General features: G+C 35.7%; 7 protein-coding genes across 43 annotated transcripts in view; 3 read left to right on the top strand and 4 right to left on the bottom strand.

The window, feature by feature from the left end:
* The window catches only part of LOC100334619 (uncharacterized), a 29,706-nt gene extending 28,759 nt beyond the window's left edge, over positions 1–947 (top strand). For all 20 annotated transcript variants that reach the window (XR_015521524.1, XR_015521529.1, XR_015521533.1 and 17 more), the window contains one exon: positions 1–947. This exon is cut by the window's left edge and continues 520 nt beyond it. The gene's annotated coding sequence lies outside the window, so the exon portion shown is untranslated.
* A 10,874-nt stretch (positions 948–11,821) lies between these two features.
* LOC100334996 (SLAM family member 5-like) lies at positions 11,822–13,627 on the bottom strand. The gene is made up of 4 exons (XM_087303818.1): positions 13,375–13,627; positions 12,759–13,082; positions 12,253–12,531; positions 11,822–12,168 (listed from the first exon to the last, which is right to left on the bottom strand). The coding sequence occupies exons 1-4, from the start codon at positions 13,430–13,432 to the stop codon at positions 12,011–12,013; spliced, it is 819 nt and encodes a 272-aa protein (XP_087159944.1). The 5' UTR covers positions 13,433–13,627; the 3' UTR covers positions 11,822–12,010.
* Positions 13,628–17,626: 3,999 nt separating this feature from the next.
* Positions 17,627–28,025, bottom strand: LOC141380166 (uncharacterized). 5 transcript variants are annotated; one of them, XM_087303872.1, is made up of 6 exons: positions 27,950–28,025; positions 24,764–25,081; positions 24,146–24,214; positions 19,749–19,871; positions 19,543–19,610; positions 17,627–19,375 (listed from the first exon to the last, which is right to left on the bottom strand). In XM_087303872.1, the coding sequence occupies exons 2-6, from the start codon at positions 25,077–25,079 to the stop codon at positions 19,322–19,324; spliced, it is 630 nt and encodes a 209-aa protein (XP_087159998.1). In that variant the 5' UTR covers positions 25,080–25,081; positions 27,950–28,025; the 3' UTR covers positions 17,627–19,321. The 5 variants fall into 5 exon arrangements, with proteins under 5 accessions (XP_087159998.1, XP_087159997.1, XP_087160000.1 ...); XM_087303871.1 differs by lacking the exon at positions 27,950–28,025 and adding an exon at positions 25,505–25,743; XM_087303870.1 differs by lacking the exon at positions 27,950–28,025 and adding an exon at positions 25,505–25,677 and having other exon boundaries at positions 18,098–19,375; positions 19,543–19,613.
* LOC110438269 (uncharacterized) lies at positions 27,289–45,708 on the top strand. 5 transcript variants are annotated; one of them, XR_015521472.1, is made up of 11 exons: positions 27,289–27,335; positions 27,430–27,551; positions 29,700–30,023; positions 30,812–31,156; positions 31,305–31,424; positions 33,155–33,457; positions 36,177–36,479; positions 37,554–37,776; positions 37,885–38,184; positions 39,708–40,010; positions 41,966–45,708. XR_015521472.1 is itself a non-coding variant. In XM_087303422.1 (10 exons), exons 2-10 carry the CDS (start codon positions 27,506–27,508, stop codon positions 42,016–42,018), a joined length of 2,097 nt encoding a protein of 698 aa, XP_087159548.1. In that variant the 5' UTR covers positions 27,289–27,335; positions 27,430–27,505; the 3' UTR covers positions 42,019–45,708. The 5 variants fall into 5 exon arrangements, 2 of the variants coding, with proteins under 2 accessions (XP_087159548.1, XP_087159549.1); XR_015521471.1 differs by having other exon boundaries at positions 27,422–27,551; XR_015521470.1 differs by having other exon boundaries at positions 27,289–27,551.
* Positions 45,709–49,154: 3,446 nt separating this feature from the next.
* On the bottom strand, positions 49,155–59,358 carry LOC147838389 (uncharacterized). Its single transcript, XM_087303896.1, has 3 exons — positions 59,019–59,358; positions 53,665–53,958; positions 49,155–52,799 (listed from the first exon to the last, which is right to left on the bottom strand). Exons 1-3 carry the CDS (start codon positions 59,305–59,307, stop codon positions 52,663–52,665), a joined length of 720 nt encoding a protein of 239 aa, XP_087160022.1. The 5' UTR covers positions 59,308–59,358; the 3' UTR covers positions 49,155–52,662.
* A 20,970-nt stretch (positions 59,359–80,328) lies between these two features.
* On the bottom strand, positions 80,329–111,517 carry LOC110438268 (CD48 antigen-like). 4 transcript variants are annotated; one of them, XM_087303682.1, is made up of 6 exons: positions 111,429–111,517; positions 100,717–101,043; positions 87,516–87,806; positions 87,236–87,358; positions 87,088–87,155; positions 80,329–84,775 (listed from the first exon to the last, which is right to left on the bottom strand). In XM_087303682.1, exons 2-6 carry the CDS (start codon positions 100,832–100,834, stop codon positions 84,722–84,724), a joined length of 654 nt encoding a protein of 217 aa, XP_087159808.1. In that variant the 5' UTR covers positions 100,835–101,043; positions 111,429–111,517; the 3' UTR covers positions 80,329–84,721. The 4 variants fall into 4 exon arrangements, with proteins under 4 accessions (XP_087159808.1, XP_087159807.1, XP_087159806.1 ...); XM_087303681.1 differs by lacking the exon at positions 111,429–111,517 and adding an exon at positions 108,341–108,492; XM_087303680.1 differs by lacking the exon at positions 111,429–111,517 and adding an exon at positions 102,408–102,607.
* On the top strand, positions 110,704–143,916 carry wu:fi37e09. Of its 7 annotated transcripts, XM_087303590.1 has the most exons (15): positions 110,704–111,050; positions 120,458–120,760; positions 122,420–122,764; positions 123,266–123,391; positions 125,997–126,026; positions 127,105–127,134; positions 127,905–127,916; positions 128,663–128,686; positions 131,515–131,529; positions 131,983–132,012; positions 132,294–132,317; positions 132,720–132,749; positions 133,587–133,610; positions 136,389–136,436; positions 142,867–143,916. In XM_087303590.1, exons 1-15 carry the CDS (start codon positions 111,005–111,007, stop codon positions 142,962–142,964), a joined length of 1,185 nt encoding a protein of 394 aa, XP_087159716.1. In that variant the 5' UTR covers positions 110,704–111,004; the 3' UTR covers positions 142,965–143,916. The 7 variants fall into 7 exon arrangements, 1 of the variants encoding a protein (XP_087159716.1); XR_015521511.1 differs by lacking the exons at positions 127,905–127,916; positions 128,663–128,686; positions 131,515–131,529 and having other exon boundaries at positions 127,105–127,173; XR_015521512.1 differs by lacking the exons at positions 127,905–127,916; positions 128,663–128,686; positions 131,515–131,529; positions 132,294–132,317 and having other exon boundaries at positions 127,105–127,173; positions 131,983–132,045.
* Positions 143,917–144,179: the final 263 nt, after the last annotated feature.

Raw genomic sequence — 144,179 nt, 5'->3', positions numbered from 1 at the left:
TCCCCAAATGTCCCCCCATTTTTGGCCAGAGAATGACTAGATATGAGAGTCAAAGACCAGAAACACTATTCAGATTATGACTAAAGAGAATACAGTCGAATACTAATTTTATTATCTATCCAGCTTCTCTGCAGCTTAGATTTTTTTTTTTTGTCAACAAATATTGATAAGACATGTATACAATACATATGATTACATATTGTGTATGTGCTTAACTCTTGAGCAATGGCCAGGCTGACATACAGAAGCTAAAAAAGCAAAGTGGACGTTTCAAAATATTATTTAATTTAAGTAACATTTGTATACATGACAGAAATCATAGTTTTTGTTATTATAGACAGCTCACTAAGTGTTCAATAACTAAACAATATGGTTTGTTTGTGTTATCAAACTTAGCAAGCTGTCTATTAGTTATGAAACATTTTTTTCTGTCATGTTTGCAAACCTTACTTTCATTAAATCTTTTATTTTGAAAGTTTTACTGACAGTATTCCACTGAATGGCCGCCATCTTGTGGTGAGACGCAGAAATACATTTTGGCGCGCAAACTCTGTGTATTTTTGACATTTTCTAGCTGTTAAGTGTGTGTTGTGGGATTGATTGACTCCACCTTGTAACGTCTACTACAGCCTGTGAGTATAATTGTTCATTCTATAACATTTAAATGCAGGTTTCAAGAGCAGAATCCTTTATATGTGTGCTGTTGCTGTATATCACTATCTGTAAATGCATAAATAGCTGGGCCTTTTTATGGTTTTATAGATTATCTGTTTTGTTTTGTTTTTTAATAATTTTTACCCGTGTTCCCACATTAAAGCACTACTCTAGTAATCTGCAATAAAGCACTACTCTAGTACACTACAAAAAAGCACCCCACCGTCTCCAAAGATTATTTTGTTGTTATTGCTGAATGTTTAAAATGTTTTTTAAATAAATGTTAAAGAAGATGGATGGTGTGTATTTTATTTATTGAAATATGCATAATTATTACAAAAAAATCTATTGTCTGTATTGACAACTCAAGAAAAAAAGACAGCATACTCAATGCATTTGTGGCCAGTTCCCCTATTTTCATTTATTAAATAGCCCATAATTAAACCAATTCGAAATAGTTCAATAATTTCAACAACTTTTTTTTACTAGAATGTCTAGACAGATGTGTTGCCTGTTGAAATAGTATTTAAGATAATATTTCAAACATCACTTATTCATCAAGTTAAATAAACTTTAAAAGAAAAGTTCACCCTAAAAGGAAACATGTCATCATTTACTTTGATTGCATTAAGCTCTAAGTATTTAATTTCTTTAATATTTTAAAATGAAACTATATTATTTGAAATATAACACTAGTTTTTGAGTCATCAATGTGGCAATAATTGTGGTTTAATTACTCATGTAAAATTTCAGTCATCACAACCACTTGTTCCCACAGCCAAGTTGGCCTACAGAAGTAACACCAATGACAAAACTTTTTCAAAAAAACTAAATGACAAATATTTTTTAAAAATCATTAATTTGTGTATTCATAAAGTCAAAATTGATTAATGTGGTCCAAGTTTAAATGTTATTTTGAGGCATTTTGATTTACCAAAAGAGGTTTTGTACAAAAATCCTTGATGTTTACATTTTCATTTTTGTTTGCTAATGCTTTTAATTTATCGAACTACACATTATTGACATCATAATGCAATGAAATTTAAATTTATATGATTTACATCAAAATAAGTCTGTTTGCTATGACCTGACGGATTAGACTTAACTCTGCCGTAGTGCATCATCACTTGGAATGCACAATAATATATATATATATATATATATATATATATATATATATATATATATATATATATATATATATATATATATATATATATATATATATATATATATATAGTCGGCTTTTCAAAACAATTTGGCTATTGTCAAAAATGCTCTGATCTTTGTCTGACTCTTAACTTATAAATTTGACATCTTGATCACAAAAACGGAGTGTTTACTTACCTCACAGTCTACTGAGACCTTTAATGTGTGGAATTGTGACGAGGTTATTAGATAATTTTTTTGGCTTCCTTTGCTGATAATGCTCAAAGTCTGTAAGAGCGCTCCAATAAAAGAGCATTTAAACTGTGTTTCTATATTAAGCCGCAAGAGGGAGCCAAATCACTTTCATCTACATCAGAAGAGCCATATATTTCCACATTTTGCTCTACATTAAATTCAAAGCATGCAAAACAAAAAGTATCAGAGATTGGTAAAATATAGCATATTTGAATCATTTCAATTGTATGTTTATATGCGTTTAACTACACATTTAAATATGAATGGCCTACAAAGAAGGATGATATCTTATGTTCCAGTGTATTTATAACATCTACAAGCAGAGCCTGGAAGAGTTTCGATACACTGTGATGAACCACTAGAAAAAATACACGCATTAAGAACATTCAGAACGTTTAAATAAGTATGATGAATGTATTGTTAGTGTAAAATGTTACAGGGAGGAGACCATTCATGACTCCATCTCAGGAAACACTGAGGATTTCAGTCTCCTTCACTAACGATAAAAACTAAAGACATTTAATCAGAGTTCAACGAGGAAAGTTAGCTTAATCTATTCTGTTGATCAAATATGCTACAGATCACTGACAAATATACTGAAGTTCACACAAGAGGTTTTACTGTCAATAAAGGTTAGCTATTATTCAAAATTAAAAAAAAAAAAACAGTATTATACTGTGATATGCAGTGGTGTAAAGTAACTGATTACAAATACTCCAATTACTGTAATTGAGTAGTTTTCTCTGAAATGTTAATTTTCTAAGTAGTTTTATAAATGTGTATTTTTACTTTCCCTTGAGTACATTTTTAGTGCTGTATCGGTACTTTTACTCTCACTACTTTCCTTCAAGCTGCAGTCACTACTTTATTTATTATCAATAGGGATTGGCTGAGTTGTCTTTTGATTCCTGTCCAATCAAATCACACAAAGAAGGTAAATCGCATCATGATGAACTGCCTCAAGACATGGGTGATTTATAATTGAAGCAAACTGTTTGGAAGCATTAAAAGGTGTGTCCAAGATGATGTACAAAATCTTTATACGCATTGATCTAGAGACTGTTTAGATGTTAACGATGAGAAGATGATGGATGTTTAATGCATGATGACCGAAACAGCCTTAAACCCAAGCAGGCACAAGATTTTAACATGATGTTAGATTGACGTTGTACTCTAACGTCACGGGGAGGCTGCGTTTGTTTGGAAATAAAAATCGGGTTTACGTCAATGTCCAAAGTCCAACCTAAAACCAACTAAATATAAATGTCTAATGATGTAACAGCTTGACGTTGTGTGGATGTTACCACTATGACGTCTGTCAGACGTTGGATTTTGGTTGCCATACCTGACAAATAAATGTCAGTGTTTGAAGTCAATATGAGGTTGGTTTAAGATGTTGGCTTAACGTTTGATTTTGGTCACTTTTTAACAACCTAAAAATGACCAAATATCACTGTCGTTTGACATCATTATTATCAAAATAATGTTGTCTTTAGACACTGGCTGGCTAGAGATTGAATTTTGGTCACCTGACATCACAACCTAAATCTAACCTAATATTAACGTCTTCTGACTTTGTGTGCCTGCTGGGCAATAACTAGATGCACTACAGAATGTTACGTTTACACACATCCACAAATTACATGTAAATGCATCAGCTTTTAACAGCATAATACCCACTACTCACTGCTCTTGAGTACTTTTAAAAGCTCTACATTTTACTCCTACTTCTACTTGCTTTTTAAGCAAGTTATAGTACTTTTACTTAAGTATGGTTTTTCAGTACTTTTTCCACCACTGGTGATATGACGATATTAACTTTTTAGGCCTACACTGTAAAATAACTATGTTCTATCTTCCGCCACTAGTTGGCGCTTTAGCAGTGAGTTTTGTATAGATACAGTATGCTGAGTTAAAATGACATAATCTGAATAAACATGATTATGGCATATGTACATATATATAGGCAGGGCAAGTTTATTTATATAGCACATTTCATACACAGTGGTAATTCAAAGTGCCTTACATAAACAAGAATAAAAAAGACAAATAATAAAAATTATTAAAAACAGATTAAGATGTGTTAAAACAGGTTATAAAAGAATTAAAATAGAAAAGAAAAACACAATAGTGCGATCTGTCGGACGTAGCATAGTTCTCATTAGTTCTCATTCAGTAAAGGCACAGCTAAACAGATGTGTTTTTAGTCTTGATTTGAATGATAATGTTGGAGCACATCTGGTCATTTCTGGAAGCTGATTCCAGCAACGGGGGGTGCAGTAACTAAAGGCCGATTCACCCTGCTTTGACTGAACTCTTGGAATATCTAGTTTATATGAACCTAAAGATCTGAGTGGTCTGTTGGGTTTGTATTCAGTCAGCATATCTGTAATATATTGAGGTCCTAGGCTATTTAGTGATTTATAGACAAGTAATAATACTTTAAACTTTATTCTGAATGTAACTGGGAGCCAGTGTAAAGACCTGAGGACAGGTGTGATGTGCTCTGATTTCCTGGTTCTGGTCAGAATCCTGGCCGCAGCGTTCTGGATGAGCTGTAACTGTCTGACTGTCTTTTTGGGAAGGCCAGTGAGGAGGCCGTTAGTAATCCACCCTGCTGCTGATGAAAGCATGAACAAGTTTCTCTAAATCTTCACTGGAAACAAAGCATCTGATTCTTGCAAAGTTTTTGAGATGATAGTATGCTGATTTACTGACTGCTTTGACATGACTACTGAAACTCAGATCTGACTCCAGAGTCACACCAAGATTCTTGACCTTATTTTTTGTTGTTGTATATGTATATGTATAAAATAAAATAAAAAATAATAAAACCTGATTTAAAAAATATGTTGTATATCTCCAAAGTCTTGTTTTTTGAGGTCATTAGAAATGCATTGTTTGTAGATTATTAAATTAAGGTAAAATTACTGAATCTACAGGTTATAAATGTGCCTCTACCATCATAATGGTATATTTGTATAAAATCACCCATGATGATCAGCTCTTTTAGTTAATCACTCAATAACAATAATGATCACAATAATCACGCCAGAAACCAACATAGAAATCAACAACAATCATGCAGAGACATATTGATTCATCAGATACACTTCTTTTCATTCTACACAGATCTTCATAATTTTTTAAGAGCAGTGCTGTTTCAGATGAAAATTAATAGGCCTGTATGATCTTCTATAATAAAAATAATAATAATAATAATAATTAAATAAAAAAAAAACTAAAAATATATTTATAATATGGACATTTTTCAATAAGGTATTTCTAAATGTCGCTGTCCAGTGCTAAAAACAAATTTTTCACAGCACTGGTCAGTTTCTACTCTTGTTTTCACACTTTATATTTCTTACCTATTTGCATGCAGAATACCAGAAATAGCTGCAGCTCTTTTAACTATTTTAGCTTCTCAGTCAGTTTCAGTTTAATCCTAAACTGATGTCCATTTCTTTTAAGCACATCAAACCACAATATAATTATAGTTAAAATGTCTCCACACTAATAGTTCTTGTATTGCATCTTCAGTTTATTGATCACACTGCAAAAATGGTTTTCTTACTGAGAGTTTTTGTCTCGTTTCTAGTCCAAATATCTACAAATTCTTAAATCAAGAAGCATTTTCCAGACAAGCAAAACATATTGTCTTGTTTTAAGAAATAATATGCCAAAATGAAGTGAGTTTTTCCTCAAATCAAGCTAAATAATCTGCCAATGGGGCAAGCAAAATAATCTTGCTTTTCGATTTGTGATAAGATTATTTCTACTCATACTTTTCAAGTTCATACTTTTTGGTTGGCCGAAACTTCTAAAAATCCTTTCTTTGTATTGGTCTTAAACAAAATTCCAGTTTTTCGAGATACTGAATTTGGGGTTTCTATTAGTTGTCATGGCTGCACAGTGGTGCAGTGAGTAGTAAGTTCAGCTCTCCCTGTGTTGGCGTGGGTTTCCTCCGGGTACTCTGGTTTCCCCCACAAGTCCAAAGACATGTAGTACAGGTGAATTGGGTAGGCTAAATTGTCTGTAGTGTATTTGTGTGAATGAGTGTGTATGGATGTTTCCCAGTAATGGGTTGCAGCTGGAAAGGCATCCACTGCATAAAACATATGCTGGATAAGTTGGCGGTTCATTCTACTACGGCGACCCCAGATTAGTAAAGGGACTAAGCCAAAAAGAAAATGAACTAATATTTATTAGTTGTCATCAAAATAAAAAGAAATAAACACTTGAAATATATGAGTCTGAGTGGAATGAATGTACACATTATACAAGTTTCACTTTTTAAATGGGATTAGTGAAATAAATCAACTTTTTGAAGATGTTGTAAATATATTATCATTAATTATTATATAGTACAACTGAATATTAAGAAGATATGAGTTTTATCGAGTATTATTAAAAATAAACTTTCCACTGCACAGGTCCATTTCTGCTTTGGTTTTCACACTTTATTTCTTACACACCTGTTTACATCCATAAAAAAGAAGTATCTTTAGCTCTTTTGACACTTAGCTCTGCTAAAACTGTGCTGAGATCTGGACTCTAGAAATAGTTTACTGTTATATTTAAAGCTGAAACATTTATAGCAGATGCTGCAAGTCCCGTTGGTTATGAGTTGAAGCATCCATTGTTTTGTTGACCTTTTAATAATGTTCTTTAAGTCATTCGTGAACAATGTTTACAACGAGAAAGGGTAAATCAGTGGTTCCCAACCTTTTTTTGGCCTGAGACCTTTTCCTCTGGAAAATATTGTGAGGCCCCCCTCCACATTTAATGATATTGTCGCTCATATAAGTTTGCAGTAATTATGACAAAACATGTTGTTTTCAAACAAACTGTATGTTTATTACAATATCTAGATATGTTTATGCACAAATAATAGCCTAATGTTAAATTTAAAGCAAAACATCAGTTGGCCATTTGTAACTGAATAACGTAAGCCTTTGACCTGACCTTTGACTTGGCCCTATTTGAAATTCAATAACAATAACTGTTTGTAGGTTGATAGGCGACCATCAACCAATTTCTCAGAGGATGACAAGCTGACAAAACATTGCTGTTGCTCTGATACAAGTTTTACTTATGGAGAAAAGTACAAAGCACTGCAGTGTTTGGGTGTTCTGTGTTTGTGTGAGAAAATTTGTCTTACCGAAATGTGAATATTCCATACAAGCTGAAGCTGTCATTCTTGTTATGTGATTTACGGTGCGCTCCTCTCGAAGGATTTATTGGCACGGCACGGCATGATGTTGTGCGTGTAAGCCGTGCACCTCCATTGGAAACCACAAACTTGTGCAAACTCTAGAAATACATGATATGCAAATTACACCTAAAAGGCTGCCGTCATTTTTGATCTCCAGCAGTTGATCTTCTTGCACAGACATGGTGCATTCACCTGATTTTTTTTGATGCATTTCTTGGCAGTTTGTGGGTCATTTACTGGGCACCCTTAGCAAAGACACTTTCCAAAGATGTCTGTTTCTTACTCATTTTGCTGCTAGTGGGTTAAAGTTGGGTGCTCAAGTGACCTAGATGTAACTGTGAGATTACATCATTATTCAAAATAAAAGACTTTTCAAAATAAAAGATCATTCAGACTCAGATAATAAATAAAACAAACATAATTAAAGATTGTTTTTGCAGCTTGGTACCAACCGCTCCAAGGACCAGTGGTTAAGGACCACTGAGCTAGGGGATCAAAAAAGGACTAACATTTACACGGGGCGTCAGCGTCAACGCTTCCCATTCACCGACGCTTCCCATTCAGTGACGTCAAGTATTGCCAAACTGCATTGTGGATCCGTCGGCAATACTTCAGAGGCGTTGCTCACTGCAGAAGTTGGGACTTGCTCAATTTTTCAAGCGCCGACAGAAGCGTCAGCCAATCAGAAAGCTGTATGCAAATACACCAGCTAGACAGTGGCCTATTGCTAACTGAATTTCATTGGCTGATGCTTCTATGACAATCGCTTCAGCCCCAACTTCAGACATGCCTTCAGTCAAGCATAGACGCTGAAGCCCCATGTGAATGGGGCGTAAGGCAACATGATCATTCTGCTAAGAAATGTTTTAAATATGACGCCACCCCCCACAGAGATCGTTGAGGCCTCCTTGTGAGCCCTCTGTTGGGAACCGCTAGAGATTATCCTAAAAGAGTAAACTTCTATCAGGAAATATCACTGTCATAAAGGGCTCATATCCAATTTGCATCCAGATGAATTGAGGGGTTCCCATTGTTTCTCAAGTCATGTTTAAGAGATGAATGCACATGAACACCACCACAGAGACATTATCATGAGTAGGGAAACTGAATTGTTTTATTCAGTTTTCGAGGTGAAAGTGTGCAGAGAATTTAAAACTAAATTAAAGACACATCTCTTGCATCAGCATACACATACAACACAAATGCTTTTAAAATCCAAATCCTCGAAAGGATTGTTAGGGTCCATTAGGGGCGCCTGGAACACTTCCCAAAAGACATAATTTGAACGGCACCTAAGCTTATGCTAGTTTGTTTTTTCATTATTTCAAGATCTCCAAAATCTGAGACTAGGCCGTTTCCCGAGCAGATGCTGTGGCAGTCATGGAGGAATGGAAAGCATTAAACTAATTCCTGAAAAAAAACCCAGTGACAGACAAATCTCCGCGTTGATTCCATGGGCCAGTCTGAATCCTGGTGACCCACTCACACCTGCAGCTTCTTCACGATAGACACCCGGCATTCTTTAACCTTTGGTGCCTAGACTGCAGCTCTGCACAAGAAGTTTGGTCAGAGAAGAAATGGTCTTGCCCAACTGAGCCTGGTTTCTTATAAGGGTTTTTCCTTCACTTTCGCCAATTGATGAAGTTGTCGCCACTGGCTTGCTTGGATTGGGACTTGTGAAGCTGCTCATCGATGGAATTGCTCTTTAGTGTTTGGACTTTCTGTCATGTCCTTGGTTTGATCATCTGGGCTACTTGATGTTGTGGTGTTTGTATTGTCTATGTGTCTTTCCTTAGCACATTTTGTTTTGTTTTGATCACTCGACACATGCCTTCAGGTAACTTTCTACCTCCACGCCATCCTCCCATTTACGTTTTATTATTCTATTAAGCTAATGTCACTCACCTTTCTCATTGATTCCTCTCTCTATTTAATCCTTCCCCGATCGTTTTCCTGTGTCAGACCATTGTTTTGCTTTCCTGTGTGCTCAACGATCTCCTGGTCTTGTCCAGTCTGCTTTTTTCCCATGAGTCCTGTCAAATCTGACTTCCAATCAGTTTTTGTGTTCTTGATTGTACTCTTCTCTGCTACCAGGCCTGCTCCCGTTTTGTACTGCTGCTTGCCTGCTTCTCCTCCTCGCTTCAGCAAGCCATCTTCCTGTTCTCACCTGCATGAAGCGCTCACTCTTCTTTACAGGTGTCTTGGCCTAGGATATGGCATTCTTCGGTCTCACCCCCTGTCAGGTGTTATTGTAATTAGACCTTTATGAGAAGACTTCCTCTATGGAGAAGTTTTTGTTCCTTGGCTTTTGTGTTTTTTAACACTTTTTTGTTCTAATTTTTGCCGTTTCTCCTCTTTTTATTTGAACTTTAGTCTTCTTGGATTGTTTCCTCTACGGAGAGTTTGTTTTGCTGAAGTTTTTGTCTGGAGTTTTTTTTTTTTTTCTCAATCTACTAAGTGCTACTGAGCGTCTATTAGTTTTTTTTTTTTTCTCTTTGGAGCAGTTTTTGTTCTAGGGTCAGGGTTTGGGGTTTTGTTCTAGGAACCTTTTTGAAAATATTTTATTTTTTTCCCTCTGAGACTGCTCTTTTGCTATAGTGCAAATAAATTGTGAGAGACCTGAAATTGTGTCTGTTCTGTTTTCCTTGACCATCCCTGACAAAATGATCTGACCAAGATGGGCACAGCAGGTCAGATCTGTGGTGGTTCAACAGCGAGTCCTGCTTGCTCAGCATGAGATCAGACTTTTCATCACCACCAGACAAGTAGAGTTTCTGGCTAATCTGGCTAAGAGCCTGTGACTGGGAAACTTCTGTCTGGGAGTCCAGAGCTCCATGTTGTGTCTCCTTTGATGTGCTTCGGTAGGAGATGATAAGGTTTTTTGACAGGTCTGCCATGGTACAGGAGGCTGCAGACCAGCTAGCATGACTTTGTCAAAGATAGCACTCAGTCACTGAATATGCGATCCAGTTCAAGACTCAGCCTCGTGCGACTGGAATGAGGCAGCTTGCTAGGCGATCTTACGTTCTGGTTTGGAAGAGGACATCCAGAATGACCTTGCAACCCATGACTTGCCCCATGACTTTTCATGACCTCATCAACATGGCACCTTGCATCAACGTTTGTCTTTGCCTCCAATATCTCCATAGGCTGACTCATTCCTCAGTCAGGATGGATGACCCTGGTTCACTCTCTGCCTCTGCCTCTCTGTCCACCTTACGTTTTAGGAGAAGCAACAACAACTGGCTTGGGGTCTATGCCTTTATTGTGGCAAGCCTGGACATTTTGCGGCAGCCAAATGGAGAAGTTTGTGTTCCTTAGCTTTTTTTTTTTTTTAAACACCTTTTTCGTTGCCTTTCATCTTTATATAAGAAACTTTATTCTTCTAGGACTGTTCCCTCTAGGAAGAGTTTGTGTTGCTGAAGTTTTTTCTCTGGAGTTTTTTATTTTTTATTTTCCCCTTGACCAGACCTTGACACTTTCAGCAGTGAAAGTTAAACCACACAGAACTAAACTAAACTGAACTTAACTCTGAATACTGGACTGACAGTATAAATTTTTCTAGAACTTTTATGTTAAGCAGATTTAAAACAGTCTACATTGTAAAAGCACTATAGAAATAAAGATGGATTTAAAGATGGATTGAATTGCTGATAAGAAACTTGGCAACTACAATGGTATATTAGGTAGCAACATTGCCAGCTTTTTACACCATGGATGCGCATAAATTTCTAGTAATTTAATGGGATTGAGTCAAGTATTCCGGTATACAGTTCTTACAGCTAATGACACCATACAGATGTTTGTTTATATGTGATTTTTGACTGTACATAATCCGCTGACGAGGTCAGACCAACCACTTCTTGGATTTTGCACATGTTGAAATCATGGTAAAGAGTTTTATGAGAATTTACAGAAAAAAAATAAATAAATAAATAAATATATATATATATATATATATATATATATATATATATATATATATATATATATATATATATATATACATATATATATATATATATATATATATATATATATATATATATATATATATATATATATATATATATATATATATATATCCCTATTAACCACTTTGATGAGTGCCTTTAAATCAATAAACCAGGCAAATATAACAGAATCCTGACATGCTCTTATTAGGTTCTCAGTACATTTAAGGCAGATTTGAGGTTGCTTTATAGAAACCCAGAAATGACACATAAGTCTAATGAATACCTAATGTAATGTAATGTAATTTGGCTTTTATTTGATTATTACATAAGTTAGATGCACATCTCAGATCTTCAATATTGATTAAACATGAAAGACTGCAGTGAAATCCTTACATTTAAATTCATAATATTGTGAGATTCAGGTAGGGAACATGCAGAGCTGCAAAAAATAAAAAATAAAATAATAATAATAATAATAATAATAATAATAATAATAATGCCATAGGAAAATACACAGTCAAGGGCAGATGGTGACAATACAAGGCCACAGAGGGAGAATATATTACAACCATGGCACAAGACAACACAAAGGGGACACCAATATGTAAATTTTTATTAAAAAAAAAAAATGTACAATTTTGAAGGTAAAATGAGAGAACACGTGAAGCCAGTTAAAATTGTCTTCACATAAGTTTACATGAAAACCTTGTTCTCAATTTTTTTACTATACAATTGCTTTTGGCCATTGATAAACTTCTTCACCTTTATGAGCATGTGATTAATCAGTGTTTGATGCTAACGTTTGGACTCTCCTCCTCAGATGAAAATGTCTGGATCTGATGTCATAAATCAGCACAGCAACAGCAGCCACGCCCACCAGAGCAGAGAGGACCAAGCGAATAACAGCTTCAATAACACCAAAGCGGTGAGTATGTTCTGATGACAGAAACAAAGATAACAGAAAAATGAATGATTCTATATGCGAATAAAATACTGCTATTATTCTCATTACTGAAGTACCTGGACATGGTTGACAGAGTGTGCTGATGTTCAGATCTGTGGTCTGGTTGCTGATGGGGTTATAGACCACACAACTGTAGGTGTTTTTATCCTGATATTCCACCTCTAGAGGTAGAGAAAGACTGATGCTGAGATTAGACACACTGATGCTGGAGAGTAAACTGTTTCCTTTGTACCAGGAGAGACTCACAGTGCTCACATTCACCACTGAACACAACACTGAACAGTACTGCACTGATGAAGAACAGTCTCTGTTGATGACAGGAGCAGCCAGATGAGCTGCACAAAATTAGTTAATTAATAAGTGAATAACTCAGCAGTACATTAGAACTGTGATGGATGTTGATATTTAAAATGAAATTAAAGTGTTGATGAATTACTGTATTAGATATATTATTAATAGTGTAGACATCTTCTATAATTGTATTATATTCTCAGTAATAATGGCAGTGGTTAATGTCAAAATCTTTAAATATTAATCAGGAAAGTATTTTATATATACTCACCATATACTGTAAGGCTGAATGTGTTGTTGACTGAGGTCCAGTAGTCTCTAGTTACTTTATAATGTCCAGTGTGTTTAGTTGTGGTGTTCATGATGGTCAGAGATCCAGACTGAGTGTCCAGCTTCAGTCTGTCTCTAAATCTCCCATCAGCAGCATTATTATAGTATGTGATGTTGTTGTCTTTTCTGTTGATGTCAGCTATAAGAATGTCTTCAAACTTCCACTCGATCTCTTCATTTTCTTGTATTTGTGTAAGTTTGACTGGTAGAGTGACCGAATCTCCCTCAGTCACTGACACAGACTTCACTTTAACACCAAACACACCTGATAAACACACAAACACTTAGTCATGTAGTTATTTTGAAACTATTAACAGTTTTTTTTTTTTTTTTACTTTGCTCTAATTAAAAAAAAAAATAGCTGAATTTTAAGAATTAACAATAAACCTTTCATGTGACTGCTAGGGTAAAGATGATAAACTTCAAAATAACACTGCAAAAAAAGCATACTAATGTGATGGTATTAGTCTGATACTGATTAGTGATGGAATTAATTTAATACAATACAAGGTATATGGGCTAATATACACAGAACAGAAATCTTTAAACAAACTTACCAGCCAGACTCCAAAAACACAAGAAGAAAATAAACACGTCAAACACTTTCTTCTGCATTTCAGTAAACAACTTTTAAACAAAAATGAATTTCCGCAAAAAGGCTACATGAAAAGCATAGAATGTTTCTTGATAAACAACAGAAGATCTGGAGATGGCAGTGTTGCTGGTCTAGAAGCAGCTGGTGTGACTCAAAAATGTACTTCCCCTAAAGACTGAGAGCTCTATTGTAATCTAAGTGTGATGTCTAAAGTGAATGGCTCAAAAGCACAGAGGGTGTTTCAGAATCCACTGTTACTAATTTAAAGGCTCCCATTTTACAAGATTTTTAGTGTCTCTAGAATGTGTCTGTAAAGTTTCAGCTCAAAATACCCCTCAGATTATTTTACAGGTAGCAAAGAATTGTGGCCCAGATTTCGCATAAAGCTGGCACAACAGGCAGTCACCCGGCACATACAGCTAGTGGGCCAAACATGGCACAGGTTGGGCTGAGGTGGCACCGTCTTTAAGGCGGCACACAATACTTGGGCCAAATGTAAAATGTAGTATTTGACCCAGATGTTAATAATTGCTATATGGGCTAAGTTTAAATACATTTAAAATACATTTTTATTATTTTTTAATAAAAAAAATAAAAAAACTTCTATTAATCAGATCGCTTTGAGAAAAAAGCGCAATGCTTCATAGGTTTATCAATTTCATTGAAGTTGTGATGCACCAACATATCTGGCCCAGTTTTGGGTTATTAACTTGGCTGAGATTTGGCCCAGATATGGTCCATGTTTGGCCATTGTCTGGCATCCAGACCTGGTCCCAACCCAGGCTCATTCTGAAAACGTAGTCCTGCGGACGTTTCTGGAGATCGCGGAATACGTCCCGGCAGGTACGTACAGCTGCAGTTTTTGTTTTTGCGAATCCGCGAGAGGCCGCTGTGTGTGCTTTTTCGCATCTCAAATGCCTCTCGCGAGTGCCGTTTGCCCCCTCGATGTTCTCGCGTGAACCCACCAGAGGCCGATGTCCGACTGACCGGATGATTGACTGCGCGACCGGCCAATCGGCTGACCTGCTCTCCTCTTTCCCTAAACCCAACTAATTTTACCGATTGACCCGCCTGCTCACTTTCCTAAACCCGAGCAACAATTAATAAAAGCCGTCAAAAAAAATGAAAAGCCCTGATTTTTTTTTTTTTACCGCGTTTTTGGATTTCACCACATTCTCACCCTGTTATGAAACTCATTCACTTAATTTTTGGGATTCTGTTTTTGTCTTACCTGATTTCTGGAACCGCTCTTCCCCGGACTCGAAACCGATCATCGTGGTCAACTCCTCTCTGCATCTCAAGTCTGCCAACGTACACGATGAGCTGAGTGGACAAACGGATTGCAGCGGGAAAGCCCTCCACAAGGAGGTAAGCAGTCGGCCGGCAAGCACGAAAGAGAACAGCGTCACACCGCCCCGTAGTGTTCGCTTGAAAAAAATAAATGCAGCCGTACATAACTCCCGGGACGTATTCCACTGTCTCCAGAAACGTCCGTGGGACTACGTTTTCAGAATGAGCCTGGGTTGCCTGGTCCAGTCATGTACCGTAATTCACTGCGGCATGTGGTCCAAGCAAAAGCTGATAGTGTGGGCCAGAGCTGGGCCAGAGAAATTTAGCTATGTGTTTTAAAATACCCTTCTAAAATCACATTGTAGCTGTTTTGTTACCTGTGTCTTTAAATGCAAGTAAGCTGGTTTTCTCTCGCCCACCGTCCCACATCCGTGTCGGTTTATTATGGGATAAAATTCCCGCCTATAGTATTGTGGTCACAGATAGAAAGATAAAGAGCATAAATCAAAAAAAATTGACATTGTGTGTAAAAGTATGACGTGGAAAAAAGTATAAGAAACGCAGGATAAGAAACAATGAAGTCATGTACCAAAGACAATGATTAAAGATAATCAAAAATGAAAACGCATTTAGACAAAATCAGTTTTCTGCTCATATTTTAATGTTTTGTGTGCTTATGTTCTTTTCCATCTTGTTCTTCCTCTTGTTTCCACGTTCTGCTCTTGCGTTTTTCAAAAGATGAAATTCGAGTTTTATTTAACTCACAGGTGGGCTTCAGCATCATCACTGGTCCAGTAGTAGAGATTTTTTTGCTCCTTTTGCCAATCAGACAAAAGGGGAGTTGACATCACTTTAATGCAACTCGTGGCTGCTTAGTGTGGCAGGCGGGGATGCATTTGTTTCTAAGAATTTCAGATAATATACACAGCTGTCAGTGATCACATTCGAATGAATGCATTTGTTATGGAGTATTCAAACCATTTGGCATAACAGTGAGTCACAAAAATACTATTGCAAAGTTTTTGCACACTGCTATATACACTGCTGTATCCATTATGCTACTGTACAAAATAAACCAGATTTAAAAGCACCTCGTAAAAAGGCTTTTTTCTGACATTACTGTAACACGTTTTATTCAAGAACATTTGAGCTGGTTTTAGTCCTTCATAGCAGTCCTATATAGTTACATGTATTTAACTTGTTTGTTGATTAAATCCCATTTTGTTATTTAACTTATTATTTTAATGCAACAGTCAAGCTTTATGTTAACTTGCTATGAAGAAAAGGAAATAATGTATTTTTTGCTTGCTGATTTATGTGAAATGGTGAATATTGTTCTATATAATCACCTTGCAATTTTGAAATGATAGCTTTTTTGCTTTGAGTATAGACTATTCAGTTCATAAGAGCAGTTCAATCTTTTATGAGGTTTGCTGTATACAAATAAAACATTTTGAAATATTTATAATTATCGGCCTATACATATCGCCTTGGAGGCCAGTCTGAAGAGTTATTGGGTATCGATATCGGCCAAAAAATCCATATCGGTGCATCCCTAACTTCTTTCCCCCATGCTTTCAGGCACCATGCCTAGGACTGCCACAGTTGGATCAAAGGGAATATCAATACAGTGCATACTGACAGAGACTTTCCTCCATGTTTAAACAACTTGTATCCATATTGTCCTTCAACCATGCTTCTATTGGTTTAGCTGTGCAGCCCAATAATAAAGTTTAAGATTGGGAAGACCTATTCCTCCATTCTCTTTTATCAGCTGTAGTGTTTTATATTTTCAACGTCAGCATAAAGTTAAATTGTATGCTCTTCTTTACCTATTTTAATACCTTTTATCACCTTACTTTCTTGTATGAGCTGTGCTAGTGGTTCCTTTATATGTTTGAAGCATTTGCTGACGCTATGGTAGTAAGTCTTTTCTTTTTTACTTTTTTTTTCAAGTCTTTTCCTTATGAAGATTTACTGATTTAAAAACATTTTAACACTAAAACTACGGAGGCAGTCATTTTGACCATTTGTAATATTTGCAATATAATAAATGTTTGAAATAAAACCCACATATCTATAGGACCCTGGCTTTTGCTAACTATTTGTGTATTTCCTTCTCACATTGTTATTTTATTAAAATAACAAAACACAAATTATTTCTACCTAGAACCACCATAGTGGTAAAAATGACTACTTCAGTGTCTGCTACTTCCTGTGACTCTAAATATGTGTGCCTCTGTTGCCAAGCAACTTCCTGCAAACAAAAACACAACCTTGTGTAGGAAAGAACATAACTTCACTTTCAAACTAGCAGTGCCACGAAAAAACCTACTCCTCTGCTTGAGGAAGTGAAAATGAACATTCACGGTGGTCTAACATAACTATACATTTATAGGCTGTATTACCAAAAAGATTGTATTTTAAGGGTGATGTCTTAATTAAATATGATGACAGTAGTTCTGTTAGTTCCCGTTGTAAACTTTGCAAAAGTCATTATTGAGGTGCAGCTGATCACAGGGAGTTGGAAGCGCTGGAGTGTACAGCGTCTTCAAAATTTAAGTCCTACCTTACCTTTAACTATTGGACTGTGGGGAAAACCGGAGCACCTGGAGGAAACCCACACAAATTTTGGGAGAATGTGCAAACTCCACACAGAAATGCCAACTGGTAAAGCCGGAACTCGAACCAGTGACATTCATGCTGTGAGATGACAGTGTTATTGACTAAGCCACCATGCCGCACCAATGTTATTATAATAATAAAAATACATATTATTAAAAATAATAGTAGCCTTCATATGAAAAGCATGTAAATGTAAATCTTGTCCCGCAACATTTGCCCACCTGAGATCTGTCAGCCCACCTTTCAATATCTTTCAGAACCGGGCCTGTATGTTGTGGTTGTAATAAATCACAATTTATCAGTGGTTTCAAGGAAATTTACATTTATTTTAGGATTCAGGCATTCAAATTTTAGCAAATATTAATATCTAAGGCAGGGATGGGCAAACTGTCCAGCAGAGTTTAGCTTGAGCTCTAACCAAACACACCATCGGCCCTCCAGGACTGAAGTTGCCCATCCCTGATATAAGTTAAGCAAAATAGACTCTGATGTCTATGAAGATGGCAGTGGACGATAAGACACACACTGTTTATGTTACTAGAACATTTACACTTCATCTCTCAAGACTTAACATGACCTTTATCACCATTCGTTCATTTACTTTCCTTCGACTTAGTTCCTTACTCATCAGGGGTCACCACAGCGTAACGAACCTCCAACCACTCTGGCATATGTTTTACCCAGCGGATGCCCTTACAACCAGCACTGTGCTGGGTAATACCCATACACTCTCTCATTAACAAACACACTCACACACAAACACACACACTACAGCCAATTAAGTTTATTAAATTCACCTGAACCGCATTTCTTTGGACTGTTGGAGAATCCGGAGCACCCAGAGGTAATCCACGCAAAACACAGTGAGAACATGCAAACTCCACACAAAAATTCAGAACTAGACCCAGAACTAGAACCAGCAACCTTCTTGCGTCAGTAAAAAAAACTGAGCCACAATGCCGCCCGAGGTCATCAGCCATCATATATCAAAAATTATAATCACTATAAAGCTTTTAAAAGACACAATACATGTTCTTAGGCATATTTGAAAATCAGAATATCAGATATTTTACAACATATCCACACATTTAAAAAAAACAATATATGAATAACTCATTGGGGCTACAGTTTCAAGCAATAAAGTTGATGTGTTGTCATGGGAACTTTAAAGCGGGGTATTCTTAATAACAATCAAAAAAAAAAAAAACAAACTCACATGGGTCAGCAGAAGTATTTAAATCTTACTCTTAAAGACCCCCCCCCCCCCTTTTTTTTTTTTTTAGCTGTGATTCAATACTATTGCACCAGTGCACACTGTAGACTTGTTTATGACCTTTGTTAAAACTAGAAATTAGTAAAAGACACAGGCGTTAAACTCAGTTCCTTAGTTCTCGTTTGACATAAGAGACTTGCATAAGAGAATATATGTAATCATGTAGCTGAGAAAATGATTGTAATCCTAGATATGTGTATTATAATTTTAAGAAATGCCAATTAACATATAATAAACATATAACATGACCTGGCCTACATTTGGCACAGTATACTGGACCAGATGCAAAACAGATATAACCAGATTTGGCCCACACTTGGCCAAATCAACATAAGTGAATGCACATCTGGCCCAGTGCTGGTCCAGATAAGTAAAATGGTTATGCCCTATCTGGAGAAGATGATTTTTGCTATCTGGCCAGTTACGGCTAGGAGTCTACTGCTGTCTAGGATGGTAATGCTGTTTTAAAATTATTTTGGCCTCTAAAAATCGATAGCCCTCCTCCATGAACTGCAACCTTATCATGGAGAGGGGTTTGAGTGCCTGAGTGATCCTAAGAGCTATGTTGTGGGGGGCTAATGCTTCTGGTAGGGTCTACCAAGGCAAAAAAAGGTGAAATGCAGATGAAAATGAATGAATGAATGAATGAATGAATGAATGAATGAATGAATGAAAAATTAATCGCCCTTGAACTGAATTATCTATTTGATCAAAAGTTTGATCAGCGCCTCACAGTGACTCCTGCGTACACCACATCAGGCTCCACTTGAACACTCTAAAAGAAAACAAACACATGTATATCATAGAGATTATTAAAAGCATCCTGACAATATAATGTGTAATAGTACACACAAACAGAAATACACAATCTGTATCCAAGCACACACCTAAATCTGAATGACTGCAGAGACAATACCGAAAGACAGTCAAAAATGGTCTCACCGATTTCTGTGCTTTTGTTCTGTAGAATGTTGGCTCAGCATATGTGATCTCTTCTGCATGAGTCTCAACTGCTTAAAAAAAAAAACATTAAAAAAGCATCAATAGAAACGTGATTGACTATTGTGGTTTCATTTTCACTGGAACACATTCTCCACATTATTGCATTGTTCTTCTACAGTTTTGTTAGGAGTGGGTAACACACTTACCTTCTTGATGAGATGTTCTGATTTTTTTGCAGAAGACCCAGATTGCAGCAGCAATCAACAGACAGCCAACAACAACAGCAGCAGCAGCAGATAGTAGCAATATATCATTTGATTGTTGGTGACCTGTAATGGAAAAAGTAAGCCATTAACCAACACTTGTAAAAGTGCTTCACAATCATGAAGAGGGTCTCTCCACACCACCACCAGTGTGCAGCATCCACTTGGATGATGTGATGGTAGCCTGCAAGTGCGCTCAACACACACCAGCAATTGGGGGAGTGGAGAGACAGTGATAGAGCCAATTCCGTGGATGGGGAAGATTGGGAGGCCATGATGTATTAGGGCAGATGGAAAAAATTTGGCCAGGACACCTGTACATTTACCTGGAAATGCCATGAGATTTTTAATGACCACAGTTGTGACATCACTGTGAGGGGTAGCATTATGGGTGGGGTTAGGTGAGCCCATTAAAACAGCATTGGATGCAGCTCAGATTGCACTGCATCCAGACCCCTCTCCTTCCAACAGCAACTTAGTTTTCACATGTGGTCTACCATCCAGGGAATGACCAGGCTCAGCCCTACTTAACTTCAATGAGTAACCGGTCTTGGGCTGCAGGGTGATATGGCTGTGGCTTTTTAACGGCGCTTTACAATAAGGTTCCATTAGTTAAAGTTAGTTAATGCATTTAGTAACTAAGGGTGTAATGTTACGCATATTCTTATTGAACCGTTTAATACGAGACTTTCGGTTCAGTGTGCATTACAAACTGAACGATTCAGACTAATATCTAAAAAGATGAAAGAGAACAAGTGTACAAAATATGTTTTCAGTGCAACAACGCATCAAGGCATCCCATGACGTGACAGGGAACATGCTGCCTTCCTCGCACACCTCCAAACACTATTCCAGTCAGGCACACGCTGCACTATCTCATTGCAAAATGTGTTGTAATGTTAATGTAATCCTCATATAACCAACAACTGGTCTGGCATTTAAGAGCACTTTGGTTTCCCTGTAAGTTATGAGGTTGATGGCAAGAGAGTGGTGGATAAAAAAAACAAAAAAAACAATGATATGTCACATCTGCTGTGACAGTAAGCTATTTTAGCGGTATATTTGAACATATCAACTCATGTACACTGACATCACGGAATCACTAATTGGAATTAGATGAAAACACGTGCACTATACATGCAACCATCCTGGCAGCATTCAGACAGGCAATTCCTACAGATTCGAACATGGCAAAACAAATCACTGAGGCAATCAGTACATTTATAACAATATGGATATGAGACCTTAATTGGTTGTGGAAAATTCGGGTTTTAGAAAATGTTAAATGTAATAGAGCCCCGTTACATTATTCCTTCATAAGCTCATTTCAGTCAGATAATTCCTGCTTTCAGAGCCACTAGGTGACAGTCAAATCAAGCAGATCTGTGCTGTCTGAAGAAAAGGTGGACGCTCATCTTTCTGAAAAAAAAAAATACTTCCAGGTTCTTTGTTCTTGTCTTTTTAAATATTTAACTGCTACAATATTACATTTATTTTTATAAGCAGCTTTTTATTTTTGAGTATAAAGAAGGATTTGTTTTATTTGGTGCTAAGCAGAAACGCCAGAAGTATGGCTCACTTTTCAAAGTAAAAGTAAAAAACACAAGATCAAAATTAAAATCAGAGAAATCCTCTATTTTTTTTTTTTTTTGCTGTGTCGAAAACATATAAAAGCCTCAACACCACTGTCATATCGAATCAAATCGTGAACCGTCACACCCCTTTTACTAACTGGTACGACCCTGTTTTTCCTTTTCTTACTTTTTGTTGGCCACACAGTGTGATGTCACAGTTAATTACTTAATTAACGGGAGAATGTATATATTAAATTTATTTTTATTTATTTATATATTTTTTGTGAAGAACAGCACTGCCTCTATTGGACCATTATTCCCCAGGGAGGTCATTTTGTTTCAACTCTTTTGTTTAGCTGTCTTAGATTTTTGTGTTATAGAACATTGTATTTTGTAGAGGATTTCAGTTGATTTCTTATTTATTTTAAATCCCTAGACAGTTATTATATTTTTTATTCCCTTCAATAAATGTTTATTTCATTATATACTTTTGTGTGTATCTGATTCTTTTTATGGTATGGTTGAGAGCGAACTGGCCGTAACACTAATGTAGACAAATAACACACAATACATTTATTACACTATTCTGTCAGTTTTACTTATATTAGTAATGAAAATAGTCATGCATTATTATTTGTCATTGTTAACTCAAAGTGCATTAACTAATATTATCAAGCATGACTTAAGACATTAATAATGCATCATTAAATGTTGAACTGACTAATAAATGCTGTACAAGTATTTTTCATTTTTAGTTCATGTTAGGAAAAATTGTGTATTAACAGACATTAACTAATGAAAACTTATTGTACAGTATGACCTTAACCCTTGTGTGCTGTTGCAGATGTTTTCATCCACACTGGGATGATTGTGAGGATTAATTTTGTTAGGAAAAAGGAATTATAAAAGAATTTCTTAAACATATTTTTTTCTATTTTTCTTTTCATTAAACAGTTGTATTTATGTTACTTTGAGGTGGTGTATTAACTGAACTTTTTCTCGAGTCTGATATGTTTTGCATACTAATGAAGTATTTTTGCAGAAGTAGATAAATGCTTGTCTAAAATTAACTTGAGCTTTGCAGTGAAACTTTCTATGAGCATAGAATTTGCAAGTCTTGTGCTTTTTAATGCTGTGTAGAGAATTCGTACAAAAAAGGATGAATGTATGTGTGCGGCCAATAGAGGACGGGAGAATGATTGACAAGTGACAAATTTCACTAAACTCCACCTGTAAATATCATCTGCCTATAAAAGTTAGTTAGTCCAGTCAGGAAATGAAAATGATTGCGCACCTCCTGAATGTAACTTTTGCATTGAATTGACGCTAACAGAATTTTGCGGATCGGATTTGTTAATTTGTATTTAATAAATTGCTAATATGTTAAACCTTGAAGAAAAACCTCTTCTTACCCTTTTATTGAACACACATGGAATTGATTAATTATTCCAACACTTTCCCTGTGTTTTAGCAAATGGAATGATTTTTGGTGACAACCTTTATTCTGATACATATTTTGATGCTTTAAAATGTTTTAACAACTCAACAATAGACAATTTGTTATGTTTGTAACAGCGTCCGTGACTGTGCCCCTAGGACTATGTATTTTTTGATTGAAAACCATGACACCAAATAATCCCGCATTCTTAAATGTTGCTAGTTTTCCCTGTTGGGAAGATGCAAAATGTGTATCCCAGGCTAATGCTGAAAACATACCCCTTTATACATTTCTGGAGAGTGCCAAATACCTCCCAGGAAGAACTTTTTTTGCAGTTTTTGGTTTCACAAATCTGCCAGAGGCCGCTGTGTATGTTTTTTGAGATCTGATGCTGTGTTCACACCAGACGCGGAACGCATGAATAAATCGCGCATAAATAGCCGCGTAAACATTTGAGTTTACTCGCTTCATTCGCGCGTCAAACCCCGTTTCATTTGCCCGTCAAATTCGCTTAATTCGCGGATCAAATTCACTTCAGAACAGACGCGGATTCACGTGATGGGCAGGGCTTCTGTCTGCCCGGTGACTCTAGCCCGGTGACTCTACAGGATCCTTTCAGGGGTGCATCCAGCTCTGTGAGCTCATAAACTCTTCCAGAAACTTAACCTGGATGATGGAGGCTTTCAGCGGTGCTTCTGACTGAGCCCAGCCCAGTTTGATGTACTGTTGTCGGCTGGAAGATTTCCCCTGAGACACCAACAAGAGGCAAACGTCGCAATCACGCCCCCACACGAGCAAGCTCCTGTTTGGTTAATGTGGCGCGAATGTCCGCCATAAGTTTAGATTTTTAAACTCGGGCGATTCGCGCGAGACGCCTTTTAAGCGCATCAAATGTGCAAAACGCTAAATTCACGCCATTTGTGCGTATTGCACCACAGGATGTCTATTTGCGCATTTGCATTGACTTCAAATTTAAATCACTCGGGCTTGACGCACCTTCCGCTTTTGGTGTGAACACAGCATTGCATTTCTCTCGCGAGTGCCATTCGCGCCTGCTGTTCTTAGGTAAATCCACCAGAAGCCGCTGTTGACTGACTGAAAGAGTGATCGAACCCACCCTCCTGCTTCCCTAAACCCAACCAATAGTGTTTTCATAGTCACTGATTGACCCACTCACTTACTTCCCTAAACCCAACAGACAGTTTTAAAAAGCAATACAGAAAAAGAAAAGCCCTCGCTTGATTTTTACCACATTTTCAGATTTTACCACATTCTCACACTGTTATTTACTTGTGTATTTTATTTTTTGTCTTCTGCTTTGGTCTTACCTGCTTTCTGAAACTGTTCTTCATTGGACTCTATCGTCGTCCTGGTCAACTCTCCACTGCGTATTACGCCTATGTTGAAAAAGATTTACTGTTGGTCATCAGTTACAGTTAAAAAGCTTAGTGTGTGTGTGTGTGTGTGTGTGTGTGTGTGTGTGTGTGTGTGTGTGTGTGTGTGTATAAGAGTATTTATGCATGCAAACTATCATTTGCTGTTTTACTCCATTGAACTCCATATAAAAGCCAGACTTTTTGCACAGGCCTATCTAAAGCAGTTATCTTCTAGAATAACAATGAAGTCTGTTAACAGTCACATTATTTAAGCAAACTAATGGCTAGTGTTAGTGGTGTCACTGCTAAAATCAGAGAAGGAATTTCATCCCAGTGCAGTAAAACAAGAGATTTTGATCAAATATTATTAAGAGAATTATGTGGATAAACATGTATGGAGAAATTGTTCACCTCAAGAACAGCAACATCCACCAACATAGCAAATTTTGTCAGTTTTGATTTTTATGACAACTTCAGGTAAAGGTTATATGTGTTTTAAAAAAACCTACATAGTTAGCGGTTGCTAACTTCGATTGATACATCAAACAGGGTAAATAATTGATTACTCACCACTAACTGTAAGGCTGAATTTGTTGTTGACTGAGGTCCAGTGGTCTCTAGTTACTTTATAATGTCCAGTGTGTTTAGTTGTGGTGTTCATGATGGTCAGAGATCCAGACTGAGTGTCCAGCTTCAGTCTGTCTCTAAATCTCCCATCAGCAGCATTAATATAGTATGTGATGTTGTTGTCTTTTCTGTTGATGTCAGCTATAAGAATGTCTTCAAACTTCCACTCGATCTCTTCATTTTCTTGTATTTGTGTAAGTCTGACTTGTAGAGTGACCGAATCCCCCTCAGTCACTGACTTCACTTCCACGCCAAACATACCTAATAAACACACAAACACTTTCTCAGGCAAAGTCTTGGAATGTTTATTAGTTAATTTGAAACTATAAGCAGTTTTCACTCTACACTGACTAGAAAAATGAGCTGAATTTTAGAAATTAAACTTTCAAGTGACTGTTAATGATGATAATGGTCAGTAAAGCAACATTAATACAAACTAAGATTGTATAAAAATTATAAAACAACTTTAAAATATTGGTAACACTTTACAACAACAGTACATGAATAATGATGTACTAATATGTAAACTAAAAATTACTTTATTATGAAATAATGATGAGTTAAAGTAAGCGCTAATCATCAATATTTGCAAAATATAACTTGCAAAATAAATTATGAAATATATTTGGACTAAATTGATAATATAAAGAGAACTGGAATATTTTTGTAAAATAATAAACTTACCAGCCAGACTCCACAAACATAAGAAAAATATAATTATGTCAAACATTTTCATCTTGATTTAAACTGCAGTTTCAAATAACAACAGTCCTGAAATACAAATTATGTAAAACTAATCCAAAAGAAATAGACTAATTTATAATTAAAATGATAGAAGGCTTGCTAAGCAGTATACTGATGGTCGCAGTTAGTTTACTGGGGTCAAGCCAGCCACACCTTGGAAAAACAGTCAAGCCAACAGCAAATTATATTAACATGCGCGTGTAATAATATGATTACGGTGATTTCAAGAATCACTCAGAGAGTGTTTTTCGCTCAGAATAGAGAGATTATAGATAAACGAGATGTCATTTTCCCTTTTTTTGTAACGTATGCTTGAATAAACATTTTATCAGCTCTTTCTTAGGGTGTTTAAGCAACAGATTTCAGTACTTTCATTATGTATTTTCTTTTAAATGGTTTTTTTCTTTGACTTGTTTTTATTTGGTCTAGCCTTGTACGATGTCAAAACTGTCTAATGCAATTTTATATATGCTAACGTGATTTAAACTCAGAAAGTGAATGGCAGTCATAAAGCAGTCCAAACAGAAATTTCTAATAAGTAGAAAAAAACAATGGTCAGATCTGATACAGAACATCCCATATACGAGTTTAAGTTTGGTCTGACCCCGCTAATTAACCCTTTAAAAAGGCTTATTTATTTTATCTTAGTTAAATGTTGTCTTGCTTAACAAGATCGCACAAGGAAGTGTGTATTAAACCCTGACTCTAGAGGACGTTGTGTTAGGATGGCTATTTGTGCAATGTTTCAGCTAAACAAAGTTAAGTGACATGCATGTTAGCCTTTCACCCACTAGAGGGCGTCAGGTGAACATCAGGACAGTGGTCCCATGAAATCTGTTCTAGATTTTGAATGTATTGTATTGTACGAATCTGCATCTTTTTACTTATTCTAGATTTATTTACTGCTGGTCATCAATTACAGTATAAAAAGCTTAGTTTCTGGTTTTATATGAAGTGTGTGTGTGTGTGTGTGTGTGTGTGTAATATTAATTAATAATAATTAGTATATAATTTAATAATAATTAATTAACTTATTTTGGCTAAGGACAATGTTTAGTCAAATTTTATTTTTTACCATTCAGAAGTGCAATATATTCACATTAAATATGTGTTACATATATTGAATATTGAAATATTTTAATATTTAAATATATTTTCCAAATGCATAACATTTCTAAAAAAACTTTTATCTTCATTGTGCATATATATATATATATATATATATATATATATATATATATATATATATATAAATATAGTATATGTTTGTGTTTGTGTGTTTTTTATTTATAATAATAATAATAATAATAATAATTAGTATTATTCATTTTTAATGTATTTATAAAATATATTTCATTCATTCGTTTTCTTTTCAGCTTAGTGCCTTTATTATTCTGGGGTCACCACAGTGGAATGAACCGCCAACGTATCCAGCACGTTTTACGCAGCGGATGCTCTTCCAGCTGCAACCCATCTCTGGGAAACATCCATACACACTCATTCACACTCATACACTACGGACAATTTAGCCTACCCAATTCACCTGTACCGCATGTCTTTGGACTGTGGGGGAAACCGGAGTACCCGCATACTATACATATTTATATATATACATAGTAAATACGTGTAGTATTTATGACTACCCCTCAAGATTTCCAACCATGTTGCGCTCCATCCTCCAATTCAGTAGATGGCGGAAAATGCACAAAGTTGGTTTGCCAACCGCCAGATCAATCTCCAGAAGAAGAAGAAGAAAGAGGCAACGGTTTTCGTCAGTAACTATATATAAATATATGTATGTTTTGTTTGTTTAATTACAATTGACTGTACAATTTACAATACGACTGTCACTGACAGTCTTGCAGGTTCGGAAATAACACCGTAAAACTAATTATTAAAAAGGTTATACAGTGAAACTGGATTTCTGGAATATACATCAATATGAGGAACACTTTCAAAGCCGTTATGTTTGTGTTTGTAATGAGCGGTAAGTGTGTGGTTTCTTATTCTAACACTTTCGGTTTCACTTTAGGATTTACTGCGCTTAAACCACGGGTTATCGTAGTTTTAAAAATGATTTTAATTCAGGGTAAAGTACGTTTAACACATGTAGGCTCATTTAAAAGCGGGGTTTGGATAAGTTGTCATAATCAGCTGCTTTGTGCAGTTAGAGCACGGATGGAGTCAGCCATTTTAAATCACTTCAGTCACTTCACTGCCATATAAATCTCTAGTGAAATTATTTACTACCTAGTCTAATTATAGTTTGTCTTGCTTGTTGTTTTTATCATTGGGATAACGTTATCAGTTATAGGGAGAGCAGGGCACAACGTAACACTTTTTGGTTTTGGTCAAATAATGAACAAAGTAAGGGGTTAGACAAACCATTTTTTTTCAACACACAAGCCTCTCCTACAAATGAGCACTGGCTGTATGATCGCCGGACTTATGGTTTTTGTGCAGTATTACCAAAAGTGCCAGGAGTATAAATGTTACTATTTACCCCACCTGTGGGGCAGGTTGTAACAGACAGAGGATTATTAACACATGCTTGAAAAAGGCCGATTGTACACAATTAATTTTAATCCAGTTTACTTTAAATAGAAGCTATATTTCCTCAGTACTTAGCTTAATTTATTTGTTATTCTACATAGCACAGTATGTTTATTTATTTATTTATTTATTTATTAATTATTTATGTGTTGGGTAAACACATTTGGATTTATTTGGATTATTATCCATTATTATACAATGCATTTATTTGTAGTATTATTAGCAATGAAATATTTTTTGTCTATTAAAAATATTTTCTTCTAAAAAACATTTTATATAAAAAGTTCAAAACGTTACACTCAAAATAAAAAATAAAAAATATAGTGTGTGGCTTAATTCTAACATCCTGTTATAACTAACCCCACTGTGTAGGTTTTCCTTGAAACTGGCTAGCTATGACTGTGTGTTTTACATCTTTTAAAATGGTTCCATGTTTTAGCCTAGAAAACAGTGATTACAACAGTAACAGATTTTAGGTTCATACTTTCACAGATTTTTTAATAATAAATAAATATTGACTATAATAAAAATACTTTTATGCTGCAAAAATGTTTATTCCTCATTCAAATTTTGCCAGATTTTTTCAGTAACTGGCAGAAAGACGTCTGCTGACACTGTGGTAAAACCCTGAGCAAATACCTTAAAACCTCATGTTACATTTTACCGCATTACTTTGTGCTCCGCGCTCCCCTGTTTATTATGTTAGCGAATATATCATTAGCTGCCTTGTTTGTTTGTTTATTTGTTTGTTTGTAGCTTAGTCCCTTTATTCATCAGGGTTCGCCACAGCAGAATGAACCGGCAACTTATCCAGCATATGTTTTACACAGCAGATGTCCTTTCAGCTGCAGCCCAGTACTGGGAAACACCCAAACACACTCATTCACACATACACTACTGCCATTTTAATTTATTCAGTTTACCTATAGCACATGTCTTTGGACTGTGGGGGGAACTGGAGCACCCAGAGGAAACCCATGCCAACATGGCAAGAACATGCAAACTCCACACATATATGCCAACTGACCCAGCCGGGACTCGAACCAGCGACCTTCTTGCTGCGAGGCAACAGTGCTAACCACTGAGCCACTGTCACCCTGCATATATATTTAAACAGAATAAATTGCTTAGAAAAAGTGCTTAAATTGCTCTACCACAAATATTACTGCATTTCTCATCTCTCAGGCTCACCTTAGGTAGACACCTGTCACATTGAGGCTGTGTTTACACCGCTTTTATTTTAAAATGTATAAATTTTTCCGTAGTTATTTGGGGGTCCTCGTTACTATGAAGCTTTTGACCAGGGGTCACCAATCTTGGTCCTGGAGGGCCAGGGGAATGCAGTAGAACCCCTTATTTTTAAAATGCAGACTGGATCATCCTGTATTCATCACTTTAGGGGGCTGGTGGTGGAGGGTTCTTTAGTTCGCATACTGCATGTTTTATTTTGGATCAGAGTAAATATTGTTACATCCCATTTTTATTATCACACTTGTTTGACGTGCTGATCACAGTGAAAGCTGGTCTCTATCATTATCAACTGTCTTTAATCGCTAAGAAACTGTGTCTGTCTGTTTTGCAGGTGTATTTGGTGCTGATGAAGGGAAGTCAGCGTCAGTGTCAGTGATGGAAGGAGATTCTGTCACTCTAAACCTTAATCTTACTCGTATACAAGGATTTAATAAAATTGAGTGGAAGTTTGCGAATACAACTCTAGCCCGTGCTAAAATTGCAAATGTGCTTCCATATCCTGATCAAACTGTCATATCCAAAGATCGACTGCATCTGAATAAGACTGGATCTCTGACCATCAGAAATATGAGAACCAATTTCTCTGGACAATATGAAGCAGTGGTCTTCCATAACAGTGGTACCAATAAAACTCAAATCGTGGTTACTGTTTATGGTAAGGATATGTTTATTAAGTTGAATAATTCTGTTATTTTACTTTTTAGGCAAATTACAGTGCTTGCTATTTGGGATTCAAAGCTCATCCAGCAAATATTCACTGTAATTCAGTTTTCACAATATCACAGCCAGGCTGTTGTTCTAAATATCACACCTGTAATTTGGCCACAGATGACCACATGGCTGGTATTAAAAAATTACCTCATGATCAAGAAGTTGAAACTGTTTTGTACATAACAGTACTAGAGAGAAATGTATGTTAGCTTCCAGATAATAGAAGCATATATTTAGTTATACTTCATTCCACCAATTGCTATACATTCAACCCAAACTATGCAGGATTCATTGTTTTGTGCATTGTAATGTTACCTAATAAACACAAAAACTAGATATTAATGTACACATTGATTAAATGTTTGGGCTAGGTTTCACAGGCAATGTTTAGTCTAATCCTGGATTAGGCCATTGTTCAGTTAGGATTTAACTTTTTTTATATATATATATAAATGTACCATAAAACAATCCTGAGACAAAATAAAGGCACCCATATGTTTTAAGATCAGTCAGTGCAAGTTTCTATCAGTTGAGGCAGCTCTAACATGTACTTTACTCTGGGACTATAGGCTTAGGTTTTGTCTTTGAAACTGTGGCTTTATCTTTGTTAATTATCATTTGTCTAATGCCATAACCAAAAGTAGAACCAATAAACAAAGCTTATGTTCTAGTACAGTTTATATCCTTCATTCATTATGTTTAATATGTTTGTAAATATATTTTTATTTGTAGGGTCTCCACTTGTTATCAATGCTCATAAAGCTGAAACAAAGAGCTTGTCAGTGACAGAGGGAAACCCTGTTACTCTTCACACTGATTTTACTGAACTACATGGAGATGAGCTGATAGTGTGGAGGTTTGGAGATGAGGGAAAACTCCTGGCTAAAGAAGACAAAGAGACCAAGAGTTCACCATATTATGATACTGATGAGAGGTTCAGAGACAGACTGAAGCTACATGACCAGACTGGATCTCTGACCATCAACAACATGAAAGACACAGACGCTGGACTTTATACACTGAAGATCAACTGCAACAATGATACATTATACAAAAAATTCACTGTTACTGTCAGTGGTGAGTAACTCAAGGGTTTAAAGTCATAGTCTGTAAATAACTGTTGATATGATGTAAATAAAAAAAAAGTTTATCATGAGGAATCAACTCTCCTTTTAACATAACTAAATTCAGTGTCATCGATCAGACTGTGTCTTTATCATTACAGGTTCAGGTGTGTCTTCAGCTGCTGTAGCAGGAATTATTATTGTTCTGCTGCTGCTGTTTGCTGTTGTAGCTGGATTGGGTTTTCTTTACCATCGCCGCAAGATCTCCAAACAACACGTGGGTAAGTATTACAGGTTATGGAACAAGAGAAAAAATACGAGTTTTATTTGTTACACAGTAGAGTTTAAAAGTATATGATTATTTTAGCATCACTATTTTGGTAGTAAAATCATTGATTTATCCATAAAGATATTTTGTATCAGAGACAGAATGGCATGACATTTAACAGACTGTTATGTCTTGCAGGTACAATACAATTAATGTAGTTCACTAATTCAACTGGATACATTTAATTTTAGTATTATGTAAATAAGGTATTTAAAAAAATATTTTCTCTGTTGCTTCAAACCTGATTTTTTTGTCAAATATGTGGAATTAACAGCTTTTTAGACTAATGTGCAAAATACAGCATTCACAAAAATGTTTGAATTTTTATTATTGTTATTATTATTAATTATTATTATTATTATTATTATTATTATTATTATTATTATTATTATTATTATAAAGGGACTAAGCCGAAAAGAAAATTAATTAATGAATTATTATTATTATTATTATTATTTTAATTAATGTTATCATTATTATTATTATTATTATTATTATTATTATTATTAGTAGTAGTAGTAGTAGTAGTAGTAGTATTAAAAAGGACTAAGCCAAAAAGAAAATGAATGATTATTATTATTATTATGATGAAGGGACTAAGCTGAAAAGAAAATTAATAAATGAATTGATATTGTTATTATTATTAATAATATTATTATTATAAAGAGACTAAGCTGAAAAGAAGATTAAAGAATTATTATTATTATTATTATTACTATTATTATTATTATTATTATTATAAAGGGACTAAGCCGAAAATAAAATTAATGAATTCATTATTATTATTATTATTATTATTATTATTATTATTATTGTCATAAAGGGACTAAGCTGAAAAGAAAATTAATGAATTAATTGATAATGTTGTTATTATTATAATTTATTATTATTATTATTATTATAAAGGGACTAAGCCGAAAAGGAAATTAATGAATTCATTATTATTATTATTATTATTATTATTATTATTATTATTATTATTATTATTATTATTTTTATTTTAAAGGGACTAAGCCAAAAAGAAAATTTGTGAATGAATTGTTATTATTATTATTATTATTATTATTTAGGGACTAAGCTGAAAAGAAAATTAATTAATTAATTATTATTATTATTATTATTATTAGTAGTAGTAGTAGTATAAAGGGACTAAGCTAATTAATTAATTAATATTATTGTTATTATTATTGCTTATTTTAATTGAAGGAAAATAATGTTTTCATACAGTACAACAATAAACATTAAAGTTTCCTTCTTTTTTAAAAATTGCAGGACAAACTACATTAAAGATGAAAAGCACCATAAAGTGGATATAAAAACATATAGAGATATTATTTAACCGCTGGGTAATTATTTCAGATTTTTAAAAAGATAATAAAATAGGTTCCCAGTATGTATAGAACCTTTCCACCGAACCACTTAGTGTGTATTTAATCTTCTCTACTTTTATAAAAGACATCACATTGTTTTATTATTAATTTACAAGATGGCATTTGCTGATGTTATTGCATATATTATTGTAAATTGCTTCAGATGGTTTATAAAGTCATTCAAACAATGAAAAGATTATCAACATGTAAAGTTGACATCAAAAGTTCTTTCACAATTTTTTTCTCTTCATATCCAATAAAGCTTTACTGACTCATTACAATCTCTTTTCATGTGCTTCTGTGTCCCATAAAGAGAAACCATATCATACAGCAGAGGGAGAAAACGTCACTTTAAAGACCAAAATTAATCTGCTTAAAGGCGATGAGATCCAGTGGTGGTTTAGAAATGAAAACTCTCCAATAGCTGAAATAATTGAAGGGATTGGAGAGACATATGGTGGTCCTGATGAGATATTCAGAGACAGACTAGAGCTGGACGAGACTGGATCTCTGACCATCAAGAAGGTCAGACATGAACACACTGGTGAATATAGGTCAAAGATAATCAACTGCAGTGGAGAAACCATAAACTGGAGATTCAGTGTTCATATTAAAGGTGAGTATATTTCTCTATGATCAACACAGTTCTACCACGTATATTTAAATTTTTTACTTTTTTCTGTGGTTTAATCATCTAAAACTCATCTGACTACAGTATTTAGTGTATAAATAAGCATGATCTAGCCATTTCTGCACATTATGAAAATGTCAGTTCCTCCAGCAGTATTTATCACAGATGTTTTTATTTATAGCAGATAGTGTACTCTAAATGTTTATCTCAGTCAAACTAGGCATTAGATGATAAATGTTTTCAAGGTATACCGCGGTTGGAAAAGTCAAGGTTTTAAAACCGCCAATTTTTTTTTTTTTTAATACCATTCCTAAGGTGTGTATGATTTATTTATTTTTTTCTAGTTTTTAGGATAACAGTATCTCCAGCAGAAAAGATATCCAAAGATGCTGTTGTAAACTGTAAAGAGATCTGTGTTTTGGAAACGAATGAAGACAGCAAAAGTCAATGATTCACTTGAATTATTTAGCCTGACATGTTTACTGCTCAAAAATATTTTAAATGTTTCTTAAAATAACATGTATTGTGTTCAAATGGAAAAAAAGTTTTATGGTGCTTTCACATCTGTGGCTCGGTTCATTGTGTCCAGACCAAGGGCAACATTGGATACATTGTAGCATTTTTCTGCCGTTTTTGGGTCCTTTTCACACCACACTGATTACTTTGGTCCGAACCAATTGAAAAGAACCAAAATGCAGTCATGTGACAAAATCCACATCACTCAGATGTGATTGAACGTATTTCCTAAACTGCTTTTAGTTTTAGTAGGCTGATTGGCTGACTTAAAGTGCAGAAAAATGCCAATGGAACTCTTGCAAGTAAACAAACTGACAGTCACAAAATGTCACTTTTTATTATAAAGGGATGTCTGTGGTGGCTGATTGTATCCCTCGTCATAGTATACTGTATATTTTGTATACATCATTTTAGACAAACTATACATTTCGAGAAGGCTCATCACAAGTCACTTCAGGAGGAGGTGTGAATTAATTCAGCTAAACCTCTTCTAAGAGGCCTTCATTGGCTGCCTGTCCAATTCAGAATTGATTTTAAAGTGCTTTTACTGGTCTATAAATCACTCCATGTAGCCCCAACCTATCTCTCAGAGCTGCTTCATTTTTACACCCCCTTGAGATATCTTAGGTCGAGTGAGCAAAATCTTCTTTCAGTTCCACAGTCTAGGCTGAAACATAGAGAGGACAGAGCTTTCTCTGTGGCAGGTCCTTGGGTGTGGAACACCTTGCCCCTTGAGATTAGAATGGCTCCATCATTATCTATTTCTAAATAACTTCTTAAAATGTACCTTTTTAGCTTGGCTTTTTACGATTATTTTAATAGTCCTTTCTACTGCTACATTTTTACAGACATTTCTCTCGTCTTATCTCTATGTTTTTACATTCCGTCTTTTTATTTTTACCTTGTCTTATGTACAGCACTTCGGTCAGTCTTGTAACTGCTTTTAAATGGGCTCTATAAATAAATGAACTTGAACTAAACTGCGACCTGGTCATCTTACGGAAATATTGCCAACGATGCATCAGCTAATGTTTTTCTCTCTCTTTCTCTCTCCCTGTTTAAAATTGTTGGTAAAGCGCTTTCAGCAAATATTTTTCCTCCACATCCCATATGATGGGACAGTGCATCGGACTAACGTTACAGCAGCTGGATTAGTCCAAAAAGGCGCAGTACTTTTTGCAGTTGGGTCTGTTTTAGTTCGGATCATGTTCTCACCACAGACAAACCGCTCCAGGGTTTGTTTAAAAGCGTACCGAGACCACCTCTTCAAGCATTTTTTAATTCGTTTTTGGTGCATACTCGAGTGTGATTGCTACATTTACACCTGCCCAAAAGAACCACATCAAGAGGGAAAACGAACTTTGTGCGATTCAACTGAACTAAGTGAAGTTTCTAATACTAATTTCGAGAGGAGCACGTGATAGAATTGACTAAAGCTGATCCCTATCACTAATCAATAACTAGCCAATCGGATCACTCTAAATTCAATATATATATCCATCCTAAACTTCATTCCTCATCTTCGTTTTGGAAACCCCCCCAACATCCCTTCTCCCTCCTCCTCAGTTCGGGTGACACGGTGGCTCAGTGACTAGCACTGTTGCCCCACAGCAAGGAGGTCATTGGTTCAACACTGGCTGAGCTAACCGATACTCTCTGTGCAGAGTTTGCATGTTCTCCCCGTGTTTGCGTGGGTTTTCCCCAGGTACTCCATTTTCCTCCCACACTCAAAAACTATGCAACAAAAGTTAATGTCACAAGGTCTTACTACAAACTAGCGCAGTTAGCGGTCTATTTTGGGAAGCTATCGAGAACTACCTGATCTCATATCCCTCCTAATGCATATTGACCAGCCGGGAGCCTTGGGCTCATCTATCACTCTCACGGTTCTCTCCTGGGACAGCATGCCAAACTTGCTTAAATAGTCAAGCATTATCTAAGTGTGAATTCTTGAAATAAGGCAGGTGTAAAAACACCCTTAGTTTTTTTTTTTTACCCAGACATTTAAAAAGAACATGTGTTAGAGCAGTAATCGCAATATTGTTAAACCATGTTATTTTTATCCAATGTTATCATAACGTCAGAATCTTTTACCGGCCCATGTCTAGTCAAAAAACAGAAAACTGTCTGCTTGAGCTAATGCCAACCTTTTCTTTCTCTGTTTTCTGTGCTGCTGTAACACATAAAGAGGAGGAGAAAATGCTAGTGAGTCATGGACATTCTGTCATTCTTAAGGCTGATGCTGAAGTACAGAGAGATGATGATGTACAGTGGCTGTTTGGAGATACAAATGACCTGATTGCTAAAATGACTGGAAACACCAGAGAGATAACATATCCTGATGAGAGATTCAGAGACACACTGAAGATGGACGAGAAGACTGGATCTCTGACAATCAGTAACATCGGACCTGAACATGGTGGATTTTATAAACTGAAGATCATCAGCAGAGGAGAAGCCACATACAAGACATTCAACATTTGCTTTGAAGGTGAGTATCTCCAGTCTTTCAGTGCAGTGACTATCTCAGTTCTTCCTCCTGAAACTTTTTCTTTTTCTGTGATTTAATCGTCTCAAACTCTTTGATGTGCTCTGTCACTGCAGTATTTAGCATTTGTATATAATCATAATCTAATGGTTTTTAAACATGAAACATGTTAAAATACTAAAGATTCAGTTTCAGTTTTGGATTTTGTTTCCTCCAGCAGAATTTATATTCTGTTATATTGATCAGCGGCCTGTACCGTGAAGTCAGGTTAGCTGGCTAGCAAGTTAAATAAAATTTTAGCTTGCACCAATTCTGGGATTTAGGTACTGTATCATGAAGGCAGCTCAGCTTTAATCAATCTTTGTTGTCATGTTATCTTGCACTATATGGCTAATCTTCTACATGGCAGGATATGTTCTGCTTTAAAGATCACAAATCCAGATTTAACCAATCAACTGTGAGCAGTCAACTGTGACACATGTCTGATACAATAAAGCCACTCCTACTAATCTTCTTGCTCCAAATTGAAGGTCACTTTTAGAGATGAAATTGACTGATTTTAATGAGGATTATTCATTCATTCATTTTCTTTTTGGCTTAGTCCCTTTATTAATCTGGGGTCGCCACAGCGGAATGAACCGCCAACTTATCCAGCATATGTTTTATGCAGCGGATGCCCTACCAGCTGCAACCCATCATTGGGAAATAATGAGGATTACTATTTATTTTAATTATTTTAGATAATTCATAACTATTATATCTGTAATCCGGTAGACATTTGCAGTTTTGGTTTAATAACCAACAGATTCAATTTGATTTAAATTTTACAGTTTAAATGTGTGTAGCTGAGTCTTTGTATACCTATACAGTACTGATTATTAGCTATACTAACATCACATCTTCACTTACACTTATAAATCAAACTGTTTCCTTTTGGATCTTATCTTTTCATTACCAGCTCTTTTCATCTTGCTGTATAAATGTTTTTAATTTTGCATTTTTAACCATATTGTCTTTGCCTGTGAATGGGGCTTGCTCTCTTGCTAGATGTTAATCACATTATCTTTATGTTTTAAGGCACATGATTGGCTGTTTGCTACTAATGTCCTGCCTGCATGTGCATGCACATAAACTCAGGATCAAAACCTGAATTTACAGAGAAAGACGATGACCGCCGTCATGGTACCAGCAAAGCCTGATTGCTCTGGTTTGAGTTTGTCAACATGAAGCTAATCCTCTAATCCTGAGTTTGTTCAGCCACCATATGCACCTACACTCTGAGGAAAAAACATGTTGATCTGTAAGTGTTTAATTCCTCTCAGTCAAAACGCGGCAAACTGTTTGCTTGATCTAATGCCAACCTTTTCTTTCTCTGTTTTTTTTTTATTTGCTGCTGTCACACATGAAGAGATGTTTATTGTCGGGAAGATAGAAGGATCTGTCACACTAAAGCCTGATACTGAAATACAAAGAAATAATGAAATACAGTGGATGATTGGAGATCAAGACCGTCTGATTGCTAAAATGACCAGAGGAGCTAGAAAGATAACATACCACGAGGAGAGGATCAGAAACAGACTAGTGCTGGACGAGAGGACTGGATCTCTGACCATCAACAACATCACTATTGAAGACATAAAAAGATATAAGCTGAAGATCATCAGCAGCAGTGGAACCACTGTAAAGAAATTCAGTGTTCTTATTAAAGGTGAGTCATTTGTGTAACAGTTAATATAGTGTGGTAATGTAATTGTCATTCATTTTTTGTTTTCTTTGCTCCAGTCATGATTATAGTAAATTAACAGTACTTGACAGATTAAAAAGATAGTTCACCCAAAAGAGTTTCTTTCTTCTGTTTAACACAAGTGGAGATATTTTAAAGGAAGCCGGAAACCACTGACTTCCATAGTAATTGTTTTTCTTACTATGAATGTCAAGACTGACAGATTTTTAGCATACCTGTCAACCCTCCCATATTCTCCTGTATTTTACAGTTCTATCCCGCTATCATCCTGTAAAGGTATTTTCCCGTATTTCACCCGTATTTTCAGTCTTTCTCTGAAGGGTGGCAATAAACAATAAAGAGCTGATCCTCCCTACACGCAACCCATGTTGCCGAACCACCAGGGGCCGCCCTTTGCTCTTAAATGTGAGTCTGTTCTGTGCTTTCCTTTTATTTAGGCATTAAAACACTTTGAAATAAATATAAAAACGTCGGTATTCCCTTCCCTTTTCATTACAGGTGTTGTCACCCCTCCTATGCAATCCTCAAAACAGTCATATAGTGGTGCGTGACTGTCAGCTGGCTCACTCCATAGTGACTGCTTACCAAACAAATTCTGTACACTCAATTTGAAGCAAAGCAAAAGTCTGGGTTTTTGACTGCTTGTTTAAATGTACATAAACACATAATTATTAACAATAATATCTAAACATGTCGATCTTGGTGGGTTTTTTTTAAACACAACAAATTTAGTCCTAAATGAGCATAAAAAGTTAGGACAGCAATCGAACGCTTTCATTATAACGTTAGATGTGTGCATTTTTTAAGTGACAGCTCTATTCTTTAATGTAATCAAACGAAAAATGCTAATATATGAGATTCATTCGTTGCTGTTTAATCAGAATTTGTAAGTTTTACATAGAAGAAAAGATAAATGAGATTTGATAACTTAATTTTTATTTAATAAGCTAAACTGTTTGCTAATTTATTTGCTGCTAATGTATACTGTTTATTTTTTTCTTTTGTAAATAATAATAATAATAAAACATATTAATGACCATTTAACTGTTTATTTACTATAAAACAGCTCCAGATGATCCTTTATTATGGTGGCATATCCCTTATTTTCACATCCCAATGTTGACAGGTATGGTTTTTATCTTTAAAATATCTTCAAATGTGTATAACAGAAATAAGAAACTCCGAATGGTTTGGAACCACTTAAGGCAGGGTAAATAGTGAGTAAATTTTCACTTGTGGGTAAGTAAGAATAAAGTACATCCAGGCGGTTGTTATATCAGAATAAATCTTGGCAGCGCCAACGCAAGTGGAGCACATAGATGTATATTGCTTTAATGTTAACATGTCTTAATATATTAGAGATTTGCCTCTACAGTTTGTTCTTATTTTCACATATGCATAATATTTCTGCCTCTTTGTGTCCATTGACACTTTTTACTAAATCTCTTGTTATAATTTGTTTTTTACTGTTCTTCTGTGACGTGAAGGGGAGGTACAAACATACATGGAGGGAGATACAGCTGTTCTACAGTGTGCTGCAGAGATACAGACTGATGAGATCGAATGGAAGTTTGAAAGTGAGGAGTCTCCCATAGCTGAAGTGAAAGGTGGACAGATCTTTCCATATAATGGTCCTAATAGGAGATTCAGAGACGGACTGGAGGTTGATGAAAGAACTGGATCACTGATCATCAAGAACATCAGACATGAGCATGAGGGCCTTTATCAACTAATGAAAAAGAGTTTTAGCACAGGAGACAGTGTCAAAGCATTCAATGTTATGGTCAGAGGTGAGTATTATAAGTCTTTAAGTGTTATGAAGTCTTCCTCATACATTGCTTTTCTCCAGTGAGACTGAATTGGTTTAAAAAAAAACACATCATTAATGTTTTCATATTCCAGTCATAATGAAACACTGCAGACACATGTGAAGTTTATTTATAAACTAATTTCGAGAGGATCACGTGATTATGATTGCTTGCAGCCGGCCCGCATTATTCAATTTATTATTCACCAATCAGATGATTCCTAAGCCACTATAAATACCCTAAGTTCCATATAACAGCCATCTTCGTTTTGAAGAATCCCCCATTCCACCCCTACACTGCAAAAAATGCTTTTCTTGCTTGGATTTTTTGTCTTGTTTCTAGTCTAAATATCTAACATTTCTTATATCAAGAAGCATTTTCTAGACAAGCAAAACAAATTGTCTTGTTTTGAGAAATAAAATGCCAATATTAAGTGAGTTTTTCCTTAAAACAAGTAAAATAATCTACCAATGGGGTAAGCAAATTAATCTTGTTTTTTCTTTTGACGTAGGATTATTTTGCTTACCCCATTGGCAGATTATTTTGGTTGTTTTACAGAAAAACTCACTTAATATTGGCATATTATTTCTCAAAACAAGACAGTATGTTTTGCTTGTCTAGAAAATTCTTTTTGATTTAGGAATTGTTAGATATTTAAACTAGAAACAAGACAAAAAATCTAAGTAAGAAAAGCATTTTTTGCAGTGAACTCCTCCTCCTTTCCTAGATGGGTGGCACAGTGGTCCAGTGGTTAGTACTGTTGCCTCACAGCAAGAAAGTCACTGGTTCTAGTACTTACCAAGCCAGCCAACTTTTCTGTGCAGTTTACACATTCTCCCCGTGCTCACGTGGGTTTCCCATGGGTTCCTCGGAAGTCTCCCACCATTCAAAATCATGCAACATAAGTTAATTGACTAATCCAAATCAGCACCACAGACATGCTCCTAGTAAGGCGTTATCTCTTAAGAACGATCACTATCTGTTCCATTAACTACTACAGCAGGGGAGTTCTTGAGATCTGCCTGAGCTCAAACTCCCCTTTTGCCTTGCAAACGGGAGGGAGTCACGGGCTCGAGATTCATATGAGCTTATGAGGCGTGGGCCCTTGATAATGTCTCTGGGCCCTCCTAATTGTATGGGCCCTTAGAATCTTAGAATCGTCTTGTATTTCTGAGAGTGTAGTGAACGCATAAGAATTGTCATCATCATTTACTCAAGTGCACGCCTCAAAATTTGTTTTTAGTTTTTTTATAGTCGTGTATATTCTCATCATTAAAATAAAATTTAGACCTTGGCACTAGCCGCTAGTCAGAAGTTAATATACAGTAAATGATGGAAACTGTTTAGAAATAGGTTGGAACAAAACTTTGCAGGACACCGGCCCTCCAGGACCGAGTGTGGACACCTCTGTCATATTACATTTTCTAATCAAATTTTAACAAATCAAATACTCTCTAGCATCCGACATATCCCACCCCCTTTAAGATGCTTTTATTCGATGTGCCTGAGCTCAACTGCTCTTTCTGTCAAGTGGTCGTGCCACACGGGGCCATGCATTTTAGAATTCTGAACATAGATTTCTATCAGGATACGCACACCGGCGGCACAAGTCGTCAGCTGTCCGTGGCACCAAGCTACAACTCAGGACACTGTTCATATTTCTGCCGTGCCATCTATAGTTTTATTTTAAACAACATTTGAATGTGTGCACCATCCCGGTGCATCCGGTGTGCGACCTCCTTCAGAGCTGAGATAAAACAAAACACTATTGGCTGTTTTTTTTTTTTTACTGGGAGGAGCTACTCTGTTTAACCCTCTTTACATTTTTCAGTTGAGATTACGTCAAACATCGAAAAAAAAATGTATATTTTCGAAGCACTTCACATGACCTTTAAAGACTTTCAGATCTTTTCTTTTAAAATCCATCTTTGTTTCAGGTTGTTATGGAAATCGATTGAAGGATCCAGTGACACGACATGAAGTTGTATGAGAGAGAATGGGAAGGAGAAAGAGAGGATGAGTTCACTTTAATGAGAGAAGACATGCCCACCCACTAGTGTCAATCACTGTATCATCAATATTTAAAGGTGACATATAGTGAATTGATTCAATAAGTTAAATTATTCTCTGATATCTACATAGTAGTTTTGTGGCTTTGGTGAGTTCAAAAGTGGAAAAAATGTTTTATATACACATTTATTGACTCAAAACATATTCCTCCAATCAGAAGCTCCATATTTAATCGTTGTGATTATTAACGAGCTCTGCTCTGATGTTCTGCAGCTTAGAACCTGGACCGTTTTCAAAATAAAAGTTCCACACACATTATAAGCTTAATATAAGCTTACATAAACTTTAAAATTACGATAAAAGTCTGTGTTTTGGCTGCCAAAGTTCTTATGACTTGGCTGCTCAAGCAGGTCCAGCTAAAGAAGAACGTGACCTAAATTACATGCAAATGTTGCGGGTGTGCTAGCTAACTAATGGTCCCATGTGCAGCATAACAGTCTGTGTTTTGTTCTGATACAGGGTGTCCGTGGGGTCTTAAAAAGTATAAAAAGTTGATAAATCAATTATGAGAAAATAAGGCCCTTAAAAGGTATTAAAAAGACTTAATCAGGTTTTTACGAGGTCTTAAATTTTGTTCAAGCATTGTTCAAAGTGTTTGACCCCAAAAAAGCATAAATATATTTATTTTTCTCCTAATATTAACAATGGTGTGCTCGATCCACACAATTGGTCTAGCCATGCGCATCTATCAGGATGATGTCACGTAATTCGCGATAAACGTGGGAAGGTGATGTGACGCTCTCCACATGTAGCGATTTCTTCCAAGCTTATCTGAGTTCTTTTGCATGGTTGTGGTACATTGATTTTACTAGTGTTTATTAACAGCTGTTTATTAGCAACTGTTTATTAAGGTAAAGGTTTGATACTGATTAGAACTTGTGGCGATGAGGTCTTAAAATATTCTGAATAAGTCTTTAAAAAGGCTTAAAAAGGTATTGAAATTACCTTTTCCTGCATATATCCTGTAATAGACCCGTTTTCACTGGGTTTTACACTCAGGAGATTTTCATGAAAACAAGGAAACTATTATGTTTGACGTTGTGGCAGTTTCCATGTACGAGCAATTATTATGTACGAGCAATTATAGCTATGGCTTAGGTGTATTCAGATTTTCTTTATATGGCACTTTTAAAGCTCCAGGTATGAACAGATAATAATTTTTCTGAATCTAGAATCCGTCCAGTGAAGTAAAAAATTTATCAGCCCTTAAACTCATGTGTAATAAGATTTTAGATGAAGATGGAAACGTGTTAATTAAAACACTTTCTGAATGTTACACATCATTCTGTATCTGTTACTCTGTTTTAGTTTGGTTCTCATAGCTTTGATTTTGTGTGAAAGTTAATCAGCTCACTTTTGTTTACGGTATTCTACTTTTCATTTGAGCTTCAAACGTGTTGCTGTTATACTTCATTTATCACCATTGAGCCTATTATTTTATCATGCTTTATCATTTGTTGGCCAATGACATGTTTTGAAGTGAATTTGTTTCTTTTATCTAAATCTGATTTATATTTACACAATTTAAGTGCTTCAGCATGAATGCAAATGTCTATGCATTCATGCTGATGCTCTTAAACTAATCATTTACAAAAAGTCAGAAGCTTTTATTCAATGCTTGCGCCTTTCTTTTGATTCTTTTGATTCAAGTCAGAATTATTAGCCCCCCTGAATTATTAGCCCCCATGCTTATTTTTTCCCCAATTTCCGTTTAACAGAGAGATTTTTTTAGCACATTTCTAAACATAATAGTTTTAATAACTCTTTTCTAATAACTATTTTATTTTATCTTTGCCATGATGACAGTAAATAATATGTGGCTAGATATTTTTCAAGACTCTTCTATACAGCTTAAAGGGACATTTAAAGGCTTAATTAGGTTAATTAGGGTAACTAGTAAAGTTATTGTATAATGATGGTTTATTCTGTAGACTATCGAAAACAAATTAGCTTAAAGGGGCTAATAATTTTGACCCTAAAATGTTTTAAAAAAAAAAAAATAAAATACTTTTATTCAAGCCGAAATAAAACAAGTAAAACTTTCTCTAGAGGAAAAAATATTATCAGACATTCTGTGAAAATTTCCTTGCTCTATTGAACATAATTTGGGAAATATTTAAAAAAAAATAAGAAAAATCAAATGGGGGTTAATAATTCAGACTTCAACTGTATATAATGTTTTGACGTGTGTTCCTAATGAATACATGTAAAACACTTAGTATGCATTTCAAATGCATATTTCAACTGGATAAAAGTATTTTGTATTTCTATTTGATGGGGTTTGAATATGACTTGAATCAAACTACTTTAGGGTTTTGTATTTTTGTAGATTTCTGATAATGGACTATTCTTTGTAAAAAGTTTATGATGACATCTTTAAAATAGGGCCTCTGAATGGTGCTTTCTCTGTAGTTTGACTTGGCTTAAGATCAGAACAGATCATTTATTTATATTGGAGAAGGTGGTCAATGTTTGAATTGATTGTTTGGAAAGTAAAAAAGAGATGGCAGTGCTAGATTTGGAAGCAAGTCCACAATCATTGAAAAGAGGGTACTGTGCAATACCAGTAATAGACTATGACAGTATAGTGTACAATATGGCATCAGCATGTTTGCTAAAGAAATTAGATGGAATAAAATTTCAGTCCTTAGTAACATAATGTGGAGCCTTTAGAGTAGGGCTTCTCAAAACCCAGACCCACCCCTGTTTCATATTTCAAGAGGCCAAATTTTGTGTAAGGGCTTAAAAGTGTGGATTTACTAGTCTGAAAACAGGTGGTAAACTTGTGCACCTTGTGAGTGTCTTTCAGATGATGGTTTGAAATAAATTAAAATTTGTTTTAGTCATTTTCAGAAATCACTTCTCTCAGTATTAGATTTACTTTAGATTTATGCACACACCTCTGAATGTTTTTAAAAATTGGATATCGTTTATCATAGTGTCTTAATATAATTGGTTCGTGTGCAGTGATGTGTGTGTGTGTGTGTGCACTTGTTTTAACAATTGATTATGGTTTATATTACTTTTTATTTGTAAATCTGTCCTATGCTGCCTATCTTGGCCAGGACCCCCGTTAGAAGAGATATTGTCTTTCAATGGGACACTCCTGGTTAAATAATTAAATAAATAAAAGAAAATGTTTTTACATTGAGCATTATAGAACACAATTGCCAAAAAAGGAAACCTTCTTATATGGGTGGTTACCTGTTTTTGAAATCGGCATAGGACCGCAAGGCCGGAATCGAACTTATGTCGCCATCAGCACTGAAGTGCATGTGTCAACGCACTACACCTACACCACTAAATCAGTGTAATGGTGAAAGGATTGATCAAATAGGCTTATTAGCGGAAGATTTACAAAGAAATGTAATACTCGTGCATGCATAGTGTGGCTGCTGTGTTATGTAGTTTATTTTAAGGTTGATGTGTTTAAAGTTAATGTGTTTGTCATCTTATTTAAAAACATTTCAGTTTTGCTCAGGTTTGTCCTCATGTTTAGTGGACAAATACGGTGTCTGGTTTACATTCTAACAACTGTTTTCATAAAAACACTTGAAGATGTGTCAGTTGTTATGAAACCCAAAAAATAATAAAGACAAATAGTGTGAAATTTGTGTTGGATCATGCTTTTTTCAGTTTTGTACTAAACATCTTTAGATTGAATCTGAGTAGTAAAATAGAGTCAGAAAAATTTGCATACAGATTTAAATATTCTCTAGTTCTGTTGAAAATAATCCAAACTAATCCTTAAATGATATCGGGCTATACAATAAAATAAGTTCACTAAATATAATTATAAAACTGTTTTTATTTATAATATTTTTTAAGTCAGTCAATATTTTGACAATATTTTTTTTGGTTATTATGAATCTGTTTACACACAAAAAAAAGGAATGCAAGAATTTTGTCATTATTTAAATACAATTTCATTAACTGAATTAACATTCACTGAAAATAAGAAAGCAAACAGAACTGTCATTTAGTAATGACTTTATTTACTGTAATTGATTCTTAAACGTCTTACCTTCAAGTTTATAATCATGTTTTTTTTTTTTTTTTCATTGACAATCCATGTAACTGACATTTTGTGCATTGTATACAAGTATTTTTTAAATAACAACTGTACTCTTTTTGCATAAAAATAAAAACATATATAAATAAAAGCAGATATAAACGGTAAGGTTCATATTAATTGTAATAAATAACTGCATTTCACACTCAAAAACAACTGCTATCATAATGCTAAATATAGCCTAAACAAGAAACTGAGCTGAACAACAACAACAACAACGACAACAACAACAACAACAACAAAAAGATATTCAGTTTTGCTCATAAATTTAATTCCCACTTTGGGTGCAAACAATGTCAGTGCTCAAAAGTAATACAAGCCTTGATAAATGCTTGAAACTTTATCATTTTTTTTGCCTCTGCACAGAGCATTGGATCAATATTATTTTACTAAATACCTAAAGAAATGTTGACAAATATACACATTTCAAATTACAGTGAGACAGTAAACAAAGAATGTGGTTCCATATTCAGTCACAAGGAGAGATAATGATCATGGTTTTATTTCTTGCCCTTTTCTCCTGCATCCAGCACAGTAAATACAATCCAATCTATTAAGACAGTAATGTGTAACCATGTTACAAGAGTATCAGTGATGAATCAGGTCGTAATGTTTTCATTCAGCCACAAGAGAGAGCTAATGCGCCATCATCTGCATTACCTTCGGTAAAAATCGGTAAATGGTGAAATATCATAAAAATAGATTATTTGCAATTGTATATATGTCTCCAAGCCTCTGACTTCATATTCCGTAAAGATCACACAAAGAAAGATGTTTTGCTTTCCAGTATGTGTAGTTTAAGCATCCACCAGCAGGAGAAAAAACAGAAAAGAGGAAACAACACAACACACTATGATGTGTACATGAAATACATGAGTTCTGAACATTCGCAACAGTTTTATAAGTGTTAAGATTGTATTAAATAATAATATAGTAAAATATAATTGGTATTGGAGACCATTTTATGACTTCAGGAAACAATTACAGTTTAGTTTAGAGTAGACGTTTAGTAGCCTAGATTTTATATACAGTATACAAGTCTGTACAAACCTCGCTGACTGAAATATATTGACTTTGTGATACTGATATATACTGTTATAGTGACGACAGCTATTAATAAAATGTTTTTAAAAGGGTTAAAAAACACGTCTTTCCATTTAGCCGCTAGTTGGCTATTAAAAAAAGCTTTTAAAAAAAGTTTTATTTTTCCGTTTGAGGTCTTTTGACCTTAATTCTTAATTATAGCCATTTAAAACAGTAAAAAAAAAAACCCGCCAACATCAATTAAATGTACAAAAAGTGTGTTTAAATTATAAAAGCAACAAGAAATAATAAATAATAAAATGACAACAATAAACTACATTATTTTAAAGCCTTAAACTTATTTTATTTAAATAATTTGTTTCGATTTGCACCTATATTTGAAATTAGATTTGTATGTCTTACTTTTTGTTTAAAAACATATTACTGTACATTTTTCTATTGTTGCTCATGTATGCTCATTGTTATACAAACTGCAAAAACAAACAAGCCAAAAACCATTTCTGTGCAAAGAATCATGGGGGCCTGGCCCTGAAGTGTCCATCAGATTATACCTTTCAAAATCCTTCATTTTAAAGAGCTCTTTCAAGTGGCTTCAGTTTGGAACGGCACTTCACTATGACCCTTTTCTTAAGGCCCCTTTAATTTTTGTTTTTGCTTCGACATGACCTTCAGAGTGTGATATATCTTGTTTGAAATACACCGACTTTTTCACACACATGTGCGTGCAGAAAAACAGAAGTAACTGCAGCTCCTTTGACACATTAGTTCTTTTTACGTCTGCAGTTCTGTAAAAGATGGTACCTCGGTGGCTTTTTTACTTTACCAAAGACAGTGTTAAAATGCAGTGTGAACATGCAGTGTGTCTCTACACTTAACTTACATTTTTCTTCTTTCTTGAGTGTCAATGAGTACTTTTACATGGACACCAATAATCCATCAATAATTTTAATACAATCAAGACTCTACCATGTAAACAGACATTTTTGATTAATTTAATCTGATTAAGGTCATAATCGAACTAAACAGAAATGGAATTAAGATGTGGAGTATGCTTATTTTAGCAGCATTGTTGAAGTGCATTACAGACACGTAAACACCGCATTCAAACTATTACAGTCATGTAGGATTCCTGCTGCTTTTTTTTGCACACACGGCTGTTTGACACTATTCTCTACACCAGAGGCCACCAAACTTATTTCTGGAGGTCCGGTGTCCTGCACATTTTAGCTCCAACCCTAATCAAGCACACCTGAACAAGCTAATCAAGGTCTTGCTAGGTATACTTGAAAGATCCAGGCAGGTGTGTTGAGGCAAGTTGGAGATAAACCCTGCAGGGACACCGGCCCTCCATGACCAAGATTGGTGACCCCTGCTCTACTCCTACCGAGTCAGTGAAGAATCACAGACACACACATCGGGAAATGTGAAGGTTTTTTCCCATACGGTGTGTGGTATCAAATTACATTAAAGCAACATTCTTCCTTTCATATTCACATCTTGTTTCTCACGGGGGCATACAGGAAATGTTCCTGAATGAAAATCAAAGTGCCAAACTGCACTTAAAGTTGACAAATTCCAAATGAAACAGCCGAAATGACATGAAACTCCAGAGGAAATGTGGATAGCGAGGTGACGCAGTGGCGTTAATTGAATTATGTGCTATAACATGTAAAATGGGTTCAAAAAAGGAACTTTCAAAAAGCAACTCATGTAAATACCTTAATCATATTGTCTTATTCAGATTAAGGCAAATCATTATATTACTCATGTCCATGTAAATATTCAAAGGAGCACTCCACCTTTTTTTTTTTTAGGAAAAGGCTCATTTTATTACTCTCCCAGAATTAAACTTAAACCATTTTTGAATCCATTCAGCAGGTTTCTTGTTCTAGTGGGGTTACCAGTCAAATCAGCCTAGAAAAAAAACTTTATTTTTTATTGGTGTTATGACGCAAAACTTTTTTTAATCCATTATGTTACTTCCCTTCCCCTTTTTGTCTAGGGTTGGGGAAGGAAAATAACAAAGAAAATTAATATTTAGAATTTAAGGAAAAGATGACCAAATTAATAAATTGTGTATAGATTAAATAAACCAAAAAAATTGAGGGAACATTTCTATCTCTCCTCAGAAATGTGAAACAACCACAAGAGTGAACTTGAAATTTTTAATCTTTTATTATTTGGTTCTTATTCAATAAACAATAAATGATGCATAAGTCTTAAGGAGAAGGATTAACCAGAACAACAAACAAAACAGATCTAGCTTAGGAGGATTACTAAATAACCTAATTCAGATTGAAGAAAAGAAATGAAACAAAGGCTTTCCTCAACTCCCTTACCATGAATAAACACAGACAAACAAGTACAAAATGACACCCTCTCTCTACAGCTTCATTTCGTAAATTAAAAAGTCAAACAAAAAAAAACAATATGATTACCTTTTAAATACCACGCAAAAAAAGTTTATTTAAATCATACAACTAAGAAAACAGACACACTGCTTGTAAAATTCCACAATGCATACAAAGAAAACAAAGAATATAAACAAATACAAAGAAACACCAAGTTTCGCCAAAGACAGAAATTAAATTGAAACCAATAGCCTAATAAACTTCTCTCAATATACAACAGGATCAATATCCACAACGTATGCAACAACCACAATTCTGGAGCAGGGGAGAAGTGAACCTCTCCTTGGTTTGAGGCAGACTGCTCTTTTGTAGCAGCGTGCAGCACGCTCTAATGATGAGCACCACCTGGGCCCAATCAGCTCTAGTGAGCGGGCAGTGAAACACATTGGAAGAGTAAAAGAAAAACACAACAGAATCATTCCCAATGGGCAGTAAACACACAAATAAACAATAATAATATATAATAATGATAAATACATTCAAGTGTTGTAACAGTGGGGTTACCAGTCAAATCAACCTAGAAAAAAACTTTTCATTTTTTATTGGTGTTATGATGACACAATGTAACCACAGAAGACTTGGGCTTTGTAGGAAATTTATCAAAACTCTTTTTTAATTCATTATGCTAAGGTAAAAATTTACTCTGACAGAACAAGAAATCGGTGGAATAGATTAACACAGCTGTTTAAATCAAGGAGACTTGATCCTTTTTTTAAAAAATGGTGGAGTGTGTTGGTGCCTATAGCCTAGTGGTAAAGTGCACCAACATATACCATGGTGTTCATGGAGACCTGAGTTTGATTCCTGGCTCAAGGTCCTTTGCTGACCCTTCCCCTCTCTCTGCTCCCCACACATTTCTGTCTGTAATCCCCACTGTTCTGTCCAAATTAAAGGTGAAAAACCCCTAAAAGCAATTATTTAAAAAATGATGGAGTGTTCCTTTAATGGCTTTTTCATCGACACACCAATAAACTGAAACCTTATAACAGTCACAAGTAAAGCAAATCTCACAAGGCCACACATGAAGGTCTGGGCTGATTATATGAGAATAAACAATCAGTTTTCATAATCAATGGCTGTATTCGAGAGGGCATAGGGAAATGAAGTTATATCTTGTTAGAGCAACCGACTCCTATGCCAAAAGTCGCCAGTTCGATCCCAACTCAGAGCGGGTTGGGTGGTGTAGGACTGGTGGGGTTACAATACCAACAAAGAGGGATTAAAGCTGAGCGACCTTTCTGTTAAACTAAAACCTGAGGGTGGTGCAAACTAAAGTGAAACTCACTTACTTAACCAGCTAATTCAACTTCATTGTACAGGGCCCAAATAGGGACTAAACACAAACAGGGGCTCTGTGGGTTTTTAGATGTCGTTTGAATGATAGTGAATCAGCAGTCTGTGTGAGAATGGGAAGATCACTCCACCAGTGAGTTTTTGGAAAGTAACATATAGCCTTAATTGCCTTAATAATTCAAATCCACATGTCCAAGTTTTAATAAAGATTTTAAAAGCTTTTTTAACTGCTGAAAAACACTGTACAATTCAAATGTGGTAGACAGAATGTGTCTGTGTACTTTGCTTATAAATGACTAGCTATATATTCACCAGCTCTGATGCTAACAACTTGTGGTGTGAGTCTAGCGCAAGTTTGATCAGGGTTAGAATGCAAAGTTAAACTCGAACCAGAGATCTGTGATCTTGAACCAGATCTCAAACCAGACTGTGGTTCCTACATCTAGGTATATCTGACTGAGCAAGTAAATTACAAACCCAGATGTTTACCACACATTTTTCTTAAGCTGAAAGCATGGATTAAATCAATAAGGACCTATGGAGATCTTTCTTTTTCAAATTTCCCCCTAAGGAAAAAAAAACTTCCACTGGCTTAAATCTTGATTTAGTAGACTAAAATGCAATTGCTTTATTTAGGTCAAGATACGTCAATTAGGAATATAACAAAATTTTTAGAATGAATATGTGAAGGATTCTTTTTAGACTGTGAACATTATGGTGATATTGTTATGATCACCAGCTGGAGTGCCCACAAGCTGTTACCTCTGTAAGTCTTCCAGACTCCATTTCCCAAAACCCATTGCACTGATTACCCCTCCACCTGTGCCTTATCATCTGTATTATTTATTAACACATACTCTCATTGTAATATCTTGTTTTTGATAATCACCATTAACTCATTTTAATATGATAAAGGTGAGTAAATCAACAGCAAATGTTCTAGAAGTGATATTAAGATTACACAGCTGTCTGGAATATTTCATTTTTGATTGGTCATTCACAACATTTCAAGGCATGTTCTTCCTAAATAACAGCACCTAAAACTAATAACACAAGCTCATCTAGGTACAGCTTTTCATAATCAGACCATTTTTAAGTCATCAAGTGGGGTATAATTTGTCTTTTATTGAACAAACCACCCAATGGTCACAGTATTATAAGAGATTATAAAGGTTCTAATTTATTATGCACAGCAGAGTTTGAAAACATGTTTTAATTAGTACAATTAGCAGAATTAAGACATTTCTATCAAAAACATCCTTACAGGGCAAGTTACATGTTATCATAGGGGCCCTTCATTGATATCATCTTCACGATTCTTGAAAACTTGTGGTGGGAAACTTGTGAGTTTTCCTTTAATTAGGCTCACCTGGCAAACTAATAATCACAGCTGTCTGATGACTATCATGACATTCATTAAAAACACACACAAAAAGAAAGGTTTATGACACTTAAATCCAATTTGCATAATAATTTGTAACACTGTGGGTCATGCCACAGACACACTAGAGTTTTTGCTTGCGAAATTCCGTCCTATGGCACTGTGAAAACAGGTGAGATCAAACAAGATGATAAGACATTGAAAAAGGGCGAGTGATTGGTGCATGTTTAAAATTTCTGTCCAGGGAGGTCATGCTTTGACCTTTGGTCAGAGTTCACCAAGCTTGAACTTTGCAATGCAGCGAACTGTTTAACTTGTCTCACGAATTGCGTCATCACATGCGTATGAATGGAAGTCTCGTTATTATTTCTTCTCGCTTCTCTCCTGTTCTGCGTTTCTGGATCTTATGTCATAGAGCACAAAAGCAGCAGCAGCGAGGCCCACCAGAGCAGAGATGACCAACTTTATTACACCTTCTGTAGAACCACAACACTGGCAATCTAAAGTACAAAATGAGAAGTGTTAGTTTGTAAAGGGTTAGTTGATCATTTTTGGTTAGTTCACCCAAAACAATTTTATTTGGTCGTTCCAAAACTTAAAGACACAAATTAAAACATCTTAAATGAAATTTGAGAGAACTTTGCTTCCTCATACTAAATAAACAGCAATGGTCCTGACTTCCAAAAAATCAAGAACAGCATCAACGAAACAACCTCAAAACAGACTATATGCCTTTAGTGGTTCAATCAGAATATAATTATGCTACGGGAATTCATTTGTGTAACATAAAACAAAAATAGCAACTTAATTTAACATTGTCTACTCAGTGTCAGTATAGGATGCACATTCACGAGCACTGTCCACTGATGTATCCCCTCCTGCTTCAGATGCCCAGGCATGATTTCTTCTGTTTGAAATGAAGCACAACACACATAAAGAGCACTGTTCCCGTAAACATGCACCTTATACGGACACAAAAATAGGAAGCTGTTAATTAAATATAAAGTAAATAAAGTTGTTAAGTAAAGCAAAATTAATAGTTATTTTTGTTTAATGTGCATACAAAAGGATACTTATAGATTGATAATATTTTGATTGAACCACTGAAGGCATATGGTCTGTTTTGCAAATAGTTTTTGGTATTTTTCTGGCTTTAAACATCTTAGGACTGTTGCGGTCTATATAGGAGGATGGAGCTCTCACGTTTAAACTACATTATCTTAATTTGTGTCTTCTCAGGAATTTAAAATGACATCAGGATAATTCATTAATAACAGAATTGAATTATGCCAGAAATGAATTGTTAACGTGTTTATATTGGAATTGATCAGTTTCCAAATAATGCTAATATTACACCTTACATACCCGAACTTCTTTGGCAAAGCTGAGAGGTGTCCAGTTGAATGATTTGGTGGCTAATAGGATCGTTGAGCACACAGCTGTAGGTGTTGTTATCCTGATATTCCACCTCCAGAGGTAGAGAGAGACTGATGCTGAGATCAGACGTGCTGATGCTGGACAATACACTGTTTCCTTTGTACCAGGAGAGACTCACAGCACTCACATTCACCACTGAACACATCAGTAAACAATACTGCACTGATGAAGATGAGGATAAAACACATTGAGATTTTCTGATCACGGGAACCGGCAAACCAGCTGAAGTATAAACAGACATAAGCATCAATTAAATTTCCCTGTTGGTGAAGATGGTGTAATATACATAGATACATTTTAAGTATAATATATAAGTAAATAAATAAATATTGCTTAAGTAAATATATGTAACTTAATGAAAGACATTTGTGACTTTTTATGGAAAGTAATGTTTATGTTGTAATTACCACCTGCATATGTGGCAAAAGCACTTAACCAGTTGTGTTATTGAGACTAGCAGGGGTGCACAACCTGCGGTCTGTGTGGGAACTCCAGAGCTGACAGGGACTCTATACTGCTCAGTGAGCGCCATCTTTCGGATGAGACGTTAAACTGAGGTCCTGACTCTCTGTGGTCATTAAAAATCCCAGGATGTCCCTCAAAAAAGAGTAAGGGTTTAAACCCAGCATCCTGGGCAAATTTGTACATGGCCTCTTTCCATCATGGTCTCTATTATTATTATTAACCAGTCAGTCAACCGGACATTAGTCCCCATTATTTTTTGCACTTATTTAGACACTGATTGCATACCAAAGCTGTAATCTGAAGCTGTCTGGACTCTCATACACACATTTACATTTACATTTACATTTAGTCATTTAGCAGACGCTTTTATCCAAAGCGACTTACAAATGAGGACAAGGAAGCAATTTACACAACTAAGAGCAACAATGAATAAGTACTAAAGGCAAGTTTCAGGTCTGTAAAGTCTAAGAAGGGAAGTGTTAGTAGTTTTTTTTTTTTTTTTTTTTTTTGTACAATTAGTGTGATATTCAAAGAGGCAATTGCAGATTAGGAAGTGAAGTGGAGACTAAATAGTTGAGTTTTTAGTCGTTTCTTGAAAATAGCGAGTGACTCTGCTGTTCTGATGCAGTTAGGGAGTTCATTCCACCAACTGGGCAGATTGAGCGTGAGCGTTCGCGAAAGTGATTTTTTCCCTCTTTGGGATGGAACCACGAGGCGACGTTCATTCACAGAACGCAAGTTTCTGGAGGGCACATAGATCTGCAGAAGTGAGTGCAGATAAGAAGGTGCTAGGCCAGAAGTCACTTTGTAGGCAAACATCAGAGTTTTGAATTTGATGCGAGCAGCAACTGGCAGCCAGTGCAAACGGACTAGCAGCGGAGTGACATGTGCTCGTTTAGGTTCATTGAAGACAACTCGTGCTGCTGCGTTCTGGAGCAGTTGAAGAGGCTTGATAGAGTTAGCTGGAAGCCCAGCTAGTAGAGAGTTGCAGTAATCCAGTTTGGAGAGAACAAGAGCTTGAACAAGGAGTTGAGCTGCATGTTCAGATAAGAAGGGTCGGATCTTTCTGATGTTATAGAGTGCAAATCTGCACGATCGAGCAGTTCTAGAAATGTGGTCAGAGAAGTTTAGTTGGTCATCAATCGTTACTCCAAGGCTTTTCACCATTTTGGATGCAGTAATGGTTGCCCCATCCAACTGCAGGTCATCATTACTAATTCAAAATTGCTTGAATTTCTATTCTCAAACTCATATGGGTTGAGTTTTATATCTGTTGTAATGAGTGCAGGCAACAGAGTAAGCTACAAACTCAGTTTGATTAAACAAGGGATGGTCGCGCAGGCAAGGGTCAACAGGCGCAATGACAACAAAAGGGATAATCCAAAGCATTGGACTTTGATGTGTCTTTTTTTTTCTTAACCCTTGCCTGGACTTTTTACACCTGTATGTCAACCTATTAACATTGCATAGTAAGTGCTGTGGGAAACTCAGAAGCAAAACCAAGTGACTTTGGGCTTCTTCAATCAGGATTCTTTATTGAGATCTTGCTGGTTGTACTGCAGTCATCTGAATATGGCAGTGACAGGTTGTATTTTATACATTTTCATATGTGACCCTTAGAAATGAAGTTGTTGACACAGTTGTCAGAGGTGGCATGTTTAACTACAGAATGATGTAGGATGTCACCCCCACTGTGAACTCAAGAATAATGGTCCATTCATTGTCAAGATAGTCCATTCAGATAACCATACTAAATATTTTTAAACAGCAACTTGCTTTACTGCAAGCTTGACACACTTTGGGAGAGCTCTATCCTGCGTATTGGTCAGTTTGAATGGCTCAGGTTTGGGTTTTGGACACATGGTCAAGGAAGAGATATAAAAACATTCTAACTGTTGCTCTGGCTCTTGCTTTGGCTCTTTTGGGCCCTGTTTTCTCTCCCTCCCACTCTTTCTCTCAGGTTACTAAATGAAGTATCGCATTATTTACAAACCAGTTGTATTTAATGGTTTTTAAGATGATTCAGAACGAGTTAGTAAATGATGAATAAACTAGTGAAATCCACATTTTTTTATCTTATTATTCAGACATATAGTAATGCATCATAATAAATGCTTTATTAACTTAACTTCATGCAGTTTTGTGACCTAATCTAAAGTGAGGACTATTTATGCTTTATAAATCCCGTACAAATGACAATCAAAGGACAATAAAGCAAGTATCAATTGAGCAATAATCTTTGCCATCTTATCTAAAAAATAAAATCCCTGTAAAGTTTAAAGATTGCTGAATAACAAGTGTCAAAATATGACATAAAATTGAATAAAAAAGCAACAGTATAATAATTTAACAATATAATATGATGCAACATTTCATGTTTTTTCATGTTATTTAGCTAAGTGTAAATTATACAGTAATTTTATTTTAAATTGGGTTGCAAATTTTTTATTTGAAGTGCAGTTTCTTTCTTGTGTATCTTCAAATGAATAGAAATTAATAAAGTAATTTATTTTCATTTCACCTTGTGGTTAGGGGGCCCCGCGTCGTGGCGATTTTCATTAATTGAAAATTCGGCAACCGCAATAATCAAACCCCTGGGAACAACTGTGGTCGGAACCAAAGTTCACATGTCTGTGTTCTCTCTCTGAACTCCTCTCAAGCGGTGAACTAATTCATTCTAATTGGTTGCTGCCGAACCACGTCATAGCTCATTACCATAAAGTTGACTTGATTTCAATTCTCCTCAACGCCCACACCAGAGAAGAGGCGGCGCGCTGCTCCTTGCCGCCGTTTCTCATTGAAAATGAATGACTTCCTTCTACTTTGATGCTCTCGCCGCTTTCATAGTCAGTTTGTGATCGCTCCTCAGTTTGTGAAGGCTTCCCCGCGTTGTCACTCCACCCCGCCCCCCTTTCCCGCTCCTCAATTTGTGATCGCTTCCTCGCGTCGTCGCTCCACCGACTTCCCCCGCCTGTCCTCTCAGGTTGTGATCCCCCCATATATATATATATATATATATATATATATATATATATATATATATATATATATATATATATATATATATATATGTTATATATATATATATATATATATATATATATATATATATATATATATATATATATATATGTATATTTGTTAATTTAATTTTATTAATCATTTATTTAGGCAATCTGAATGATCTTAAAAAACAACTGACTATGCTTAAATAAATAGTTTGTAAATAATGCAATACTTAATTTAGTAATAAAAAATAAATCATTAACAAAGTATGAAAACACAATCATTAAGCACGTTAAAAATGTGCTTGTAAGTCACGAATACATCATTTGTAGCCTCAGTTATAAACTGCTTACTAACGTTTATTAATGTAGAGTTGATGCTTAACAAATAACGAACAAACAATTTGCTAATGCTTAATAAATGGTCCATACTGTGCAGTTATTATAAAGTGTTACCAAATATTTTTATTAAACCATTTCACTTTTAAGTATTCTGTGCATTACTTTTGATTTAACACTAACCGCTGCATATCTAATAAAATGCAGTCAAATGATAGCAATGCTCTCCCACATGTGTGTAATATGTGCTTCCTTATTAGTATTACAGTTTTGCAGTTTCTTTAGTCATTCTGCAATACCACAGCTTAAACCACTACAGTAATCACTACCTTACAGCCCCATTGGATAGTCCGTAAGTCGGCTACTAGTAGGCCGCAGTTGAGAGCCACTGTTTTAGAACAAATGAAACTGTGTTGACTGTGTTAGTGTTTTTAGGTGAATATTTTTATCTTGGCAAAATTTGACTTCACTTCATTCTCAAGTATAATGTCTTTTGCAGTAAAAGTTCTTAGCAGTGGACAATTAGGAGAATGATCATGTTGTCTTAGTTCATTTTATCCCCTAGCTCAGTGGTCCTCAACCACCGGTCAGTGGATCAATTGGTATCGGGCCACACAAGTAATCATTAATCATTTCTGTTTTATTCTGAAGGATCTTTTATTTTGAAAAGTCTTTTATTTTAAAAAATGACTGGATTCTCACGATTACATTTCGGTCACTTGAGCGCCCAAAATTGAACCCTTTAGCAGCAAAATGAGTAAGAAACAGACATCTTTAGAAAGTTTCTTTGCTAAGGGGAAAGGGATTGGTGAAGGACCCACAAACTGCCAAGGTATGGATTTGCAACCCATTTGTCAACAAATCAGGTGAATCCACCATGACTGTGGAAGAAGATCAACTGATGGAGATCGCAAATGATGGTAGCCTTTTATGAGTATTTCTTGGGTTTGCAGAAGTCAGCTTCAGCTTGTATGGAACATTTATATTTCTGTAAGATTAGTTTTCTCAGACAAACACAGAGCACATAAACACTGCAGTGCTTTGTAATTTTCTCCTTAAATAAAAGTTGTATCAGAGCGACAGCAATTTTTTGTCAGCTTGTCATCCTCTGAGAAATCAAATCCTCTACAAAACACTAAACCCCCCCACCCCCTTAGTTAAAAATATCCTACTGATGTTTTGCTTTTATATTTAACATTAGGCTATTATTTGTGATTAAACATATCTAGATATAGTAATGAACATACCGTTTGTTTGAAAACAACATTTTTTTTGTCATCATTACTGCAAACTTTTATGCACGACAATATCATTAAATGTGCAGGGGGGCCTTACAATATTTTCCAGGGGAAAAGGGGGTCTCAGGCAAAAAAAGATTGGGAAGCACTGATCCAAAGCATAAATAAAAAAAATAATAATAATAAAACATGATTGTGCGTCAAATAAAAGGATTTGAATTGGAAAGTTACTCACGATACACAATAAGATTGAATTTCTTGTCTGGGATGTTCTGCCCTTTGTTGATGGTTAGTTGATAAAGTCCAGCGTGTGTTTTTGTGATGTTGTTGATGGTTAGAGATGCAGTCTGATGGTCCAGCTGTAATCTGCGTCTGAATCTCCCATCAGAACCATTGTATAATGTGATCTGATTGTTATCTACAAGAGCTATGAGAGCACCGTCTGCTCCAAACGTCCAGCGTATATCGTCTGTTCTCTGTACTTCAGTAACACTAGAGAAAAGAGTGACTGATTCTCCCTCCATTACTGACACTTCCTTCACTGCGTCAACACCAGACACACCTGAGGACAGAAACATATTACAGACAAGAGCATAAGAGCATTTTTGTTTTAGTTAAATGTATAGAATTATTTAAAAAGCTAACCACTGTCTGTGAGTGGGGGCACTTGGTAAAATGTTTTACAAAGCACACTTATAAAGATTATAGCACATTTGCTGAGGGTATACAGGATCATGTTTGCACACAGACAAACACACACACAAACACTCGGTTTTTATGTAATATGGGGATATTCTATAATGTAATGATATTGTACTTTATCTTTTAAAAATCCAAAATGTAAAAACAATGCACCATGCAGGGGTGTAAACTTTTAAACAGAATGAAGATGTATGCATTTTAAAAACTTTGCATAAATGAATACAGTATATATTTTCCAGAATGTTTGGATGTTTTCCAGAAGACAAAGTAGGTTTTAATTAAATTATTCGCTTCCCCTACCACCCCCACCCCCCTGTAGGGCTATAGTGAGCATTTAAACCTTCTGTAATAGTTGCACAGGAGCCTCATTGGACAAACACATATTAAGTTCATTTTGTCAATAAAATTAAAATGACAATATTTAACAATATTTTGACATTGTGTTACAACATCCCAGTATTTAATTTATTATTTTTTATTTATTTATAGCTATTTAACTAAGCCACATTGGGTTTTGGCCCATCATAATTATTAGAAACAGTTATATAAAGTAGATTAACTAAAGTGATAATAATAGATGAAAATTACCTATAGACTAAATGTTCACAGAATGACTTAAATAACTCGAAATTCCACACAAATCTCCATTTACCCCTGCAACCCCTATCTTGAAAACACTTTTTTTTTGCACTCCCAGTCATATTTATCTTCAGGGTTTTCCAAACTTGGCTTTGTGAATTCAATATGTTTGTAAATTGAACAGAAGCTAATAACTAATTAAATGATCAAAATAAAACTGAAATGGCATTATGCTTTAGAATTCAGTATTTCCGTGTTGTGTGTCTTGTTCTCATTAAATTAAATTTGATTCCCAACACACTCCATTTCTGAAAGTGCTCTTGGGAGGTACATGTAAAGTGCATTTGGGAACATAACATGCAGCTGCTTCACCTTATTTTCATATTTCTAATCTTTAATTTATATGGGCTGGTGTTTTCAGCATTTGTAGATTTGTAATGAAGCTTTATAAACTTATTGAATACTGCATTTTTTTAAATAAACAATTGATTATATTTATAATTTACTTTACTCATGCAGCAATGCATGTTGAGATCCAGCATCGTATTAAACTTCCAGCATGCTTTGCAGCATATATAATTTATGCAGCTTAAATTAATTTTACTTTGACTTTTATTCATAGTTTTGTGTGTGTGTGTGTGTGTGTGTGTGTGTGTGTGTGTGTGTGTGTGTGTGTGTGTGTGTGTGTGTGTGTGTGTGTGTGTGTGTGTGTGTGTGTGTGTGTGTGTGAAAGATGACAAGCAACATGAAGGCAAATTAATCTGAGTATATTAATCTAATAAAGAAACTAGAAAATATTTTAAACTAAATTAATGATGGATCTGAACTAAAATGTTGTTATAAAATTTATTATATATTTTTTTAATTGGTAAAAAAAAAAAAAAACTTACCGACCAGACTTCTCAAACACAAGAAGAAAATAAACAAGTCAAACATTTTCTTCTGGATTCCACTAAACATCAGGACAGTACATTTCCAAAAAACCTCCATAAAAACCTCAAAATGTTTCTTGATAAGTGTCAGAAGAGCCGAAGACGACAGTGCCGCCGGTCTAGAAGCAGTTTAGCTGATGTGACTAAACACTCTACTATCTTACTAGCATAGCATTTACAAATAAAGGACACATGAGGGCTCTGAAGTACTGAGTTTACAAAAGGTGAAAATTAGAAAATTAAGAATTAAACTTGAATAGTCACTTTCGTCTAGCTTATTCCCTCATTTATCAGGGGTCACACCACAGAGGAATGAACCACCAATAATTTTGGAAATTGTTTTAAGCAGCTGGAAGGGCATCTGCAGCATAAAACAATTTAGGCAGCCCAGCACTGAGAGAAAACCAGCTCGTAAGCATGAACAGTCAGTAGATGGAAATTTCACTTCGTCCTATTGAATATTTTTAATTCTGTCAATTAATTATTTTTAAAGTATCGTTTTTACTTTGGGTGGCGCGGCGGCACAGTGGATATCGCTGTCGCCTCACAGCAAGAAGGTCGCTGGTTCGAGCCTCGGCTGGGTCAGTTGAGTAACACTGTGTGTGCGTGTGTGTGTGTGAAGGACTGATTTGTTCAGGATGTTTACTATGTTTATTTGCTTTATAGTATAGGCCATACCCTTTACATTTTTGTGAAAAGTTTCACTTTTTGAGAAAACAAAAACCCCTCCTTTCAGCAGGCTGGCTATGGGCCTAAGTAAAATGACTCCTGTCAGGAAACAATAAGATTTTTTTTGTCTCCTTTATGAACGATAAAACAAAACATTCAAGACGTTTTTATCAGAGTTAGTGACAAAGTAGAGCTTTTATATAACAGTCTGTACAAATCTCACTGACGGAAAAATACACTGACAGCTTTTAGTGACGATAAATAAAAGGATTAAGGCCTGTAAAATAACATGCTTTTCCATCTTCAGCCACTAGTTGGCCTATAATCTGAATATTACCCTTAATGTTGTTTTATATCTCAAGTTGATTTAGTCTCGGTTTGAATTCTGATCTTTGGCTGAAATTTACAAAAGAAAACTAATATATACTCATCTAATTAAAAAATAAATGTAAGAAGTCTTTGTCCATGGTATATAGGGCAGATCTACAGGTGTAAATCTTCCAATATTAAAAGCAAGCTTATCATTGCACTGGTCAATTCCTGCTCTGCTATTTTTACACTTTATATCTTTCTCACACATTTGCTTGCAGAGAAACAGAATTAGCTGCAGCTCTTTTCACACTTTTAGCTACTCAAAGTTTTAGTTTCATGACTGAGGTCAGTTTTTAAGTGCCTTAAATCACAATGTCACTAGTTCAAGTGTCATCTGCATTAGATGAGCCATATGTTGCTATATTACAACATCAGTAACTCATAATATAATATAATATAATATAATATAATATAATATAATATAATATAATATAATATAATATAATATAATATAATATAAAATAATATAATATAATATAATATAATATAATATAATATAATATGATATGATATGATATAATATAATATAATATAATATGATATAATATAATATAATATAAAATAATATAATATAATATAATATAATATAATATAATATGATATAATATAATATAATATAAAATAATATAATATAATATAATATAAAATAATATAATATAATATAATATAATATAATATAATATAATATAATATAATATAATATAATATAATATAATATAATATAATATAATGGTTGTTGTTCTACATGTTCCTTACACAAGTACATCTATAATCATCACATTACAGATTATTTAATAAAGAATGGTCTTCTAAAAGGAAGATATCTTGTTATCCTGGATAGGTGTAATTACAGCATCCACCAACAGGAGAAACAGGCCACATTTGACCAAAAGAAAAGAGAGTCACACTACACATAAACCATAAACTAAAATGCATACACATAAACACACATTCATTAGTTTTTTACACTGGCTATGACACTTTTTTCAATACATTTAACAAGTTTTTTAAACTCTTAACACGGTTAGCACAACATCCGTCTTCGTGGGCTATACAGTTAACCTATTTCTTGTTGCTTTGACACAAAATGCATCCAGTTAACACCAATTTAAAATGCTTGAACTTCTTTTACATACAAACTCAACCAAGACCATAACAATGTAAATTTACAGTCCAATTTACCAATGCTTTCGAACAGTATGTCAGAACAGATAACACCATGTTCTAAACAGAACCTAAAGCCAAAGTGAACAGCTGTTCATTTGTGTCAATTGAAACACAAACATATTCCCTATATATATATATATATATATATAGGGAATATATGTGCTCACTGTTCCTTTCAAAAACCTCATGAGTCCTCTTTTTGAACGTACAGTATGATCATGTGATTTGAAAAATATCAACACATGAGTGTGCTTTCTAGATGGGAATCAGCTGTCATATATATATATATATATATATATATATATATATATATATATATATATATATATATATATATATAACAACAAATTACAACTCCACTTGAGGATGTTGAGGAGGAATCTACTGATGTTGAGGAAGAGGCTACTGATGTTTTTTTGTTTTCTGCACTGTTTAGTAAACTGTTTAGCAATTTATAGAGAAACTTTGCCTTTATTCTGAAATACAGAGAAAATGTTGATGACAAATTATTTATTATGACTGAGTATTCTGACTAAAGACAAACACTTTGGACTTTATAAAGTGCAGTACATGATGTAACCTGTGTAATGTGTTTATAAATCTTAAACAGTATTCTTGTGGTCTTTGTATTACGTGTAAATGATTTACTGTACAGTGAGTGAACAATTTTTATTTGTTATCTAAATTGTTCTTTTTACTGTTTTACATGTCTGGTTTATACTTGCTATGTAATTTTATTACTTGACACATTCAGTTGTGAATTGTAATAAAATATTATTACATTTCTAAATAAAAATGGACATCTGCGAACCAAAATATTTTATTTATTTGTGCATGCAGTCACCAAAAGATCAAAATGCCTGGGGCAGTACCCTGAAAATGCTATATAATATAATAAGGTACATTTTCATACCTTCCTTGGGAGTACAAAATTGTCCCTTAAATGGTACAAATAGGTACAATTTTTTACCTCTAAACAGAGGTACAAAATTGTACCCTTTAGGGTACCACCCCAGTGACGGGCCATTTGTACCCTAAAAGGTACAATTTTGTTCCTTTTTTTCTGAGAGTGTGCAGTAAACTACTCTATAAACCTGTCGTTCATTAGTACAGACATTAGTTATACAGTACAGTTAAGCATTTACACTGTGTCTAATTACCTTTAGAGAATCATGAAGTTGGAGGTCAATCAAGTCCCACATGAACTTATCTATGTTGACGAGGCTGACTTCAACTTAGCGAAAAGGCGTTGTTGTAGAAGAAACATAATAGGCCAAAGGGCCATGGTTACCATGCTGGGCCAGAGAAGAAGTTGGGCAAATGTAGAAGACCAGGCAGAATAGAAAATTATTTTGTTTTTTATTATAACTGCGATGCTTTTTCTGTTTGTATATCTTGCAGTGATGTCCTGAAACTTGTCTATAGCACTTATTCATTGTTGCTCTTATAGTTGTGTAAGTTACTTCCTTGTCCTCATTTGTAAGTCACTTTGGATAAAAGCGTCTGCTAAATGACTAAATGTAGATGTAAATGTCCTTTTGCAAATAAAATATGTACTGCAACAATTCTGTATCTGTATTTTTTTACATAAACTGTAAATTTTATAAAGCAATTTTTTCTTTATTTTTGTATTGAATTTTTGCAGTAAAAGAAAGAAAACGCATTTACTAAACCCAACAAAATGAAAATGTAGAGAGACTTCAAATATAAGGGCAGAGCTGACACATAAACTAATGCAGTTTCTGTAATGTCAACTGATGCTGGTGTTTTTATTGTCAGTGTGTTCTGATTGACTGAATGTTTATGTTGGAAGAGAACATGTGTTTGTGTTTTGAACAATAATTTCATTTTGAAACATGTTTGCAGTGTTTTGTTAGACATGGTGTAGTGTGTTAGTTGATTATTGTATTTTGAAAAGAAGTTTAGAGGTTTAGTTTACAATGTGTGATTTTGAGCATGAAATTAACTGTTCTGTCAATTGTGTATTTTAGGTGTGTTGCTGCGTTAAGAGTTTTACATTTAACAAACTTGTTAAATGTATTGAAAAAACTGTCATAGCCATTGTAAAAAAACTGTAAATAGCACAATATAAAGAGTTAAATGATTCAGACTAATATATTAGTATAAAAAAAGGTTTTTACTCTCTGTGAGGTCAGACATTTTGACCTTTAGTGTCAATGCTCAGTTTTAAAAATCAAATTTTCCACTGCAATGGACAGTTTTGGCTGTTTTTTCGCACATTATCTCTTTCACATTTGCGTGCAGAAAAGCAGATGTAGCTGCAGCTCTTTTGCACTTTTAGCTTATTCGATCTACAATTCTGTGAAGGACAGACCACGGTGGTTTTATTTTAAATTTTAGCAGAGCTCATTTTAATGCAGTGTGAAAATACAGTATCTTGTTCAGTATCTTTTAGAGTATCTGTTCTACTCTTTACTGATCAATTGATCAACACTACGCTATAAACAGTAAAAAGTAAAGCAAATGTCATTAATTGTACTCTTACAAAGGCACATATATGAAATTGGGCTGATTATAAAGTAAGCGAATGGATCTGACAAAAGAGAAAATAGGCCAGAGTATTTCTGAATCAGCAAAGTTTGTGGATTTGTTTTCAATTCAATGTAAAAACTGGACAAAAGCACGCACCTCTCTCTTAATTGGGTGCTCAGCCAAAACCGCAAAAAGTGTAAATTAAATGTAAATCAAAGGCGGCAACACCAAGGCTCCAAAAAATACAGAACGTGTAACGTTTTAAGCCACCCGGCTCTTCATTAGACAATGATGTTCATCAAACAACATTGTCTGATGAAGATCCGGGTGGCTCTAAACGTTACACGCTTTGTGTCAGCCTTTTTAATTTAATAAATTTGTATTTTTGGAGCCTTGGTGTTGCCGCCTTTGATTTACATTTGTTTTAAATTTAAAGTCATCAAAGATTAATCAGAGAGCCCGTCCACTTTTGTATTGCCTACTGTATTACCTACCTTGTACAACCTACTGTGACTATCATTCAAATAAAGAAAGTAATGAAGTTTCCACATCGTTTGTGTTTCTGTACTACAACACCAGTCTTGTGTTGCACTAGTAGACTTTTTGGTAATTGGCAAAAATACATGATATGGGTGAACATGATTTTGAAATCATTTGAATTTAAATTCACGTTCCATGAAGATATTTTGTAAATTTCCTCCTGTAAATATATCAAAACATCATTTCGGTTTAATAATGCATCGGTAAGAACCTAATTTGGACAACATTATAGTGATTTCTTCAATATTTAGGTTTTTTTTAACCCTTAGATTCCATATTTTTAAAAAGGTTGTATGACCACATAATTACCAGATTATAAAATATGCTAACAAGCCATACTTTAATGGAAAGTTATGCAAATGATGTTATTATTTCAGATGATGTTTAAATAAAATAATAATAATAATAATTAAATAAATAAACACTTATGATTGGGTTTGTTGTACAAGATCACAAATTAGCAATTTTATGTTGCTTGGAAATACTTTTATATGATTAGATTACATATTTAACCAAGAATGGGTCTTTAAAGAAGGAAAATGTCTTGTTTTTCTGGATAAGTGTAGCTACAAAATCCACCAGCAGAAGCAAACAGGCCATATTTGACCAGAAGAGAAGAGAGCAAACAACACATATCGTAAAATGCATTAATTATCACAATTATACAGAAAATCATAAAGCCTCAACAAAATTTAAAGAAGTATGATTATTGTCCTTGCATTTTTAATATAAAATTTTAGATTTCCTGACTCTGCTGATTTCAGTCTCCTTTATTAAAAAAGACATTTCATTATAATTAAAGTTGATTTCAAGAGTTCACACAGTTGATTTATTATAAAGTGTGTTTGGCATGCTGACCTGGGAGAGAGCCCTGAGCTCATAAGATCCTTGAGCCCAGAGCTCCCTCCCATTTGCAGGGAGAGAGTGGAGTTTGAGCTCATGTAGATCTTGAGAATTCCCCTGTTGTTTATAGCTGAAGACAAATTAGAGATTGCTATGGAGAGATATACTGCTGGCTAAGCAGTGGCGAATTTAGGCATGGGCAGTCGTCCATCTTGTGGCATCCACAAAACCCAACAACACAAAATCCCAAAACCAAATTTTGGTTTAGTCAATTCACTTATGTCACATGTCTTTATACTGTGGGAGGAAACCAGGGAACCCACGGGAAACCCGTACAAGCACAGGGAGAACATGTAAACTCCACACAGAAATGTCGACTAGCCTGGTAAGGACTTGAACCATGTGACATTCTAGTCGTGAGGCAACAGTTTTACCCAATGTGCTGCCATGCTGCCCTATCTAGAAAAAGGGGGAGGAGTAGGGGTGGAAGGGGGGATTCTTCAAGCCAAAGTTAACTGAGGTATGAAACTCTGGTTATTTATAGTGACTTAAGTATGGTCTGATTGGTGAATCATGTGCTAATGCTAATGCAGGACCAGCCATGGTCAATCATAAGCATGTGATCCTCTCAAAATTAATTTATAAATAAACTTCAAATGATAGATATTTTGATATGATCAAACTACAGATAAATCACAGATCGCTTTTAAATATACAGACAGAGGTTCACATATTAATTCATATGTAAACATGGAACCATATCATAAACAGGATCAGAATGTGATCATATAACTACAATTTTTAATAATGAAAATAGTAAATGTTTAATATATGTTACATTAAAAAAGAAAGTTTCCACAACAGTTTTTAAAGGGTAGTTCACTGTGATGGAATTTTTTAAGAGAAGCAGTTTGGTTCTGACCAAGGCCCAAGCTTGATACATTGTAGCAATCCTATAGCCTGGAGTTAGAAAACCACAGCAAGAGTGAGTGAGTTTACGTGCACTGATGGGTATAAAACTGTCTGTTGAGAAGACTGAGACACAGTCTCTTAAACATTCACAACTACATTTTTGCTTTGCTCTAACCTTTGCCTGACCCGTTTTAGCAGATTTTCGAGACAATCACCCAATAATAAAATTTGCTCACTATTTACTGTCCCTCAAGTAGTTCCAAATCTTTATGGATTTCCTTTTTTTGTTGAACACAAAAAAATGAAAAATGTTAGAAACCTGCAACCGTTGACTTTCATGTTAGGGAAAACAAATATGCAAGTCAATGGTTACAGGTTTCCAGCATTTTTCAATATAAATTATGTTGTATTCAGCCGAAAAGAAAGAAGCTCAAACAGGTTCATAAATTATAAAAAATGAATTAAAGTAAATTATTACATTTTTAGTTTTGGTTGGACTATGCCTTTAAGGCCTTTGAGTGTGTAAAATAACATGTTTTACCATGTTTAGTCACTAGTTGGCGCATCAGCGGAGACACTATTGTCTTTTAGGAGAGAGGTGCTGTTTTTATACTAATAAACTTATACACACATACTTTTCTATCAATTTTTTAAAGGAGATATAATATTGATTGATATATTAAAAGTATGTTTGGCATTAAAATCAAACTCTCCATATTACTGGTCAGTTTCTGCTCTTGTTTTCACACTTTATCTTTCTCGCACACGTGTTTTCATGCAGAAAAGCTGAGGTAATTGCAGCTCTTCAACACTTTAAGAAAATAACACTGATGTTCAATTCATTAGTAAAGAGCACATAAATTAAAATAAACAAAAATATGTCAACTGTGATCGCACTTTGGTTTAACGTCTTCTGCTATTAAAATGCTGACACTAGTCTTTGATGAAACCGAAACTCTCAGGAGCTAAAAGTGTCATAATTACTGGACTTACTTCTGCTTTTCTGTATGCGAACATGTGTGAGAGAGATGGAGTGTGGTAAGCAGAGCAGAAACTGACCAGTGCAGTAAAAATTGCTTGATAGAAAACATAAGTGTTGACTGAAGGGAATCTGTTGAAGCAGTACAGCTAGTGTGTGCATTGCTACTGGTCTGACACTGGTCAGTTTCTGCTCAGAATTGAGTGCAGCTGTCTGACAGTTTAAACCAAACTGAACTACAATGTGGGAAAAAAACAGCATTCTTCATATGCTGCCTGAGCCAAAAATGATGACCTGCCACAGATGAAGCAAACAACACTGAGCCTCTTTTAACAAGGCCATTGAAAGTGCCAATAGTATGTATGTATAAAACATTCATTGTGTTACTGAATTTTTTAGAAATAAAACCACTTTAATAAATATATCTCTGAAAACAATAAACATTTCAAACCCCATGAACATGGTTGTAGAGTATGTATAAACACATAATAAATACATTGATTTATAAATAATTACATGAAACAAAAAATATAATAAAATAAATTAACATGAAAATAAAAACTAAACAAAAACTGAAATAAAATGTTCTTATTACTTAATCTTCTTATACATTTAATTAAATACATTTACTAAATAAATATATGCAGAGTAATAAACAAAGCCAAATAGTTATTCATTAATATTTAAATAAATAAATGCTGCACAAATAATTAATAAAATTGAATAAAACTAAACATGTATTGTAATATGAGAAGAAATAACACAACAGAAACTATTATTCAAAAAACAATTAACTATGATATCAATATTCATTTATTCAATTTCGTTTTGACTTAGACCCTTTATTAAGCCGGGGTCACCACAGCGGAATGAGCCACTAACTTATCCAGCACGTTTTACGCAGCAGATGCCTTTCCAGCTGCAAACCATCTCTGGGAAGCATCCATACACACTCATACACTACGGACGATTTAGCTTACCCAATTCACCTGCTCCGCATGTCTTTGGACTTGTGGGGGGAAACCAGAGCACCCGGAGGAAACCCACGCGAACACAACATGCAAACTCCACACAGAAATGCCAACTGACCCAGCTGAGGCTCGAACCAGCGACCTTCTTGCTGTGAAGCAACAACACTACTGTGCCACGGCGTTTCTATATTAATATTTATTATTATTGTGATTATTAATGTTCACAGTATGCATTTTGACTTTATACAATTAACTGTATACATCCTTTTATATTCACATCAGAGTCTGATTATTAAAAATGTTTGTTACAATGTAGCTGTAACGAATGTGGCGGATGACCATTCATCCGCAAACCAAAGGAAAATCTCTTGAATATTTACTGACTACTTCCTCAATGGTACTTCCTGGCATCCACCATTTATAAGCACACTGTTTATGGCTGTTTCTCAATTCCAAGAATGCTGAGAACAGACTCACATTTTTGTGGAGACCGGTCTTGCCAAGTTATCTTGAAAGAACAAACTTGGGAGACCGCGAGAACACAGAATGAGGAAATTTATTGGAAAATTATTTAATTTAATTTAATTCTCTTCAATTCAATTCAATTCAATTCAGCTTTATTTGTATAGCGCTTTTACAATGTAGATTGTGTCAAAGCAGCTTCACATAAATGGTCATAGTAACTGGAACAGTGTAGTTCAGTTTTTAGTGTTTAAGTTCAGTTCAGTTCAGTTTAGCTCAGTTTAGTGTGATTTAAAATCATTACTGAGAGTTCAATCACTGAAGAGCAATTTCATCGATGCGAAGCTCTACCAATCCTGAACCATGCGAGCCAGTGGCGACAGCGGAGAGGGAAAAAAAACTTACCTGATAGGAGAGTGAAGAAAAAAAACCTTGAGAGAACCAGGCTCAGTTGGGCATTACCATTACTACCATTTTAATTTCTCCGCTGGCCAAAAGGTTTGTGCAGAGCTTCAGTCACCGCGGTGGAGACTGGAAGCTGGCCTCAGCGAAGACTCATCTGTCCCTGGAGCATCACTGAAATCAAACTCATGTTCTCCACTCCCCATGACCATCAGCGCAGCAGCAGCTCAGGATACGGCCTGGTCCCGGATATGGAGACCTTGGGATCATCTCGTCGCTGGTCTTGGATCCAATCAGTGACTCCGCATAATCTGAGGACCTCGGGATGAGTATCCCCAGGTGGAAAAAGAGGATAGAGAGAATAATTAGCGTAGCTGCTGTTCATAGTGTATATATAAGCAAGATGCAGAAGCCTGTGTGGAACCCGCTAAGTGATGCACTGAGTGCATGCTTTACTAAACAGATAGGTCTTTAATCTAGTTTTGAACTGCGAGAGTGTGTCTGAGCCTCGGACGTTATCAGGAAGGCTATTTCAGAGTGTAGGAGCCATAAAGGAGAAGGCTCGACCTCCTTTACTTGACTTTGCTATTTTAGGGACTACCAGAAGCCCTGAGTTTTGAGATCTTAAAGAGTGAGTTGGATTGTAGCGAGACAGAAGTTTGGTTAGATAAACAGGAGCTAGATTATTTAGAACTTTATAGGTGAGAAGTAGTATTTTAAATTTAATACGAAACTTAACAGGCAGCCAGTGTAAGGAGGATAAAATTGGGGTGATATGATCATATTTTCTAGACCTGGTCAGAACTCTGGCTGCTGCATTTTGTCCTAATTGAAGTTTTTTAATAGAGGATGCTGGGCAGCAATTTAAACATTACAGTATTCATACAACAATTTATTGTTTTCCCCTTTTACAAATAATATGAATTTGAGCAAATAAACCCACTTTATATGTTTGTGCCTTTATAAAGATTTTCATGGTAATTTTTACTTTCACCGTTTCATTTAGTGAAACTCCTGAGATAAATAAGTTATATCTCTGAACTTTAATAATAAACCTATATTAAATGCTGAGCTTCCCACCTTCTTTATTCAGCCGCAATGACTTCTGGAACTTCTCATTTGGTGCTCAAGTCTCCATCGATGTGTCTTTGATATCAAGAATACATCCAGGAACTCTCACGCGTCCTCCGTTCTTGAGTTTTGGAACTGAACTTTGGTAGTTGATGATGACGTTACACGAGAACACGAGGGTGTAGGAGCGCTACCGAGCGTTTTCCTACTATTGTGTTTGCCATTGTGCTATGACCTTTCTGCCTGCCTTTTTGACTACTGCTTTTTGGATTTTGTACTCTGCCTTGTTTGCTTTTTCAGACTGCCTTTTTTTTTTTTTGCTTGACTTTGCCTTATTACAAGTACGATTCCTTCACAGAAGCAATGTGCCAAGGCTGGACAGAATACACAGACAGATAATGCTCAAACTAAAAGTTTCTTTATAAAAAACAAATGCACCTGCCATTCGCCGGTCATCGATAGGGAATGCAGGCTGGATACTGGCAACAGAAAACTTCTCCCTCTGGACCCGTGGCGAGGGACTTAAAGTATCAGGGTGAGGAGAGATCCCCAGTAGCAAAGTGGGTGCTGGAGCTGGTGAGCACGGAGGTAGAGGCTGGATTCAATACAGCGAGGTGACTGCGCAGATCACTGGTATGGCATCAAACAGTTTACTTGACTTCGACAAGACTAAACTAGACAAGACTATTAGAGTGGTAAAAAATGATGGTGAGAAGAAATACACAGAGTACATGATACGAAATCAGAATAATCTGGCAAACAGCTTCAATAATGGGCAGTATTGTAGAGGAGAGAATACGATCAAAAGAGCCACGAATAGGTAATGCGTGCGCGCCAGCCCTGATTGTAAGAGGCAAGAGCTGAGACAGAAAACAGATGAAGACAGAGAAGCCCGGATCAAACCCGGCCCATGACACAATGTTCAAACTCTTACATAAAGAGAATGAGTAAGGATTCAGAAAACATTTAAACAACTTTAATGATAAAATAAACACAAAACAACTGAGTAGGAGCAGCCTTTCAGATGACTAGGTGAGGATGCAGGCCCAGGATGTAGTCAGGGCAAGGACCCATGGTGGAGCTGAAGGAGGGATGAGCCATGGTGCAAGTGTGGCAGAATACAATAGCAGACCAACAGACTGAAGGCTGATTTATACTTCTACGTCAAACGCCGGCGTATGCTACGGCGCTGATGCATAGCCCTTCGCCGTGGCCATCGGCATTGCTGATGTGCACCTCTCGAAAAATGTTACTATATGTCGCAACGACGCCTAGCGCAAGCTTTGTGATTGGTCAGCGCTGACAAGTCTGGGCGGGACCGAGAGCCGCGCGAATGGCGCGAGCTGGACGCGAGACCAATGTAGCGATTGTTTACAAGTGTGGAGTCCCGTGAAGGAGCTCCAGATGGAAAGTTTTGTTTTGTGTTTACCTCATAGTTAAAGTTGTTGCACGTCCGCCGGTTCCTGCCTCAAAATGAGCGAGTTTGAGCCACTTGTACATCCAGGAAGTGTTCAGGAAAAGCAAAACAGCAGAGAAGAAACTCAACACAGAGGAACATTAACACCTCACTGCTAACTAGCGTTTTGGAAGTGTTAATGCAGACCAACAGAGACAGCGCGCAGAAGTATAAATGTACAACTACGCGTGTTGCATGCGCCGTGGGTCACGCCATTCACTTGACGCAGAAGTATAAACCAGGCTTGAAACACAGCCAATAAAGGTGTAACTGGGGTGTAGACGGAGAACTGAACATTCAGAGTGACACAAGAGGATCTAAAGACCCAAGGTAGAGTAAGCGGCTTGGATCACTGAGGAAGAGGAGGGAAATCCAGAAGCCTGTGGCTGAGCAGCACAAGTGAAGTCCTAAGGTAGATGCAGGACAACAACTGACTGTTGTTGTTGTTGTTGTTGTTGTTGTTGTTGTTGTTGTTGTTGTTGTTGTTGTTAAGACCCTCTTCATCTCACCCCAAATCTACAGCTAGCCTGCTCTGGCCTAAGATATTCAGTCGGCCAAAAAAGACTGGATGTTGGCTCCAACGAAGACCCGTCAAGGCCAAATCAGCCCCTGAAAGTTACTGTGGAAATACTGTGGGACTGGCCCAGGTACACACTGGCATGCTTGCTTTAGGCACAACAGTGGAAATGTGATTCATGGCTGGGATGGAACTGCTGGCTACTCTGATGGAGGGTATGGACAATTTAGTAATAGATGTCTCAGGTAGGGATGATTAAGGAATGAATGGTTTATGGCCTGTTTTCACTGAGTGGTACAGTACAATATGGTACGGGTCGGTACAGGTCATCTTTATCAGGCTTGCATTTTTGTATGACAGAAAGTTTCAGTCAATATCAATCTCGCTCGAGGAAATGTCAAAGTAAAGCTGTACGTGTCATTGACATATCATATGAGAAGCACTTTTCACAAAACAAATGCTTTATACACAGCACTGCAGATCTATGCCAGTGCGAAATAGCCTACTGTAATGTCTGCAGTCATATAAAATACATAAATAAATGCAACATATATGAACACATATACAGACCCTTACAGTCTCCGATATGTTACCAATAACAGAAAACCTACACAGCATGCATTTAATCCTTAGTGAAGTTTATTTAAAAAGAAATTTCGAGAGGATCACGTGCTTATGATTGTTCACAGCTGTTCCAACTTTAGCTAATGACTGATTACCCTATCAGACGATCCTTAACTCACTATAAATAACCAGACTTTTCTCATCTCAATATCTTCATCTTGAAGAAACCCCCCCACCCAACCCTACTTTCCCTCCTTCCAAACGGGCGTCACGGTGGCCAGCGATTATCACTGTTGCCTCACAGCAAGAATGCCCCTGGTTTAATACCTTTCCAAACCAGATGGCATTTCTGTGCGGAGTTTGCTCGTTCTCCCCGTGGTCGCGTGGGTTTTCTCCGGGTCCTCCGGTTTCCTCACACAGTTCAAAAACAAGCACTCTAAACAATTAATCCAAATACTTTAGCTAAACTCTGAGTATACCTTTCAGCATCCATATCTGACAGTTAGCTACAACAAGCAAGTGGGGGAGTCATCGAGATCTACCTGAGCTCAAACTCCCCTCTCGCCTTGCAACGGAAGGGAGCCCAGGGCTCGAGGATCTTATAAGCTCAGGGCTCTCTCCCGGGACAGCACGCCAAACTAGCTTTATTATCAATCATCAGCTAAGTGTGAACTCTTAAATTTAAGTTCAAAAGCAACACACAACATAGCTCACAATCTCATCTTAATCTTTACCAGCACATGTAACCTCTGTTAGAAAGTAACTCCATCATTCCGTGTTCATAATAGTCCAAAAGTTGATGATAATAGTTAAAGCATTTTGTTCATGATTCAGGTTGCTGAAAAATCATTAGCTCCTTTCTTTTTTCTGGCTTCTCTTTTGTTTTTTCAAGCGTCACTTTCGCGTTTGTCCATTTCTGAAAGAATCGGATGTCAGAAGCACTTCAATATTCATGCGCACGTTATTATCATCAGCTCAAGGAGTTAATTATTTCAAATATAGACGTGCAGTGAGTGCACGCAAGCTCTCTGGAGAAAGTGAAACCGCTCGCGCTTTCAGATGGTCTCGTAAAACAACAGGACACAGCAGATTGTTCTTCTTGCCGTTGGCTGTTCATCAAGGCGACAACAAGGTATGTTTGAGCTCAGGTTGACCGTGGCTCTTTATTATATGTATATATTATTGCGGTGTAATGTCTCGACTGTGTATTTAAAACATGGCACTTCTTTTGTTTTAAAGGTTTACGAAACCCTTGAGTACTTTTTTTGAGATGTTAACAGATTTATGTGTGTTGAGCATCAGTTAAGACAATGTTATCACCTGTTAGCCTTGATTGTGGGGAAAACTGGATAATTTTGAGCTTTTGTCAGCTAATTTCAGCTTCCGGGTTTAAAATGATTTTTGGGGCGCGATCAAAATCGGTGACGTATGGCAAAACTGCAAGTGCAAAGATGACAAGTCGGTTTCTCATTATTATTAATAGCGGAGTTTTCTTATCCTATGAGAAGAGCCGGCTTCTTAAATATTCATGAGAGCACATGCTTTTTGAAGGCAAAGCAGACCTGACTGCCAGTGCCAAGCTGTGATCCAACGTAGATGACTTTGTGAGATATGTCCACGGACCCACAGCACACGGTATTTAGCCATTCATGAAGGGTCGTACGTGTTTGTTTCCATGATCCATGGGGTTTATTGCATGTTTTTCCCCGCTATCCTATCAGGGCCGATACAGCAAAGCTGTGTGTGTGCTGCAAGCATTTTTGTCAGGAGAGCAGAATGAGAATTGGAGAATGGCGGACGTTGTCTTTTATCAGGAGTTTGTTCACATTTACACACATCGCCGTGCTGCTGTGTTCGCCTAAATCCTCCAGATTACCAGCAGGACTAATGGTTGAAATAGACAGGGCAAGAGACCTGCTGCACTGAGTCTGCATTCAGACCCGGGGATTGGGGTAGAAGTCCTCATTTATAGTGTCCTCATTTATATGAACACGATTATCTTTACAATTATATAAATTGTGGTTGTGTGTGTATGAAATTACAAATGTAGCAGGGCTTAAATTATTGTTTATTTCTTTGCATTTTAACTTTGTAAACTATAAAATCATGCGTCTCCTCACGGTTTGTGTCTCATTTTGTCAGCCAACTGACAACAGTTGTTCGCTCCCCTCCTACTCCTCTTCTCTGCTGGCCACGCCCACTCTTGCCCTTTGCTCGCGGAGCTCCACGCCCATTATGATGCATCTTTTGAAAACATTCTGAGGTGGACCTGAACCAAAAGTGGGGGGTGTCATGGCCCTTTAATTCTCCTGGCTTGTGCACAAGCTAGTGATGTTTCTCTGTAAACCAATAGCATTTAGCTATAAAGACGTACCGTACCATACCACTCAGTGGAACTGGGACATTAGACAATCATTTATAGGTGGTGGGTGAAAGGGGGGCTGATAAAAATAAATAATCCATTAGCCTAAATTCTCTTGAGTCTAGTGTGCCCCTTAGTGGTAGAGATGTGGGTGGGAGCTCCAGACAGTACCTCATACTCCACAGTCACTCATAGATTGCTAGACTAATGGGTTGTTGCATCAATTCTCAGCTCTGTCACTCTTCCTTGTATCAGGTTTCGGTCTCTGGTTGGTGTTTTGTGCATCAAAGTTGCTGGCCGGTTTTCAGATCAGAAGGGCAGGTGTGATCCTGTGCAATACAGACAGTCCATGGTAATTGCACCTGCTTGACAACACCACACACTACGTACAGTAGCTGCTAAAGCTCTTCAGAGCCTAGATCTACTGTAAAAAGTATTGTGAAAGCAGTTCTCTAGGAAGAGGGGTTGGTTGTTTAGGAAGGTGGTTCTCAACCCCCTATTACACATTTTACATTTCTTCTTTGTCTCACAAAACAGCTGTTTCTCAGTATGCATTCTTAAGCTATATCATGTCATTGTGTTCTTGTGTACCATCATCATCAATTGCCTAAAGCCTAAACTGTTTTGGGGATGGTTATTCTGTCAAGAGGAATTAACTTTACGGTTAATAAATAAACTAAAAGTAAAACAGCCGATGCTGATTAAACTAATGATGACAGCAGGAAAACAAAGGAAAACTAGGCCAAACAGAAATGAATAAAACCAAGTCCTTAAAGTGTGATAAACTTGGTAAAAACATCATATTTCATGTCATATTTTAAAACAATTTGGTTATGTGATATAAAGAACATCAAAAAGCCATTGTTCAGCATTAAAACTGCATTTTTCACTGTGCTGGTTAGTATTATTGCTGGTTCTCACCCTTTATCTCTCCCTCACTTCTTTGTTTGCAGAAAAGAAGAAGTAACTGCAGCTCTTTTGGCATGTTTGGCTCATAACTTTAGAACTGTTAGCAATTTACTAGCTTTTATAATTAAAGTGTCTAAACATTAGCATTTCTTCACTCTTGTATTTTTTATTGGTCATATGAAAAAAATAAAAAATAAATAAACATATCCTTCCTAATCTGCAATTGCCTCTAATGAAAAATATTACTAATGGAAAAAAAACATTACTAATGCTTTGCTTCTTAGACTTTACACACCTGAAACTTGCCTACAGCACTTATTCATTGTTGCTCTTATATTTGTGTAAATTGCTTCCTTGTCCTCAATTGTAAGTCGCTTTGGATAAAAGCGTCTGCTAAACGACTAACTGTAAATTTAAAATGTAACCAGGTCCTATAAAAGTAATAGCCCTAAGAATAGTTTATGGCAGTGGTTCTCAAACTGTGGTACGTGTACCACGAGTGGTACACAGGCTTCCTTCTAGTGGTACGCGGAGGAATGATATTTGTCATGTACATGCTAAACACGTTTAAAAATTTATCAAAAATGATGTATACAATATGCCTTATATGACATAAAGCCTACATTTCTGAGGTAATCTGCCACGTTTTTTTAACTGTGCAGAGGTGTAGCTGCTTTACTGGGCCTACTACGCTATTGTATTTCAATACTGCTCATTTTGGTGGTACTTGGAGAGACAATTTTTTTCTGAGGTGGTACTTGATGAAAAGGTTTGAGAACCACTGTTTTATGGAACTGACTAATGTTCCTTTTTTCTTCTTCTTTGTGGTCAATGTTCAGACAGCTTCTGTTTTCACAGTCTGTTTTTTTGTTCCACTCCAGTGGTGAACATCTTCCTACATCAGTTTAACAGTGTTTTTAACAGAAATACTGACTTGACGTATTTATGTGTAAGGAAGCCATTTGTCTAATAAATGCCTCAAGTATTAGTTTAATCTTAATTTTTTGAAGGTTTATTAAAGCTACTGGAAATAGCTCAATTGATCCCTTCGAGCAAATAAACACAAAAGGTTGCCAGAATTTACAAATGCTTCTTGTTATTAATCTAAATTTGTCTAGCTCGAAATGTTTTAGAAGAAGTGCAGAGCAAGAGTGTCTATGACTGATAGCAAACATGAACCGCTAACCACAAACAGCAAAACAGTGGCTGGCCATGACCAACTGAAACACCAGTGTGTGTATCTATATCTATATACAGTCGTGGGAAAAAGTACTGATGATCAGCAGAAGTTTAATCAGAGCTTCAGGTGTGTGTGCGGAACACAAGGTGCTTACCAACAACAAGTCCTGAACAAGATCAAATCTACAACAGAATAGTTGAAGAAAAGACAATAATGTAAAAGTCCAAAGTTCTTCCTAACTGAAATGCCATGTAGAAATCTCCAAAACTCCTCCATAATGATCTCAGAGACCAAGGCCCAATCCCAATTCAACCCATTAGCCCTTACCCCTACCCCTCGCTTTGCGTGTTCACAAAAAGGGGTAGGGGTGTCCAAATTCTCTTTAGGTTGAAGGCATAGAGCTAAGAGGAAGAGCTAGATAGCCCTTGAAACAGATATTTCCCAGTACCACACTAGAAACCAAGGAGTGCGAAAATATTCCAGAATACACCATCTACAACAGCAAAATGGTTGCATAGGGGAGTCAGGAGATCCAGATTTTTGCTATTACTAAGAATTTTTACAACAAACATGCATATGTTTTAATATAATACGGCCTTTATTTACAGTCCTGCTTTAAAAAAGATTTAAAAACCCTGCTAGATTTAATCTAATCTATAATCCATAATAATAACTCCTGTATAGTAGTCCAACAACACACTTTCACATCTGACACTCGATGAATACCCTGTCAGAAAAGTTTAGTGGCTGAGAACTACTTTTACAGTGTCTGCTATATTGTTAATGTTGTTTTCTTGTGTTTACATAGATGAATAAGGCCACAGTGTAAATACAAAGTACAGTTACAAGCTTTTTGCCACATTATATCATTATAATAACATGATATCGTTGCATTCTGTGATTTCCTGTAAATAATTAGCAAAATATAAAGCAACTGGAATAACTACAGTAGTCACCATCGTCGTTCTCATATGAAGTAAGACCCTGTGATGACATAGGATGATGTGTGCAGGTGCAGTATTGCTGTCCCATTTCTTAGACATAAATGTTGAAGCCCTTCCCCTCTACATTATGTGTTAAGGACCATGAGGAAGGGCTGGGGGTAAAAAATAGAATTGGATGGGCGAAGCTCATGCAGAAAATGCTTATTACTCCTAATTCTTGGGAGAATGTTATTGGGAAGCTTATAAATAGGCATTCAGTATAGTATATGATATTTGTGATGTTATTTTACTTATTGTAAGTTATGAAATGGACATTAAGCACAAAGCAGTAAAAGAAAACATATAATTAATCACAGTGAGAGAGACAGCTGCAGGTGACACTTCATCATTATAAACAACATTATACACAAATGAAATGTCTGCTAAATGAACAGATGTAGAAGTAATATCAAATCAACCAGTATAACAAGGCTAGAGATGGATGGTAATATTAAAAACCATGCATTAAAGAGGCTTAGAAATAGATCAACATATTTATTTGAATGCGTAATAAAAAAGCTAAAAAACAACTCTAACACATTAACCTTTTACAACATAAAACATCACAGTGAGAGAGACATTTGCAGGTGAAGCTTCATCAGGCTCATGATGGCAAACAGCAATATAATATACACATAATAAAGCACATTTTTCAACATCCCTAGATATAAGACCTCTTATTACATTATGATTCAGTACAGTATAAACGTTCATGACACTTAAAACACAATGGAATAAGGCGAAATATTATTATATCAATATCAAATACTCTCAGAAAAACAAGAAAAAAGTTTTGACTGTCTGTATTAACTCACAGATTGCATACATTGCTGTTTACATTTGGTATTTTTGGGATAGTTCACACAAAAATGAAAATAGTGTACTCACTATTTACTCTCCCTCAAGTGGTTCACAACATTTAAGAGTTTTTTCTTCTGTTAAACACAAAAATATATATATTTAGAAAAAAGCTTAAAACCTGTAACCATTAACTCCCATTAGGAAAAAAATAATTTCTAATTCAATGGTTACATGTTTTCAGCTTTTTCGAATGATCTTCTTTTATGTGTAACAGAAGGAAATAACTCATAAAGGTTCAGAACAAGTAAAGGGTGAATAAATGATGACAGAATTCTAGAAATTTTCGGGGAACTGACCCTTTAAGATGTATTTTTACAGATCATGTCACAAAGACAGTACCACTGTGTGCTGCCGACCACAAGTCCTCTAACGCACAACAGGTGACCAGCTGAAAAGATCATTGGTGCACCTCTATTCTCCATTCAACACATTTTGCTCTCATGGTGCTCCAGCAAAGCTATAGCAGTATAGGCCTTTTTCACACTTCCTGGTTCCGGTAAGCGAAACAGCGTCCCACAACATATGGTTTCAATGCGACGGAGTAAGAAAGAATGGTAGAGTCATCTCATCAATGTGATTGCGCGTTCCCGAACGACACCCTTAATTTAATGACCACGATTTCCCGAAAGACGAAGGACAGAGAAAATCATGGATGACATTATTAGAGGGGTTGAATGTCGTTTCAAGCACGTTTGTATGCACTTCAAAGAAGAGATTATCATGTTTTATTAAAGACTGGTGGTCTTAGTTTTATTTTGATGAGTAATTATAATATAGACAAAACTCCAGTTAAGCTATCTGCCTTCCACAAACAAGTGCTCATCATGGTCATTAATTTAGAAGCATGATTTCTCCCTACATTGCTGTTATTTTGGAGTAATAGACAATTCATACGAACGCAAATCTCTTTTTTTTATTGTTTTGACAACAAAATTATTTGTTTAGTCAGGTATATAATAAAGATGGTATACTTTTCTTACAATGAAGTCCTTTCTCATTACACAATCTCAATAACCCAGCAAGTTTTTAACTGTTATTGGTTCAATTCCTTCAGAGACATGTTATTCATTCATGTTATTTAGAGGTATTAATAAGACCATCCTTCTGATGCATCGTCTTTTGATATTACTAAATCTTATGTCGGCAAATTTTGTTTTACTAAATACCAAGAGTAATGATAGAGCTATTCATACTCTTTTCCAAAAAGAAATCATTACTGTACCTCGTATCCAATTTTATTGGATGTCTTTATTAAAGGGTGAATTGAAGAAAAGTGTGTCTGTTACTACAGAAATATCATGTTAGAAATAGAATTAAAGAAATATCCTATAAACTTATCCAAAGGTTTTATCCAGCAAAACATTGTTTGCAAAAATTTAAAAGTGGGATTGATGTAATTTGTATATTTGTAATGAATATGAGGAGACAGTTTTACACTTATTTTGGCATTGTACATAGTCAGCTTATGGGGTGAGGTGCAAAAATGTATTAATAACGATTCTTTTTGACGATGCAAACGCTGTGTGTAAGACATGTTTTCTGCACAAATTCTGCAAATCGGTATCATCTTTTAAATGCTGTTTTATTTAGGCAGTTTTACACATTCACCGAACAACATCTTCCTGTCCGAATTATGGCAAAGTTGACTGTGAGAAAGTCATTCGCTGACCCGAGGCTGTCACGTCTCTGCGACTCCTAGCGAACCTGGAAATATCGATACACTGCTTCGAAGGGCGCTTCCGGTGTTCAATTTCGCTGTGAAAAAGGTCTATTATGAAAGACTCTACTCATCCCCTCCACATTCAAGAAGGTTTTAAAGGATTAGAGCCTGCTCTGCTAGATTACATCCCCATGCATTCCTGAGTATGTCCCATACAGGTGAGTGGGCTTAACAAACCACCTGTAAAAAAGACACCCTCTTATCTCTCTGACTCTTGCACCAGTTTGCACATCTGCACTATTGACACTTTCTAAATCATTCCATGTCACTTGGAAACATTGTGCATTTCAAATTGTGCTTCAAAAAGGTGACTGGGCTTCTGTCTATGTGACTCTTCTCTTTATGCACCTGACACTTTATCTAAACTCCATCTTACAAGAACTGAACAATGAAAGCAATATTTACTATAAATGTACCACAATCAAGTTGCACTTGCTTGCTGAAACAATAAATAACTCATACACAATATTAATCCTTAAATAGCTCTTTTGCACAATATTTACCTCTAATACCTCTCTTGCACAATATCCTGTACAACATTGTTCAGTCTCATGTACAAGAACTCGTATAACCTGTCTTGTGTATTGTTAAGTATCTTATAGTATATGTTAGTTTAGCATAGGTTTTTAAAAATAGCTCTTATGTCCAGCATTGTGTTTGTATTTATGACTAATTTATGTAGTATCGTTGTCCTGCGAGACACAAAATTGTTCCTCTGTATGTTCACATATGTAGCGGTATGAAAAAAAGCTCGACTTGACTTGACAAGTGGACAGCAAATACTGAAGGAAACATAATCTTGTCTAATCTAGTCTCAAGAATAATCCATTCAAAAAATTACAATGTATTCAAATTCATATGCATGAAACCAAATTCATAATAATAATAATTCCTTACATTTATGTAGCGCTTTTCTGGGCACTTATAGCGCTTTACACAACGGGGGGGATCTCCTCATTCACCACCAGTGTGCAGCATCCACCTGGATGACACGACGGCAGCCATTTTGCGCCAGACCACACACCAGCTGATTGGTGGAGAGGAGACAGAGTGATGAAGCCAATTATGATATGGGGATGGTTAGAAGGCCATGATGGACAGAGGCCAGTGGGCAGATTTGGCCAGGATGCTGGGGTTAAACCCCTACTCTTTTTCGAAGGACATCCTGGAATTTTTAACGACCACAGAGAGTCGGGACCTCAGTTTAACGTCTCATCCGAAAGACGGCGCTCACTGAGCAGTATAGAGTCCCCGTCACTATACTGAGGCATTAGGACCCACACAGACTGCTGGTTGGGTGCCCCCTGCTGGCCTCACTAACACCACTTCCGGCAGCATATATACACTCAAAAACTCACATGCACAAAATAAAAATGCATGTTCATAAGATACAAACAGTTTTCAATGTTTAAAATTGACCAGTTCCCTGTGACTGTGAATGTGTGAAGTTTATTTATAAACAAATTTCGAGAGGATCATGTGCTTATGATTGTTCACAGCTGTTCCAACTTCGATGGTCCTTAACTCACTATAAATAACCAGACTTTTCCCATCTCAATATCTTCGTCTTGAAGAACCCCCCCCCCCCCCCCCCCCACACCTAACCCTACTTTCCCTCCTTCCAAACGGGCGTCACGGTGGCCGGCGATTAGCGCTGTTGCCTCACAGCAAGAATGCCCCTGGTTTAATTCCTTTTCAAACAAGACAACATTTCTGTGCGGAGTTTGCTCGTTCTCCCCGTGGTCACGTGGGTTTTCCCCGGGTCCTCCGGTTTCCTCCCACGGTTCAAAAACAAGCACTCTAAACAATTAATCCAAATACTTTAGCTAAACTCTGAGTATACTTTTCACCATCCATATCTGACATTTAGCTACAACAAGCAAGAAGGAGAGTCATCGAGATTTACCTGAGCTCAAACTCCCCTCTCGCCTTGCAACGGGAGGGAGCCCAGGGCTTGAGGATCTTATAAGTTCAGGGCTCTCTCCCGGGACAGCGCGCCAAACTAGCTTTATTATCAATCATTAGCTAAGTGTGAACTCTTGAAATGTAATACATTATTATTGAGACTCTTCTGACTTCATACTTTTAGACACATCCAGATGTAGCTGGAAATACATTCAGTCACACTGTATTTACACTCCAAACGCTCACAAGGTAAAATGTGTTAAGATATTTAAAAATACATATATTGACAAAAACAACCACATTGATATAGTAATTCCTGTTTTAGGTAGGCTGTGATCTAGAAATTGCAGCCCCTAAAATGAATCACAGGTTTGGTCAAAAGTTTGATCAAGGTCTCACAGCGACTCCTGCATACACGACATCAGGCTCCTCTTGAACACCCTAAAACAAAACAAACACACATGCATAAAGATAATGAAAAGCATACTGACCATATAATGTGTAGACCTTCACATATTCTGCACAAAAACAAACCCCAGATAGCAAGCACTTTTAAGTCGATTCTGGCTAAAATGCAACACTGTTGGCTCAGTCTCAGCATTGGTGAGATGATAATGGGCCAGAATTGAGCCAACGCCTCAAAAACCCTTCTAGTTAACTGACACATCTTTTGTCTTTCTATTTTATGCACATCTACAAGTACCATTGGTCCACATCCGTACTGTTACAGACGACCACTGTCAGAATGAAGGATCCCATAATCACAAAAAAATAAACAAATAAATAAAGACAGTTTTCCCAGTGATATGTTGTGGCTGGAAGGGCATCCACAGCGTAAAACATATGCTGGATAAGTGTAACGTGGAGACTGACACGGAGGGATCCATATGCAGTATTTACTAAATCACACTTACTCAAACATACAATATGCACAAAGGTGCAAACACACATCGACAGTAGCAGTAAAGGTATCAAGGCTGGCGGCTGACAGACACAGGGTGAATTACCAGGCAAGGGTCAGAGGCAGGCGGCGTGATTCAGAGTCCGTGTATCAGGCTAGGATCAAGGGCAGGCAGCGAGTATCAGAGTCCGTGTATCAGGCTTGGGTCGTGGGCAGGCAGAAGGCAAAGCAGAGTCAGAAACGGGCTGGAGTAATGCACAGGGGATCAGGCAGGATATAACGCTCAGTAATGCTGGCCGGGGCTGAAACAAGACTTCGCAGTGAACTGGAGTTTGAGTGTGGCTTATATAGGGAGCGTGGGTCGTTAACTGGATTCAGTTCAGGTGTGTGCACGATCAGTCTAGGTGAATGATGTAATGCTTAGAAATCCGGGGATGGCGGCCTCTGCTGGCCAGCGAGGGGAATGAATGGGACCGAGTCGGTGACAATAAGTTGGCGGTTCATTTTGCTGTGATGACCCCAGATTAATAAAGGGACTAAGCCGAAAAGTAAATAAATTAATAAATAAGTAAAGACAGTTTGGCAGTTGAATTGCGATTAGTGTCAGGTGTTTGATTAAGCACACTGCCCGGTAATGTTATGCTTATGTTTCTGTAAATAATAATGCTTGTAAGAACGGTCTTTAACCACAGCGGTTCGAATTGTAGTTCTGCCGAGCGACTAAAAAGTAATCAGCATGATGGTAAAAAACTGTACATTTCTAGTCAAACCATTCTTCTGCAATGTCATACCAAAAACGGAAATAAGGGCGGTATTAATAACTATAAATGTGGGAGAGCGTTGACATTATGTGATTGTATTGTATTGCATTATGGAACAATTAAATGTTGATGTTAAATCAAAAGTAATTCACAAACACTTGAAAATGAGATGATTTAATGACAGTAATTCTCTATGGTTACAACTGTATTAATTACAAAATAACTGTATAAAATGATAAAATATGAAATGATAAAACAAATGATTTAAATTGTACCCAGCTTAAATGTAAAATTAAAGTTACCATAGGGAGAAGGAGAGACACAGAGGGAGGGAGAGAGAGACAAAGAGAGCAGGCCCAAAAGCCTGATTGCAGTAGAGTCAGAGAAGATAGACTCCAAAGGAGGAGAGGGGTAGAGCAGGAGAGAAGCAGGCCAGGAAAAGAGAGCAGGAAAAGAGACAGAGCTTGAGTTTACAACCTATTCTGTATCTTTCTTGACCATGTGACTAAAGCCATTGAAGACATTCAAACTGACCAATCAACATGTGACCACACCATAAAACCCCCAAAGTCCACACAACAGGCCCTGATCTTATCACTATCTGCCTTTGTAGTCAGTATGGACCTTCTTGAGTCAAAAAGACATGTTTTGTCATATAAACAAATGCATATAATAATTTAGCCTCTTATATGTTGATTAAATAAAACAGAGGGTATCTTTATATATCTTTATAATCTTTATCTCTATATTTGAGGAAACCTAGCTCAATGCGTCATATCAATTATTTAGGTTTAATGAAGACACATTTATGTGGTCAAGTGTAAATGGAAATGTTTCCACAACTCAAAAAGTGCCCAGGTGTAAACAGCCTCATAGTGTCTATGCCAGAGCTGGGCCACATAAAAATAAACATTTCAACAGGGAGAGTGCCAGATCTCAGCCTGATCTAAATGTATGTGTCACTTTCCAGTGTTCCAGTTCCAGTTTTGGCCGTGGACCCATGTGTAAAGTTAGCCAGAACTTAAGCCAAGTTATGGCCCAGAGCAGAGGTGAGTCAGATAGATTTTTGTAATTTAGATTTTTGATCTCACCGATTTCGGTGCTTTTCTTTTGTAGAATGTGGGATCAGCATATGTGATCTCTTCTGCACGAGTCTCAACTGTTGAAACAGACATCTTTCACACTTCTGCAATGTTAATAACATGAACATGAACAGTGTCAGCATTTGGTAACACTTGCCTTTTTGGTCTGTGTTTTTGTGCTTCATGCAGATGCATAAGAACACGAGCAGAGCTAGAATCAAGCATCCAGCAGCAGCAGAGAGCGGCACTATTAGATTTAGATGTACTGGGCCTGTAGAATCTGACAATAATGTCATTGAAAATGTGCATGAACTATATATATATTATATATATTATACTATATAATATATATATATATATATATATATATATATATATATATATATATATATATATATATATATATATATATATATATATATATATTAGAGATATACCTTTACACTTCTGACAGAGTGTGTTGATGTCCAGTTGTGTGGTCTGGTTGCTGATGGTGTTGTTGATCACACAGCTGTAGGTGTTGTTATCCTGATATTCCACCTCCAGAGGTAGAGAGCGACTGCTGTTGAGATCAGACACACTGATGCTGGACAATGAACTGTTTCCTTTGTACCAGGAGAGACTCACAGCGCTCACATTCACTGAACACAGCACTGAACAATTCTGCATTGATGAAGATGAGGATGAAGAACATTGAGAATACTTGATGTCAGGAACAGGTAGAAGAGCTGAAAGAAGTTAGAGAAAAACAATAACTTCAGTTATGACACTCAAGCTGGCAACAACTGTAGCTCTTTACAATGATGGACGGTAAAGAAGTACATGTAATTTGTTACTTCACTTAAGCAGCTTTTCGCATACCTGTACTTTCAAGGGTTCACACTTAGCTGATGATTGATTATAAAGCTTGTTTGGCATACTGTCCCAGGTAGATCTCGAGAACTACCCTGCTATAGTAGCTAATGGACAGATAGGGATTGCTCTTAAGAGATAACTACTTACTAGGAGCATGTCTATAGTGCTGATTTTGGATTAGTCAATTAACTTAAGTTGCATATTTTTGAGCACGGAATGTGTAAACTCTGCTCAGAAACGTTGGCTGGCTTGGTAAGGACTAGAACCAGTGACATTCTTTCTGTGAGGCAACAGTACTAACCAGTGGACAAAACCACTGGGCCACCGTGCCACCAATCTAGGAAAGGAGGAGAAGGGGTGAAAGAGGGATTCATCAAAATGAAGATGGCTGTCATATGGAACTTAGGGTATTTATAGTGGCTTAGGAATCATCTGATTGGTGCATCATAAATTGGATAATGCGGGATCCTCTTAAAATTAATTTGTAAATAAACTTGAGCTGCCAACTTGGGCGCAGTAGGTAGTGCTGTCGCCTCACAGCAAGAAAGGTCGCTGGTTCGAACCTCAGCTCAGTTGGCGTTTCTGTGTGGAGTTTGCATGTTCTCCCTGCCTTTGTGTGGTTTTCCTCCGGGTGCTCCGGTTTCCCCCACAGTCCAAACACATGCGGTACAGGTGAATTGGGTAGGCTAAATTGTCCGTAGTGTATGAATGTGTGTGTGGATGTTTCCCAGAGATGGGTTGCGGCCGGAAGGGCATCCGCTGCGTAAAAACTTGCTGGATAAGATGGCGGTTCATTCCGCTGTGGCGACCCCGGATTAATAAAGGGACTAAGCCGACAAGAATGAATAAACTTCCCTTACTGAGGTACTACCACTTAAGAAGACTGCTACTTTACTAAATAAAAGTCAGTAATCTTACTTTTTACTCAACTTTTGAGAAGTCATTTGTTCATTTTGTATTTATGAATGCATAAAACCAGTCAGGGTACAGTGCATGCTCTGTTTTAAATAGTTTTTAGTTTATTTACTAAGTATGTAAACGTATCTGTAAAAAGAGATGAATAATAATACTTTAAAAATGCGTTCTTTTACAAAGGCATGTTGTTTTGTTTTTGGGAAAGTATGTTATACACAAATTACATGACATTACCATTACAGTTATGAATGATGTCTTGCACACATGACAAAAATAGATAATAGATAATAAAATAAAAACCTGCCTCATGTGCATGGAATGTTTTAAAAACTGCATATGAAATAATTTGTATTCAAACAACATATATATAGCATACCTTTCTGGAAATAAGAATATATTCATAAAAAAGTGCTGTATCTGATGCTTTAGTCAATATAACCTAAATTTGCATATAACGCAGGATTTGAAGATCACATCCATTTAAGTCTAAATGGAGCCATTTTCCGATTTTTGCATAGCAAATCGGATAGCTATAAGAAAAATGCATGATGTGACCAGGTATGAACAGGCCCTAATAAATGAGAGCACAGGGCAAACAGAACACAATTCAAGCCATGTGCTAACACAAAACAAAAGCACACTGCCAATAAACACAAGATGCATGTGGCTGTAAACAACTCGCATGCAAAGACCCCAAAACATCAGACAGAAGCAAAACACCAAACAGAGCAGACAGAGAGACAGAGAATCTGAACCCTAACACAAAACTGAAACCACAATAGAAGTGCCAGTATCTGAACACCATGCCCCGCACACCTGACAGAAATAACAGGCATGAGCACACAACTCAAGATAACTCAAAACCATGCGCTCACAACAAGAAATCACAGACAAGAGTACATGGTCCGAATGAACTCAAATACATGTAAGAAGACGGATTACAGTTTTTTTTTACAATGGCTATGACAGTTTTTTCAATACATTTAACAAGTTTGCTAAACTCGTAATGCAGCAACACAAAACACACAATTGACAAAACAGTTAATTTCATGCTCAAAATCACACACTGTGAACTAAACCTCTAAACTACTTTTCAAAATACAATAATCAACTAATACACTACACCATGTCTAACAAAACACTGTAAACATGTTTCAAAATGAAATTATTGTTCAAAACACAAACACATGTTCTCTTCCAACAGAAACATTCAGTCAATCAGAAAACCCTGACAATAAAAACACCAGCATCAGTTAAAATTACAGAAACTGCATTAGTTTATGTGTCAGCTCTGCCCTTATATTTGAAGTCTCTCTACAGTTTTGTTTTGTTGGGTTTAGTAAATGCATTTTCTTTCTTTTACTGCAAAAATTCAATATAAAAATAAAGAAAAAAAATGCTTAATAACAGTTTATGCTTTGTACAGTTTATGTAAAAAAAATACAGACACAGATATGCTGCAGTACAGACGTTATTTGCAAAAGGATTTCACTGCAAGATGAAAAAAAAGCACTGCAATTACAAAAAAAAAAAAAAAAAGTAATCTTCTATTCTGCCTGGTCTTCTGCCACATGTTCTCATCCACATTACACTAGATATCTTCTATGGCGCGACATGGTAACTATTGCCCTTTTCTTTATTATGTTTCTCCCACAGCGACATCCACAGCCTTGTCAACAGATAATTTCATGTGGTACACGATTGAACTCCAACTTCATGACTCTCTGAAAGTAATTAGACACAGTGTGTGCAAATGCTGTATTGTATATCTACTGTATGTGCTAATGAACTCCAGTTTAGTAGAGTAGTTTACTGCAAAACACACTGTGTATAGTACAGTAGTGACTGTATTGCATAACCTTACCTGGATATATTGGTAATGGAGTTCTTTGATGCACTCACTTTTCTTTTAAAAAAAATTAAGAGTCCTTTTTTACAACATATGATCATGTGCTTTCTAGATGGGAATTATATGTGTATATATATATATATATATATTATATATACACACAACTGCAATAAGCTGTTTCTCATTGGCAATGAAATAAAATACAGTGAATATATTTGTTTAAATTCAAAATTAGAACAGCTGTTTACTTTGACTTTATCCTATATAATTTCTGTTTAGAACATGGTGTTATCTGTTCTGACATACTGTGTTAAAGCATTTGTAAATTTGACTGTACAATTACATTGTTTTGGTCATGGTTGTGCTTATGTGTAAAAGAAGTTTAAGCATTTTAAATTGGTGTTAACTGGATGCATTTTGTGTCAAAACAACAAGAATTGTGTTAACTGTATAGACCACGAAGACGGATGTTGTGCTAACCGTGTTAAGAGTTTAGAAAACTTGTTAAATGTATTGAAAAAAGTGTCATAGCCATTGTAAAAAACTGTAAATGGGGGTGTCAGAGTTCTGTCACAAAGCTAAAAATTAAACAGATAAAAAAGACAGAGCCCTGACAGACATGGCCAGATAATATTTGTGCACAAAGATGTTCAGATACAATATGCATAATGAAAACCTGACTGGGTGATCCAACTATGGTAGAGGACCAATGCTGCTATGCTAATGTAGCTGGTAATTATTTAATTAGTTTGGACTAAAATGGCTACATTGCCTTTTTTTGTTGATAAAGTCATATACATAATACTCTGTTATTACTGTACTAAAGGCTGCTCTCAATGGTGGTCCTCATAATGATATAACGGAAAAAAAACACAAAAAAATGGAAAAACTACTTCAAATTAACACAAAAAACCCTGAAAAAACTGGGTGTGTGTACAAAGTGAGCATAAGTGCTAAGAGGATATATGCTTGATGACAAGGAGGCAATTCTGAACAAGGAATAATAGTGTCCATGGGAAAAACCAGGGAACTATGGTGACAAATAAGGTGACAGAGCAAAAAGCACACAGGGAATGCACTCAACAGGAGATCAGGGGTCTGTTCGTCATATGTGGATTCCTCAGTAAACTGGATATGATTATTGATTATTTAACATGATAAAGGGTCTGTTTATACCATGCTTAAGGAATCTAAGATGATTTGACAGATCCTTGATCTGTTGCATTGGGAAAGCCCTCCACTCGGAGGCGAGCCATCGGCCAGCGAGCGCGAAGAGGAGGGGCAGCGTTCGCTCGAAAACAACTAAACGTGGCCTTACGTACCTCCGGCCACGTAAATCGCTGTCTCCAGAAACGTCCGCGGGGCTACGTTTCCAGAATGAGCTTGGGTTGCCCCTTTCAGTACAAAAGTACTCTCCTTTTCATTTTTGTAAAAACTGGAACAAAAGACCTGTTTAAATATTTTTAATTTATGCAAGAAACAGTAACACCTTTTCCCGTCTCTCTCTGAATTAGAATTGAAGATATTTTTTTTTCCATATTTTTGGTTTATAGACTGAAAAGAAACAGGTATTCAAATTCAGTTTTGTTGATTTGAACTTTCAGAGGAGATGCAATATTTGCTTATTTTTCTTTTAATTTTAAAGGGAGACATTTTCTTTTCATTACTTGAATCGATAACATGAAAGGGATTCAGACTCCAGTCACATTGATTAATGTAATACTTTTATAAAAGAAACAAAACACTTTTTCTCTCTTTAGATAAAAAAAGAAAATACATTATTTTTGCTTATGTTGGCTAAAGAACTGATAGAGACTAAGACTACTGTTAAATTGTTCTGTTTTACAAATATACAGTACCAATATATGTGTTAAAAGGGATTGCTGTTCTCATCCTGGGATAAATTTGCTGTGTTTGCTTAAGATTTGCTATATTTTTTATAGGAATCTTCTGGTTTATTTGTTTAATTTTTTACTTGTTTCATATTCACTCTTGTTCTATGTCTTTATCTATTGTTTCTCTTAACTGTAGAGGGTTACACAATATCACTAAGAAGAAAACTATTTTCTTAAACTTGAAGCTCTTTAATGCAGATTTTTGTTTTCTACAAGAATGCCACTCTGTCACAAGACGCTCAATTTTGGAGGTCACAGTGAGGACTAGATCTGTGGTTTTCCCATGGCACTACTAATTCTTTTGGGGTTTGTATTTTAAAGGACAAATTTAAAGGGAAAATCTTAAGATATGAATGTGATGCTTCTGGGCACTACGCCGCTGAGATTTTAAATGAAACCTATATTATAGTTAATGTATATGGTTTTAACTTACAAAAAAGAAAATAACGCTCTCTTCAATAGATTAGGCAAGCAGGTGATTCAAATGTTAACCATTTATCCTAACTCTGCTCTAATCTTTGGTGGTGATTTCAATGTTGTCCTAGATAATAGTTTAGATAGATGGCCTCATCAAACTGGAATTCCTAATTCGGATTATATTATGGCTTTTATAGAACAATTTTCCTTGTTTGATCCATGGAGAAAATCTCATCCAACACAAGAATGTTTTACTTGGAGTAACAAATCTTTATCTTCTCAATCTAGGATTGATTATTGGCTTACTTCCAATGACTTGGATAACATTGTTACTGATATAATACCATCTCCGTTCTCAGATCATGCAGCTATTTCGATTATGATTCCTTTTGGAAACTTTAGTAATTTAACTCAAAAGTCTGGTTACTGGAAATTACATAATTCAGTTCTTAAACATAAGGAAGTAATTACTGGAATAGAAAAAAAAATATTTTGACTTACTGGAATAAAGCGAAAGTTGAAAAAAAATATTGTAATAATTAGGAACTTCTCAAATTTGAAGCGGGAAATTTTTTAAGGAAATACTGTAGTGAATTGGAAAAAAAGAGAAGAGCTGAAGAAGATAGTATTATTTTTAGAATATCTACTTTATCATCCAAAACAATAGAAAAAAATAATCTGAAAAAGCAGAACTTACTGAACAAAAGATTAAATTAGAAGAATTTTACAAACAAAAGGCAGAAGGAGCTTTTATAAGGTCTCGAAGGAAATGGCTTGAAGAGGGTGAAATGAGCTCTGCGTATTTCTTTAGACTTGAGAGGCAACAAGCTAAATATAATTATATTGAGAAATTGAGGATTAATGGTAATATTGTGGAGAATGCAAAATTTTTTGCAAACTATTGTTCTGAATTTTACAGTAACTTGTATTCTTCTAAATTTTGTCAACAATCTACAACAGAATTCTTTGAATCACTACATACCATAAAACAGATTAGTGATGATGAGTTCAATATATGTGAAGCCACTCTTAGTTTACAAGAAGTTACGGATGCCATTAAATCACTGAAAAGCAAAAGTCTCTTGAAATGGACTGACTCTCTGCTATGCTTTATAGAACATTTGAGAAACTTTTACCTCCTTTTTTTGCTTGAGGTCTTTAATGAGAGCATAGATAGATCCTTCCTTCCTCCAACCTTATGTCAAGTACTAATAACTTTAATACCAAAACCAAATAAAGATCACTTATTAATTGATAATTGGCGACCAATTACCTTGCTGAACAATGATTATAAAATTATTGCATTAGTTTTATCCAAAAGAGTAAAATGTACTTTAAACAATTTAATTGATGAATGTCAATCTGGATTTTTGCAAAAAAAAAAAAGGCACATTTTTAATAACATACGTTTAGTATTAGATATTCTAGATTATTCAAATTACTTCTCTAATGACAACTTTATACTTTTTCTTGACTACTAAAAAGCTTTTGATTCTTTAGAACATGAATTTTTGTAACAAACTCTTAGTATTGTAAGATTTAGAAATTTCTTCTGTAGATCTATTAAAATGCTTTACACTAATTGCAATAGTTCTATTAAACTCTCCTAGATTTTCTTTGAGAGTTAGGCAGGGATGCCCAATCTCCACGTACCTGTTTTTGATAGCTACTAAACTTCTAAATATACATATTAGAGAAAGCTCCTTAAAAGGAATATCTATTGAAAACACTGAAGTGGTAATAAGCCAGTTAGCGGATAATACTGTTTTGTTTCTGAAGGATGCCTCACAGATTGTGTTAGAAACAGAGCACAAAAAACACAAATACATAACAGATTACTACAGCAATAGAAATTCTTGAACCCTTTTCTAAAGCCTCAGGTCTCTGCCTTAACATAAATAAAGGTGAATTATTACCAGTGGGTAATTGTTCAGAATCTTTAATTTGTAACATCACCGTGAGAGAGGGTGTGACATATTTGGGAATTAAAATAATTAAGGATGATAAAAGTAGATGTATTTCCAATTTTCTACCAATTATTGAAAAAAACGAGAAAGATGATGAACCAGTGGCTACAAAGAGATCTATCAATCAAAGGCAGAGTTCTGCTCACTAAAGCAGAAGGTATTTCTAGATTGTCATACAGTATACTGCTCAGTCTATTTCAGTTGATAAGCATCCAAACAAACTAATTGATGGAATGTTGAAAAAATTTCTTTGGAAAAACAAAATTCATTATATTAAAAAATCAGTAATGCTGAATTCTTATGACAAAGGCGGCATAAATTTTATTGATTTTAACTTGCTTAATGGTAATTTTAAAATTAATTGGATAAGACAATTTCTTATAAATAGTTCTTCTATCTGGAATATTATCCCCTGTTTCATTTTCTCTCATATGGCTATTTTGGATTAATTTTCCTTATCTTATAAACATGTGACTTTGGGTTTTTATGTTAAGGATCGCTCTTTAAAAGATGCTGGTTTTATTATAAATTTTATTTTATTATTAAGTAAATTTCACATACATAAATCCAAGTTTTCCAAAAACAAACCTCTCTTCATGGTGTTAGAAAAAGAGATTTAAATGTATATAAAAGTGATTTCCAAGTCTCAAAATAGAAAAGCAATTAAAACAATTAATATAAGCTCCTCTTTTAACATTACCTAGATCTAACTTATAAAAAGTGAGGCAAGTGGCTGCATCGGACATTTAAGGTTGATTCAGCTTCTAGCCTTTTTAAGTATTTTAAACACTAAAACATTGCTTAAAACAAATGCAATAAAATTAAGTTGAGCCAACTAATATTTCTAAAATTACTCAAATCAGATAAACTTACTTTTTTTGTTAAACTTAACTTACTTATACATTGCTAAATGTTGCCTGTACATATTTTAATTAAGTATTAAGAACTTTATGATCTAAATAAAATTACCCGTGCATATGTCATTTAAAATGAATTCAACTGACTTCTGGCTGTAACCTCAGAAAATAAATCTTCATTTCTATATTGTAAGCACAATATACACTGATTAAGTAAAAACAGATAAACATCTAAGGAAACTCAGTAAGGAGATTTGCATATTTTGATGAAGATTTAGGATGCATAATGTCCAGTCCCACAAAGAGTCTCTGATATATCTGAAATGTATACAGTTTTGATGGATACTTGAAGTCGAGGACATCTGTAAGTCCAAACAGGAGCCATCATGCATTTGACAGGTTTGGCAAACCTCTGACAGTCCTATGATAATCCAAATTGTGTTGGGCTGATGGCAAATTTTTCAGGTGGGCAGCCGCATGCACCTCTGATTCCTCACAACTCTATTGGTGGAGACAAAAAAGAAACAGGAGTTCACGTGGTTGATACCAAACAACATTAAATAGCTAAATACTAAATAGGAAATAACGACAAGTGAAGTTACAAAAGTGCAGTAAGAATGATGCATGGATCAAACACCTTAGTTTATCAGTTAAAATTACCTTAGTAAAACTTCTATTTAAAAAAAAAAAGGTTACACAGGTTATTGTGTACTTACATTATTCCAGGTGTTTTTAATTATCAAATGCTTAAGAAAACTGTGATTTTACTCAGTGTAACAGTGTGTGTCATTGTGGTTGCCTGTCAATCAAAGAATTCTAAAAATGTAGGTATTACATTTTTTGTTTATTTTGGCAACTTATAAAGCATTAAAATGTGTATGTAATTTATATATTAAAACTGTTTGAAAATGGCTATATGAAAATTATAGAATACAAATTCTATAATTTAATTGTCATCTTCATTTTGCACCAAACTATACACGTCATAATACAAAAAAGCTACATTTAATTGACTTTTTCTCCAAATTTTATGTGACTGGCAAATGACAGTTCAGTGATTCAGTGTTATCAGTTAGCTTTATTGAAAGACTGACATATAATAAGAAACTGCATTAGGATATTTTTACTGTTTTTACTGTTGCACACATAAAAAAAAAATCTTCAGATATCAAATGTAATTCTATGGAGCTCACTATTGTTTGCAATTTTACCAATGTTTTACTAACCTGCAAATAATTATAGCTGTAATTGTATCTAATGTTTTTCTTACCTGGATGTGAAGTTTGAAGATCCACAGGTAACAAAATCACTTTGGTATCTAAAGACCAAGAAAATGCATTTTAGAATGAGGTGCATACAATTTAAATGGTTCTGTAAACATCAGTAGTAAATGTAATTTAAGTTCAAATAAATTGTAAATCTGTAATTTATTCACTATGCAGCATTAAAAAAAAACTTATGGACCAATCTAAAACACAAACTTTAAGTTATACTTTCTCTTACATTAAACACGAACTACCTAACTGTTGCATACATTTCTGCATTTAATATCCATCTTTAATGTGCTGCTAATAACTTAGGTGAGCTAACTTTAGCTAACTCCGACATAGAGGTAAAGTTGGTTTTATATTTGCACATTCGCACTTACGCTCACCTAATTAGAATTAGAAATCTAATTAGGTGAATTTCTAATTAGAAAACTATTGTTTGCGAATTTCAAATAGCGAAATCACACTAGCAGACAACTATTATCAAACTACAACAGCGTTCATGGTCAAAGAAATCATGCAAGTGTTGTTTGAAGTGTTACTTACATGCGATTTCAGACCGAATATTCAATATCGCGTGAAAAACAACAAAGGGACCGTGTCACAAGTTCTCAGGTTGTTGAAAAACGAACAAAAGCAATTTCAGCCAACAACCATAACGGTACACATCACTTACATTTTGCATTACAATGACATGTTTTTATTGACCGCCCACCAGTGACCTTGTTAATTGGTTCTGTAACGTTAGTTATACCTACTAAGTGTTTTAAAACTACTTTCACTATTTTTTCTCAATAATATCACTTTTAATCGTTAGCATAAAATAGCGTTGGTTAGCGTTAGCCAACTTAGCTTTCCATGTGAGAGCAGTCTAACTGTTAACATACCTGAGGCTACAGTACAATTTACAAAGCTAAAACCTCACCTGCCTAGCGAAGTCAGCAGTTTTGCATGACTTTACAATTATCATTCGGCTACATTTGCAACTTACCGTATTAATCAGATCCGCTGCTGGGAGCAGTTAATGTCGACCATTGCAGAAGCTGTGTCTGCCTGCAAAATCCCGGGCAATAAAAAAGGAGTCACGCCAAACTATTAAAATCACGTTTTATGAACATACCTGCCACATCGACAGCTGCTCTAATAAATTGTCTGTGTCAACTCACTTTTATAACATTTATTCTACACAATAACCAGGTACACAAATCTACTCAAATAAATTGCATAGTTTTATTAAAAAAATACAGTTATATAAAACCTGATATATTTTAAGTAAAGAGGAAGCAAATTTATATTTTTTGGTATAAAACAAATAAAATTACCTAGATTGCAATTGTTTAAAGTAGATAAAACCAACTTTGTGAGTGTAGCACTTTTTACAGTGTGTTTGTATATATGCATTTCCTGTAAAAAAAAAAAAAAAAAAGTGCATTACTAACTCTTGTTAATGACTAAAATTTGTAAAATGTGCGAAACATATTTGTATGTAATTTGATAATTATGTACCCTCTCCTCTATTTTTTTTCTTTCTCTTCTCCTTCACTTTTTTTCCACTTATTTAATTCTTGTTAAGAAATGTAAAGTGATTGTATTGTATTGTATAAGAAAACTGTACATGCTGGTTCTTGTTTATAAAAAAAATAATAAAAACAATATTAAATAAATATTAAAAAAAGCAGGTGAGGATGGTTTTGATATAGTTAATCTCATCAGACTAATTCTTATATTTTCTTTTGGCTTTTCATGCTATAAAAAGTGAGATTAACACAATGAATTATTGCAGCCAAAATAAAAACTATAGTGTCAGAACAAATAGTTGAAAAGCCCAACTAAAGCAGACTCTGTCCTCCATCATGGTGACTTCAAATGAACAACAGAAAGAGCTTTTGTTCACATCACAGAAATAAAGTCAAAGGTCAATAATAAGTGAAGCTCCTGATGTTTGTGGAGCTGTTTAATGATCTCTGCTGAGATCTTGAGAAATTACATTTGTATTGTGTAATTTGTTTTATTATTTATTAATTATTATTTTATTTTATTTATGTATTTTGTAATGTATTTTTACCAGAAATATTCAGTAGACTGAATTTACGAATGTAATATGTTAAAAACAGTAGATTACTGGCAACCACAGCTGCCGGTATTTTACCGTAAAATCAAGGGAAAAAAAACAACAGCAAAATCCTGTAAAACGGTTTTTGTGTCACCATTGTGGAGGATAGTAGCGTCTGTGTACAAGTCCAAAATGAACTAAGAGTATTTGATGTTATGCTGGATCTTCTATTGTTTGAAGGTAACTGTGTAGTTACTAATGCAGTGAAAATCTGTTTGCTAATTACAATCACACATGAACACATTAATGCATTTAATGACTTTACATTTTTATGCACTAAGCTACATTTTTGTGAACTGAACATTGTATTAGTTCATGAAATACGGTTATTTTCTGTAAATTTAAACAGTTCTATAAACTTCTATATTTTTTACTGAAAAATTCTGGCAACCACAGCTGGTGGTATTTTTCGGTAAATTTAGCAGATTTTTTTTTAACAGTGTACCCTTTAGGTACTAAAATATTAATTTCATTTTCTTGTCGACCACCAAATTATCCAACAAGTTTTTATGCAGCGGATGCCCTTCCAGCCGCAACCCATCTCTGGGAAACATCCACACACACATTCATACACACACACACACACTTATACACTACGGACAATTTAGCCTACCCAATTCACCTGTATCACATGTCTTTGGACTGTGGGGGAAACCGGAGCACCCGGAGGAAACCCACGCGAATGCAGGGAGAACATGCAAATTCCACACAGAAATGCCAACTGAGCCGAGGCTCGAACCAGCGACCTTCTTGCTGTGAGGTGACAGCACTACTGCGCCACTGCTTCGCCCGTACTAAAATATAATTTTGTTTATTAAACCACCATTTCTGACAGTGTATGATAGCAGCCATTCCCAATATTCTCATTAATAGATTTACTAGTGAAGGAATAATTATATAATTCACAGGAGCCATACACACGACACACGCTACTATATGTGTGATGTAATTCAGTGCAAGAGACTATTCTTTTTCCAATTAAATGCAACATTATTTTAAATAGCCAATTACAGCATATGCACAGGAATAAGAAACTTGCCCAACAAGCATTTTATTTGTGTGTATAAAATATGTCTAAACAGAGACGGCTTGGCAGAAACAAGGCTAAATATGGGCTGTCAGTAAAAATCGAATAGATAAAAACCTAAAACTTGTCATCAAATACACATGAATGAATGACTACACATCTAATTACTGATCTAGTTTTGGGCTATTCTTAGATGTCCATTAGATTTTCACTGACAGGCCAGATTTGAAATTTAGATTTCGTAAAACCCTTTTTTTTCCCAATATGTAGGATGTAGTGGAAATAACACTGCATGTGGTAAAACATTTATTTACTTTTAAGAATAAAGTTATGTTATTTTGGAAACACACACATATATAACTTAAGTTAACCATTGTAAAAAAGGCAAAGACTTTATTTTGTGAAAGTACAAATCACTAATAGGACTGTAACTGAAGAAACACCAACACCTTGCGAACAATAATACTTTACTCACCATAGACAGTAAAGTTGAATGTGAAGAGTGAGTTGTCGTGTACGTTGGTCAGATTATAAAGTCCAGAGTCTGTGCTTCTGCTGTTTGTGATGGTCAGAGAACCAGTCTGATTGTCCATCTTCAGTCGCCCTTTGAATCTCCCGTCAGCAGTATCATTATAGAATATGCTCGTATTATTCTTTCTGAAGAGTTTAGCTATGAGAGTTTTATTATTTCCAAATCGCCACGTGATCTCATCATTTTTCGGTTCTTCTGTAACATTGATGTGTAGAGAAACAGAATCTCCTTCAGTCGCCAACACAGACTTCACTTCAACACCAAACACACCTGTTAAACACACGCACGCACGCACGCACACACACACACACACACACAAAATTTTCTCAGCCAAAGGAATCTAATTGCTCTAAAACTATAACAGTACTTAAATGTTGTGATATGTAAAACATTACTTTATTATGAACTAATGTTTAGGCATGTGCTAATCATGAACTAACTTTAACTACAACATGAGTCACATGAATTCATGTGTGAATAATGACTACCTCATTACTTGTTAATTCATGTTTGTTATTTAATTTTTTAGCTCATCTTATTATTTTAGCTATATGCAACCAACATGAACTCATGACTTGTTAATGTATTTTAATGTCATCACTTTACTAGGACGGGCACATTTTTATTTACTCATTTTTAAATAGTGAACTCATGGTTAAACTGTTCATTTTCAATGTAAACACAGTATGACCGTTATGATGGTAACACTTTACAATAAGGTTAATTAGTTAATGCATTTACTAACATGAACTTATCATGAACAACACTTGTACAGCATTTATTAATCATAATTGAACATTTACTAATGCATTATTAACATTCAAGTTCATGCTTGTTAACATTAGTTAATGCACCATGAGTAAACATGAACTAACAATGAACTACTGTATTTTCATGAACAAACATGAATAAATACTGTAGTGAATGTATTGTTCATTGTTTGTTCATGTTAGTAAATGCATTAATTAACATTAACTAATAAACCTTATTGTAAAGTGTGACCGTTACATTTAAACACAGAAATGACTTATGTGGTAGTAAAGTTAGCTTGTGATTTTCACATTCATTTACTCATCAATACTTCATAATAAACTATTTAAATAAATTTAAATAACATATCTTTCATTCATTAACTTTCTTTTCGGCTTAGTCCCTTTATTAATCAGGGGTCGCTACAGCGGAATGAACTGCCAACTCATCCAGCATATGTTTTACGCAGCGGATGCTCTTCCAGCTGCAACCCATCACTGGGAAAATTAACATATACATCATTATTAATGTTCTGTTATTGTAAAATACCACTATATAACAGCGTGTAAGTTCAACTCTGCAGATTTCAACCGGCTAAATTACAGAAATTTGTGACGAATTTAACTTTTCACATGCTTCAAACAGCATTATCAACACAAATAAATGAGTTTACTAGTGTACGTAAAATAAATGATATATAATAATAAGGAAGAATATAATGCATGTAAACAAATGGTAAAATGCTGTAAACATATATATTGTTTTGTCTCTTTGTAAGGAGAATGTAAAATGCAAAGAAAAAAAAAACAATCCGATATAGATCTGACAATAAAGTTTGTATAAATATATTGTACTAAACCTAAAAATAAAATAATAAAACTTACCAGCCAGACTCCATGAGCACAAACAGAAGATCATAAACAAGTCCAACATTTTCTTGAGGATTACACTGAACGGTTTCAAAGAACTTTAGTTCTTAATTGTAAAAGGGCCACACATAAAATAAATATAGCAAAAATACACTCAACCTTTTTGAAAGAACTAACAAAAGAGTCTGAGAGCTGTTAGTCTGCAGGCGCTTTAGTGAAGCTCTGCAGTCAGTGACAATATACTTCTCTAGAGGGCGTCACCCTTCAGAGACTGTATGATTTTATAAAAATAGACAGCTTTGTCTACTTTCTAGTAAAGAGAAAGATAATGGGCAGTATTTAAATAATAAAGATTTATATTAAAAAGTCAATAAATGTCAGATTTGATATGATATCTCTCAGTATACACACAGGCAGTGTGTTAAATTGCACTCTACAAAGTGTCTTCTCAGCTGTATGAGACGGGTTCATCCGCATGTCTAGTATATAAGGTTTCCGTACCATGCAGTTGACCATCCAAACATTAAAGCACAATTTGCAGCGGTCGCCGGGTTTTCCCAATGTAATTGGAGTAATCTACTGCACACGCATTGCTATAAAGGCACCATCTGAGGATGAACTGGCATACGTGAATCCATTCAATAAATGTGCAAATTAAATTTGATGCACAGACTTATTAATGATTCCTACTTGTCTTTCTCATGATAAAGAGTATATAGGCAAAATCTTATATGTAGCGGGGATAATAAAGAGTAAGAGTAAGTAATAATACTCTTTAATAAATAAAGAGTAAGTTCATCAGACGCTGGATTCGAGTTCATGCTTGAACGTGTCAAAACATGTTGCCATGGGTTTAACGAGCTGCACCACTTAAAATATTCACGGCACTGCAAAATTTTACACCTACAGATCTCACTATTTCTTTTTTGATCCACTCAGTGCGATGTTCAGACCCAACTGTGTTTACCGCATCAGCTAAACTCTTCCCACTATAAAAAAAAAACCCTCTCCCCACTCTATTTTTTCTTTTGTTATTAATTCCAGAGGACAAACTGGCATATAAAAAGCATATAAGAAGTTTTTCTACCTCTGAAAGCAGCACTTTCAATTTACATTCTGTTCAAAGTTTCTCTTTTTGCTTGCTTTTTGCCATTGCTTTTTTGTTTGGTTTTGCCAAAGAAGAGTTATTAGCATATTCATACAGGGGTGGAGGCAGGGAGGGGTTTTGCACTCGTGCATGTTGCGCTCAGTTTCACGTTCATTCAGATGTACAAAAGAATAAGCGTGAGATTTGGCGTACGCAGTATTTCATACATCTGAATTTTTTTTTGCATATGCACATTTACAGCTTTGTGCGTACGCAATGTTTTAGTATGATATCCACGCAAGTCTTCGTACATGAGGCCCCAGGTGTGTGGTGTTGTCACCGACTCGGTCCCAGTCACTCCCCTCGCTGGCCAGCAGAGGCCACCATCTCCGGACTTCTAAGCATTACATAATCCACTTACACTGATCCAGCACACCTGAACTGAATCCCGCTAATGATACACGTACCCTTTATAAGCCGCACTCAAACACTCAGTCTTTGCGAAGTCTTGTTCAGCCCCGGCCAGCATTACTGAGCGTTATATCCTGCCTGATCTTTTGTGTATTACTCCAGCCCGTTTCTGACTCTGCTTTGACTTCTGCCTGCCCACGACTCAAGCCTGTTACAAGGACTCTGATACTCGCTGCCTGCCCTCGACCCAAGCCTGATACACAGACTCTGAATCACGCCGCCTGCCACTGACCCATGCCTGGGAAATTACTCTGTGTCTGTCAGCCGCCAGCCCTAAGACCTTTACTACTGTTGTTGTTGCATGTTCGCACCTTTGTGCGTGTTGATTGTATGAGTGAAAGTGTGACTAATAAATACTGCATTATGGATCCCTCCGTGTCAGTCTCCCTGTTACAGGTGTGCAGTCTAAAAAATTTATTAATTTTTCATTTTTATAATCACACTTGGAACAGTCTACAGAAACATTTTGATTGATATTCTCCCTTTGTATATGTCATCAGAGGGGGAAAAAGCCCCACCCATTAGTGAGGATCTGTCCCCTCATTTGTCACGGTTTATCATAAGTGTGGTCTGGTCTGTCCCACTTTTGTCTTCGTGTTGTTATGTGTCAGAGCAAGTGAGCTTTGTTTTGATAGCTCACCATTTGCTCCTTTGTCATTTGTTTTCCCCACCCTCTTGTTCATCTATTACTGCTAGTTTCACACCTGGGGTCCCTTCTTCGTACCTTGCTTAAATGATCTAAGATGATTTGGCAGATCCTGGATCATTTAATCTTGATAACTGATCTCTCGCTGATTTGGTTCTTCAAACAAGTTTGCGAATCAGATAAAAATGTCTGGATAAACTGATCTGAGATCGCTGAGTGTGTTGTGAAGGACTGATCTATTGATCCGTGAAATCATGATCAGCAATAAAACGATTGGCTGATGGCACAGCAGCATATTGACATCATCTGATTAATATTCAATTATCCATGTGAGCAGTAAACGGTTTGTTAAATATTATACGCAATAACTTTACACCTTGTTGTGGGCTGCAGGCTCGGCCCTTTCATGTGTCAGGCGCCATTGACACAATGGCTCTTCCATATGATCAGACTCGGCTATACGATACAGCTCGTGAAACGGCTTTCCAAGTTCACGGGCATGTATTTCACCAGGCTCAGTCCTGCGTCCACCCCTGTCTTGCGAGCGGAGGTTGCTGTCCTTCTGGCGAAGGATGCAATCGAGCCAGCCCCTCCAGCCGAGATTGAGGACGGGTTTTACAGTCCGTACTTAATCATGCTCAAAAAGAGCGATGAGTTATGGCCATATCCTAGATCTGCGCATTTTGAACCGCTGCTGTCACAGGCTGCGCTTCCAAATGCTTACGCAGAAGCGCATCAACTGATGCATTCGTCCTCGGGATTGGTTTGCAGCAATAGATCTGAAGGACATGTATCTGCATGTCTCCATACTTCCACGTTACCGGAAGTTTCTGTGGTCTGCGTTCGAAGATCGAGCATGACAGTACAAGGTCCTCCCCTTCAGGCTCTCTTTGTCTCTGCGGGGTTTCACCAACGCGGAGGACGCACACGCCCCTTCGGCCCGCGGGCATCCGCATGATCAGTTCTCTCGACATTTGGCTGATTTTAGCCCACTCTCGGGGACAATTGACTATGCACATGTTGGAATTTCTAGCCAATTCCATGCATGTTCAAGAGAAAAGGTCAGGAGAGGGTTTTCTTCAATGTCAAAAATCGTAACAATTTATTGGATACAAATGAATAATTCGATGACAGAGCTCTGGGTTACGTTTCCCCAATGCAATACAAGAATTACATTCAAGAGGTTAACAACTAACATACATTTCCTGACTCCACCATATATACACAACTGATCTTAACAGGTGGAGTTTTGGTTTAACGTCACTTGTCAGTCATTGTTCAGTCCTCCATTGGCCGCACCTTCGACATTCTTCCTCTTTCTGCAACCCTTCTCTGCATACCAGAACTGAACAATTACGTGCATCTTTAATATATTTCACACTTCTACAAGCATCATGACAACTTGTGACATGTCTAGACAGCAGTCGGAACAAACCTAAATTTATTCTTATTCTGCTTTTTCCACTAGTCAGCAGTTCTTCTAATAAGTATTCAGCACAGTAAAAAAGAGGAAGTGTGTCTGGTCAAGATGTTTTATAATGCAAAAGAGAAAGATTGATTAATCTGTTGTTAGTCTAAACATTTTTCTAATAAAAAAATAATAAAAGTAATAAAAATAAATTCCTTTTCTCCAACACACAGAGACAAAGTTCTCCGGCACCTCCACCTGTTGGGGTTTCAGATCAACCGAGAAAAGAGCTGGCTCGCCCCCATGCAGAGCCCCTCCTTTCTCGGGTTGGAGCTGGACTCGATCACCATGTAAGCGTGCCTCTCACGAGAGCGCGCCAAGCCAGTGCTGAACTGTCTGAGAGAGTTCGACAGAAAAAAATGTGGTCCCCCTGAAATCTTTTCAGAGGCTCCTGGAGCATATGGCATCCGTAGCCGTGACCTCGCCACTCGGGTTGCTCCATATGAGACCACTATGGCATTGGCTTCACAATCGGGTCCCCAGACGCGCATGGCACGCGGGCACACACCGAGTGACTTCCACTCCACTGTGTTTCCGCGCCCCCTCCCCCTGGAGGGACCCCTCTTTCCTATGGGCCTGAGTGCCCCTGGGTTAGGCATCCAGGCATGTTGTCAGTCGACAGATGCTTCCAGTACGGGTTGGGGGGCTGTGTGTTGCGGGCATGCTGCTTCGGACTTGTCGAAGGGAACCTAACTGCATTGGCATATCAACTGCCTAGAGCTGTTTTCAGTGTTTCTCACTCTATGCCGCTTTTTTCCGGCGCTGAAGGGGCAACACGTGCTGGTCAGGACGGACAGCACGGCAACGGTAGCGTATATCAACCGTATGGGAGGTATTCGCTCCCGCCGCATGTCGCAGCTCGCTCGCCGTCTGCTCCTCCGAAGTCATCCTTGGCTGAAGTCGATGAGTGCTGTTCACATGCCGGGCGAGCTCAACCGTCCGACTGACGCGCTCTCACAGCAGCTCCTTGCCCCGGGAGAATGGCGACTCTACCCTGAGCCTGTTCAGCTGGCATGGGCTCTGCCCCACAGCTGGCCTCGGGGCATGCGCAAACTTGCGTTTTCCCCAGTGAGCCTGCTCGCGCAGTTACTGTGCAATCCCAGGGAGGACGAGGAGCAGGTCTTGTTAGTTGCGGCTCTATGGCCCAACTGGACCTGGTTTTAGAGCTCTCCCTCCTCGCGACACCGCCCCCTGGGGGGTCCTTTTGAGAGAGCACCTACTCCCTCAGGGACAGGGCACCATCGAGCATCGCCATCTCCCAGATCTGTGGAACCAGATCATGATGCGGTAAACAGCGGCACCGTGGGGAGGCATAACCTCATCATCCGGGTCCTCTGAGGTGCGAGGCGTATGGTTCCAACCCGCCCCCTCTCATGCCCTTTTGGGACCTCGAGGTAGTGCTACGAGCCTACGTGAGGAGCCCTTTGAGCCACTGGATTCAGTATCCTTGAGATTTCTGTCCTTGAAGACAGCTCTGCTGGTCGCGTTGGCATCGGTTAAGAGGGTCAGGGACCTGGAGGCATTTTCGGTCAGTGACTCCTGCCTACAATTTGGGCCGGCCTTCTCTCACGTTGTCCTGAGACTCCGGCCCGGCTATGTGCCCAAGGTTCTTACCATGCCATTTAAGGATCAGGTAGTGAGCCGTGTCCCCAAGGCATCCTCTTGGGTGTTAGTACGCGGCGCCTCTCTGACAGACATTTGCAGAGCTGCGGCAACACCTAATACATTTGCTAGGTTGTACAATCTGCGAGTGGAGCCGGTTTCCTCATGGGTATTAGGTAACCCTTGGTGATTGAGGAAACAATTCGGTTGGGGTGTTGAAACACGCTTGCTGCGCCATTCTCCCTAACACGGAGGTACGATCGCCTTTTCAGCTTTGTCAGTTCAGTTCCCCATTCGGTGAACCCTACAGTGTTCCTCCGAGGCCCCCAGCATCTGACTCCGCAGCCCGTTATGTTGTTGGCATGCCCACTGGTCAGCCTGCGTTCTGGGCATAGGTGCCTGCTATATGTGATTCCCTGCGGGCGATCCCATAAGCTCACTAAACCACGGTTTAGTCCCCCCTGTGTTAAGGAGGGCTCGTGTCTTCCCTCCCCGCTAACCATCCTCTCTATGTAATCTCTATGTAAATGAATGAGTATATTTATCTGATTAGAATTATAATACTGTAGGCTTAATGAAAACATAAATGCAAACAATGAAGAATAGTGCTGGTGGATAAATGATACTATTCTGTACACAGAACTAAGCCTAATAATCAAAATAATAAAACTTACCAGTCAGAGTCCATGAGCACAAATAGAAGATAATAAACATGTCCAACATATTCTTGAGGATTTCACTGAACAGTTAATTGTATAAATGTCTTCCTAGGAACTAACTGAAAAACTTGCGAGCTGCTAGTCTGCAGGTGGTTTATTGAAGCTCTGAAGTCAGTGACAGTAAACCCCTCTAGTGGGCGTCACACTTTAGAGACTGACACCTTATACTTATGACCTACATCTTTAAACCCCTGGCTACAAGAAAAATAAATATTTTATACTTATCTTTTCTTCCTAATTTCCCGAATTGCTTGAAAGACAATGTTCATACTGAATCATTGTTTTGGAGAAAAAATTATTTTATTTTAAAGATATCATGTGTCCATTACAATGGATATCAGAATGCAGTATGTGTGAAATGGAACCAATAAGATACTTAAAATTATTATAATGCCAAAGAAAATACTCAAAGTCAACTCTGGAATTATGACTGACGCTATATTATTTTTAGTGTAGTGTATGCATCATGGGAATTTAGCATTTTTTGAACTATTTTAGACCCTATTTCTTATGGTATTTTAAAAAAAGCAATTCCCTATGTTTGAAAAGCAAAAAGATATCTTGCATTTAGTACACCTTTAGGAGCAATTTGAATTCATTCATTCATTTTCTTTTTCAGCTTAGTCCCTTTATTAATCAGGGGTCGCTACAACTAAATGAACGGCAACATATCCAGCATATGTTTTACGCAGCGAATGCCCTTCCAGCTGCAACCCATCCCTGGCAAACATCCATACACTTTTATTCACTCACACACATGGTATGGACAAATTTAGCTTATTAATTAATTAATTAATTAATTAATTAATTAACCTATAGCACATGTGTTTGGATTTGTGGGGGAAACCGGAGCACACGGAGGAAACCCACGCGATCATGGGGAAAACATGCAAACTCCACACAGAAATGCCAACTGGCCGAGCCGAGACTCAAACCAGCGACCTTTTTGCTGTGAGGTGACAGCACTACCCACTGCGCCATCGCGACACCCCTAATTTTGAATTTATTTATTCATTTATTTGGCCTAGTCCCTTTATTAATCTCCCTTTTTAATCTTAATTATCCACCAACTTATCCAGCATATGGTTTTACGCAGCGGATGCCCTTCCAGCCGCAGCCCATCACTGGGAAACATCCATACACACTCATTCATACACACACTCATATACTACAGTCAATTTCAGCATACACAATTCACCTGTATCACATGTCTTTGGGCTTGTGAGGAAAACTGGAGCGGCGGAACACCCGGAGAAAACCCTAGCCAACACGCAAACTCCACACAGTAATGCCAACTGACCCAGCCGAGGCTCGAACCAGCGACCTTCTTGCTGTGAGACATACCCATTGAACCGTTTCCCCCCCACTTTGAATTTAAGAAACGTAATTGATTTCTTTCCTAGAAGCTAACAGTCTTCAAAAAAGAAAAAAAAAGAAAAAAGAAAACAGTCTTTAAAATTCTCTTTGCCCCTGACAGTGATCCTCTTCTTGCTGATTTGGGGTACTGAACCTTAAAGTTGGATGCCACCCGCCATAAAACAACAAGGAAGAAAAAGAAAAAGAAGAAGCATAGGGCATACCAGACTGAATGATGCACTGTTTTTAATTGGTGTACTTGAGAATGGATTATGTGAATCTTGTAATGTAAAAGAAACAATCCAGCATGTAATATATGAATGTTTAAAATACAGAGAAGAAAGAAAGGAACTAATTGAATATCTTTAGGAGAAAGGAAAGGAAGATAAAGATATAGGATACCTACTGGGGTATGAGTTTAATTATGACCATTTAGGATAAATGATTCTAATAGATTTTTTATATAATACAGGTTTAGATAAAAGGATATAGTAAAATATAACTAACAGTAATGTAACTAATAATAATATAACTAAAATATAAGTCATGTAAGTAAATAAAATTGGTGCTATGATACAATTCTGGGGACTAAGGAATTCAGTATTCCAGGGGAGGAGCTGAACACGCAACGTCAACCGGTACCTGGATTCTGAGGGCAGAGCAATAACAGAATCTGGTTGCACAACTGGCACAGTAGGTGGCGATATGTACAAAGAATACAAGTCGCCAAAAAACTAAGAAGAAGAAAAAGAAAAATTTATTATATTTCTTAAAGGTCACTGGTTTAGTAAATAGGATATAGAGTTTATTATGGATATTTAAGGTAAGAAAAGAGTAAAAAGAGGAGAGGGGAATATAAAATGAGAGGGTACTGCAATTATTTCAGTCCAAATCCACTCCACACTCCAGTACAGAAGGGGCTGCAATGCACCATTAAAGTTGGATGCCAACCGCCGTTAAACATCAATGAAGAAGAAGAAGAAGAAGAAGAAGAAGAAAAAAGCAGAAGAAGAAAAAGAAGAGACCGCCATTAAAGTGTTATGTGTTCCGCTGTTATCATTAATGTATTGCAAACGTGCGTAAACTTTAAGAAACGTGGTAAATGTTTGGCCGAACACGAGCATAACAAAGTTGGGTGAAATGGTTCTTGTCTGGAAACTGAACATCTGAAATCGTTGTTGTCAGTTGACTGGGTGTGGCTCAAACTAACGTTTAACTATTACCAAAAATAACACGTTCGAATCTTCTGAAATCTACAACAATATGAAGAACGTTTTGAGAACTGTTGTGTTTGCAGTCATCGTCTGTGGTAAGTGAAGCTTTCTTTGAATTTTTTCCCAACACTTTCGGTTTCACTTGATATTACTGGTAATCTAACATTTACTGATATCCTTGTTTACACGTTGGCTTGCGCTTAAGTTCTTGCTTATGGGGACAGAGTAGACTCAAAAGAAATTCAAGCAAAAGACACGATGTACACATGCGTTGCCAAATTCACGTGCGTTAAACAGTTATACATATTCACAAAACAATTCACGTGCACAAAATAAAAAATACACATTCATAAAATACAGTACACAAATGCAAAACAACATTAGCAAATGTATAAGAGTGTACAAAAACTTTTGAATGTTTAAAATGTGCAAGTTCATCCTGAATAAGAATGTGCAAATCCTCTTTTACTTACGACTCCCCCTGGATACGTGTGTGTGTGTGTGTTTTCAAGACGACGACTTATAATTTTCGGTGGTTGGCAACCAGCGTTTTTGGTGCATTACCACCACCCTCAGTGTGGACCAGAGGTTAGGTTTACAGACTAATCATTATTCCCCCCCCCACTTTCCTCCTTCCCACCCTTTTTTCATGCGCACACATACTTACAAACACACTTCTCACCCCTACCCCTATCTACTATTAATAATCATAATACTGTTAATAATAATAATAATACTAATAATAATAACCACCACAATACTCTTACACCTACTTTTACTTTTACTACTTCTAATACTTGGTTATATTTAACTTTCTTCAAGGGCTGCACGATTCTGGCTAAAATGAGAATCGCAATTTATTATTATTTTTTGCTTAAAATAAAGATCACGATTTTCTCACGGTTATGTAGGTGTAAAATAAAGGTAAACATGAGTGGGCTATTATTATTAATATTTCTCAAACATATGGTAAAATAACTTAATTATTAGTAGGCTTTAATGTAGATCTACTGTTGGTTAAAAGCCGCATTTTGTATAGACATGGAATGATGGATTTGAACATAGGGATTATTAGACCATTTTGTTCACAGGTAAAATGAGACATGTCATCATCAGATTCCCTCCTGCATTATATTCAACATTATAGGCTAGAGTAGATGTACTGACCCAGTAAACTTTTTTGTTTTCATCCACAACACTTTGTGTTTGGCATACAAAAACATATCAAGTGATTAATGTAATAATAACTAGGGATGCACAATATATCGGCGGCCATACTGTTATTGGCCGCCGATTCATATTGATTATAACGAGCGCGTGTGAGAGCTGTCACCATGCGCGCGCGCGCGCACACACACACACACACACACACACACACACACACACACACACACACACACACACACACACACACACACACACACACACACACACACACACACACACACACACACACACACACACGTTGATCTGACAGCCTTTACAGATTAACGGAGGAGAGCCTATGTGTGCCGGTCACTGAATCCAGCATAGGGGCTCACAGTGGCTGCACATTCCGTCTTTATATTATGCTCTTGTTTGTCATAAAGTCATCCGTGCTCAATGATCAGGTGTTAAATCAAAATTTGACTTTAAAGTGTGACTTTCCACATAGCTGAGCATCATGTATAAAATGTAAAGTGTTTTTGATTGTTTTATTTTTATTTTAAGTAAAGGCTTATTTAGGAGGCTTTGTTTTAATTTGCAAATGGAAGCTTTTGTTTGGTTAATTAGGGAAGAGGCTCTTAGCTTAGCTGTATAAATAATTAGATAGTACACTGAAACATCAGTGGAAGCATCCAGCAGCAGTGTCCAGTCTCCTTGCGTGAAGACTCCACTGAGCACAAACATTCACGTGGCACTACAGTAGTAAGCTTTTTTTTTTTTTTTTTTTACTCTTCACACAATGTACTTGCAGTACAGGTTATGACTGAGACCTGGATTTGTCCTCTGGAACCGGTCACTCCAGTTGCATTCCACCCACACTCTCTCCTAATGAGGAGGGGAGAAGGAACTGGCCATCTCATTTATTTTCATTTTTATTTTTTATTTTTATTTTTAAACAATTTTACATAATGTACCAACAAAACAACACACACAAAGAAAAAAAAAACAAGTTAGTTGGAGTTAGATATTTTACTTAGTTTTGCTTTGGAATAATACAATCTGTGAATTACTTTAAACTGAATCAACATGTGCCTCGTGTTTATCGAGCAGCCTTGAATCCTTTCGAGGCTTTTGTTCCAGGTTTCATAAGGCACTTCTTCAGTAAATTCCTTAGTCCAGGCCTCTTTTATATAGTTTGTATTCACAGGAAGTTGAAAAGCAGTAACACAGCGTGAAACCATATGTCTAGAATTTTGGTTTACCAAAAAACATCGCTCAAATGTTTTAGATTTTGGTTTGTCCATAAAGCTTAAAATTACAGTTTGAACATTATGGCCCTATTATACACCCGGCGCAGTGTGGTGCAGGGCGCGGCGCATTAGTCTTTTGGTAGTTTCAGCTTGGCGCAGCTTGAGTCGTTTTGAGGCGTTGCACTACGCTGTTTAAATAGCAAATGCATTTGCGCTCATTTGTGCGCCCATAGGCGTTCTGGTCTAAAAAGGAAGGCGTTCTGAGGCGGACCGCTGGCGCGTTGCTATTTTGAGAAACTATAATAGATTTTTCATTAGACCAAAACTAACCCGGTCTAAACTCCGGCGCAGAGTTGCGCCTCGCTTACACACTGCTTAATACGCACAAGAGAGCAATAGGCAAATATCTACACATATAAAAACGTTTAAATATTAAGGATATATATATATATATATATATATATATATATATATATATATATATATATATATATATATATATATATATATATATATAGGATATAATAAGAATAGATATAGAATATAAATATAAAGGATTAAAATATTACAAAACATATTATTTTCTAGCCCACATAAATAGGAAAAATCACTGCTTTTGTCTTCTTCATCTCTGGAGGCTTTTTCAGTTCATTCATAATAATTTGCTTTTGTATAATGTTATTATTATTAGCAGTATTATTTTATTATATCCATATTTATATTTGTTTTATTAAAAACAAGCTTAGATTTGCCCACCTGTCAGGTTTTAGACCATATGGGGCACAGCATGTGTTTTAGGATATAACTCAGGTTTTTGAGCACATTTTGTTATTATTATTCATTTATTCGTTTGCTGGAAATTAGAACTGAATTTAGAAATAGTTTTGAAACGAATATTTGCGCTTAACAAACAAAAGTATTTATTTATAGACTAGTTGATGTCTGTGCGTAAAGGTTTCCCTATCCATGAGCGAATGTGAAAGTGGTTCTATTATCTCTCATTCTCACGCAGTAGATGCTCTGTTTAACAGTTTTCTGTTAAAAAACTGTTAAGTGTTTGCTTGTGAAATGCTCAGTTTTTTCCACTTAGACTTACTTTGCGTCCTGTAAATAGCGAATGCGCTCTTAGCGCGATGCAGCTGACTCTTAAAGGGAATGGAAGATGAGACTCTGATTGGTTTATTCTCAAAACACACCTATAACTCATTAAGAAAATAAACTCAACCCTTTTAGATCATGCGCCGCGGTGCAAGGCAGATTTCTCGTCCTTAAATTAACAAAAACGCATCCTGACATGCCCTGAAAGCGTTTGCGCCCTGCGTTTTGCGCTCTGCGCATGGACCGTCAAAATAGAGCCCAATGTCTCATTTGCAAGAACCGAAGAATTAAATGCTGATTGCAACTGGCTAAAAGATGCAAATTTTCTGTCTATGTACAGATCCTCAATAGATCTCAGACCTTTGGCCTTCCGTAACATAAAACCTTGATCTAATTTAGAGGATTTGAACATGTGATTATTCGCTATAGGTGCGAGAATTATGGTTGTTACAATGAGGAAATTTTCCCACCGGTTAATCGACATGTGGCAACACTGGTATCATGGTGGGGGTGGGGGTTTCCTCTTTTTCTCTTTTTTTCTGCTTTTAAATAGCCTATAAATGCTTACGTATTATACTTTTACTTTCAGTTTTGCAGGAATTGCCAACGTGCTGCATAAAGGCGCTATACACACTACACAGCATATACTGGAAAGATGACAAGTGCTGAACACCACGGTAGGGCTGCACGATTAATCGAAAAAAGATCACAATCTCGATTCGGCCCTACACACGATCTTAATTCAGCTTTTCTACGATTCAGCCAATTATATTTTCAAAGTCAGGTGAGAAGCTTAAAGGCGGCTGCACAGGTCCTCACAGGAACTTGAACACCTTTTAATGGCATTAAAAGTGTCACATACTGTATTTATAGGGTATAATTCACCCAGAAATGTAATTTCTGTCTCATGTAATGATTTATTTGCGGCCGCAAAATCACACGTCAGCTGACCACGAGCTACCGAGAACGCATGCATGTAGCATGCCAATGACTGCTACTTTAGTGAACAGAACCTTCATATGCTGTGAAAAACAAGTTATAAAGTTGTAAAGTTGTTCAATTTGTTGCACAGAGTGATTGTTTGAGAGCCACGTTGAAAGAATGATTTGCATGTGTGTGTGTTTTTGTGAAAGTGAAGCCTGTGCGCGCACATTTAAATGATCATAACGCATTTTACAGTTATAATAACGACAAGCATTTGATATGGTTTTTTTTCTTTCATAGCTAACACAGTGTTGTGCATAAAAATAAATGTTTTACAGTGTACGGCTGCTCGATTTTGGGAAAAATCATAATCACGATTATTTTGGTCATAATTGTAATCACGATTATTCAAAACGATTATCAGTTGAAGTCAAAATTATTAGCGCTCCTAAGAATTTTTTTTTTATAAATATTTCCCAAATGATGTTTAACAGAGCAAGGAATTTTAACAGTATTTCCTCTAATATTTTTCTTCTGGAGAAAGGGATATTTGTTGTTTTATTTTGGCTAGAATAAAAGCAGGTTTAAGGTCTATAATATTAGCCCCTTTGCGCTATATATTTTTTGATTGTCTGCAGAAGAAACTACTGTTATACAATGAACTGCGTAATTACACTAAGTAAGCCTTTGAATCACACTTTGAATCTGAATGCTTGTATTTTGAAAAATATCTAGTCAAATATTATGTGCTGTCATCATAGCAAAGATAAAATAAATCAGTTATTAGAAATGAGTAAATAAAACTTATGTTCAGAAATCTTCTTTCCATTAAACAGAAATTGGGGAGGAAAAGGGTTGCTAATATTCAGGAGGGCTAATAGTTCTGACTTCAAGTGCACATATACAGTTATTTTCCTACCTGCAAAGGAAAAATAAATAAAAACAATAAAATAAAAATATGGAACAAACAAATACAGAATGTGACTCTTTCAACATCATTTGGAGGTGTCCATGTCACTGAGCAAAATATGTGAAACAATGAAAAGACTCGTGCAGCCGCCTTTGCTTCTCTCTTGAACTTGAAAATATGATTGACAGAATCATAGAAATGCTGGATTAAGATCGTCTAGGGGGTCGAATCGAGATCGCGATCTTTTAACGATTAATTGTGCAGCTCTACTTCACACCATGTTAATAGCCATTCATTCAGAGCAAAAAGTCTACTGAACCTTTCATGTCCACAGCAGCAAGTAGAAAGCTGTCCAGAAATGATGGTCTGCATTGCAAGTGAAGTGCGTCTGACTGTTTTAATCAGGCTCCTAAAGTCCCTCTGCTACCTGGATTTGATGCAGCAAACTTTACATTTCTAGTCCATATCTGTCACAATGATTTACACCTAATATGGATACATCTGAAATAAGCAAATGAGAAAATAAGTTAGTATTTTTTTATTATCATTATTTGTTATTAGTTTAGTGTTACCCAGCTGGATAATACATTTTAAATAGTATTGTTTGTTAAATTAATTATGATTTCTTACATTTGTTTCCAATTCAGTTAGTTACTTTAAAAATGCTTACATTTGAGGTGACTCAAACGGCTGTTTGAGACAGAATTCTGAACAATGTCAGGGTTTATGTGGATGTTCTGAGAAGGAAAAAAGCAGGCTTTATGTACGTTTTTGTGAGAATTAATAAAAATGTATTGAAGTACATTACTTGAACACAATTTATCACACAGGTAACTGTTTAAGAAACGCAATTAATAACAAATGTGTAATATTACTCGAGTAATATGAGGAAAGAATATTAGATAGCATTGCGTGTAAAAGAATCATATAAGCAGGGCTTAATTTGTGTTATTCTAAACAAAAGTTTTCTATACACTTTGCCATTGTTGGATTAATAGGCATATATGCAGTTTGCATAGATTACGCAGCCACGCCCCCCTAGGGTCACAGATTTTGATGGTCATGGTATAACACCTGAACAAGCCGGATCCGGAAGCTCTGAAATCTGATCCGGCACCTCATTTTACCAATCCTCCTATTTACCCGGCCTCCTCCCCCGTCTGCTATTCACTTTCACTTTGTTTCACGACTTCCCAACCCTCTTCACTTTCGTCCGTGACAACCAACCTCCGCTATCCAACGGCCAGCTTTCCCCCCAGTCTTCCTCCTCGGGTAGTATGCCATTATCCCGATCTGTTCCAGGGCCTTTGCGATTCACAAATCAAAGGCAAGACAAAAAAACTAAATAAATTAATATATTTGTGGAAAAAAAAAGTCTAATAAGCAGTATGAATGTATAACGTTATTTGTTTAATTTAACAGTTGCTTGAAATGGCTTTCAGGGAAGCTTTGCTTTCAGTGACGATGAAATATTTCGACACATCAATATTTTACATAAAATTATTTATATTTGTGTGAGGTAGACGTGCAATTTGAGTGATTATGTATATCCAGCCTATTGTTATTATCGTAAAATAATACCCCTCTTATAAAACAGCAATCTCTTCGCAAGATGTTCCTAGAACAGGTTACATGACATAATAATGCGTGTAAGTGTAAATATTTGTGAGCAAATCATATCTAATTTGTATATTTATTTTGCCAATTTACTCACCTTCCATGTGTTAGAGATGACAGTCGTCATGACATGGAGGAAAGGAGCCGTTACTAAGCGCTATTTGAAAATGCTCCTGTGGCCTGCACCTGCACGATGACTGGAGAGATCCAAGTGCGCGCGTCATGTTTATATTATTTTATTTGTCCCGGTTATTTTTTTTTTTTTGACAAAACAATTCCATTCCATTAATTCAAGAAACAGATGAAGAAACATTTTATTCAGTTAAAAAATTTACAAAATGCTGCATTCATTAGCAAGTTATCCTTGTTGGTTTATGAAAACAAACTGGAGAAATACTTTTTATTAATAAACCAGAGCCCATAGCCTATATATTTAAGTTTAGTAATATCTTAAATTTTTTTAATGAGTGGATTATTGAAGGACTGTCTAATATAGTTCTATTTTTATAAAAAAAAAAAAAAAAATAATATATATATATATATATATATATATATATATATATAATAGCTTACTATTATTGTTGTTGATGTTGTTGCAGAAGTTGTTGTTATTACTATTGTTTTAATTGTCAAAAGTAAAGGGTCTATTAAAGGGCCCAACGCAGCATGGATGTTTAGACTCACACTGATACAAGAAGTCATGGCCTTTTAATGACAGCAGTAAATAACTGAACAACTATTTGAACTGTACAACCGTTTGTAAATTATAAATTAACATTTATTTTACATCTTTTTTTATTCACAAGCCGTGCAGCTTTCGTCACTGCAATGTATTCTTATGGGCTTCTGGAAGAACATTTCCTGAGCCTCTTGGTATGGAAAGTCAGAAATGTCTGGCCCATTTATTGAGACATTTATTAAACATGTCTCTTATAAAAAAATTAAATATGAACATGTCATGGCCAGAAGCAGCTTTACAGAAAATAATTCATCCATTCATTTTACTTCAGCGTAGTGCCTTCTTTATCAGGGGTCACCAAAGCAGAATAAACCACCACAGAAAAATTACAAACAATGCAGTTTGGAAACATTGCAAATGATGAAAGATAAAAATGAGTTAAAATGCACATCTATAAATATAAATACGTGCTTACTAAAAGAAAATAGGCCTATAAATTACTTCTTAAAGCAATGCATGTATTACAAGAAGTTATATTATTATATATTTTTGTTAAAAAAGTTATCTAATAATTCCAGCCAGCTTTTTAGTGAATTTGTAATATTGTCAAAAACACAGAACTTTCAGGTGTCGTATGTAAAAAAAAAAAAAAAAAAAAAAAAAAAAAAAGGCCTAAACACATGCTGAACCATTCAACTATTTTGCTCGTCTCCAACTATTGACAGCAGATCTCTCAAAGAGAGAGACAAAGGGATTTGCACTCGCGATATTTTTACTGCTCTATTCATTTAACCTATCAAATGTAATATTTAGATCATCACTGTGCCTCTCGCGATCTGTTCACGTGCTCATTCACTCTCGTTGCCATGATTTCCGGGTATTTTAATTTATTTTGGGGGATCATGGAGCCGGTATGAATTTGCAGAAGACACACAGAGCTTCCGGGAGAGTATCTGAAGAGCGGGGAGGGATGCGGGACGTATTTGAAGACCGGACGGGAGACGCGCGATTTCGGAAGATAATAATTCGTTTGCGGGTATCTTTTGAGAGACTTGGGATGTCTGCATCTGTATATATTTTAGCTGTAATGACGCAAGCGCGGAACAGAAATGACATGCTGTTGTGTAAATAAGATGTTACATATAACTATTTAGCTTGTTTATTTAAAAAAAGTTGTGATCTGGCGCTGTATAGATAATGCAATTAATGTGATTTCATGGGGGGCGGGTACAGTCATTGGGAGGGCGGGCGCGCCCCTTTATAAAATGGTAGGAGAAACACTGTATCAAAATAAAATACTGTATTTAGTCCATCAATAGGCCTATTTGATTAATACACTCACCGTTAAACTGACTTGGTAAACAATGTTTGATAGCAACAACTTTTCTCTGCCACTTCATTTACAGGGGGAAGTTGGTACATTCTTGCAAGCTGGTAGCAGCTCTTTAATGGTCACTCTCTCCAAACAAGTGGACATGTTCCATTCGGTTTTAAATTGATGAAACGTCATGTAGTTAAATAATTCTACTCTTTTGCCTATATTTATCATTGTGAAGCAGCTAAGGCAATTTATATTATCTTTATTATTTAGGGGCATCAATCATGAAGGTCTGTTGTCCTGCATAGTTTAGCTCAAACAACAATCAAACACACCTGAACAAGCTAATCAAACTTACTAGGTATACTTGAAGCTTTCAGACAGGAGTGTTGAGACAGGTTGAACTCTGCAGGACAGAGTTTGTGACCCCTGGTATAAACGCTATAGCAATCCAGATTACTTGGCTTGACAATCACACTATTGCTGTTTCTGTACATTGCATAAGTTAAACATGTTCATTAACATTACCAGTAGTGAACTGATTTCTGTTTGTTTTGCAGGTGTGTTTAGTGCTGATGAAGATAAAGTGAAGTCAGTGATGGAGGGAGAGTCTGTCACTTTAAATCCTGACCTCACTCAAATGCACGGAATAATTCAGAAAAAGTGGATTTTTCAAAAAAAGGGATCCACCACTACTGAAAATATTCAATATGTGGAGATACTGAAAAACAGACTGAAGAGGAATGATCAGACTGAATCTCTGACTATCAACAACATGAGATCCAAACACTCAGGAATTTACATACTTCGGATTGACCTCAATACTGGGCCCAAAGATATAAGATTTACTGTTAATGTCGAAGGTGAGGAATTATGCATTCCTCAGAAAATAACAGAATTACAAAATTAATAGAATATTAACCTAAAATTCAGTTAATGTTAGTTATATTCAGTCTTGCAGTTTTTTTTTTTTACAATATCACATATTTTGACAATAGTTGCTTGGTTTCATCATCAGTGGTGGTCACGTGATTGATATTGTATCTAAAACAACAGCGTGACTGAGACTGATACTGCTTTTATAAAGCAGTCCTAAAAAGAAATGTATATTATTTTGACACATTTCTCTTTCTCTTAATTCAATATTTGCTTTATTGGCATGACAAATATTGCAAATGTATTGCCAAAGCGTTTATAAATTTTCCAATAAAGATAAAATAACTTGCATGTTTAATAAAAAACACAGTAAATAGTAGTAGTAGTAGTGGTGTAAAAAAATCACATTAATTATTATTCAATATATATTATTATTATTATTTAATTTATCATACATTATTCAATGCATCACATTAATATTCAATGTATCATATTATTTATAAATATCAATAAAAATAAGTATAGATCAGAATAAACATATAATACATATAGTACATATAATACATTTTTTAGAATAAAACCGTAATTAAAACTATAATAATCAATATATTTACAATGAATGATTTATAATAATCTAGGTGTGTGTGCGTGTCCGTGTGTGTGTGCGCACGTGTGTGTGCGCGTGTGTTTGCAGGTGCAGCACTGATGTTTTTATCGGTCTGCTCTCTCTTTTTGTGACAACAGGCATTAATGTATTGGGCCGCTAGAAGGACATAATCAGTTTTTTCCCCTAGTAAACACTGCAGTTGTGTTTTATTGTCTAACTCGGTGAATTGTTTGTAAATATTCTGTAGTTTGGGGTAGAATGTTTCTCTGATGTGCTGATAGTTTGTGCAGTGGGTAAGGAAATGTCCCTCCGTCTCTACCTCTGCCTGGGCGGTGCGGACAGTCACTCACTCACTCACTCACTCACTCACTCACTCACTCGCACACACAATGAGCAGTTATTTTGTTCAATTTCAATTTACCAATTACAATACTTTCAAACAAACCAATAAATAATTCATAGTATTGTAGTTCGAAGAAGTGCAATTAGTCATTTGCATCTGCAGTAGTACAGTGAAAAGTGTTAAATGTACCATACATGTACAAATAACAAACCACACAAAATCACTAATCTCTTAATCTATTTTAAAGCTAATTTTGATTAAGGTGTATTTGCAGATGTCACACAAGACGGACTCATGCGTCTTAATCCTGAAGAACCGACTCAAGAATGTATATATTCTCTAATGTTCCTCTTTCTGTCAAGCTATTTGTATTATACTGTCCTCCTTTAATCTACAGTATCTAGTAAACAGTTTTATAAACTGAACCCAATCAAAGTAATATTTATTATAATTTAGTCTGACATGGCATTAAATATTAATGTACATACTTGCACACATATATAAACATAATAAATATGGCGAAGTGATTGTATATATTGTTGTACATGTAAAAATGTTACCTTTTTATTAATATGCATGTATCTTATGCCATTAACACAAGCAGAACAAAAGAACAGTAACGCATCATAGTGTAGTGCAGTTCATATACCAGGACTATTCAGTATGTTTAACCTCTGTGAATGTTTCTCTTTTCAGAGGTTCCATCTGCTAGTGATATTTATAATATTGAAATGAAGAATGTATCAGTGACGAAGGGAAAACCAGTCATTCTTCAGACTGATATTACTAAACTACAAGGAGATGAGCTGATAGTGTGGAGGTTTGGAGATGAGGGAAAACTCCTGGCTAAAGAAGATAAAGAGGCCAAGAGTTCACCGTATTATAATACGGATGAGAGATTCAGAGACAGACTGCAGCTGAATGACCAGACTGGATCTCTGATCATCAGCCACACGAAAGACACAGATGCTGGACTTTATACAGTGAAGATCAACAGCAACAAACAAATGACATACAAGATAATCACTGTTGCTGTCACTGGTGAGTAATTCAAGGGTTTTAAAGCCTTGATTGTTTATCAGCCATCTGTGAATAACAGATGATGTGTTGTTCAAATCTTACATCATGAAGAATCAGACCTAACAATATTTAGTGATCAGAGATGCCATACTGTACCTTTCATAGCATAGTCATTTACTCTGTTACAGTAGCAGAAGTTTTAAGCATCTTTACACATTATTGCAGTACAGAAACCAAACCTGAAGCTGCATAAATGTTCAAGAATATTTAATGACACAAACTGTTACACAAACCTTTTAATGAGGCATTACACTGAATTCAGAGCAGACACAGACCTGCTTTAGGGCCGCCTGTGTAAGGATGATCTTCTATAGTGCTGATGTTTATAATGTTTGTAGAGCAGACTGTCCATAATGATTGTCTTTATCATTACAGTATCAGATCTTACTCCAGTTGTAAATGGTACTGATGTTTAAAGTCTTTGTTATAGATCAGACTGTTTATAATGACTGTCTTTATCAGTTCCAGCTTCAGGTGGGTCTCCGGGTGGAATAATAGTGATTGTTCTGCTGGGAATTGCTTTAGCTGCTGCTGTTGTTGTTGCTGTTTGCTATTGCTGCAAGATCTCCAAATCAAGAAAACCAATAGGTAAGTGTTGCAGCTGACAAAGGAACAGAAAAAGCTTTACTCTGTAATAGTAAGGTGTAAATGTATTCATTTATTTATTTATATTTTTTCACAAATATCACAAATTTTATAACAGGTAATTATGAGCTGCAGTATTGCAAACAGGGATGGTGTGACAGTTACAGGAATATTTTAAAGAAATAACCACTTAAAGAAATCAATAATTTGTGTAATCCAGGATGCTTTGAATTGATCTTGAAACTTTTTTTTTTATTTCAGACAAATGTTATTTTGAACTTTCTCCAATTCAAAATGTTTTAAAACAAAACCAAACAAATTTTGCACACAACCATTTATAATGTTTATTGGTGATCAATAAACCATTGATGATCAAACCATTTTGCTATATTTTGGGACAGTTTCGATGAGCAGATTTCTTATAACATCATACCCTTTATAAACTTTTCAACAATAATATACTTTCAATAATATAATAATGTACTTTTCAGGAATGCTACACGTTTTTCAATGTGTAATGGTCATGATCATCTGTCATTACACTGAAATTAGCTGTGTGAAGGCTCTAAAATGATGCCTGCAGGTTTAGAAAGAGGGAAAACAAATAATTTCTGATTTTATTTAGGGTTTTGCTGAATATTAGGGATAGATGAAAGGGATAGTTCACCCAAAAATAAAAAAAGTGCTAATTACTTTTTTCCAGTTTCCAAATAGAGTTTCTGTTGAACAATTAAAAAGGTGATATTTTGAAGAAAGCTCAAAATCTGTAACTATTGACTTTCATAGTTGGATAAACAAATACTGTGGAAGTCAGTAGTTACAGGTTTCCAACATTCTTCAAAATATCTTCTTTTGTGTTCAACATAACAAAGAATGGTTTGGAACAATAAATGATGATTGAATTTTCATTTTAGGTGAACTGCCCCAAAAAGTGCACCTATTTTGGCTTAAAAAAGGTCATATTTTGGATTGGGTTAGCCCCTAACAACAGGCTGATATGCATACAAGGGCAAAAATCACTTTGTCTTATACAATATATTTATTTTTACCTTATTGTCCCAATTACTCCCATATGATTTGTTCAGTGATTTCATTTTTTCAAACCCCACTTTTTGTGATGTTAGTCTGCAGTGACTGGTTTGTTAACCCAGTCTGTTTTGATTGGATGACTGCATGCAGCGTGTATGGGAAACGGAATGCCCATCTGTTTTAATATGCCCCAAATTTTAGTATGTAAAATGTTTCAGCATACCAAAAAGGTTTTAGTATGGTATGTGTTTATGCAAGTGAGACAAGTGTGGTGCTAATCGACAAGAGAAGGCACCAATAATGGTCCATACACCATACTAATCAAGCTATACAACTGTTTATTGCTGGTACACACAGCTGATATCAATTATCCCAATAATATTCAATAATCATGAATCATACTCATGAACATCATTAATCAAAGTACAACAAAATTGCATAAAAGGCTTATAATGCGAAATAAAGATGAGGTTACATGAATAAAAGACATATAATGAAAACTTCAAGCAATTTGATACAAGTATATACAACCTCAGAGACGTGCCATCATTTTCCTCTTCAAAGACTGGGGAGCCCGTTGCAGTCACATTGGAAAACCAACACGTGTGTCCGAGAATGCCGGGCGATGCGCGCCTTTCCCACGGCTGAGCTTCCAATGTTCCAGCAAGAAACCCTCACCTTTATAGTCAAAATTTGGGTGCTGGCCAAAGGTCGGCCTAATAGGTAAGAGAGAAGTGTGAGTTGATTAGGCCCACCACCTCTCTCAGCTAGTTGCACATTATTTCTGATTGCAAAGCACTAATTTGAGGTTTGTAGTGTCAGCATGATTATCTAGAGTCAATATTCTACCTCCTGAAATTTGGAGAAAGTTAACCTTAAGGTCCGGAGAGCCTTCTCTGGTTATTTGGTCATGCCTAAGTGTCAATATTTTACCACATGAAATTTGGAGAAAGGTGTGAAGTTAACCTTAAGGTCATGAGACCCTTCTCTGTTCATTTGGTTGTTTGTTGAGCGCAACAGAAGAAAAACAAAAAATATCTCATTTGTTACACCATCTAATGTTAAAACACAAGCAGCCAGGGTATAGAGTATATGGGTAATCCTAATGCTGTAATTTATTGACAAAGCAGTGCAGTTTGTTTCAAACTGTAGCTTGCGCTCAAGTTTTCCTGTGGTTCATTCTGCTGAGTGAGAGATTTAGTTGTCATGTTCAAGCCGGTGTACCTACAGTACATGGAAGGTAATTTTATGTTTATCTTTTGTTATAGATAAAGCAGTAGCATCTAAAATGTCACAGGTGTGCCACATCACTGAAAATGTTAAAACAACTGAATATTAACCTCTGAAAGCTGTGCTGTTGTATGTTGATTCGCATTAATAATGATTTTAATTTAGTTAAGACATAAACAGATGTATGCAGTTTTTGGGAATCATTAATGAAGTCATGCAGATAGACTTATAGAGCTTAATATAAGCTCATGAAGAATCACAGTTTCCTTTCAGGGTTTCTGATGTTCATCTGTTCATTTACTGATAATCTTCTCTTTTCTCTGTTTCTATGTGCTGCTGTGACCTAAAGATAATATTTCCGATCAAATAAAGGAACTGCGTAAGTATTACAGCTGTACCAAAATAACAAAACAAGTGTGCTACAGTAGTTTTATGGTCATTATTTATAATCAATAATATTGATTTAGTGTGGTTTACTAGATAGCTTACTGTATTTTGCATGTAAGTTTTCAATCAAGCTTATTTGTAACAAGTATGCCATATAAGGCAATATACTGTAAGCATTATTAAATTCTATTTGAGCGGAGGCATAACTTGGAAGTGTTTCTTGGACTTCAGAAAATAACATTTGTCGTTGGTGTTACATTAGTGAACTAACTCTACTCCTCAGAAATGCTCTAATAACAGCAATAGAAGAAAGGATAAACACAGGCAGGGGATATTGGGACTCACTGAGTAATACTTGCATAGTTCAGTGGTTCTCAACCACCACCTTTATTTATTTATTTTAGGCCAATGGACTGTCAGAGATAAAACTTTTTATCAACCTTTACATTTTAAACAAGTGGCAAAAGGAATGGGATGCATTAGAAAACAATAAATTACATGAAATCCAACCTGAAATTTCACACAGAATTTTAAGACATTTTAAGAATCGATTTGATCAAGTAGTTTTTACCAGATGTCGTATTGGGCATACGAGAATAACACATGGTTTTTTGCTCCAAGGTGAAAACCCTACTCAGCGTTTGTGCTGCAAAACTCCTCTTACTGTAAAACATATTTTACTGGACTGTCCTGCTTTTACTGATTCCAGAAGCCTTTTTTTTATGAAATGAACTCTTTGAAGGACATTTTTAACAAAGTGAAACCAGAAAAGATTTTAGAATTTTTATCATGTATTAACACAAAAAAATCTTATTTAATTTACATTTTATTTTGTTTGTTGATTTTAAAATTGTATATTTATTGTAAAAGGATTCCTGCCATGAAAATAGCCTTGGTTGCTGACATGGCATTAAATAAAAAAATACATTACATTACATTTAGGCCAATGGATATTGTTTCATTATTGCATACATGTGCAAAGGCTGACCACATAAAAAACACATGTCATGTTCATGTTTATTTACTGACAGTCTTCTTTTCTCTGTTTTATGTGCTGCTGTGACATGAAGCAAATATCTGTAATGATCTGAAGCAACTGTGTAAGTATTATGGCCTAAACAGATAATTTGCTTTACTCTGTGACAGTTATTGTGTTTAAGAAATAATTTTACTTTAAATGATTAATATGTATCACTTAATTTCTCAGTTTTTATGTGCTGCTGTGATGTTAAGCAAAGGATCTGTCACAGTTAATACAGATAGGAATTCGCTGGTTTATATAGAACTTAAAGGGGAAATGTTTGATTAAACATGTAGAATGTCGGTATAATCGAAATGCAAATGTATACTTTGTATCTATTTTTACTTATTTATACTTTGTATTGCCTACATACATCTGTTTGCCCCTGTATTGACCACTGCTTACCTGACCTTGCTATTAAACCTCCATGTGGATCCGCACCTCTGTTGTCAGTGTCACAATCCCTAGTTACAGTTACCAGTGTTCATGGTATTTAACCCTTAGATTTGCAACCTTACTGGTTTGGATTTAGCAGTGTTTATGCTATAACAGGTTTAAAGATCACAAACCAAACTTCACTGTAAGCAAAGAGACACTTGCTTACACAAGGTTACTTGCCCCACATTAAAAGTCGGGATTTTCCTAATCCATTACATGTGAGCCACTTTAGTTGAGTATGAATTAGGTGAATAAAAGCATAAAGATTACTAAATAATGAATGAACTTAAGTCTCTTTCCTTTATACCTATTGCAAATACAATAATGCATATTGAAGTGACTATCACAGTGACTTAGTATTTCTGATTTGTTCATTCACTAATAATCTTAATTTCTCTGCTTCTGTTACAGCGCAAGAAGTGTGTAAGTATAAGTATTTTTTTAACATGAGTTATATTAGGTGCAATAATTAATGATTTGTGTATTTGTCCTGTGGGCTGTGTGATATTAATGTATTGTGACTAAAACTCTGCTGTCTTTGTGTCAGTTCTTTTAAATCAAATAGAAAAATAAAATTAAGTTTAAGCTAAATAAAATGGAAAATGTAAACATTGTCCTTTGAAGATTGCAGATTTATTAGAAGATGCTGTTATTTACATTTCTGTCTGTAATGGCGTGTATTATTGCACTCTTGTAAATAATAAAGTATTGTTGTAAACAATGCATTTTGTGACCCCACAAAATTTGTGGTAGAGCGGGGGTGTCCAACTCTATTCATGGAGATCTACCTTCCTCAACTGTAACCTTAATTAAACATGCCTGTCTTTAATTAGCAAGTGCTCCTTCTTCTCCTGCTTAGTTGATTTAGTTGTGTATTATCTCCAACTGTTGGAGCTAAACTCTGCAGGAAGGTACAGTAGATTTCCAGGAACAGGGTTGAGGACCCCTGCGATAGAACATACTGTAATATTAATAGATAGACTTTTTAGTTTGTCCAAAAGACATATATCATCATATTGCACAGCCCTAATCTTTCATGTTTTTTTTTTTTTCAACTTTAAGTCCTCAATGCTTTGACTAAAATCCTGAGTTTTGAAAAAAGCATACAGTTCTCAAACTCACTTATAATTACTTATAACGTTCTCTTTGCATGTGCTGCTATGATGAAGTGGATGCCCGTGAAAGCAATTCCTGTAAGTATTACAACTGATACTTGAAAAGGGTTTTATTGTGCAACTGTAGTTTAAAAATATATTATGAATATGAGGTTTTGTATTGTATTTAACTAAAAATTTGTAACTACCTCTGAAGCTTTTCACAGTACGTTTTTTTTTTTTTTTTTCCTGATTTTAAAGGCCCAAAATTATTGAATTTCTGGTGACTTTTTGGGGTAAAAAAAAAAAAGAGTTTTAAACTTTATTTTGTTAAAATGATTTCATGTTTCTCTTTTTTAAATGTTATATGTTTTATTGGTAAATGTATTGACTTGATGCATCTTTTTTGGCCTGATTCAGCAAGTAGAATCGGCCATCAGCTGAAGAGTTATTCAGGTTATTCAGCAACAGATCATTTTTTTTGTGCATGATCAAAAACTGAAGTGACGTAACCAATTCAAGTCAAGAAGGAGCAAAAAGAGGCCGGCTCTGATTTTGCTACATTTCTCGAATATTTCCAAATGATATGGATTATTAGATTATCAGACATATTTGCAGGAGCAAATCCCTCTGTGGTAAGTGACAGTTACTGTGCTAATGGTACTGAACGCTGCTCTGTTTATACTTTGCGTGTGCACATTTCATCTTGGTTTCCTTTTGTGGAATGAGAAAGCAAACTACTGCCCCCTGTCAGGTGTGGAAAGACATGTCCTCTCATGTAGTGAGTTTTCATCTGCACTAGTTGTTTGGTGTTGGCGTGATGTGTCCCAGCCCCTAAATCTGATTTGACATTTTCAACAGGGCATAATAAGTGATCTGACAGGTATTTTAAGCTGAAACTTCACAGACACATTTTCTAGACACCAAAGACTTATTTTAAGTTCTGAAAAATTGAGCTAAGTAGGACTCCCTTTTTTTAAGAACAATGCCTATTGAGAATTTTATTGGCAGATGCATCATAAATAATATTTAGTTTTCCATGAACAGAAAAAAGCAGATAAACTTTATATCAGTTAAAAAGCATTTAGGAAGCAGCCAGCCCCCTCATGCACACACTTGTTGTGTTTATCATGTTATCCTCTTAGTGTGTGTGTGTGTCTGTGTTTATCATTTTATCCTCTTTGTGTGTGTGTGTCTGTGAAATCGCTGCCTGTCAAAACATGCCCACAAAGATGCTGGAATCGTTTATGAACCCAAATAAGGCCTAAATGTATGTTTTGGGTATTTTTGTAATTGGAAACATTTCAGAGACTGTAAGGCTCAATATGTTTTCATATGTTTTGTATTTTATATAATCACAGATGTTACAGTAGACTATTTTACATCATCATTATTCTGCAACTATATCATTAATCAAATCATGTTCCTAGAAAGGTTAGTTATCAACATTTACACACAAGTAGGCCCATTTATGTGTAAAAAGCATCTGTATATGATAAGTGAACGACCCGTATAGCTTTACTTTGACATTTCTTCGAGTGAGGATGACATTGACTGAAACTTTATCATACACCATGCCCAACAAAAGGGTACTATTGATACCATTTAGCAGTGGAGACACAAGCCTGATAAAAGTGACCCAGGCACGTGCACACATAGGGCTCAACCTGTGCAGTGCACATGCCCTTTTTAGTCTTGGATAGAAAGTGCCCTTCCAAAATGATCTAAAGTGCCCCCGCTACGCGACACACCCTCGGTCCCGCTATTCAGTACGCGCGCGCGAAAACAACAACCCCCTCAAGGGCCTGAAGTGACCCGTACTGAACTGAACTGTACCATTCAGTGGAAACGAGGATGTAGAAACCCCACTGTCAGAGGGGTTATTGCCAGAGCAGCACAAAGACAACGCAGAAGTATAAATGCTCAATGCTATGTTCGAGATATGCCCTTTTGGAGTTTGATAATTACTCGACACCGCAGTATAAATCAGGCTTTTGTGTCGGCTCCTATTTGACTGTGTAAAATCCTCCATTGTTTACAGCATACAGTAGGTCTAATCCAGAGTTTAGGAAAATCCATGTAGGGCACAACATAATAGTGTCACAATCATCAGCGATCTTTACACCTTAGATCGCTGGAAAACATGCACTAATCTCTAATGAAGTACAAAACAGTAATTTAATAGACCACAACTTCATACATGCACTCTGCTCACACACACACACACACACACGTTCCGCATCCTGACTGATAGCACTAACACTACCAGAGCATCGTCAAGCACTGATTACACACACTATTTAAGCAGCACATACACTCACTCCAGTTGCCGAGTCTTGTTTACATCTAGTGTCATTACAACATGTTTACCTTGTGTTGTTTTTCCCGTGTTTTACCCTTGCCTTGTTAATCTTTTTATCCCTGCCTGCTGCCTACCATCTGACCTCTTGCCTGTTACTTTTACTACGTTTATGGATTGCCTACATACATCTGTTTGCCCCTGTATTGACCACTGCTTACCTGACTTTGCTATTAAACCTGCATGTGAATCCGCACCTCTGTTGTCAGTGTCACATTCCCTAGTTACAGATACCAGTATTCATGGTATTATACAGGTAGATTTACAACGGGTTTAAAGATCAGAAACCAAACTTCACTGTAAGCAAAGAGACACTTGCTTACACAAGGTTACTTGCCCCACATTAAAAGTCCTGATTCTCCTAATCCATTACATGTGAGCCACTTTAGTTGAGTATGAATTAGGTGAATAAAAGCATTAAGATTACTACATAATGTATGAACTTAAGTCTCTTTCCTTTATACCTATTGCAACTACAATTATGCATATTGAAGTGACTATCACAGTGACTTAGTATTTCTGATTTGTTCATTCACTAATAATATTAATTTCTCTTCTTCTGTTACAGCTCAAGAAGAACTGTGTAAGTATTACAGTAATTTAACAAGAAAATAGATTTAACATGTTAATAGTGCTTAAATGTTTTTAATAGTCAGTGTTTATGGATTTTTTTTTCAACATGAGTTTGATTTGGTGCAATAATTAATGATTTGTGTATTTGTCCTGTATAGAACGATGTGATATTAATGTATTGTGACTAAAACTCAGCAGTATTTGTGTCAGTTCTTTTAAATCAAGTAAAACAGTGGTAATATAATATAACATTAATCTAAAGTCATTCTTAATGTGAAGCATTTGTTAACATTTGATCATACATAACATTGAAATAGTTAAAGATCATTAGTAAAGCCATACAGATGATAAAGAGATTGTCGAAGATGCTCATGAAGAATCAGTTTCTTAGTGTTTGTGATCTTCATCTGGTTGTTCACTGGTAATCTTCTCTATTCTGTTTCTATGCTGCTGTGACATGAAGTGAAGATCGCTAAAAAACTAGAGGATGTGTGTAAGTATTACTGCTGATACAAAAATGCAAAATGTGTGAGACTAGAGTTTAAACTAGGTTTATTTTAAAAAAATCTATGCTTACATTTTTAACCACAAGTTTTGCTTGATTAAATTAGTTCGGTAATACAAGAAGTCTGTATTTGTATGTGTTGAGCTCAATTTTAATATACTGATGGCTGATCCTATTTCTGTTTTAAACTGAGAATTTAAAACAATCATATTCAAGTTGTTTTATTCTTCACATTTCTTCTCGTTTCTGTTTGCTGCCTTGACATGAAGCCGCTGCCTGTGATAAAGATATGCGTAAGTATTACATAGGAAATATACTGTATACATGTTTATTTAAAATGTTGCTGCATTAAAGTTTAAATGTATGACTTAATTTTTCTGCAGTTAATAATTAGTCATTCGCTGACATTAATACATAAATAATAATCAATTAAAAACATTTTCATGTATGTAATGTATTATTCATTGTTGACCACACTAAGGTGGCTTTAACTATTGTTCTAACACAATTTATTACAATTAACACAATTACAATTGTTGCTGATAATTGTTACTTAATAAAGTCTTGCATATCATAAAGTGCTTTTTTGAAGCTCACAATCAAGCAGTTTCTTTCAGTGTTTCTGATGTAATTTTTTTTTTCGCTCACTCACCAATCTCCTTTTCTCTGTCTTTATTTGCTGTTGTGACATGAAGTGACGGTCTCTAAACATTTAACCCAACTGCGTAAGTATTAACAATTCTATAGAAGAAATCAAAACCCAAGGATAACCTAATTGACCACAAAATAAAATTTTAAAGCAAAAATTTAAAGAGGTGCTATATTACGCATTTTTAAAGAGTTTATTGTCATTTTTGATTTTATTAAATTTTTTTGTAGTTGTACTAGAACATTCTGTCCTGCTTGGTTTACGTCATTTACATTATTGCAATACTTTCTTCCAGAGGTGGAATTTCAGTTATTTAAGTCTAACAAATGGTAAACTTTTGATCATTAAAATTGATCATTTACCCTGTGTCTCTCATGTCTCTGTGGTTTTAAGGCGCCCTTTGAAAAGAGTACATTCTCACATGCTGCATAATATCACTTCACCTGGTGCAGCCATGGGACAGCTTCTTGACTATTACACCAGAATGAGAGTAAAGTTCCTTGCAATATTTGCCTTGAAAATAGTATTTTTCCGTCGGTTTATTTACACAATGTATCTACAGAAGACTTGATCTTTAAATAGGAAAGTTATAAACTTTTTTTTTTTTTACGAAATGCTAATGGTCAAATCTGATTCAATTAATTATGCTAAGTTAAAAGTGACCCAGCCAGAATTAGAAATTGGCTGAATGCATTTAAAATGGTTTAAGTGTTTAACTCTAGGAGACTTGTAAAATGAAAAAAAAAAAAAATGAAAAAAGGTGGAGTGCTCCTTTAAGACTTACTTGTCACCTGTGATCAAAGTTTCAGGTGTGATGAAGGCCTGAATTCCAAAAAAAAAAAAAAAACTTTCTGACGTACAGTACACTAAACTTTACACATCTTTTTCTTTTTTCTATGTGCGGCTGTGACAGATGAAGAAATCTCGAAAAAATTGAGTAAGTATTACAACTAATACAGCAAGAGTTGACAAACTGGCTTTATTCTGCAACAATAAAGGAATGTGTTAAATTAAAATATCATGTTTCTGTAGTCTGCAATTACAACCCCAAATCAGAAAAAGCTGGGACAGTATGGAAATTGCAAATAAAAAAGAAAGCAGGGATTTTTTATTTTATTTACTTTGACTTGTGTTTCATTGCAGGCAATACAGCAAACATTATTGAATGTGTCCCTTATGATTTTTATATTTTTGTTGTTGTTTCAAAATAAACATATCAACAACAACATCTTTTGCAACACAAAAGTAAATTGATTACATAGTTTGAATCAGGTGATGTTGACAGGTGATTGTAATTATGATCTGGTGCAAAAACAGCATCCATGAAAGCTCTAGTCTTTTTATAGGAAGACATTGGGGTATTTCACCTTCAACAGTGCATAACATAATTAAAGATGCAAGGAATCTGTAGGAATTTCAGTGTGTAAAGAACAAGAGCGCAAACCTAAGCTGAATAACCGTGATCTCCGATCCCTCAGGCAACACTGCATCAAGAATCCTCATTAATCTATAAGCAATGTCACTATGGGCTCTGGACTACTTTGGCAAACCTACGTATGTCAAGTACCACAATATGTAGTTACATCCACAAATGCCAGTTAAAACTTTACTGGTAGGGGCCACAATACAGTGGAAATGTGAACTGTGGTCATATAAATCCAGTATTTCAGGTATTTTTTGGGAAAAATGGGTGCCATGTGCTCTGGACCAAAAGAGTAAAGGATCATACAGACTGTTTACAGCAAGTCTAAAAGCCAGGGTCTTTCATGGTGTGAGGTTGTGCCAGTGCCCTTGGAAAAGGTAACTTGCATTTCTGCTATGGCACCATTAATGCTGAAAAGTACATAGAGATTTTGGAGCACTATACAATGCTGCCTTTTCCAGGGACACCCTTGCATATCTCAACAAGACAATGCAAAACCACATTCTGGACACATTACAAAGTATTGGCTGTGAAGGAAGAGGATACAGGTACTTGACTAGCCTGCCTGCAGTCCCAACCTGTCTCCAATAGAGAGTGTGGCATATTTAATAGAGAGTGTGCAACAACGAAGATTGTGTACTGTTGTCCAGATTAAGACTTGTTTGCAAATAAGATGGAACAAAATTAAACCTGAAACACTTCCTCACTTGGTGTCTTCAGTCCCTAAACCTCTTTTAAGTGTTGTAAAAAGGAAAGTAACATTACTAAGTGGTAAATGCTGGAACATTTTTTAAAATATGTTGCAAGAACCAAAATTGGAATACATGTTTATTTTGGGAAAAAATATATATATAAAAACATATTTAAATCACGAGGAACACATGAAATAATGTTTTTTGTATTGTCTGCAATAAAATACAAGTCAAAGTACATTTAGAAATCACTATTTTCTTTCTTTTCTTTTTTCCTTTTGTAGTTTACTTTTCTTTATTTTCCATTCCTGAATATGGTTCAGAGTAAGGACTGTTTAACCACCACCCAATATTTTTTTCTCAACATTGTGAAACTGATGTATTATGGTTTTTCTTTCCCTCACCACCGGGCAAGAGTTAAACTAGAAATCACTACTTTCTGTTTTTTTGTGTTTTCCATTTTGTCTCATTTTTTTCGGATTTGGGGTTGTATATGTGAACATGGTTTTGTTAATAAAGCATGTTAAATTAGATTCCACAAATGTATCCTCTCACAAAGCTATTGCATAATATTTGAATATATAATTTTAGTAATAATATTTGAGTAACACTTGTATATATAAAGCTAGCTTGGTCTCATTGTCAAAATAAATTTTGTGCTTAATATTTACTGACAGAAATGCACCTAATGCATTAAACATACAGCAACATATTTTAAAATTTAGCAAAAATGGTCACGTGTATATGTTATTTTACCATTGGAAGTACAAATAAGTATATATATTTTCAAACACATTGGCTGTAATTTTATATACGTGTACATATTTGGCCATAAATCAGACTTTTATATGGTTGGTGGCTAAAGACAGGGCATGGTTCAGAGTGTACAAAGCAAAATTACAACCAACACCCAGGACGGAACGAGAATCATAACAAGTGACAGTCAAGGGGTTGAATAGTGTCATTATTTTATTTATTTATTTATTTTATCATTTAGTTTGAATTAGAGAAATAATTATTGAGGTGTGTGACTGTTCAGTGTTGACTTAAATGATTTTAATATGTGAGAGGGAAATTTAGAACAGTTATATGGTAACATGCACCTTGCAGACCTCCAGAGATCTGTTTTATAAGTAATGCAGTAGAAAGTACAAATGTATCTATGTGATCTAGAGTTACTAATGAAACGAGGTGTATTTCTGCCTTTCAGGCAAATTACACCCCTCCTTCCATATTTAGTTTAACATACAGCTATTAATGAAATAAAGAATAATTTATCATTGTCATGCCAAAGAACAAAAAAGTAACATTTTTAAAGCAGTTCTAATAAAGTTAAATATGTGAAATATTCTGAGATTTAACAGGTCATGGGATTCACAGGGAGCTTCAACTAATTAAAATTTCTGTCTAATTGTTATACTTTTTTTTTTTTTTTTTTTTTAAATATTCACACCATAGGACAGTTTTGAGATTTGGCTCAAAAATAACAGCAGTTCTTATGACAAGAAGTCCATGAAAGACAACTTAATGTTTAACCATGTACTGCATTTTAAATGAAGACTTGTTTCATTATTTATACATCATCTTGTCTATAATCCAGGTGCAGTCTTGTCCCCAAGAACTACTTCCCAAGCTGATCCAGGACAAGGTAATTAGTAGAATCACAGTATTATTTAGCATTCATTTTCATTCATCATTTCATTCTCTGACATGACCTCACTTAGGTGATATTGAAGAGGCTATTTTTCCCCAATGTAAAATACGCGGAATAACTTTGTAGAAAACAGTGAAACACACACACATACAAACTTTAGCTGTTGTTGTTGTTTTTTTTTTTTTTTTTTTTTTTTTTTAATACATAAAATCACAATTATCTACTGTTTATGACACTAAATGTTACGGATTAAGGTTTTTTATGTGGAACGTTCTAAACCTTGTATACAATATGCACATAGCTAGCTAGTAAGCAGGGCATACAGTTGTTAAGCTGAATCTAGTTTTCCTAAAAGGATCATGATCAATAAACTATGAGGAACTCTACAAACTGAAGTTAAATCAACAATCTGTTATTTGTTAATTAGTCTCTTACAGACATCACTAGCCTCAAAACTTAGACTCTAAAAATATATACTCTAACATAAATTACATAATAATCCAATTACATAATATCTATTAGATGTATGAAGCAAGCTTTGTCTCATTGTTTTAGGTAGGACTTTCTGTGTAATATTTACTAGTACATAAATGTACTTTTTATGCATTTGGGTAGATCCTAAAAAGTAAAATGTGTATATATCAGGGATCACCAAACTTGTTCCTGGAGGGCCGGTGTCCTGCAGATTTTAGCCACAACCCTAATCAGACACACCTGAACAAGCTAATCAAGGTCTTACTAGGTATACTTGAAACACCCAGGCAGGTGTGTTGAGGCAAGTTAAAGCTAAACCCTGCAGGGCACGAGACCTCCAGGAACGAGATTGGTGACCCCTGATATATACCATATGCACAATATGTATATTTCCATAGAACATACAGAAACTTCTTTAACACTAGTTTCCCAATCCTGGTCTATGAACCACACAGGCATGGGCCAGTATAAGATTCTGACAGTATGATAGCCTTGGATAAAAGTATCATTGTTTCACGATTTTGTGGTTAATGCTCTAAAATAAGTTCTTTTTAAATGTTTGTTTAAACAACAAAAACTTCCCCTGTTAATACAATATGTTTTATTTTGAGAAACATTTGAATTATTTTGGAACAGTAAACATGTCAGGCTAAACAATTCAAATGAATCATTGACTTCTGCTTTATTTATTCGTTTCAAAAACAGATTTCTTCACATGGTAAATTTGCATCTTTGGATGTCTTTTCTGCGGGAGATACTGTTGTCCAAAAAAAGTTAAAAAAAAAAAAACTTGCATATATTGTAGCAGCAGTATTACAGAAAATGTTTGCAGTTTTAAAAACCTAGATTTTTTTTTTCCCAAACCACAGTATACCTTAAAAAAATGGTTATTGTCCTTTGCCTAGGCCCCAAATCAAAACATTGACATCGCGTGTAACATTATAATGCACAATAACTAAACACAGAATAAGAAACAATGAGGTTGCGCACTGAAATATAATTAGCATGACTCAAAAATAAAAGGCATTTAGGCTAAATCCGTTTTTCCGCTCATATTTGAATGTTTTGTGTGCTTATAGTCTTTCCTCCTGTGCTCTTGTTCCCACATTCTGGGCTTGAGTTTCTAATGCTAGTTTCATTTAAATGACGGGTGGGCTTCAGTGCCATCATTGTAGTGATTGACAGTTGCTCCTCCAGTTGATCAGTGTGTCAGGCGGGGGATGCATTTTGTTTCAGGAATTTCAGATAATATAGACACCTGTCAATGATTCCAGGGAATTCATATCAATAAAAAACATTTAGGGCTTTATTTTAATAGTCCTTGCGCAAAGCACAAAACACAGGCCGCAAATGCTTTCAGGGCATGTCAGAATCCACTTTTGCTATTTTAAGGACAGAAAAATCTACTTTGCGCCGTGGCACATGATCTAAAAGGGTTGAGTTTATTTTCTTAATGAGTTATAGGTGTGTTTTGAGAATAAAACAGTTAGAGTCTCATTTCCCATTCCCTTAAAGAGCCAGCTGCACCGCGCCAAGAGCGCATTCGCTATTTACAGGACGCAAAGTAAGTCTAAGTGAAAAAACTGAGCATTTCACTAGCAAACAGTTAACAGTTTTTTTAAACAGAAAACTGTTAAACAGAGCATCTACTGCGTAAGAATGAGAGATAATGGATCACTTTCGCTCTTGGATAGGGAAACCTTTACGCACAGACATCAATTAGTCTATAAATAAATGATTGCATTTGTTAAGCGCAAATATTCTTTTTAAAACTATTTCTAAATTCAGTTCTAATTTCCAGCAAATGAATAAATGAACAATAATAACAAAATGTGCTTAAAAACCTGAGTTATATCCTAAAACACATGCTGTGCCCCAAATGGTCTAAAACCTGACAGGTGGGCAAATCTAAGCTTGTTTTTAATAAAACAAATATAAATATGCATATAATAAATAATACTGCTAATAATAATAATAACATTATACAAAAGCAAATTGTTATGAATGAACTGAAAAAGCCTCCCGAGATGAAGAAGACATAAAAGCAGTGATTTTTCATATTTATGTAGGCTAAAAAATAATGTTTTGTAATATTTTAATCCTTTATATTTCTATTCTATATCTATTCTTATTATATCCTATATATATCCTAAATATAATTTTTTTTTCATATGTAAGGATATTTGCCTATTGCTCTCTTGTGTGTAGTAAGCAGTGCGTAAGCGAGGCGCAACTCTGCGCCGGAGTTTAGACCGGGTTAGTTTTGGTCTAATGAAAAATCTATTATAGTTTCTCAAAATAGAAACGCGCCAGCGGTCCGCCTCAGAACGCCTTCCTTTTTAGACCAGAACGCCTATGGGCGCACATATGAGCGCAAATGCATTTGCTATTTAAACAGCGTAGTGCAACGCCTCAAAACGACTCTTGCGCCAAGCTGAAACTACCAAAAGACTACTGCGCCGCGCCTTGCGCCACATTGCGCCGGATGTATGATAGGGCCCAAAGTGTTGGGTCTATAATTATAATGGAAGGTTTATTTTCACTGTGAAAGACAGAAAAGTAAAATACATTTTAAAACATGTTTGAACTGATGTCATTTTTAATTAGAGAAAAAAGTATTTGATCCCCTGTCAGTCAGCAGGATTTCTGGCTACCAGGTGTTTTTAGATTAGAAGCAGCCTCCTAAAGGGAGTTTTCTATGTTTAAAAGACAAGTGCAAAAAAAATGTCAGATTTCAAACTCCCCACCATGGCCAAGATCAAAGAGGTCCAAGTCTCCAGACCTTAATCCCATAGAATATCTGTGGAGGGAGTTGAAAGTTTGAATTGCCAAATAATGAGGCATAATTGAGTGAAAATACCTAATACTTAAATACTGAGTGAATACTTATTTCACATGTTAAAATGCATATCAATTCATACATTTTTTTGAATACCATTTATAAGGATTTTTGTTGCTGAGAGTTGTCTCTCACAGCTAAAATAAACCTACCATTACATTTATAGACAGTAGGCAAACATGCAAAATCAGGAGAGGATCATGTACTTTTTCCCTATTGTATATTTATTTATTTATTTATGTTTGTCTTTGTGTTCGTTGGGTTTCCTCCGGGTGCTCCAGTTTGCCCTACAGTCCGAAGACATGCACTATAGGTGATTTGAATGAACTAAATTGCCTGTAGTGTATGTGTGTGAATGCAATAGTGTATGGATGTTTCCCAGTGTTAGGTTGCAGCTGGAAGGAAATCCACTGCGTAAAACATATGCTGGATGAGTTGGTAGTTCATTCCGGTGTGGATGAACAGATTCAGAAGAATGAACCGCCAAGGTTCATTCTTCTGTGGGGACCCCAGATCAATAAAGGGCCAAAGCTAAAAATAAAATGAATGAATGAATAATTAAACTCTTAATGATACAGTTTAGAAGACATTGAAGGCTAGTCAATAAACGCAAAATGCTTTTAGTAAAATGATGTACATTAATATGATACATATTAATATTTGTTGTTCTGTTTTAATTAGTTCACCTCTTCTGTCTTGTAGATAAAATAAAATTGTAACTGATTCAGTTCTATAATTAAAACGTCTTTCTAAACTTATGAGCCAAATGCAGTCTACCTAAAAAGTATTTCCAGTTTTGTTTATCATTAATTTACATTGTGATAATTACACGCATCATTGTAAACTGTTACAGATTATTAATAAAGTCATCCACAATGTGAAGATTATTAATATGCAAAACTCACAATTTGTCTTCAATTAAGCTTTACTGTCTAATTATAATCTAATTTCTCTTTTTTTGTGCTTCTGTGACAGCTGAAGGGAACACTTATCATACAGTAGGGTTGGGCATCTTGGCTATAATGCCGATCCGAACGCATCTCGATACAAAAAATACGATCCGATATATTAGCGATACATTTGTGACATTGCGATGCAACACGATACGATTTACACCCATATCACGATACAATGCGATAATTCAGCACTAACTAATTAGATCAAGTTTATGAGATGATGTAAGAAAGGATGCTGTGCCATTGAATGAGTTTGATTATTTATTAACCAAGTAAAACCAAGATTTTTTTTTACAAACTGACTTTTCTCTCAGAGCCAGAGTGTCAGTTTACAGTAGAGGGCCATTTTAGAACATATAGCACATATTATTTAAGGATTTTCAAGATAAACAGAATGTATAAGTGCAATATATATTATAAATGTATATATTTGCACTCTTTCAACATAAAGGTTTAGCATTGCACAAGAAGAATTGTGATTTAACTTTTCAACTATGAAAAAAAGTTTTACAAAGATATATTTTGCCACTGAATATTCAAAACTTAAGGTGGTGAACTAGCAGTGTTATGTTGCTTTGAAACATCACTGTCACTGTAAACAACAGGCTAATAAAAATATAAATAAATAAAAATTTACAGGAGGTGTTTAAAACCTTCGTTCTCCGTGACGCTAGGCTGAATATCTTTGCAGATGAACAATGCAATAGCATTCGTTATTGGCGTAGAGCGAGCAGAACTGTTGCGCATGGAGAAAACTTTCAGTGCTTTTCTCACCACTTTTGGAGCTGGTAGCTACAGTTGAAGCAGAGCAGGAAGCAGGGGATGCAGGAACACTAGAAGATGCTTCCACAACAACACCGAGGCGCCGCTTCAAGTGAGATATCAGATTACTCGTACTGCCCGTGTATTTTACAGATGCGCGGCACATTTTGCAAATTGCATCTGTCCTGTCAAGTCGTCCATCCTTTTTGCAGAATCCATAATGTTGCCATACTTTAGATTTAAAACTCAGTGAGGAATAAAATGTTTGTTTTGCTTCTCGCGCTTTCTGAGGGCGCTCCACTAGCTTCATCCGCACACCTGATACACTGAGTTGTAGTGTAAGTGTACACATCCGCAAGCCTGTTGCTAATGCATACTTTATGTAGGTCGATTAAATTATGCGCCAAAAACAGGTTGACAACACTTGCTAATAAATAAAAAATACATTCTGTATTAAAAATATAAGTTGTATCTTGGAAAAACCGATGCATCTCGCAAAAACCGATGCATCTCGATTTGTTTCCAAAATTTCATTCATCCTCTGCTGCTCTACCGATGCACTCGCATCGTGCACGCGCATGACCGCGTATCGATACATATCGGTTAATCTTCCCATTCCTATCATACAGCATTGTGAGAGGATGTCACTATAAAGAATACAACTGATCTGCTTGAAGGTAATAGGTATGAGTGGTGGTTTGGCAACAATAATTTATTAGCTGTCACCAGGAGCGCAAAGCCATTTGATGGAATATTCAGAGACAGACTGGAGCTGGACAAGAAGACTGAATCTCTGACCATCAAGAACATGACTATTAAACACACTGGAGAATATAGATTTATGATTATCAACTAAAGTGAAACAAAACCAAAGACAACTAAAACATTCACTGAGTATCTCCAGCCTTTTAGTGCAGTGAATGAAACAGCTCTTTCTCAAATGCTTTTTCATCTCAAACTCTTGACTGTAAAGACTAGCTTTGTCACTATAGTAGTTGGTGTTGTATATAATCAAGATCTAGCAGTTTCTACACATGATGAAACATGTTAAATGCCTGACATTTAGTGCCAGTTCTCCCATTGTTGGCTCCAGGTGTATTTATTATCTGTTTTAGTGATTACTGTCTCTTTGGGTGCAATGATAAACTTTGCTTTTTTGTTAGTCATAATTCAGCTGAAACTGTTCAGACTCCAGTTATACTGTAAATCATTTCAGTTATCAGTAAATGTGAGATTAAAGATCTTCTGAAGCACATCAATCATTTATATTCCAGTCATAATAAAGTGGTGCAGACACTTTGCTTGTCTGTATTGTTTAGTAAACAGAGTCTGAAGAAATGACTACTGACTCGATGCTCAGATCTTCCCTTTTTTATGTCCATCTTTGTTTCAGATCTCGATAGAACACAAGTAAAGAGTTCAGTGCCGGAAGCATCAGGACTGTTACATGAAGAAGCCGTGTATGCGAATGAAAGATCAAATCCAGTTTAATGAGAGAAGACACGCCCACCAATGCCGATTACTGTGACATCATCAACATTTAAAGCTGCAGCTACAACAATAATCATCTTTCTGTTATTCAGAGCTTCTAGAATGCTTCCAGTGAAAGAAAAAAAAAAACCTGTGTTTGTTCAGCCTTTAAATTTGTGTGTAAAAAGATTTTAAATGAAGATGGAAACTTTTACATCAGTTTATGAATGTTACTCATCATATCTGTTACTCTGTTGGCAGTTTGACTCTCATAGCTTTAATTTTGTATGAATGTAGACAGCGAGCAGCTTCTATCATACATTTTATCACAGCAGCGTTTCTCTAATCGTTTTGTGTGAGGTACTATTGTTTTTTATAATTAACACCAATATCAGGATAATGGACCTGTTTTGCGGTCTCAGGTATGAAACTCACATTTCAGAAACATCTTTGACTATCAGGGTCACACTTGAATTCAGTCTATCTGGCACTTTTATTATACAAGTCAATCAGCTAAACATTTATTTACAGCAATTTGCTTGTATTTTAAGTTTGTGCTTTTAGTATACTTTCATTATTTACTATTATTGGGTCTATTATTTTACTCTCATTTTATTATACTTTTAATATGTTGTATGTGAATCTGCTTCTTCATCTAAATCTGATCTGCATGTCAAATTTAGTATATAAAGGGCTTTGTATTTATGCTGAAGCACTTAAATTAACCTTTAACAAAAAAGCTGTTGTTTAACTCGAGCACTTACTGAAGTGAAGTCACACTGTTGTGAATTTGCTTTATTGATGAATCTGTTGGTCATTTTGACGACTGCATGTTCATAATGAATACATGTCAAATACTTACTAACTGAAAGTTTCTGTCCTCAAGTTTAGTGGACAAATATTACTAACAATGCTTGAAAGTGTATTTGATTGTTATGCTTCCTTAAAAATAATAAAGGAGAATTGTGTGAAATTTGTGTTGAATCGACTTAATTTTTCTTCAAAACATGTTTTAGAGTAGATTCAATCTGAGCAGAAACGACTGAAGAAAAAAAAAACGCATAAAAATACAAAAATATTCTCAAATTCTGTTGAATTTAATCCAAACTAATCTGACGATGAAATAAGACTATTACTTTAGAAGTAGTTAAATCATTCACTGAATTTTGTTATGAAATTTAAGTGAATTATAACATTTTAATGGTCAGTTGATGCATTTTTAGTTTAAAAAAATGT

The sequence above is a fragment of the Danio rerio genome, chromosome 22 (assembly GCF_052040795.2).
Source record: "Danio rerio strain M-AB ecotype USA chromosome 22, GRCz13ab, whole genome shotgun sequence".
Classification (NCBI taxonomy): Eukaryota; Metazoa; Chordata; class Actinopteri; order Cypriniformes; family Danionidae; genus Danio; species Danio rerio.
The sequence above is the reverse complement of the archived record's forward strand: the minus strand, read 5'-3'. Positions and strand labels throughout refer to the sequence as shown.

Bases quoted from the DNA above. Each gene is read 5' to 3' on its own strand.
- LOC110438269 (XM_087303422.1), top strand. From the start codon at position 27,506: ATGAGGAACACTTTCAAAGCCGTTATGTTTGTGTTTGTAATGAGCG. The intron at 36,480-37,884 runs GTGAGTATCTCC...TCACACATGAAG, and splicing joins ATTCAACATTTGCTTTGAAG to AGATGTTTATTGTCGGGAAG. The intron at 38,185-39,707 runs GTGAGTCATTTG...TGTGACGTGAAG, and splicing joins ATTCAGTGTTCTTATTAAAG to GGGAGGTACAAACATACATG.
- LOC100334996 (XM_087303818.1), bottom strand. From the start codon at position 13,432: ATGCAGAAGAAAGTGTTTGACGTGTTTATTTTCTTCTTGTGTTTTTGG. The intron at 13,083-13,374 runs GTAAGTTTGTTT...TGTGTTTATCAG, and splicing joins GTGTTTTTGGAGTCTGGCTG to GTGTGTTTGGTGTTAAAGTG. The intron at 12,532-12,758 runs GTGAGTATATAT...AATTTTGTGCAG, and splicing joins ATTCAGCCTTACAGTATATG to CTCATCTGGCTGCTCCTGTC.
- LOC141380166 (XM_087303870.1), bottom strand. From the start codon at position 25,556: ATGAAAATGTTTGACATAATTATATTTTTCTTATGTTTGTGGAGTCTG. The intron at 25,082-25,504 runs GTAAGTTTATTA...TGTGTTTATTAG, and splicing joins ATGTTTGTGGAGTCTGGCTG to GTATGTTTGGCGTGGAAGTG. The intron at 19,614-19,748 runs GTAAGTGTGTTA...TTTTTTTTTAAG, and splicing joins CAGAACATCTCATCAAGAAG to CAGTTGAGACTCATGCAGAA.
- LOC110438268 (XM_087303679.1), bottom strand. From the start codon at position 102,456: ATGTTGGACTTGTTTATGATCTTCTGTTTGTGCTCATGGAGTCTGGCT. The intron at 101,044-102,407 runs GTAAGTTTTATT...TGTGTTTAACAG, and splicing joins GTGCTCATGGAGTCTGGCTG to GTGTGTTTGGTGTTGAAGTG. The intron at 87,807-100,716 runs GTGAGTAAAGTA...AACTTCTTTCAG, and splicing joins ATTCAACTTTACTGTCTATG to CTCTTCTACCTGTTCCTGAC.
- LOC147838389 (XM_087303896.1), bottom strand. From the start codon at position 59,307: ATGGAGGGAGAATCAGTCACTCTTTTCTCTAGTGTTACTGAAGTACAG. The intron at 53,959-59,018 runs GTGAGTAACTTT...TTTATACTTCAG, and splicing joins ATTCAATCTTATTGTGTATC to CTGGTTTGCCGGTTCCCGTG. The intron at 52,800-53,664 runs GTATGTAAGGTG...TTTGTACTTTAG, and splicing joins GCTTTGCCAAAGAAGTTCGG to ATTGCCAGTGTTGTGGTTCT.
- wu:fi37e09 (XM_087303590.1), top strand. From the start codon at position 111,005: ATGAAGAACGTTTTGAGAACTGTTGTGTTTGCAGTCATCGTCTGTG. The intron at 132,013-132,293 runs GTAAGTATTACT...CTTGACATGAAG, and splicing joins TAAAAAACTAGAGGATGTGT to CCGCTGCCTGTGATAAAGAT. The intron at 133,611-136,388 runs GTAAGTATTACA...TCTATAATCCAG, and splicing joins AGAAATCTCGAAAAAATTGA to GTGCAGTCTTGTCCCCAAGA.